The sequence below is a fragment of the Tachyglossus aculeatus genome, chromosome 6 (assembly GCF_015852505.1).
Source record: "Tachyglossus aculeatus isolate mTacAcu1 chromosome 6, mTacAcu1.pri, whole genome shotgun sequence".
NCBI lineage: Eukaryota > Metazoa > Chordata > Mammalia > Monotremata > Tachyglossidae > Tachyglossus > Tachyglossus aculeatus.
The window spans coordinates 35,984,745-36,126,525 of NC_052071.1; the positions used below are offsets into that span (position 1 = coordinate 35,984,745).

At 51.3% G+C, this 141,781-nt stretch overlaps 6 protein-coding genes across 13 annotated transcripts in view; 2 read left to right on the forward strand and 4 right to left on the reverse strand.

Moving 5' to 3' along the window:
• Nucleotides 1–6,845, reverse strand: part of TFE3 (transcription factor binding to IGHM enhancer 3) — a 21,161-nt gene extending 14,316 nt beyond the window's left edge. Inside the window, exons 1-2 of one of the 2 annotated variants that reach the window (XM_038748018.1) lie at nt 6,482–6,845; nt 187–300 (exon numbers count right to left, since the gene is read on the reverse strand). In XM_038748018.1, coding sequence (XP_038603946.1) covers nt 187–300; nt 6,482–6,582 — 215 coding nt within the window. In that variant the 5' untranslated portion in view covers nt 6,583–6,845. Of the gene's footprint in view, nt 1–120; nt 301–6,481 lie in introns of those variants that run through there. The other variant, XM_038748019.1, reaches the window with a different exon arrangement.
• A 17,569-nt stretch (nt 6,846–24,414) lies between these two features.
• CCDC120 (coiled-coil domain containing 120) lies at nt 24,415–66,585 on the forward strand. 7 transcript variants are annotated; one of them, XM_038748184.1, is made up of 11 exons: nt 47,610–47,687; nt 54,213–54,346; nt 59,396–59,498; nt 60,309–60,442; nt 60,531–60,635; nt 60,729–60,984; nt 61,081–61,137; nt 62,187–62,376; nt 63,517–63,615; nt 63,717–64,511; nt 65,040–66,585. In XM_038748184.1, the coding sequence occupies exons 3-11, from the start codon at nt 59,450–59,452 to the stop codon at nt 65,155–65,157; spliced, it is 1,803 nt and encodes a 600-aa protein (XP_038604112.1). In that variant the 5' UTR covers nt 47,610–47,687; nt 54,213–54,346; nt 59,396–59,449; the 3' UTR covers nt 65,158–66,585. The 7 variants fall into 7 exon arrangements, with proteins under 7 accessions (XP_038604107.1, XP_038604110.1, XP_038604111.1 ...); XM_038748179.1 differs by lacking the exon at nt 47,610–47,687 and adding an exon at nt 24,415–24,518 and having other exon boundaries at nt 60,531–60,984; XM_038748178.1 differs by having other exon boundaries at nt 60,531–60,984.
• Nucleotides 66,586–72,630: 6,045 nt separating this feature from the next.
• On the reverse strand, nt 72,631–82,641 carry WDR45 (WD repeat domain 45). The gene is made up of 10 exons (XM_038748041.1): nt 82,512–82,641; nt 82,293–82,367; nt 81,174–81,278; nt 80,985–81,090; nt 80,800–80,894; nt 80,608–80,687; nt 74,186–74,394; nt 73,479–73,580; nt 73,127–73,272; nt 72,631–73,028 (listed from the first exon to the last, which is right to left on the reverse strand). Exons 1-10 carry the CDS (start codon nt 82,558–82,560, stop codon nt 72,919–72,921), a joined length of 1,077 nt encoding a protein of 358 aa, XP_038603969.1. The 5' UTR covers nt 82,561–82,641; the 3' UTR covers nt 72,631–72,918.
• A 3,552-nt stretch (nt 82,642–86,193) lies between these two features.
• On the reverse strand, nt 86,194–99,963 carry GPKOW (G-patch domain and KOW motifs). The gene is made up of 11 exons (XM_038748338.1): nt 99,755–99,963; nt 95,315–95,472; nt 95,062–95,201; nt 91,390–91,496; nt 90,779–91,007; nt 90,365–90,497; nt 89,508–89,625; nt 89,202–89,361; nt 88,057–88,126; nt 86,782–86,867; nt 86,194–86,674 (listed from the first exon to the last, which is right to left on the reverse strand). Exons 1-11 carry the CDS (start codon nt 99,958–99,960, stop codon nt 86,540–86,542), a joined length of 1,542 nt encoding a protein of 513 aa, XP_038604266.1. The 5' UTR covers nt 99,961–99,963; the 3' UTR covers nt 86,194–86,539.
• A 27,114-nt stretch (nt 99,964–127,077) lies between these two features.
• Nucleotides 127,078–139,319, forward strand: PLP2 (proteolipid protein 2). The gene is made up of 5 exons (XM_038748186.1): nt 127,078–127,268; nt 137,437–137,592; nt 137,694–137,789; nt 138,437–138,527; nt 138,695–139,319. Exons 1-5 carry the CDS (start codon nt 127,173–127,175, stop codon nt 138,715–138,717), a joined length of 462 nt encoding a protein of 153 aa, XP_038604114.1. The 5' UTR covers nt 127,078–127,172; the 3' UTR covers nt 138,718–139,319.
• Nucleotides 139,320–140,845: 1,526 nt separating this feature from the next.
• PRICKLE3 (prickle planar cell polarity protein 3) overlaps nt 140,846–141,781 on the reverse strand; it is an 18,945-nt gene continuing 18,009 nt past the window's right edge. The window contains exons 8-9 of the mRNA XM_038747721.1: nt 141,220–141,672; nt 140,846–141,056 (exon numbers count right to left, since the gene is read on the reverse strand). Coding sequence (XP_038603649.1) covers nt 140,875–141,056; nt 141,220–141,672 — 635 coding nt within the window. The 3' untranslated portion in view covers nt 140,846–140,874. The remainder of the gene's footprint in view (nt 141,057–141,219; nt 141,673–141,781) is intronic.

Consider the following 141,781-nt stretch of genomic DNA (forward strand, 5'->3'; position numbering starts at 1 on the left):
GATTGATTGACCGTTGGCCTCGGAGCTGGAGGCAAGGCGCGTCTCCCCCTGCCACCCTCTCGTCACCCCCCCCCACCCGCCCACCCGCCCAGCAGGGCCGCTGAGGTTCAGACCACTCACCTGAAACCATCATTCATGGCCAGAAAGAGCCAGGAGGGGAGGCTGGAGGAGGGCCAGGGGGCCTACCTGGTGCCTAGGGGTTGGCTCTTCAGCTCGTAGAAGCTGTCCTGGGTCAGGGACAGGATGTTTTCTAGTTCAATGTCCGCGACGATGCCAGATTCTGGCAGGAGGGAATTCAGGCTGGGGGGGGGAAGCGGGGGTTGGGAGGAGAGAGAAGGACCCCCAAATCAACGGAGTTACAACTTCCAACCCCCGACCTCCTCTCCCCCTCTTCCCACACGATGCAGGATGGGGTATTATGCCCCCCCCCCAATCATGAGGAACTCGCATGCGGACTGTGAGCCCACTGTTGGGTAGGGACTGTCTCTATATGTTGCCAATTTGTACTTCCCAAGCGCTTAGTACAGTGCTCTGCACATAGTAAGCGCTCAATAAATACGATTGATGATGATGATGATGACCCACCGACGTCCAGCCCCTAATTCCCCATACTCCAGAGCACCGCTTCCTTGAGATGGGCCCGTCTACTCGCGCTTCGCACCGGGGTTCGGCCTGAGGACGCCCCCGGCTCCCCCGTGTCCCGCAGAACAACTCTCCCTGGTTCTTACAGAGTGACTGGGCCAGGGTGGATCCGTACAGGGGTGGTGGGCGGGTCCTGATAATAATAATAATAATGATGATGGCATTTGTTAAGCGCTTACTAGGTGCAAAGCACTGTTCTAAGTGCTGGGGAGGATACAAGGTGATCAGATTGTCCTGTGTGGGGCTCACAGTCTTAATCCCTATTTTACAGATGAGGTCACCGAGGCACAGAGAAGCTAAGTGACTTGCCCAAGGTCACACAGCTGACAGTTGGCAGAGCTGGGATTTGAACCCATGACCTCTGACTCCAAAGCCCGGGCTCTTTCCACTGAGCCGCGCTGGCCTCCCCCTGCAGCTCCCCCACACCTGGCCACCTCACCAGGAAATGTGGGGGGCACGGGGGGCTCCACCCCACCTCTCCAGTGGTTCCCTTAACTCTCCAGTCGGGTAGGAAGTACCCAAGGTCCCTCCCTGCCCAACTCCCACTCCAGGGGCTGGGCAGGCAAGAGCCGGGAGGGAAGGAGCCACGTGGGGCATCCCGGCAAGGGCCGGGACGGACGGGCAGGTAGACACACTTGCCTTGGCCACCCCCACCTTGGGCCAGGGAGAGACCGGCGGCCTAAGCCCCAGTTTACCACGAACAGCAATACCGAGAGGCGGAACAGAGATGCTGCACATCTTTAAAGAACCCATGCCCAGAAGTGGCAACGTTACCCAAGCAGGGCCAGGAGGCCAAGGGAAAGTGGGAACGGACAGAAGGATATTCTCTCCACTCTACGGGGCCTTAAGGCCCGACCATCTCGCCCCTGCCTATTATCCATCAATCGATCAGCAGCATTTATCAGCCCCCGCAAAACACATTATTCTAGTGCACCTTAAAACCAAACTGGACATGTGCCAGGTGTCACCCCAACTTCTGCACTCATTCACGGCTGTGAAACCCCAGTGTCTTCTAGAACAGGCTCTCCCGCTTTCCCGCCTGGGTCCCGGTCGGCAGCCCCACACATTATCGCTCAGCTTCTCCTCCTCTTGCAAAAAAAACAACCCACTTCCCGGGGTTAGGAGGGGTGGGAAGCCTTGCTCTCCTGCTCCCACACCGTCTACGATATGGTGTTTTCTCTAGGGTTTCAAAGCAAGCCCCAGACCGCCAGGAAGCTTCATCTCCGTCCATCTCCCTTACCAACCGTAGAGTTCATGTTTGGCCTCATCAGAGGGAACCAGAGTGGGAGGCTGAGGGAGGGAGGGGTGGCACCCGCAGCTCCACGGGACTTGGTTATTGGCAGGACTTCTACGGATTGGGCTGCCGGAGTCTCCGCTACGGTTGGGCCTACGACAATGTGGAGTCGGGGAAACCTGGCCGACCTTCCTCGGGGGCCTGGCCCCTTGAAGTCTGCTGGTGGGGAAGGAGCCAGGCCAGAGATGGTGCTGAGCTCAGCAGACGACTGGGGGCCCCACGGCAATGTGCTGACGGTGGCAGGAAAATGACTCAGGCCGAGGCCCCAAGCCATCCCATGTTTTCGAATCCTCTTTCAAGGGGCAGGGAGCTTGGGGAGGAAGGATTCTCCATTTCCCTCCTACGTGCTCCCAGGAAGTTTGGGGCAGAATCGGGATGAAAGGCCAGCGCACGGAGTCGGTACCTCCTATTCGGGCCTGGGCCGGCGGGGACGGGAGCAAAGAGCTCTGTCAGCCTCCTTCCATGGGAAGGGATTTGGGGAGCGTGGGATGCAGTGGGTGGCCCCACCCTGAGCGAGGGGAGGGGGGGGACAAGGGGCGATGGTGCAATCTCAGCTCTACAACAAAGCAACACAATCATTAACCCAGCCCAGTTCTCGGTCAGGGAGGGGAGGAGGGAGGCCTGGCTGGAGATCAGACAGACAGGGAGACAGAAACAGGCCTGGAAACCGAGGGACAAAGGCGGCCAGAACTTGAGAGGAGGATCTAAAGCTCCCGAGGAGGGAGGGATGATGGGCTTCAAGTGATCTGAAGCTCGGAGCTAAATGTTTACTCCTGACCTGAAATCTGGAGAGGCATATTAGGAGGCTGGAGGGGTGGGCACACACAGATGAGAAATGAGACTCCCTTGGGATGCCCTTAAAAAGCAGCACCTCCAACGCCTTGGCCGGGGCGCCCTTCTGGAAAGTTGCTTGGGCTTGGGGACTTTCAGCTTGCCAGTCCTCACTGCCCCCAAAGAAAACCTGTGTCTGTGTGTGGGGGTAAACCGAGGAAGATTCAGGGGCTGAACCCTGAAGGTGAGCCTTCCATCCCACCTACTGCTCTAGGTAGCAAACGGGCAACCGATGCCAAGTCAAAGCCAGCCCTCGTTGTGCCCCTTCCAATCAATCAATCAATCGTATTTATTGAGCGCTTACTGTGTGCAGAGCACTGTACTACGTGCTTGGGAAGTACAAGTTGGCAACATATAGAGACGGTCCCTACCCAACAGTGGGCTCACAATCTATTACTTTCTCCTCCAGTGGGAAGCCGGACTGCCCGGGGAAGGGAGTCCAGGGACTGTATTTTCCAAGCGCTTAGTATAGTGCTCTGCACACAGTAAGCGCTCAATAAATACGATCGAATGAATGAATGAATGGCTTAGAAGAGAGGAAATGGAATTGAGAAGTTTGAGGGATGGGGGAAGGGGTTGCCTTCCCCTCCCCACAGCACCTGTATATATGTTTGTCCATATTTATTATTTTTATTTATTTATTTTACTTGTACATATTTATCCTATTTATTTTATTTGGTTTATATGTTTTGTTTCGTTGTCTGTCTCCCCCTTCTAGACTGTGAGCCCGCGGTTGGGTAGGGACCGTCTCTAGATGTTGCCAACTTGTCCTTCCCAAGCAGTTAGTCCAGTGCTCTGCACACAGTAAGCGCTCAATAATTACGATTGAATGAATGAATGAATGAATGGGACCAGCAGAGTCCCGACCCCCGTGTCCACCAAAGAGCACCACGGTGGAGGGAAACAACAGATACCTGGCAACCCTTTTGGGGAAATGAAGCACAATCTGGGAGGTGACACCCGGCTCACCCCCGATTTTCCGGGCAGGGCTGGTGATCCCGTGCCTCAGTGGTTTCAGGGCCGCGGGCCCCAGGTCTTTCCCTGGGGTGTCTGGCCTCCTCTTCCTCCGTCCGGGCCAGAATCAATCAATCAGTAGTATTTATTGAGCGCTGACTGTGTGCAGAGCACTGGACTAAGCGCTTGGGAAGTCCAAGTTGGCAACATCTAGAGACGGTCCCTACCCAACAGTGGGCTCACAGTCTAAAAGGGGGAGACAGAGAACAAAACCAAACATACTAACAAAATAAAAGAAATAGAGTAGATATGTACAAGTAAAATAGAGTAATAAATATGTACAAACATATACACATCTATACAGGTGCTGTGGGGAAGGGAAGGAGGTAAGATGGGGGATGGAGAGGGGGGCGAGAAGGAGAGGAATCAATCAATCAATCAATCGTATTTATTGAGCAATGACTGTGTCCAGAGCACTGTACTAGGCGCTTGGGAAGTCCAAGTTGGCAACATATAGAGACAGTCCCTACCCAACAGTGGGCTCACAGTCTAAAAGGGGAGACAGAGAACAAAACCAAACATACTAACAAAATAAAATAAATAGAATAGATAGGTACAAGTAAAATAAATAGAGTAATAAATATGTACAAACATATATACAGGTGCTGTGGGGAAGGGAAGGAGGTCAGATGGGGGATGGAGAGGGGGACGAGGGGGAGAGGAATTAATCAATCGTATTTATTGTGCGCTGTGTGCAGAGCACTGTACTAAGCGCTTGGGAAGTCCAAGTTGGCAACATATAGAGACGGTCCCTACCCAACAGTGGGCTCACAGTCTAAAAGGGGGAGACGGAGAACAAAACCAAACATACTAACAAAATAAAATAGAGTAGGTATGTACAAGTAAAATAGAGTAATAAATCTGTACAAACATATATACAGGTGCTGCGGGGAAGGGAAGGAGGTAAGATGGGGGCCCACTGTTAGACTGTGAGCCCACTGTTGGGTAGGGACTGTCTCTCTATGTTGCCAACTTGGACTTCCCAAGCGCTTAGTCCAGTGCTCTGCACACAGTAAGCGCTCAATAAATACGATTGATTGATTGATTGACGAGGGGGAGAGGAAGGAAGGGGCTCAGTCTGGGAAGGCCTCCTGGATCTGGGGTGTCTGGCCTTCTCCTCCTCCGTCCGGGCCAGAATCAATTAATCAATCGTATTTATTCAGCGCTTACTGTGTGCAGAGCACTGGACTAAGCGCTCACGGTATTTTTTAGACTGTGAGCCCACTGTTGGGTAGGGACTGTCTATGTTGCCAACTTGGACTTCCCAAGCGCTTAGTCCAGTGCTCTGCACGCAGTAAGCGCTCACTAAATACGATTGATTGATTGAAGAGGGGGAGAGGAAGGAAGGGGCTCAGTCTGGGAAGGCCTCCTGGATCTGGGGTGTCTGGCCTTCTCCTCCTCCGTCCGGGCCAGAATCAATCAATCCATTGTATTTATTGAGCGCTTACTGTGTGCGGAGCACTGGACTAAGTGCTCACAGTCTTTTAGACTGTGAGCCCACTGTTGGGTAGGGCCTGTCTCTCTATGTTGCCAACTTGGACTTCCCAAGCGTTTAGTCCAGTGCTCTGCACACAGTAAGCGCTCCCTAAATACGATTGATTGACAAGGGGGAGAGGAAGGAAGGGGCTCAGTCTGGGAAGGCCTCCTGGATCTGGGGTGTCTGGCCTTCTTCTCCTCCTCCGTCCGGGCCAGAATCAATCAATCCATCGTATTTATTGAGCGCTTACTGTGTGCAGAGCACTGGACTAAGCGCACACAGTCTTTTAGACTCTCCCCCTTTTAGACTATGAGCCCACTGTTGGGTAGGGACTGTCTCTATGTGTTGCCAATTTGTACTTCCCAAGCGCTTAGTACAGTGCTCTGCACACAGTAAGCGCTCAATAAATACGATTGATTGATTGATTGATTTTAGACTGTGAGCCCACTGTTGGGTAGGGACTGTCTATGTTGCCAACTTGGACTTCCCAAGCGCTTAGTCCAGTGCTCTGCACGCAGTAAGCGCTCAATCAATACGATTGATTGACGAGGGGGGGGGAGAGGAAGGAAGGGGCTCAGTCTGGGAAGGCCTCCTGGATCTGGCGTGTCTGGCCTTCTCCTCCTCCGTCCGGGCCAGAATCAATCAATCCATCGTATTTATTGAGCGCTTACTGTGCGCAGAGCACTGGACTAAGCGCTCACAGCCTGTGAGCCCACTGTTGGGTAGGGACTGTCTATGTTGCCAACGTGGACTTCCCAAGCGCTTAGTCCAGTGCTCTGCACGCAGTAAGCGCTCAATCAATACGATTGATTGACTGATGATTGACGAGGGGGAGAGGAAGGAAGGGGCTCAGCCTGGGAAGGCCTCCTGGATCTGGGGTGTCTGGCCTTCTCCTCCTCCGTCCGGGCCAGAATCAATCAATCCATCGTATTTATTGAGCGCTTACTGTGCGCGGAGCACTGGACTAAGCGCTCACAGCCTGTGAGCCCACTGTTGGGTAGGGACTGTCTATGTTGCCAACGTGGACTTCCCAAGCGTTTAGTCCAGTGCTCTGGATACAGTAAGCGTTCAATCAATACGATTGATTGATTGATGATTGACGAGGGGGAGAGGAAGGAAGGGGCTCAGCCTGGGAAGGCCTCCTGGATGTGAGCAGGGCCTAACCAGGGCCCGAAGTATTTCGGAGGCCCCTCGGGTCGGCAGTGTCGGCCCCCGGCGGGTACCTGAGCAGCTGAACGGCGTCGTCCGAGCGCCCGTCCTCCAGCAGCACGAATACGGTGGACTCGGCTCCGTCCCGGCCTGGCTCGGCCGCCGCATGAGACATGTCCGCTCCTTCGGGCCCGCCGGGCAAGGACCGGGCAAGGCCCCGCTCCTCCCCCGTCCCGGGCCCCTCGAGGAAGCAGAGGCCGGTGAGGGGGGGGTGGGGGGTCCAACCGGAGCGGGCAGGACCGGACCAGACCGGACCGAACCGGACCAGGCCAGGCCGGGCAAGGGCAGGAGCAAGAGCAAGGCAGGCCAAGGGGCAGCGATGCCCCGGAGGCGTCTGGGAGCCGGGCAGGGCTGTGACTCATCCCCCCCGTCTGGGGAAACTCCACAGGAAGTGACGTCACGAGGGGGCGTGCCCCACATGGACACGCCCCCTTTCCCTTCGGTGGGCGGCGCGAGGCTCCCGCTCCCCCTTCATTCATTCGTTCGGATTTGATCATCACCGTCAGTCGTATTTATCGAGCGCTTACTGTGTGCAGAGCACTGGACTAAGCGCTTGGGAAGTCCAAGTTGGCAACATCTAGGGACAGTCCCTACCCAACAATCAATCGTATTTATTGAGCGGTTACTGTGTGCAGAGCACTGGACTAAGCGCTTGGGAAGTCCAAATTGGCAACATCTGGAGGCAGTCCCTACCCAACAATCAATCGTATTTATTGAGCGCTTACTGTGTGCAGAGCACTGGACTAAGCGCTTGGGACAGTCCAAATTGGCAACATCTGGAGGCAGTCCCTACCCAACAATCAATCGTATTTATTGAGCGCTTACTGCGTGCAGAGCACTGGACTAAGCGCTTGGGAAGTCCAAATTGGCAACATCTGGAGGCAGTCCCTACCCAACAATCAATCGTATTTATTGAGCGCTTACTGTGTGCAGAGCACTGGACTAAGCGCTTGGGAAGTCCAAATTGGCAACATCTGGAGACGGTCCCTACCCAACAATCAATCGTATTTATTGAGCGCTTACTGTGTGCAGAGCACTGGACTAAGCGCTTGGGAAGTCCAAATTGGCAACATCTGGAGGCAGTCCCTACCCAACAATCAATCGTATTTATTGAGCGCTTACTGCGTGCAGAGCACTGGACTAAGCGCTTGGGAAGTCCAAATTGGCAACATCTGGAGGCAGTCCCTACCCAACAATCAATCGTATTTATTGAGCGCTTACTGCGTGCAGAGCACTGGACTAAGCGCTTGGGAATTCCAAATTGGCAACATCTGGAGGCAGTCCCTACCCAACAATCAATCGTATTTATTGAGCGCTTACTGCGTGCAGAGCACTGGACTAAGCGCTTGGGAAGTCCAAGTTGGCAACATCTAGAGGCAGTCCCTACCCAACAATCAATCAATCAATCGTATTTATTGAGAGCTTACTATGTGCAGAGCACTGGACTAAGCGCTTGGGAAGACCAAATTGGCAACATATAGAGACAGTCCCTACCCAACAATCAATCAATCGTATTTATTGAGCGCTTACTGTGTGCAGAGCACTGGACTGAGCGGTTGGGAAGGACAAATTGGCAACATATAGAGACAGTCCCTACCCAACAGTGGGCTCACAGTCTAAAAGGGGGAGACAAAACCAAACATACTACAAAATAGAATAGATATGTACAAGTAAAATAAATAGAGTAATAAATATGTACAAACATATATACAGGTGCTGTGGGGAATGATGATGGCATTTATTAAGCACTTACTCTGTGCAAAGCACTGTTCTAAGCGCTGGGGAGGATACAAAGTGATTAGGTTGTCCCACGGGGGGCTCACAGACTTAATCCCCATTTTACAGAGGGAACTGAGGCCCAGAGAAGTCAAGTAACTTGCCCAAAGTCACACGGCATTTTCAGTCCTTCGACCCACCAATCGTAGTTAATCACTCATTCATTCACTCGTACATATTCATTCACTCGTATGTAATCATTCCTTCAATCGGATTTCGTAGTCATTTTCAGCCCTGCAACCGTATGTCTTCGTCCCATCCGTCGTAGTTAATCGGCCTGTTCACTCCTTCATTCGCTCGGAGGTAGTCATGCCTTCAATCGGAGTTCATCGTCGTGTTCATTCATTCATTCAGCCGTATTTTGTCATCATTTTCATTCATTCACTCGATCGTATTTAGTCATTCGTTCAGTCGTGTTTCATCATCATTTGCATTCATTCATTCGTATTTATTCATTCGTCCAATCGTATTTCATCATCATTTTCATTCTTTCATTCATTCGTATTTATTCATTCATCCAATCGTATTTCATCATCATTTGCATTCATTCAGTCAATCGTATTTCATCATCATTTTCATTCATTCATTCAATCATATCTATTCATCATCATCATCATCATCATCATCAATCGTATTTATTGAGTGCTTACTATGTGCAGAGCACTGTACTAAGCGCTTGGGAAGTACAAATTGGCAACATATAGAGACAGTCCCTACCCAACAGTGGGCTCACAGTCTAAAAGGGGGGAGACAGAGAACAAAACCAAACATACTAACAAAATAAAATAAATAGAATAGATAGGTACAAGTAAAATAAATAAATAAATAGAGTAATAAATATGTACAAACATATATACATATATACAGGTGCTGTGGGGAATGATGATGGCATTTATTAAGCACTTACTCTGTGCAAAGCACTGTTCTAAGCGCTGGGGAGGATACAAAGTGATTAGGTTGTCCCACGTGGGGCTCACAGACTTAATCCCCATTTTACAGATGAGGGAACTGAGGCCCAGAGAAGTCAAGTAACTTGCCCAACGTCACACGGCATTTTCAGTCCTTCGACCCATCAATCGTAGTTAATCACTCATTCATTCAGTCGTACGTATTCATTCACTCGTATGTAATCATTCCTTCAATCGGATTTCGTAGTCATTTTCAGTCCAACCGTCCCACCTCTATATGTTGCCAACTTGTCCTTCCCCAGTGCTCAGTCCAGTGCTCTGCACACAGTAAGCGCTCAATAAGTACGATTGAATGAATGAATGTCTTCATCCCATCCGTCTTGGTTAATCAGCCTGTTCACTCGTTCATTCGCTCGGAGGTAGTCATGCCTTCCGTCGGAGTTCATCTTCATGTTCATTCGTTCACTCAGCCGTATTTCGTCATCATTTTCGTTCATTCACTCGATCGTATTTAGTCATTCGTTCAATGGTATTTCATCATCATTGGCATTCATTCATTCAATCGTATTCATCCTTCAATCGGATTTCATCGTCATGTTCATTCATTCATTCAGCCGTATTTCATCATCATTTTCATTCATTCATTCAATCGTATTTCCTCATCATTTTCATTCATTCATTCAACCGGATTTCATCATCATTTTCATTCATTCATTCGATCGTATTTATTCATTCATTCAATCGTATTTCCTCATCATTTTCATTCATTCATTCATTCAATCGTATGTATTCATTCATTCAATCAGATTTAATAATCATGTTCATTCATTCATTCAACGTATTCAATAATCATGTTCATTCATTCCAATTTAATAATCATTTTCATTCATTCAATTGTATTTATTCATTCATTCAATTGTATTTAATCATCCTGTTAATTCATTCATTCAACATATTCATTCATTCCATCGTATTTAATAATCATGTTCATTCATTCAAATTTAATAATCATTTTCATTCATTCAATCATATTTATTCATTCAATCGTATTTAATCATCCTGTTCATTCATTCAACGTATTCATTCATTCAATCGTATTTAATCATCATGTTCATTCATTCATTCAACATATTTAATAATCATGTTCATTCATTCATTCAAATTTAATAATCATTTTCATTCATTCAATCATATTTATTCATTCATTCAATCAATCATATTTAATCATCCTCTTCATCCATTCATTCATTCAACGAATTTATTCATTCATTCAATAGTATTTAATAATCATTTTCATTCATTCAATCATATTTATTCATTCAATCGCATTTAATAATCATGTTCATTCATTCATTCAACGTATTTAATAATCATGTTCATTCATTCATTTAATCATGTTGATTCATTCACTCAATTGCATTTAATCATCATTTTCATTCATTCATTCAATCGTATTTATTCATTCATTCATTCAATCGTATTTAATCATCATGTTCACTCATTCATTCAACGCATTTATTCATTCATTCAATTGTATTTAATAATCATGTTCATTCATTCATTCAAATTTAATAATCATTTTCATTCATTCAATCATATTCATTCATTCATTCATTCAATCACATTTAATAATCATGTTCATTCATCCATTCAACGTATTTAATAATCATGTTCATTCATTCATTCAAATTTAATAATCATTTTCATTCAATCATATTCATTCATTCATTCAATCGTATTTAATAATCGTTTTCATTCATTCATTCACTCGCATTCATTCAATCGTATTTAATAATCACAGTGTGGCTCAGTGGAAAGAGCCCGGGCTTTGGAGTCAGAGGTCATGGGTTCAAATCCCAGCTCTGCCAAGTGTCAGCTGTGTGACTTTGGGCAAGTCACTTAACTTCTCTGTGCCTCAGTTACCTCATCTGTTAAATGGGGATTAAAACTGTGAACCCCAGGTGGGACAACCTAATTACCTTGTAACCTCCCCAGTGCTTAGAACAGTGCTTTGCACATAGTAAGTGCTTAATAAATACCATCATTATTTTTCTAGACTGTGAACCCGCTGTTGGGTAGGTACCGTCTCTATATGTTGCCAACTTGTACTTCCCAAGCGCTTAGTACAGTGCTCTGCACACAGTAAGCGCTCAATACATACCATTGAATAATCATTTTCATTCATTCAATCGTATTTAATCATCATTTTCATTCATTCATTCAATCGTATTTAATAATCATTTCATCCATTCATTCAATCACATTTATTCATTCATTCAATCGTATTTAATAATCATTTTCATTCATTCATTCAATCGTATTTAATAATCATTTTCATTTATTCATTCAATCGTATTTATTCATTCATTCAATTGTATTTAATAATCATTTCATTCATTCATATTTATTCATTCAATCGTATTTAATAATCATTTTCATTCATTCATTCAATCGTATTTATTCATTCATTCAATCGCATTTAATAATCATTTTCATTCATTCAATCGTATTTATTCATTCATTCAATCGTACTTAATCATCATGTTCATTTATTCATGCAATCGTATTCATTCATTCAATCGTATTTAATAACAATTTTCATTCATTCATCCATCCAATCAGACTTATTCATTCATTCACTCGTATTTAATAATTTTTCATTCATTCATTCATTCAATCGCATTTATTGAGCGCTTACTCTGTGCAGAGCACTGTACTAAGCGCTTAGGAAGTACAAGTTGGCAATCAATCAATCAATCACATTTATTGAGCGCTTACTGTGTGCAGAGCACTGTACTAAGCTCTTGGGAAGTACAAGTCGGCAACATATAAAGACAGTCCCTACCCAACAGTGGGCTCACAGTCTAGAAGGGGGAGACAGAGAACAAAACAAGACATATTAACAAAATAAAATAAATAGAATATGTACAAGTAAAATAAATAGAGGAATTCATCATCATCATCATCATCATCATCATCAATCGTATTTGAGTGCTTACTATGTGCAGAGCACTGTACTAAGCGCTTGGGAAGTACAAATTGGCAACATATAGAGACAGTCCCTACCCAACAGTGGGCTCACAGTCTAAAAGGGGGAGACAGAGAACAAAACCAAACATACTAACAAAATAAAATAAATAGGATAGATATGTACAAGTAAAATAAATAAATAAATAGAGTAATAAATATGTATTTATTGAGCGCATACTGTGTGCAGAGCACTGTACTAAGCGCTTGGGAAGTCCAAGTTGGCCTCCACTATCATCCTCACCCTCCCGACACCAGGGGAGGGGGATTGACGGGAAACACCGGCCTCTCTTCCCGTGAGAGGGAAACCAATAAGTTGGTTCCACCCTGTCTGGCCTGGTCTTCCTTTGGCACTTCCCCTTTTAAGAGCGGGACAGGCCCTGGACGAGTCTGGCCCGAAGGAAATACACGACACGACACAACACGACACAACACAATACACACACTGTCTCTCTCTCCCTCCAACCCTCTCTACCTCCTGACCAACCTGGGCCACCGATCATCATCATCATCAATCGTATTTATTGAGCGCTTACTATGTGCAGAGCACTGTACTAAGCGCTTGGGAAGTACAAATCGGCAACATCTAGAGACAGTCCCTACCCAACAGTGGGCTCACGGTCTAAAAGGGGGAGACAGAGAACAAAACCAAACATACTAACAAAATAAAATAAATAGGATAGATATGTACAAGTAAAATAGAGTAATAAATATGTATTTATTGAGCGCATACTGTGTGCAGAGCACCGTACTAAGCGCTCGGGAAGTCCAAGTTGGCCTCCACTATCATCCTCACCCTCCCGACAGCAGGGGTGGGGGATTGACGGGAAAGACCGGCCTCTCTTCCCGTGAGAGGGAAACCAATAAGTTGGTTCCACCCTGTCTGGCCTGGTCTTCCTTTGGCACTTCCCCTTTTAAGAGCGGGAGAGGCCCTGGATGAGTCTGGCCCGAGGGAAATACACGACACAACACGACACGACACGACACAACACAACACAACACACACACTCTCTCTCTCTCCCTCCAACCCTCTCTACCTCCTGACCAACTTGGGCCACCGATGGATCAGAGGAGCTGAGGAGGAGGATGAGGAAGACCCAGCTCTCCTCCTCAGTTTCTCCTTGAGGTCTCCGCTCCCCCGCTCCACGACAGGCACGAGAACTTCCTTTCCTCTTCCGCTCCCAAAAACCGAGAGCTTTTCCAGGAATGGGGCCCTGCCATTCTAATTCCCGGGCTGATAATAATAACTGTGGCATTTGCTAAGCATCTACTAAGTGCCAAGCATTGGGCAAGTCACTTCTCTGTGCCTCAGTTACCTCATCTGTAAAACGGGGATGTCCCCGTGGGACAACCTGATCACCTTGTAACCTGCCCAGCGCTTAGAACAGTGCTTTGCACATAGTAAGCGCTTAATAAATGCCATTATTATTACTATTATTACTGTACTAAACTCTGGGGAGGATACAAGATAGTCCAGCGAGACACAATTCATCATCATCATCAATCGTATTTATTGAGCGCTTACTATGTGCAGAGCACTGTACTGAGCGCTTGGGAAGTACAATTCCTGTCCCACGTGGGGCTCACAATCAATCAATCAATCAATTGTATTTATTGAGCGCTTACTGTGTGCAGAGCACTGTACTAAGCGCTTGTCTATGGGGCAGGGAGGACACATATTTAATCCCCATTTTACAGAGGAGAAAATTGAGGTACGGAGAAGTGAAGTGGCCTGCTCAGGGTCACAAGGCCAACGAGGGGCAGAGCTGGGATGAGAAGCCGGGTTCTCTTTCCACAAGGCCACACTATGGATCAATTGCCAATTTGTACTTCCCAAGCGCTTAGTACAGTGCTCTGCACATAGTAAGCGCTCAATAAATACGATTGATGATGATGATGATGATCAAGGCAGCAGAGACTGGAATATTCCAAAGCGGGGGGGGGGGGGGGAGAAGAAAGAAAGAGAGAGAAGGGCAGAAGGAAAGGAGGAAGGATGAAGGGAAAAACTTAATGGTCCTCACCATATCCCTCAGATCCCTTCTGAGGCAGGCTGGTCCTTTCTCTTTCCTTCTCCCTTCCCACTTCTCCCTTCCCTGGGCTGAGCGGGGAGGAGGTGGCTTTCACCGTGGGAAGCCATTTCCTGAGATTCAGCTCCATCCTGTTCCACCCCTAGCCACCAATAAAGCCCAAAGAGAGACAACAATGACCCTGGGTCCCCCAACCAACTCCATTTCCAGCACCCTTGGCAGAGAAAGGAAAATTAAGTTATGGCAACCCCTTCCCCCATCCCTCAAACCTCTCAAATCCGTTTCCTTTCTTCTAAGCCATTCATTCGATCATATTTATTGCGCACCAAGCGCTTGGAAAGTACAATTCAGCAACAAGTAGAGACAATCCCCGCCCACAGTGGGCTCACGGTCTAGAAGGGGGGAGACAGGCATCAAAACAAGTAAACAGGCATAATTACTCAGCCATTCATTGAGGCACTAATTAATAAGTTATTAATATTAATTATTAGTAATAATAAATTAATAGGCCATAATTACACAGTCTTAGAACTGTCCCTGGAAGGAGTAAGATTCATTCAATCGTATTTATTGAGCGCTTACTGTGTGCAGAGCACTGTCCTAACTGCTTGGGAAGTACAAGTTGGCAACATATAGAGACGGTCCCTACCCAACCGCAGGCTCACAGTCTAGAAGGGGGAGACAGACAAACAAAACATATAAGCCAAATAAAATAAATAGAATAAGTATGAAAAATAGAAAAATAGAATAGAGTAATAAATATGTACAAACATATACACAGGGGCTGTGGGGAGGGGAAGGCAACCCGTCCCCCAACCCTCAAACTTCTCAATTCCATTTCCTCTCTTCTAAGCCATTCATTCATTCATTCGATTGTATTTATTGAGCACTTACTAGGTGCAGAGCACTGTACTAAGCGCTTGGAAAGTACAATTCAGCAACAAGTAGAGACAATCCCTGCCCACAATGGGCTCACGGTCTAGAACAGGGGAGACAGGCATCAAAACAAGTAAACAGGCATAATTACTCAGCCATTCATTGAGGTATTAATTAATAAGTTATTAATATTAATTACTATTAATAATAAATGCAATGCAATAAATTAATAGGCCATAATTACACAGTCTTAGAACTGTCCCTGGAAGGAGCAAGATTCATTCATTCAACCGTATTTATTGAGCGCTTACTGTGTGCAGAGCACTGTACTTAGAACTAGAGACATATAGAGACGGTGTCTACCCAACCGCGGGCTCACAATCTAGAAGGAGGAGACAGACAATGAAACAAAACGTATAAACCAAATAAAATAAATAGGATAAATATGTACAAGTAAAATAAATAGAGTAATAAATATGTACAAACATATATACAGGGGCTGTGGGGAGGGGAAGGCAATGCCTTCCCCCATCCCTCAAACTTCTCAATTCCATTTCCTCTCTTCTAAGCCATTCATTCATTCATTCGATTGAATTTATTGAGCACTTACTAGGTGCAGAGCACTGTACTAAGCGCTTGGAAAGTACAATTCAGCAACAAGTAGAGACAATCCCCGCCCACAATGGGCTCACGGTCTAGAACAGGGGAGACAGGCATCAAAACAAGTAAACAGGCAAAATCACTCAGCCATTCATTGAGGTACGAATTAATAAGTTATTGATATGAGTTATTAATAATAAATATAATAAATGAATAAGCCATCATTAGTCTTAGAACTGTCCCTGGAAGAAGCAAGATCATCATCATCATCATCAATCGTATTTATTGAGCGCTTACTGTGTGCAGAGCACTGTACTAAGCGCTTGGGAAGTACAAGCTGGCAACATATAGAGACAGTTCCTACCCAACAGTGGGCTCACAGTCTAAAAGGGGGAGACAGAGAACAAAACCAAACATACTAACAAAATAAAATAAATAGAATAGATATGTACAAGTAAAATAAATAGAGTAATAAATATGTACAAACATATATACATATATACAGGTGCTGTGGGGAAGATCTAATGAGGTCAAGGGTTAAGGATCCCAAATTTAATTCTACACTTTATTTCATCTCTCCCCAACACTGAGGCAAGTTCACAAACACACACAGCAACCCAGCTGAACATTTACTTGCAAACAGGTACGTAAGTGCGGGCTCCAAAACAATTCAGAGAAGCAGATAGCTGCAAACCTGCCTCTCTCACCATCTGGGCCTTAGGTCCCCCTCTGGGGTGACCATCTGCCTTGGCACTAGCCAACAACCTGCCCTTGTCCCTCCTTCACCGGGCCAAAATGAAACCAAAGGGGCCGAGGCGGGACCGTTTGCTCTCCTCAGGTCCTCTCCATTTCTGGGATCTGCCGGGCTGAGCAAGACGGGGATCTGGAAGCCGAAATGCAAAAAAAGCGGGAAGGGGCAATCCTGAAATAATGAATGAAATAATTAATGAATTAATGAATGAATGAAGTAATGAAATAAATAACCAATCAATCAATCAATCGCATTTATTGAGCACTTACTGCGTGCAGAGCACTGTACTAAGCGCTTGGGAAGCACAAGTCGGCAACACATAGAGACAGTCCCTACCCAACAGCGGGCTCACAGTCTAGAAGGGGGAGACAGAGAACAAAACCAAACATACTAACAAAATAAAATCACTAGGCAAACTAGATATTCCCACAGCCCCTGGATATATGTTTGTACAGATTTATTACTCTATTTATTTGTACATATTTACTATTCTATTTATTTTGTTAATGATGTGCCTCTAGCTTTACTTTTAATTATTCTGGTGACTTGACACCTGTCCGCGTGTTTTGTTTTGTGGTTTGTCTCCCCCTTCTAGACTGTGAGCCCGCTGTTGGGTAGAGACCGTCTCTATGTGTTGCCAACTTGTGCTTCCCAAGCGCTTAGTCCAGTGCTCTGCACACAGTAAGCGCTCAATAAATATGATTAAGTGAATGAATGAATATCAGAGAGACGAATGGAGTAGGATGTAAGTGGGTAAGGGAGCATTAAGGTCACAGCCAGACAGGACACTGGAGAGAGCATTGATTGAGGAAAAAAAAAATCCCTGTATCAGGAGCCAGCAGGTAGGCTCTCTCTCTTTCTTGCTCCTTCTTTATCTTTCTCTCCTTCCTCTCTCTCTTTTCTCTCCTTTATCTTTCTCTCCCCCTCTCTCTTTTCTCTCCTCCTTTATCTTTCTGTCCTTCCTCTCTCTCTTTTCTCTCCTCCTTTATCTTTCTTTCTCTCCCTCTCTCTTTTCTCTCCTCCTTTATCTTTCTTTGTCTCTCTCCCTCCTCTCTTTTCTCTCCTCCTTTATCTTTCTCTCTCCCTCCTCTCTCTCTTCTCTCCTACTTTATCTTTCTTTCTCTCCCTCTCTTTTCTCTCCTCCTTTATCTTTCTTTGTCTCTCTCCCTCCTTTCTTTTCTCTCCTCCTTTATCTTTCTTTCTCTCTCCCTCCTCTCTCTTTTCTCTCCTCCTTTATCTTTCTTTGTCTCTCTCCCTCCTCTCTCTTTTCTCTCCTCCTTTATCTTTTTTTCTCTCCCTCTTTTCTCTCCTCCTTTATCTTTCTTTGTCTCTCTCCCTCCTCTCTCTTTTCTCTCCTCCTTTATCTTTCTTTCTCTCCCTCTCTCTTTTCTCTCCTCCTTTATCTTTCTTTGTCTCTCTCCCTCCTCTCTCTTTTCTCTCCTCCTTTATCTTTCTTTCTCTCCCTCTCTTTTCTCTCCTCCTTTATCTTTCTTTGTCTCTCTCCCTCCTCTCTTTTCTCTCCTCCTTTATCTTTCTCTCTCCCTCCTCTCTTTTCTCTCCTACTTTATCTTTCTTTCTCTCCCTCTCTTTTCTCTCCTCCTTTATCTTTCTTTGTCTCTCTCCCTCCTCTCTCTTATCTCTCCTCCTTTATCTTTCTTTCTCTCTCCCTCCTCTCTCTTTTCTCTCCTCCTTTATCTTTCTTTGTCTCTCTCCCTCCTCTCTCTTTTCTCTCCTCCTTTATCTTTCTTTCTCTCTCCCTCCTCTCTCTTTCTCTCCTCCTTTATCTTTCTCTCTCTCTCTCCCTCCTCTCTCCCTCTCTCCCTTTTCTCTCATTCATTCAATCATTCAATTGTTTTTATTGAGCGCTTACGGTGTGCAGAGCACTGTACTAAGCACTTGGGAAGTCCAAGTCAGCAACATCTAGAGACGGTCCCTACCCAACCGCGGGCTCACAGTCTAGAAGGGGGAGACAGACAACAAAACAAAACATACAAACCAAACAAAATAAATAGAATAAATATATTCAAGTAAAATAGAGTAATAAATATGTACCAACATATATACAGGGGCTGTGGGGAAGGGAAGGCAACCCCTTCCCCCATCCCTCAAACCTCTCAATTCCATTTCCTCTCTTCTAAGCCATTCATTCATTCATTCGATCGTATTTATTGAGCGCTTACTACGTGCAGAGCACTGTACTAAGCGCTTGGAAAGTACAATTCAGCAACAAGTAGAGACAATCCCCACCCACAATGGGCTCACAGTCCAGAAGAGGGGAGACAGGCATCAAAACAAGTAAACAGGCATAATTACTCAGCCATTCATTGAGGTGCTAATTAATACGTTATTAATATTAATTATTATTAATAATAAATGCAATGTAATAAATTAATAGGCCATAATTACACGGTCTTAGAACTGTCCCTGGAAGGGGCAAGATTCCTTCATTGTCTCCTTCTTCTTCCCCGCCTTTCTGGGGCATCAATCCAAGAAGAGGGCAGTTGTCCCAGGTTCTCAAATCTAATCGATATTTTTTGAGGGGGCAGTTGAAATAGAGGACACTAGGGGAGAGAAATCAAGGCCAGAGAAGCAGCGTGGCTCAGTGGAAAGAGCCCGGGCTTTGGAGTCAGAGGTCATGGGTTCAAATCCCAGCTCCGCCACTTGTCAGCCGTGTGACTTGGGGAAAATCACTTCACTGGGCCTCAGTTCCCTCATCTGTCAAATGGGGATGAAGACTGTGAGCCCCCCATGGGACAACCTGATCACCTTGTATCCCCCCAGCGCTTAGAACAGCGCTTTGCACATAGTAAGTGCTTAATAAATGCCATTATTATTATTATATTTTTCCCTTCAAAGCCCTACTGAGAGCTCACCTCCTCTAGGAGGCCTTCCCGGACTGAGCCCCTCCTTCCTCTCCCCATCCCCCTCGCCTTACCTCCTTCTCCTCCCCACAGCACCTGTATATATAGATATATATATATTTGTACATATATATATATGTTTGTACATATTTAGTACTCTATTTTACTTGTACATATTCCATTTATTTGTACATATATATATATATATATATATATATATATGTATGTTTGTACGTATTTAGGACTCTATTTATTTAGTTACTTGTACATATTCTATTTTCTTGTCCTTCTCCCCCTTCTAGACTGTGAGCCCGCTGTTGGGTAGGGACCATCTCTATGTGTTGCCAACTTGGTCCTTCCCAAGCGCTTAGTACAGTGCTCTGCACAGAGTAAGCACTCAATAAATACGATTGAATGAATTAATTTGTTTTTTAAAACTCTAGTAACTTCAGAGATCAGACGCTCACACAGTTCAAGCGTCTGCACGCGTGCAGGCACCTGTGAGCCCGCTGTTGGGTAGGGACCGTCTCTATATGTTGCCAACTTGTACCTCCCAAGCGCTTAGTCCAGTGCTCCGCACACGGTAAGCGCTCAATAAATACGATTGAATGAATGAATGAATGAATCTGTGGTGGATGTCATGGGTGTGCATGTGTTTGCTTGTGTGGTCGTAGAGTAGGTGTGCATTTATACGCGTAGTGCGTGTTTTAGGTTAAAGAGGCAGAGAGAGGGAGAGATTATAGGGGTGGAGAGGAAGGGTGAAAATCCATTTATCCATTTCATTCAATCGTATTTATTGAGCCCTTACCGTGTGCAGAGCACGGTGCTAAGCGCTTGGAAAGTACAATTCGGCAACAGAGACAACTCCTACCCATTGGGCTCACAGTCTACAAGGCGGGAGAAAGACAACAAAACAAAGCAAGTGGACAGGCACCAATAGCATCAATATCAATAAATAGAATTATAGATGTATACACAAAAACAAAACACAGCCAGTGGACAGGCACCAATAGCATCCGTATAAATAGAATTATAGATGTATACACATCATGACTAAAATAAATAGACTATTGAGAAGCAGCGTGGCTCAGTGGAAAGAGCACGGGCTTTGGAGTCAGAGGTCATGGGTTCCAATCCCAACTCTGCCAATTGTCAGCTGTGTGACTTTGGGCAAGTCACTTAACTTCTCTGGGCCTCAGTTCCCTCATCTGGAAAATGGGGATTAAGAGCCACCTTGTTACACACACACACACACACACACACAAAGAACCCCCTCCAGTTCCTCCCCGAAGCACCTCATTTCCCACCACCACACCACACAGAGAACCACCTCCTCGTTTCCCACAGGCACACACACACACACAACCCCCTTCAGTTTCCCACCAACACGCACAGAACCACCTCGTTTCCCACCAACGCACACACACACACACACACACAACCCCCTTCAGTTTCCCACCAACACGCACAGAACCACCTCGTTTCCCACCAACGCACACACACAACACACACAGAACCTCCTCCAGTCCCGTCCCCCCCCACCACGAAGCACCTCATTTCCCACCACCACACACACACAGAGGACCACCTCGTTTCCCACAGGCACACACACACACACACACACACACACACACAACCCCCTTCAGTTTCCCACCAGCACACACAGAACCACCTCCTGTCCCACCAACACACACACACAAAACCCCCTCCAGTTTCCCCCACCACAAACACACACACACAGAGACCCCCCCCACAGAAGCACCTCATTTCCCACCACCACACACACACAGAGAACCCCCTCGTTTCCCACAGGCACACACACACACACACACACACACAGAGAACCCCCTCCAGTTTCCCCCCACCACAAACACACACACACAGAAGCACCTCATTTCCCACCACCACACGCACACAGAGAACCACCTCGTTTCCCACAGGCACACACACACACACAACCCCCTTCAGTTTTCCCCCCAAACGCACACACAGAGAACCCCCTCCAGTTCCCCCCACCACAAACACACACACACACAGACCCCCCCACAGAAGCACCTCCTTTCCCACCACACACACACACACACACACACACACACAAAACCCCCTCCAGTTTCCCCCACCACAAACACACACACACAGAGACCCCCCCCACACACAGAAGCACCTCATTTCCCACCACCACACGCACACAGAGAACCACCTCGTTTCCCACAGGCACACACACACACAAACACACACACAAAACCCCCTTCAGTTTCCCACCAACGCGCACAGAACCACCTCGTTTCCTACCAACACACACACACACACACACACAGAGAGAACCCCCGTTCCCCACCAACACAAACACACACACACAGAGTACCTCCTCCAGTCCCCCCCCAGAAGCACCTCCTTTCCCACCACCACACGCACACAGAGAACCACCTCCTTTCCCACAGACACACACACACACACACAAAACCCCCTTCAGTTTCCCACCAACACACACAGGAGCCACCCCCTTTCCCACCATCACACACACACACACACACACAGAACCCCCTCCAGTTTCCCCCACCACAAACACACACACACACACAGACACCCCCCCCACAGAAGCACCTCCTTTCCCACCACCACACGCACACAGAGAACCACCTCGTTTCCCGCAGGCACACACACACACACACAAAACCCCCTTCAGTTTCCCACCAACACCCACAGGAGCCACCCCCTTTCCCACCATCACACACACACACACAACCCCCTCCAGTTTCCCCCACCACAAACACACACACAGAGACCCCCCCCCCACAGAAGCACCTCATTTCCCACCACCACACGCACACAGAGAGCCACCTCGTTTCCCACAGACAGTCACACACACACAACCCCCTTCAGTTTCCCACCAACACACCCAGACACACACACACACACAGAGAACCCCCTCCAGTTCCCCCCTCACAAACACACACACGAGACCCCCCTCCCCACAGAAGCACCTCATTTCCCACCACCACACGCACACAGAGAACCACCTCATTTCCCACAGGCGCACACACACACAACCCCCTTCAGTTTCCCACCAACACACACACACACACAGAACCCCCTCCAGTTCCCCCCCACAAACACACACACACACAGAGACCCCTCCCCACCAGAAGCACCTCATTTCCCACCACCACACGCACACAGAGAGCCACCTCGTTTCCCACAGGCACACACGCACATACAACCCCCTTCAGTTTCCCACCAACACACACACACACACACACAGAGAACCCCCTCCAGTTTCCCGCCCCCAAACACACACACACACACACACACACACACACACAGAGAAACCCCCCCCCCCCACAGAAGCACCTCATTTCCCACCACCACCCGCACACAGAGAACCACCTCGCTTCCCACAGGCACACACACACAACCCCCTTCAGTTTCCCAACACACACACACACAGAACCCCCTCCAGTTCCCCCCTCACAAACACACACACACACACACACACGAGACCCCCCTCCCCACAGAAGCACCTCATTTCCCACCACCACACGCACACAGAGAACCACCTCGTTTCCCACAGGCACACACACACACACACACCCCCTTCAGTTTCCCACCAACACACACAAGCACACAAAACCCCCTCCAGTTTCCCCCACCACAAACACACACACACAGACTCCCCCCCCCACAGAAGCACCTCATTTCCCACCACCACACGCACACAGACAGAACCACCTCGTTTCCCACAGGCGCACACACACACACACACACACACACACACACAACTCCCTTCAGCCCCCCCCCCACACAGAGACCCTCCCCCCCAACACCTCATTTCCCACCACGACACACACACAGAGAACCACCTCCTTTCCCACAGGCACACACACACACACCCCTTCAGTTTCCCACCAACACACACACACAACCCCCTTCAGTTTCCCACCAACACACACACACACACACACACACAGAACCCCCTCCAGTTTCCCCCCACCACAAACAGACACACACAGAGACCCCCTCACACACACAGAAGCACCTCATTTCCCACCACCACCCGCACACAGAGAACCACCTCGCTTCCCACAGGCACACACACACAACCCCCTTCAGTTTCCCAACACACACACACACAGAACCCCCTCCAGTTCCCCCCTCACAAACACACACACACACACACACGAGACCCCCCTCCCCACAGAAGCACCTCATTTCCCACCACCACACGCACACAGAGAACCACCTCGTTTCCCACAGGCACACACACACACACACCCCCTTCAGTTTCCCACCAACACACACAAGCACACAAAACCCCCTCCAGTTTCCCCCACCACAAACACACACACACAGACTCCCCCCCCCACAGAAGCACCTCATTTCCCACCACCACCCGCACACAGACAGAACCACCTCGTTTCCCACAGGCGCACACACACACACACATACACACACACACAACTCCCTTCAGCCCCCCCCCCACACAGAGACCCTCCCCCCCAACACCTCATTTCCCACCACCACACACACACAGAGAACCACCTCCTTTCCCACAGGCACACACACACACACACACACACACACCCCTTCAGTTTCCCACCAACACACACACACAACCCCCTTCAGTTTCCCACCAACACACACACACACACAGAGAACCCCCTCCAGTTTCCCCCCACCACAAACAGACACACACAGAGACCCCCTCACACACACAGAAGCACCTCATTTCCCACCACCACACGCACACAGAGAGCCACCTCGTTTCCCACAGACACGCACACACACACACACACACAACCCCCGTCAGTTTCCCACCGACACACACACACACACAGAGAACCCCCTCCACTTTCCCTCACAGAGACACACACACACACACACACACACTCCCGCCGAAAGCGGCGCGCGCCTTTCCGCGCGGGGGGGGGGGGGGGGGGGGGGGCGGGCCGGCAGAGGGCGCGCGCTCCCCCCTCCCTCCCCGCGCGCGCGCGCGTGCGCTGAGGAGCGGCTGCGGAGGGGGCGCGCACGCGCAGGAGCGAGGGCGGCTCGCGCCCGAGGCGGGGGGCGCGCGCGCGCGTGTGCGCGCGCGCCCCTCCGCTCCACCTCTCGGTCCGCCGTCGGCGCCCGCTCCCGCCTCAGGCGCGCGAGGGTCGAGGGGGGGAGGGGCGGCGCGCCCCCGAGCGGAAAGGGAGACCCCCCCCCTCAGGACCCCGCCCCCCCCGGCGGTGAGTACAGCGCACATGCGGGGGGGGGGAGGGGGAACCGAGCCCCACCCCCCCCAACCGCAGAGCCGGGAGCCTGAGGGGATTGGGGGGGGGGGGGAGGGGCGCGAGACACTACGTACTGGACCCCCCCCACACACAACCTCCCTTCAAAGCCTTCCCCCACTGAGCCCCCTCCCCAGTCATTCATTCATTCGTGTTCATTCATCAATCGTATTTACTGAGCGCTGACTGTGTGCAGAGCACTGGACTAAGCGCTTGGGAAGTCCAAATTGGCAACATCTAGAGACAGTCCCTACCCCACAATCAATCAATCAATCGTATTTATTGAGCGCTGACTGTGTGCAGAGCACTGGACTAAGCGCTTGGGAAGTCCAAATTGGCAACATCTAGAGACAGTCCCTACCCCACAATCAATCATCAATCGTATTTATTGAGCGCTTACTGTGTGCAGAGCACTGGACTAAGCGCTTGGGAAGTCCAAATTGGCAACATCTAGAGACAGTCCCTACCCAACAATCAATCAATCAATCAATCGTATTTATTGAGCGCTTACTATGTGCAGAGCACTGGACTAAGCGCTTGGGAAGTCCAAATTGGCAACATCTAGAGACAGTCCCTACCCCACAATCAATCAATCAATCAATCGTATTTATTGAGCGCTTACTGTGTGCAGAGCACTGGACTGAGCGCTTGGGAAGTCCAAAGTGGCAACATCTAGAGACAGGCCCTACCCAACAATCAATCAATCAATCAATCGTATTTATTGAGCGCTTACTGTGTGCAGAGCACTGGACTAAGCGATTTGGAAGTCCAAATTGGCAACATCTAGAGACAGGCCCTACCCAACAATCAATCAATCAATCGTATTTATTGAGCACTTACTGTGTGCAGAGCACTGGAGTAAGCGCTTGGGAAGTCCAAATTGGCAACATCTAGAGACAGGCCCTACCCAACAATCAATCAATTAATCGTATTTATTGAGCGCTTACTATGTGCAGAGCACTGGACTAAGCGCTTGGGAAGTCCAAGTTGGCAACATCTAGAGACAGGCCCTACACAACAGTGGGCTCACAGTCTAAAAGGGGGAGACGGAGAACAAAACCAAACATACTAATAAAATAAATAGAATAGATATGTACAAGTAAAATAAATAGAGTAGTAAATCTGTACAAACATATATACATATATACAGGTGCTTTGGGGAAGGGAAGGAGGTAAGATGGGGGGATGGAGAGGGGGACCAGGGGGAGAGGAAGGAAGGGGCTGAGTGTGGGAAGGCCTCCTGGAGGAGGTGAGCTCTCAGTAGGGCCTTGAAGGGAGGAAGAGAGCGAGCTTGGCAGAGGGGCAGAGGGAGGACGTGGGCCGGGGGTCGATGTTCTCTGTCTCCCCCTTTTAGACTGTGAGCCCACGGTTGGGTAGGGACTGTCTCTAGATGTTGCCAATTTGGACTTCCCAAGCGCTTAGTACTAGTGCTCTGCGCATAGTAAGCGCTCAATAAATACGATTGATGATGATGATGATGACAGGCGAGAGATGAGCGGCAGAGGAGCGGAGGGTGCGGGCTGGGCTGGAGAAGGAGAGAAGGTAGGTGAGGTAGGAGGGGGCGAGGGGATGGATGGACAGCCTTGAAGCCCAGGGTGAGGAGTTTCTGCCTGATGCTCATTGAGCGCTTACTGTTCATTTCCTCCCTTCAAGGCCCTGCTGAGCGCTCACCTCCTCCAGGAGGCCTTCCCAGACTGAGCCCCCTCCTTCCTCTCCCCCTCCATACCTCCTTCCCTTCCCCACAGCACCTGGATAGACGTGTCCTCCCTTCAAGGCCCTGTTAGAGAAGCAGCGTGGCTCAGTGGAAAGAGCCCAGGCTTTGGAGTCAGAGGTCGTGGGTTCAAATCCCGGCTCCGCCACTTGTCAGCTGGGTGACTTTGGGCAAGTCTGGGCCTCAGTGACCTCATTTGTAAAATGGGGGTGAAGACTGTGAGCCCCCCCGTGGGACAACCTGATCACCTTGTAACCTCCCTAGCGCTTAGAACAGTGCCTTGCACATAGTAAGCGCTTAATAAATCATCATCAATCGTATTTATTGAGCGCTTACTGTGTGCAGAGCACTGTACTAAGCGCTTGGGAAGTACAAATTGGCAACATATAGAGACAGTCCCTACCCAACAGTGGGCTCACAGTCTAAAATGCTATCATTATTATTATTATTATTATTATTACTGAGAGCTCACCTCCTCCAGGAGGCCTTCCCAGACTGAGCCCCTTCCTTCCTCTCCCCCTCGTCCCCCTCTCCATCCCCCCCGCCTTACCTCCTTCCCTTCCCCACAGCACCTGTATTTATGTATATATCAATCAATCAATTGTATTTATTGAGCACTTACTGTGTGCAGAGCACTGGACTAAGCACTTGGGAAGTCCAAGGTGGCAACATCTAGAGACGGTCCCTACCCAACAGCGGGCTCACAGTCTAAAAGGGGGAGACAGACAACAAAACAAAACATACTAACAAAATAAAATAAATAGAATAGATATGTACAAGTAAAATAAATGGAGTAATAAATATGTACAAACATATATACAGGTGCTGTGGGGAAGGGAAGGAGGTAAGATGGGGGGATGTTTGTACATATTTATTACTCTATTCCTTTATTTACTTTACTTGTACATATATAATAATATAATAATAATAAATAGCATTTGTTAAGCGCTTACTATGTGCAAAGCACTGTTCCAAGCGCTGGGGAGGTTACAAGGTGATCAGGCTGTCCCACGGGGGGCTCACAGTCTTCATCCCCATTTTACAGATGAGGTAACTGAGGCACAGAGAAGTTAAGCGACTTGCCCAAAGTCACACAGCTGGCAATTGGCAGAGTGCATATCTATTCTATTTATTTTATTTTGTTAATATGTTTTGTTTTGTTGTCTGTCTCCCCCTTCTAGACTGTGAGCCTGCTGTTGGGTAGGGACCATCTCTGTATGTTGCCAACTTGGACTTCCCAAGCGCTTAGGGCAGTGCTCTGCACACCGTAAGCGCTCAATATATATGAATGAATGAATGAGAGCAGACCCCCATCCCGCTCCCCCAACTCGCCTCTCCGCCGACCCTTCCCCGCCGTGGGGGCTGATCCCGCCCCCCACCCCCAATTCCAATGACTTGTTCAACTCAACCAACAACCCCCATCCCCCATCCCTCCTCACTGACCAATCAATCAAGCAATCGTATTTATTGAGCGCTTACTGTGTGCAGAGCACTGTACTAAGCGCTTGGGAAGTACAAGCTGGCAACATATAGAGACAGTCCCTACCCAACAGTGGGCTCAACCCCCCCCATCCCCAGACATCCCCCCCATCGATGCCCTCCCCCCCGATCCCACCCTGACGGGGGGCTTCGTGAGATGAACCCATTGTGCGCAGGGATTGTCTGTATTCGTTGCTGAATTGTACTTCCCAAGCGCCTAGCAATAATAATAATTTTGGTATTTGTTAAGCACTTACTGTGTGCCAAGCACTGTTCTCAGCGCCGGATACGTACAAGGTCATTAGTTGTCCCACATGGGGCTCCCAGTCTTCATCCCCATTTTCCAGATGAGGGAACTGAGGCACAGAGAAGTGAAGTGACTTGTCCAAAGTCACCCAGCTGATAAGTGGCGGAGCCGGGATTAGAACCCACGACCTCCGACTCCCAAGCCTGGGCTCTTTCCACTGAGCCACGCTGTTGCTCTGCACACAGTAAGCACTTAATAAATACGACTGAATGAATAATAATAATAATGGCATTTATTAAGCGCTTACTATGTGCAAAGCACTGTTCTAAGCGCTGGGGGGATACAAGGTGATGAGGTTGTCCCACGTGGGGCTCACAGTCTTCATCCCCCATTTTACAGATGAGGGAACTGAGGCACAGAGAAGTTAAGTGACTTGCCCAAAGTCACACAGCTGACAAGTGGCAGAACTGGGATTTGAACCCATGACCCCCACCCCCTCATCCTACCTCCTTCCCCTCCCCACAGCACCTGTATATATGTTTGTACAGATTTATTACTCTATTTATTTTACTTGTACATATTTACTATTCTATTTATTTTGTTAATGTTGTGCATCTAGCTTTCTATTTATTCTGATGACTTGACACCTGTCCACATGTTTGATTTTGTCGTCTGGCTCCCCCTTCTAGACTGGGAGCCCGCTGTTGGGTAGGGACCGTCTCTATGTTGCCAGCTTGTACTTCCTAAGCGCTTACTACAGTGCTCTGCACACAGTAAGCGCTCAATAAATACGATTGAATGAATGAATGAATGAACCCAGGGACTGTTGGGGTATTTGAAAGGGGGTGGGGAGAGGGAACTTGAATTCTATTATAGCTATAATTCTGTTTATTCTGGTGGTTTTGACACCTGTCTACATGGTTGGTTTTGTTGTCTGTCTCCCCCTTCTAGACTGGGAGCCCATTGTTGGGTAGGGACCGTCTCTAGATGTTGCCATCTTGTACTTCCCAAGCGCTTACTACAGTGCTCTGCACACAGTAAGCGCTCGATAAATACGATTGAATGAATGAATGAACCCAGGGACTGTTGGGGTATTTGAAAGGGAGTGGGGAGAGGAAACTTGAATTCTATTATAGCTATAATTCTGTTTATTCTGGTGGTTTTGACACCTGTCTACATGTTTGGTTTTGTTGTCTGTCCCCCCCTTCTAGACTGGGAGTCGGTTGTTGGGTAGGGACCGTCTCTATATGTTGCCAGCTTGTACTTCCTAAGCGCTTACTACAGTGCTCTGCACACAGTAAACGCTCAATAAATACGATTGAATGAGTGAATGAACCCAGGGACTGTTGGGGTATTTGAAAGGGGGTGGGGAGGGGGAACTTGAATTCTATTATAGCTATAATTCTATTGTAGCTATAATTCTGTTTATTCTGATGGTTTTGACACCTGTCTACATGTTTGGTTTTGTTGTCTGTCTCCCCCTTCTAGACTGGGAGCCCGATGTTGGGTAGGGACCGTCTCTAGATGTTGCCAACTTGTACTTCCCAAGCGCTTAGTACAGTGCTGTGCACACAGTAAGTGCTCAATAAATACGATTGAATGAATGAATGAACCCAGGGACTGTTGGGGTATTTGAAAGGGGGTGGGGAGAGGGAACTTGAATTCTATTATAACTATAATTCTGTTTATTCTGGTGGTTTTGACACCTGTCTACATGGTTGCTTTTGTTGTCTGGCTCCCCCTTCTAGACTGGGAGCCCATTGTTGGGAAGGGACCGTCTCTATATGTTGCCGACTTGTACTTCCCAAGGGCTTAGTACAGTGCTCTGCACACAGTAAGTGCTCAATAAATACGATTGAATGAATGAATGAATGAATGAATGAACCCCGGAACTGTTGGGGTATTTGAAAGGGGGTGGGGAGAGGGAACTTGAATTCTATTATAGCTATAATTCTGTTTATTCTGGTGGTTTTGACACCTGTCTATATGTTTGGTTTTGCTGTCTGTCCCCCCCCTTCTAGACTGGGAGTCCGTTGTTGGGTAGGGACCGTCTCTATATGTTGCTAGCTTGTACTTCCTAAGCGCTTACTACAGTGCTCTGCACACAGTAAGCGCTCGATAAATACGACTGAATGAATGAATTAACCCAGGGACTGTTGGGGTATTTGAAAGGGAGTGGGGAGAGGGAACTTGAATTCTACTATAGCTATAATTCTGTTTATTCTGGTGGTTTTGACACCTGTCTACATGTTTGGTTTTGTTGTCTGGCTCCCCCTTCTAGACTGGGAGCCCATTGTTGGGAAGGGACCGTCTCTATACGTTGCCGACATGTACTTCCCAAGGGCTTAGTACAGTGCTCTGCACGCAGTAAGCGCTCACTACATACGATTGAATGAATCTGCAGAGCCCCAGTGGGCTCCGCAAATCCAGCGCTTAGAACAGTGCTTGGCACATAGTAAGCGCTTAACGAATATCATCATCATCATCATTCCCACCTCAGGAAGCATCGCTTCTCCTGTATATATGTATATATGTTTGTACGTATTTATTACTCTATTTTACTTGTACATATTTATTCTATTTATTTTATTCTGTTAATATGTTTTGTTTTGTTCTCTGTCTCCCCCTTCTAGACTGTGAGCCCACTGTTGGGTAGGGACCGTCTCTCGATGTTGCCAACTTGGACTTCCCAAGCGCTTAGTCCAGTGCTCTGCACACAGTAAGTGCTCAATAAATATGATTGAATGAATGAGGCCTGGACGGAAGGCTCAGTCCAGTAGATACTACGCTGTTCTGTGGAGCAGACGGAATGAAGACTGTCTCGCTCTTCTACATTAGGCCGAGCGTCTCTAAGCGGCTTTGATCTCTTCCACTAAACTCCTGGTGAGGAAACCGAGTGTGAGTCCAGACTGTATGGTTAAGGGAGGAACACGGTGATGCAGGAATCTCTTCCTTCCCTGTTTTTTTCCCTCCTCGGGGTGGGGGAAAAGCCTAGGCTCTTTGCCTCAGTTCCCTTCCCCGGGCCTTCAACCACGGGAGATTTATTTCTTCCCAGGTTTAAACCCAGAATATTGTTGCTGCGGATTGCTCTGTAGCCTCTCCAGCCCAGGAACAGGCCCTCCTGATGAGGGAATCATGGATACTCGTTCTCCAGGGGAATCATCCCGGAACATGAGGAGGGAACCCCTTATCTCTGGGCCGGAGAGGGGCTGATGCCAGGGGGAGCTGGGAGAGATGCCCAGCTGTATTCCGCTTTTTGTTCCGGGGAGGGCATCCCTGGCACGGTGGAGCCCAGGCCAGTCTCCCAGCCGGGCTCCTTGCCCTCTGTTGGGTGGAGTTGGGGGAGACTCCTACGGAGTCGTGGAGAAACGGGGGCTGGGAGTGGAAGACCCCCGGGTTTGATTCCTGTTGGTGGCAGGGAATTCATTGATTCATTCGTATTTATTCATCATCATCATCAATCGTATTTATTGAGCGCTTACTGTGTGCAGAGCACTGTACTAAGCACTTGGGAAGTCCAAGTTGGCAACCCATAGAGACAGTCCCTACCCAACAGCGGGCTCACAGTCTAAAAGGGGGAGACGGAGAACAAAACCAAACATACTAACAAAATAAAATAAATAGAATAGATATGTATAAGTAAAATAAATAGAGTAATAAATATGTACAAACATACATACATATATACAGGTGCTGTGGGGAATGGAAGGAGGTAAGATGGGGGGATGGAGAGGGGGACGAGAGGGAGAGGAAGGAAGGGGCTGAGTGTGGGAAGGCCTCCTGGAGGAGGTGAGCTCTCAGTAGGGCCTTGAAGGGAGGAAGAGAGCTAGCTTGGCACTTACTGTGTGCAGAGCACTGTACTAAGGGAATTTGGCCAGAGGGAGGGAGCAGGAAGTTGGGAATCAGAATTCCTAGGATCAAGGGTGGCAACTTCTTATTCTGAGCTTGCTGGCAAATTTGGGGTGGGGCTTCCAAGGGTTGAACGGCCCCCAGTCTTGGCCTCATGTAGAGGTGATGATGATGATGTTGGCATTTATTAAGCGCTTACTATGTGCAAAGCACTGTTCTAAGCGCTGGGGAGTTACAAGGTGATCAGGTTGTCCCTCGGGGGGCTCACAGTCTTAATCCCCAATTTCCAGATGAGGTAACTGAGGCCCAGAGAAGTTGTGATTTGCCCAAAGTCACCCAGCTGACGATTGGCAGAGCTGGGATTTGAACCCGTGACCTCTGACTCCAAAGCCCGGGCTCTTTCCACTGAGCCACGCTGCTTCTGCAGGTCCGGCCCCGCGCCTCACTATATGTCGCCGATTTGTACTACCCAAGCGCTCAGTACAGTGCTCTGCATACAGGTGCCAATCTCATCCAGCTGGCTCCTGAACTCAGTGGCATTTGGAGGGGGGAGCGTGGCCTAATGGTTAAAGCACGGGCCCAGGACTCACAAAGACCTGGGTTCTAGTCCTGGCGCTGCCACTTGTCTCTGCTGAGTGACCTTGGGCAAGTCACTTCACTTCTCTGAGGTGAACCAACCTGATTTGCTTGTATCCACCCCAGCGCTTAGAACAGTGCCTGCCACAGAGTAAGCGTTTAACAAATAGCAGCGTGGCTCGGTGGCAAGAGCCCAGGCTGGGGTGTCTGAGGTCATGGGTTCTAATCCCAGCTCCGCCGCTTGTCAGCCGTGTGACGTTGGGCAAGTTACTTCTCTGAGCCTCAGTTACCTCATCTGCAAAATGGGGATGAAGACTGTGAGCCCCACGTGGGACAACCTGATCACCTTGTATCCCCCCAGTGCTTAGAACAGTGCTTGGCACATAGTAAGTGCTTAGCAAATACTATTATTATTAATACCAGAGTTATTATTATTATTGTTATTCTCTGTGCCTCAGTTCCCTTGTTCATAAAATGGGAATTAAGACTGTGAGCCCTATGTGGGATGGGGACTGTGTCGAACTTGATTTGCTTGTATTCACCCTAGCGCCTAGAACAGTGCTTGGCACTTAGTAAGCACTTAGCAAATACCATTATTATTATTATTATTATTGTTATTAATACCAGAATTCTTATTATTATCTGTGCCTCAGTTCCCTCATCCATAAAATGGGAATTAAGAATGTGAGCCCTATGTGGGACGGGGACCGTGTCGAACTTGATTTGCTTGTATCCACCCTAGCGCTTAGAACAGTGCTTGGTACTTAGTAAGCACTTAGCAAATACCATTATTATTATTATTATTATTATTATTAATACCAGAATTATTATTATTATTATCTGTGCCTCAGTTCCCTCATCCATAAAATGGGAATTAAGACTGTGAGCCCTATGTGGGACGGGGACCGTGTCGAACTTGATTTGCTTGTATCCACCCTAGTGCTTAGAACAGTGCTTGGCACTTAGTAAGCACTTAGCAAATACCATCATCATTATTATTATTGTTAATACCAGAATTCTTATTATTATCTGTGCCTCAGTTCCCTCATCCATAAAATGGGAATTAAGACTGTGAGCCCTATGTGGGACGGGGACCGTGTCGAACTGTATTTGCTGGTATCCACCCTAGCGCTTAGAACAGTGCTTGGCACTTAGTAAGCACTTGGCAAATACCATCATCATCATTATTATTATTATTAATACCAGAATTATTATTATTATTATTATCTGTGCCTCAGTTCCCTCATCCATAAAATGGGAATTAAGACTATGAGCCCTATGTGGGACGGGGACCGTGTCGAACTCGATTTGCGTGTATCCACCCCAGCGCTTAGAACAGTGTCTGGCATCTAGTAAGTGCTGAACAAATACCACTATTATTATTATTAACTCTTATTATCATTGTTCATCATAACTGTAATAATAAGAGGAGCTCCTGGAGCTTTGCGGGGCAAAAAGGGCCTTTTGATTGGCCCCAGATCTCCACTGAGTTCCAGTGCTCTGTCAGGGAGAGTAAAGTCCCGAAGTCCGGCAAGAAGAAGAGGAGTCCTTGGCTGGCTCCTAGAGCATCCTCCGGACTCCCCATCTGGGAACGAGGGGTCTCACCCAGCAGGCAGGGAATAGTGGAGAAACGGAGCCACTCTCTTGGCTCCACTTCTGACCTCCAATGGCTCCAAAAAGTGGGGTGACTACCGAGATTGTTGGCCCTGCCCAGAAAACTAGGGGATTTCTCTCCCCGCTTCCTAAAGTGCTGCTTTCTTTGTCTCCTCATCTCCCCACCTTGTCCTCCCCTGACTTTCCCATCACCGTAGTCGGCACCACCATCCTTCCTGTCTCCCAAGCCCGTAGCCTTGGCATTATCCTTGACTCCCCTCTCTCATTCAATCCCCATATTCAATCCGTCACCAAATCCTGTCGGTGTCCCACCTTCACAACATGGCTAAAATCCAGCCTTTCGTCTCCAACCAAACTGCCACCACATCAATTCAGTCACTCATCCCGTCCCGCCTGGATTACTGCATCAGCCTCCTTGCTGACCTCCCAGCCTCCTGTCTCTCCCCACTCCAGTCCATACTTCACTCTGCTGCCCGGATCATTTTTCTACAGATATGTTCAGAACATCACCACCCATCCACCTCCGTATCAAACAAAAACTCCTCACCGTTGGCTTTAAAACACTTTATCACCTTGCCCCCTCCTACCTCGCCTCGCTTCTCTCCTTCTACAACCCAGCTTGCACACCCCTCTTCTCTAGTGCTAACCTTTTCACTATGCCCCAATCTCGCCTGTCCCGCTGCCGACCCCTGGCCCATGTGGAACGCCCTCCCTTCTCAAATCCGACAATTACTCTCCCCGCCTTCAAAGGCTTATTGACGGGACATCTCCTCCAGGAGGCCTTCCCAGACTGAGCTCCACTTTTCCTCATCTCCCATTCCCTTCTGTGTCTTCCTGACTTGCCTCCTTTCTTCTACCCCGCTCCCAGCCCCGTAGCACTTATGTACCAGCTCTTAGCACATACTAAGTGCTAAATAAATGCCATTATTATTATTATATCTGTGATTTTATTTAAGCGCTTAATAAATGCCATTATTATTAGTATATCTGTGATTTTATTTAAGCGCTTAATAAAAGCCATTATTATTATTATAGCTGTAACTTTATTTGTATTGATGTCTGTCTTCCCATCTCTAGACTGTAAGCCCACTGTGGACAGGGAATGTCACTGTTTACTGTTTCATTGTCCTTTCCCAAGTGCCTAGAATAATAATAATAATGGCGTTTGTTAAGCGCTTAACTTCTCTGTGCCTCAGTTACCTCATCTGTAAAATGGGGATTAAGACTGTGAGCCCCTGTAACCTCCCCAGCTCTTAGAACAGTGCTTTGCACATAGTAAGCGCTTAATAAATGCCGTCATTATTATTACTATGTGCAAAGCACTGTTCTAAGGGCTTGGGGGATACAAGGTGATCAGGTTGTCCCACGGGGGGCTCACAGTCTTAATCCCCATTTCACAGATGCGGTAACTGAGGCCCAGAGAAGTGAAGTGACTTGCCCAAAGTCACCCAGCTGACAAGTGGCAGAGCCAGGATTAGAACCCATGACCTCTGACTCCCAAGCCCGGGCTCTTTCCCCTGAGCCACGCTGCTTCTCTCTCTCTCTCTAGTGCTCTGCACACAGTAAGCGCTCAATAAATACGATTCATTGAGTGAATGAATGTCTCTGGGAAGTTGAGATCCCTGCCTAGATTCCATTTCTGATGAAATTGTATCTATCCCAGCGCTTAGCACAGTGTTTGGCCTAAGCGCCTAACAATTTCCACTCTTATTAGCTGCCCTCCCTGACTTGTGTAAACGTCAGCCAGAGCCGGGTGATGGGACGGGAGGGTAAGTTTGTCTAGGTGAGTGATAGCCCCATTTGTGGGTGGGCTGGGTCTATATATGTATTATGTTGCTGATTTGTACTTCCCAAAGCGCTTAGTACAGTGCTCTGCACACAGTAAGCACTCAATAAATACGATTGAATGAATGAATACGTGGTGGGGAAAGGATGTAGTGCTCTGGGAGGGATCTTCCCAACCAGAAACCTTCCACCTCCTCCTCCTCCTCCTCTCCCTCCCTCCTCCTCACCTTCCTCCCTCCTCTTCCTCCTCTCCTTCTCTTCCTCCTCTCCTCCTCTTGCCTTCCCCCCTCCTCCTTTCTCCTCTTCCTCCCTCCCCTCCTTTCCTTCCCTTCCCTCGGCACTTTTCATTCATTCAATCGTATTTATTGAGCGCTTACTGTGTGCAGAGCACTGGACTAGGCGCTTGGGAAGTACAAGCCGGCAACCTATAGAGACGGTCCCCACCCAACAATCAATCAATCAATCAATCAATCGTATTTATTGAGCGCTTACTGTGTGCAGAGCACTGGACTAAGCGCTTGGGAAGTACAAGTTGGCAACATATAGAGACGGTCCCTACCCAACAGTGGGCTCACGGTCTAAAAGTGGGCTCACAGTCTAGAAGGGGGAGACAGGCAACAAAACCAAACATATTAACAAAATAAAATAAATAGAATAAATATGACAAGTAAAATAAATAGAGTAATAATAAATAAATAGAGTAATAATAAATAGAGTAATATAAATAAAGAGTAGTATTTATTACTAGCCCACGTGTGAAGTACTTTTAGGATTAACCCTCCTCTATGCCCAGGGAGTGATTTGGGGGCAGACAGTGGGTCGGATAGTCATCAGCAATTGCCCCCCTCTCCATCCCCCGCATCTTACCTCCTTCCCTTCCCCACAGCACCTGTATATATGTATATATGTTTGTACATATTTATTACTCTATTTATTTTACTTGTACATATCTATTCTATTTATTTTATTTTGTTCGTATGTTTGGTTTTGTTCCTCCCCCTTTTAGACTGTGAGCCCACTGTTGGGTAGGGACCGTCTCTATATGTTGCCAATTTGTACTTCCCAAGCGCTTAGTCCAGTGCTCTGCACATAGTAAGCGCTCAATAAATACGATTGATGATGATGATGATGATGGATGGGCCCTGTTTCGTGACCATTAGACTCTGGGTGAGTCTTGGGTGCGGGCTGTGTGTGTCTCCCTGTGCCCGTGCGTGGGGTTTCTTTTAGTCTGCAGATGTGTGAGTTGTGTTGGGGGGATCATCCCAGAGGCCTAGGGGATGGGAATGTGTCTGAGGGGGCGTTGCGTTCCGAGTTTCACCTTCCCAAACCGCCTGTGCCTTTGTGTGTGGCCTCAGCTGCTTCCCTCTGCCACAGCTCCCCTGACCCAGTGAACTTTCCAGAGAGGCCGAATTTGTTCCATTTCCTCCAAAAAGCCAACTAACTCCCCCCGCCCTCCTCCTCACGCACATCCCCAGGTCCACAGTCTGGACTAATGATCAGGAGCAAAACAGCACTGGGATGGGAGTGGGGGAGGGAAGGGGGAGCGTCCACGGGGTGGACAACAGATGGGATCGATCGGACCATGACAAGTGGCCTGCCCTCGGGGACATCTGCTTCACATCATCATCATCATCATCATCATCATCATCATCATCAATCGTATTTATTGAGCACTTACTATGTGCAGAGCACTGTACTAAGCGCTTGGGAAGTACAAATTGGCAACATATGGAGACAGTCCCATCATCATCAATTGTATTTATTGAGCGCTTACTATGTGCAGAGCACTGTACTAAGCGCTTGGGAAGTACAAATTGGCAACATATAGAGACAGTCCCTACCCAACATCAGAAAGCCTTCAATATTCATTCATTCGTTCAATCGTATTTATTGAGCGCTTACTGTGTGCAGAGCAATCAGTCAATCAATCGGTCGTATTTATTGAGCACTTACTGTGTGCAGAGCACTGGACTAAGCGCTTGGGAAGTCCAAGTTGGCAACATATGGAGACGGTCCCCACCCAACAGTGGGCTCACAGTCTGAAGGTTAGTCACCCTTTCTTGGCAAGGGGACATTCCAGCCGCTGTTCTGTGTGAAAGTCTCCCTTACTGGGCAATCAGGGGAGACATTCAGCGGTGCCTACTAGTCATTCATTCATTCGTGGCTCAGGGGAAAGAGCCCGGGCTTTGGAGTCAGAGGTCACGGGTTCGAATCCCAGCTCTGCCAGTTGTCGGCTGGGTGACTTTGGGCAAGTCACTTCACTTCTCTGGGCCTCAGTGACCTCATCTGGAAAACGGGGATGAAGACTGTGAGCCCCCCACCGTGGGACAACCTGATCACCTTGTAACCTCCCCAGCACTTAGAACAGTGCTTTATATGTTGCCAACTTGTACTTCTCAAGCGCTTAATACAGTGCTGTGCACACAGTAAGCGCTCAATAAATACGATTGATTGATTGATTGCTTTGCACATAGTAAGCGCTTAATAAATGCCATCGTTAGTATTATTCACAGTGCTACTTCCACAGGACGAGCCCCAGCATTGCCTTCCAAGACTGAGCCCCCTCCTTCCTCTCCCCCTCCTCCCCCCTCCACCCCCCACCCCGTCTTACCTCCTTCCCCTCCCCACAGCACCTGTATATATGTTTTTACGGATTTATTACTCTATTTATTTTATTTGTCCATATTTATTCTATTTATTTTATTTTGTTAATATGTTTTGTTCTCCGCCTCCCCCTTCTGGACTGTGAGCCCGCCGTTGGGTAGGGACCGTCGCTCTATGCCGCCAACTTGGACTTCCCAAGCGCTTAGCCCAGTGCCCGGCTCACAGTAAGCGCTCAGTAAATACGATTGAATGAATGCCAGTGCTGTGCACACAGTAAGCACTCAATAAATACGATTGAATGAATGAATGAAAGCCCGAAGAAGGAAAGATAGGTCTCTCCCTAGACTTTGGCGGGGTCCTCTGGCCGTACAGAGATTCTAGGCCCTGCTAAAGGAGAGGAGGCAAGGAGTCGACCCTGCCTTGCTTCAAAGAGAGAGGCCAGGAGACTCAGGAGTGGAGGAGAGCAGGAAAACAGTGGGACCCCAACTGTAACGGTTTGGCCATCCTTAGCCTCCGGGCCCTGCTGTGCCTCTTCTGCCTGTGTTGGATGGGCCCGGGATCCGAGTCAGGACAAGCAGTTCCAGCCCTCGGCCCCCACAGTCTCTCTCTTGGCAGGTGGGAGCGGAAAGCGGGCAGGAGGCGGCTCACCGGGAGGTGAAGGAAGGGACACGGGACACGGGGGGCCGTGGGGGAGGTAAGGACGGGAATAAAGGAAGCTTTGTGCCTCCCGGAAGCCGCGGACCAGGAAAGGAAGGTGAATTGCAGAAGAGATCCCTGCTCGGGGTTGTGGGAGAGCGAGGGGAGGGTCTGGGCTGGGGAAAAAAAAAAGCAGGCAGATTGTAAGCGTGGGAGGAATGGAGAATTGATCTCTCCCCCAGGAGGCCTTCCGTGACTAACCCCTCATTTCCCCACCCTCTTCGCCCCTCCCTTTGGCTTCGCCTCTGCATTTGCTCAGTTCCCTCATCTGTAAAATGGGGATTAAGACTGTGAGCCCCCCGCCATGGGATCACCTTGTAACCTCCCCAGCGCTTAGAACAGTGCTTTGCACATAGTAAGCGCTTAATAAATGCTATCATCATCATCATCCCCTGCACTTAGAACAGTGCTTTGCACATAGTAAGCGCTTAATAAATGCAATCATCATCATCATCCCCAGCGCTTAGAACAGTGCTTTGCACATAGTAAGTGCTTAATAAATGCTATCATCATCATCATCCCCTGCACTTAGAACAGTGCTTTGCACATAGTAAGTGCTTAATAAATGCTATTATTATTATTATTATTATCTGCTCCCCTTAGGCACTTCGGTACTTACCTCTCCGGGTGAATACCCCACTTTCATTCATTCATTCAATCGTATTTATTGAGCGCTTACTGTGTGCAGAGCACTGGACTAAGCGCTTGGGAAGCACAAGTTACCCTACTTGCCCTAGCACTGGTGTAGGTATCCTTATATTCGGCCATTTCCCCGAACAGTAATCTATTTGAAGGTCTGTCCGTCTCCCCTACTAACCTGTAGATTCTGTGTGGGCGGGAATCATAATAATAAAAATAATGATAGTATTCGTTAAGCGCTTACTATGTGCCAAGCACTATGTCTACCGACTCTATTTTACATTGTGTACTCTCCCAAGCAGTTAGTATGGTGTTCTGCACATGGTAAGTGCTCAATAAACACCACCAGTTTATCGATTGATGGGGAAGTAGCTTGGCCTAGTGGAAATAGCCCACGCCTGGGAGTCAGAGGACCTGGGTTCTAATCCTGGCCCTCTGCCGCTTGCCTGCTGTGTGATCTTGGTCAAGTCACTTAACTTCTCTGTGCCTCAATTCCCTCATCTGCAGAATGGGGATTCAATATGTGATCTCCCTCCGATTGAGGCGGCGAGCCCCTTGGGCGACCTGATTATCTTGCCTCTACCCCAGCGGTTAGTTCAGTGCTTGGCACACAAGAGGAGCTTAACAAAAACTATAATTATTATTATTGCCTGCTTCTTGACCCTAGGCAAGTCACTTCTCAGTGCCTCAGTTACCTCATCTGTAAAATGGGGCTTCAGTACCTATTCTCCCTGCCCCCACTTTAGACTCTGAGCCCCATGTGGGACAGGGACTGTGTCCCACTTGATTGTTTTGTATCTACTCCAGTGCTTACTGCAGTGCTTGGCCTCCCACCTCCACTTCCAGCCTAGGGGAAGGGTACTCCCAGCTTGCAAAAAGTCCTAAAGACCTTCCCGTTTCCATAATTCTCGCTTCCCGTGTTCCTGGTCCTTAACCCAATAATAATTATAGTAATGATAATAATAATAGTATCTGTTAAGCGCTTACTATGTGTCGAGAGCACTGTTCTAGGCGCTGGGTTAGTACAAGCTGATCAGGTTGTCCCACATAATAATAATAATAATGGTATTTGTTAAGCGCTTACTATGTGTCGAGAGCACTGTTCTAAGCGCTGGGTTAGTACAAGCTGATCAGGTTGTCCCACATAATAATAATAACAATATATATAATAATATATATAATAATAATAATTATTATTATTATTATTATTATGGTATTTGTTAAGCGCTTACGAAGTGCCAGGCACTGTAGTAAATCAGGTTGGACACAGTCCCTGTCCCACGTGGGGCTCAGAGTCTCAATCCCCATTTTTCAGATGAGGGAACTGGTGCACAGAGAAGGAGAAGCGGCGTGGCTCAGTGGAAAGAGCTCGGGCTTGGGAGTCAGAGGTCGTGGGTTCTAATCCCGACTCCGCCACCTGTCTGCTGTGTGAGTTTGGGCAAGTCACTTCACACTTCTGGGCCACAGTTACCCCATCTGTAAGATGGGGGATTGAGACTGTGAGCCCCATGCAAGTCACTTCACACTTCTGGGCCTCAGTTAGCACATCGGTAAAATGGGGGATTGAGACTGTGAGCCCCATGTGGGACAACCTGATTACTTTGTATCTCCCCCAGTGCTCAGAACAGTGCTTGGCACATAGTAAGCGCTTAACAAATACCATTATTATTATTATTATTATTATTATGAGCAACTCGCCCAAGGTCACACAGCAGACAAATGGCAGAGCCCAGTTAGAACCCCATCCTTTATATATGTATATATGTTTGTACATATTTATTACTCTGTTTATTTTACTTGTACATATCTATTCTATTTATTTTATTTTGTTAGGATGTTTGGTTTTGTTCTCCGTCTCCCCCTTTTAGACTGTGAGCCCACTGTTGGGTAGGGACTGTCTCTAGATGTTGCCAACTTGTACTTCCCAAGCGCTTAGTCCAGTGCTCTGCACACAGTAAGCACTCAATAAATATGATTGATTGATTGATTGTATCTCCCCCAGCGCTTAGAACAGTGCTTGGCACATAGTAAGCGCTTAACAAATACCATTATTATTATTATTATTATTATTGTTATTATGAGCAACTCACCCAAGGTCACACAGCAGACAAATGGCAGAGGCCAGTTAGAACCCCATCCTGTATATATGTATATATGTTTGTACATATTTATTACTCTATTTATTTATTTATTTTACTTGAACATATCTATTCTATTGATTTTATTTTGTTAGGATGTTTGGTTTTGTTCTCCGTCTCCCCCTTTTAGACTGTGAGCCCACCGTTGGGTAGGGACTGTCTCTATATGTTGCCAACTTGGACTTCCCGAGCGCTTAGTACAGTGCTCTGCGCACAGTAAGCGCTCAATAAATATGATTGATTGATTGTATCTCCCCCAGCACTTAGAACAGTGCTTGGCGCTTAACAAATACCATTATTATTATTATTATTAGCAACTCGCCCAAGGTCACACAGCAGACAAATGGCAGAGCCCGGTTAGAACCCCATCCTGTATATATGTATATATGTTTGTACATATTTATTACTCTATTTATTTATTCATTTATTTATTTTACTTGTACATATCTATTCTATTTATTTTATTTTGTTAGTATGTTTGGTTTTGTTGTCCGTCTTCCCCTTTTAAACCGTGAGCCCACTGTTGGGTAGGGACGGTCTCTAGATGTTGCCAACTTGGACTTCCCGAGCGCTTAGTACAGTGCTCTGCACACAGTAAGCGCTCAATAAATACGATTGATTGATTGATTGATCCTTGGGAGAGCAGCCGAGGGGGTGAAGGAACCAGGTGGGGGATAAATGAGACAGCTGAGGGGGAGGTCAAACTGGGGGCCTCCCCGGGGAACTTAGTGTTTTCTCCCAGCCAACCCAACCCTTGGCCATAAGTAGGCATCATCATCATCAATCAACATCAATCGTATTTATTGAGCGCTTACTGTGTGCAGAGCACTGTACTAAGCGCTTGGGAAGTCCAAGTTGGCAACATCTAGAGACGGTCCCTACCCAACAGTGGGCCCACAGCCTAAAAGGGGGAGACAGAGAACAAAACCAAACATACTAACAAAATAAAATAAATAGAATAGATATGTACAAAACATTGACAGTTCCTGCCAACTTCCCCGCTCCGTTTCCCGAGGGAGAAGCCGCAGACTACAGAGGGAAAAATACCGTCCCCGAAGGCTAAGACAACCGGCTGCGGATGGGGGGGATGGACCAAAGGAGGCACGGACCCGGGTTAGCGAGGGGAGCGGAAAGCAGAGCAGCTCTGGACCTTAACGGCCGCATGGATGTATCCTGCTCACAGCTGCCCCGCCAAGAGGGAAGGACGGGAAAACAAGAAGGAGAGAAGCAACAGGGAAACAGAGGTCACACGGCAGCTGGGCCCCGGGTTCTTCCTTCCCTTGTTTTATTTTTCCCCTCATTTCGGACCGTCCCGCGCCGAGGCTGGGATTCACGTGTGGGTTTGCCTGCGGTCCCCTTGGGCCGGACTGCGATCCCGAAGTTGGCCGGAGCTCTGGAGGAAGGGCGGGGGCCAGCCCCCCAAAAAGGACTCGCCCCATTCTCCCCAACCAGCACCCTTGGACTTAAATGGCTTCTAGAGCCGTGGAGGATAGTAGGAAGCAGCCTGGCCTAGGGGAAAGCGAGCCCGTTGTTGGGTAGGGACCGTCTCTATCTGTTGCCGAATTGTACTTTCCAAACGTTTAGTACAGTGCTGTGCACACAGCGCTCAATAAATGCGATTGATTGAATGAATGAATGAAAGACACAGGGCGGGGGCTTCTAATCCTCGCCTCTGCCACTTGTCTGCTGTGTGACCTTAGGCAAGCCGCCGAACGTCTCTGTGCCCCAGGTCCCTCCTTTGCAAAATCTGGGGATTCGATTTCCTGTTCACTCCCTCCTGCTTAGACCGTGAGCCCCGCGTGGGACTTGATTATCTTGTATCACGCCGCTGGGCTTGGGAGTCAGAGGTCGTGGGTTCTAATCCCGGCCCTGCCACTTGTCTGCTGTGTGACCTTGGGCAAATCACTTCACTTCTCTGGGCCTCAGTTCCTTCATCTGTAAAGTGGGGACGAAGACTGTGAGCCCCAAGTGGGACAACCTCATCACCTTGTGTCTACCCCAGCGCTCAGGACGGTGCTTGGCACATAGTAAGTGCTTAACAAATGCCATTATTATTATTATTATTATTATTATTATTATAGTTATGTTTCTGCTTAGAGTGAGGGGCTGGGGATTGGAGGGGGGTAATAATAATAATAATGATGGCATTTGTTAAGCACTTACTATGCACTGTTATTATTATTATAGTTATGTTTCTGCTTAGAGTGAGGGGCTGGCGGTCAGAGGGGGGTAATAATAATAATAATGCTAATAATAATGATGGCATTTAAGTGCTTACTATGTGCCAAGCACTGTTCTAAACACAGGGGAGGATACAAGGTGATCAGGTTGTCCCACGTGGGGCTCACAGTCTTAATCCCCATTTTACAGATAATAATGATGGCATTTGTTAAGCACTGACTATGTGCCAAGCACTGTTCTAAGCGCTGGGGGGGATACAAGGCGATGAGGTTGTCCCACAGGGGGCTCAGTCTTCACCCCCATTTTCCAGACGAGGGAACTGAGGCCCAGAGAAGTGAAGTGACTGGCCCAAAGTCACACAGCTGAGGAGTGGTGGAGCCGGGATTAGAACCCAGGACCTCTGACCCCCAAGCCCGGGCTCTTTCCACCGAGCCACGCTGCTTCTCTGATCCCTCTGTGGCGGAGGGAGCTGGGGGCGGAGGGGCCGGATTCCTGGGTCCCGGTGGAGGAATGTGCAGAATTCCTGGCCCCCCGAGCCCCCCGCAAACCCAGGCGTGCAGGAGGAGGAAGGGGGCCGGCGCAGACCGTGGCCTGCCCACGGAGTGGGATTGGGAGCCCGGGGTTGGGCAGGGATCGTCTCTATCTGTTGCCGATTTGTCCATCCCAGTGCTGGTGGTGGTGGTATTTGATAAGCGCTTACTATGGCCCAAGCACTGTTGTAAGCGCTGGGGGGATACAAGGTAATCAGGTTGTCCCACGCGGGGCTCCCAGTCTTCATCCCCATTTTACAGATGAGGTCACTGAGAATAATAATAATAATAATGATGGTATTTTGTTAAGCGCTTACTATGTGCCGAGCACTGTTCTAAGCACTGGGGGGGTACAAGGTGATCAGGTTGTCCCACGTGGGGCTCCCAGTCTTCTTCCCCATTTTACAGATGAGGTCACTGAGAATAATAATAATAATAATGATGGTATTTTGTTAAGCGCTTCCTATATGCCAAGCACTGTTTCAGCACTGGGGGGATACAAGGTGATCAGGTTGGCCCACTTGGGGCTCACAGTTTTCATCCTCATTTGACAGATGAGGGAACTGAGGCACAGAGAATAATAATAATAATAATAATAATGATGGTATTTTGTTAAGCGCTTACGATGTGCCAAGCACTGTTCTAAGCACCCCTCCTAGACTGGGAGCCCGTTGTTGGGTAGGGACCGTCTCTATCTGTTGCCGACTTGTCCTTCCCAAGCGCTTAGCCCAGTGCTCTGCACACAGTCAGCGCTCAATAAATACGATGGAATGAGTGAATGAATGAATACAAGGTGATCAGGTTGTCCCACGTGGAGCTCACAGTCTTCACCCCCATTTTCCAGATGAGGGAACTGAGGCCCAGAGAGGTGAAGTGACTTGCCCAGAGTCACCCAGCTGACAAGTGGCTGAGGCGCGATTAGAACCCACGACCTCCGACTCCAAAGCCCGGGCTCTTTCCACTGAGCCACGCTGCTTCTGTGCTCTCAACATAGTAAGTGCTCAATAAATACGATGGAATGAATGAATGAATATGTGTGAGTGTGTGAATCGGAACCCGGGGATCCCGGGACCCCGGGATCAGGCCGCTCCGCCGGAACGGGGAGATACTTGTTTTGTTTTGTTGTCCGTCTCCCCCTTCTAGACTGGGATCCCGTTGTTGGGTAGGGACCGTCTCTATCTGTTGCCGATTTGTCCTTCCCAAGCGCTTAGGACAGTGCTCTGCACACAGTAAGCGCTCAATAAATACGATTGTTTGGTTGTGTGTCTCCCCCTTCTAGACTGGGAGCCCATTGTTGGGCAGGGACCGTCTCTATCAGCTACCAAACTGTACTTTCCAAGCGCTGAGTAATAATAATAATAATAATAATAATAATAATAATAAATAATGATGGCATTTGTTAAGCGCTTACTATGTGCGAAGCACTGTTCTAAGCGCTGGGGGGATATAAGGTAGTCAGGTTGTCCCACGTGGGGCTCCCAGTCTTCATCCCCATTTTGCAGATGAGGTAAATGAGGCCCAGAGAAGTGAAGTGACTCGATCAGAGTCACCCAGCTGACAAGTGGCGGAGGCTGGATTTGAACCCATGACCTCTGACTCCCAAGCCCGCGCTCTTTCCATATCTATTCTACTTATTTTACTTTGTTAGTATGTTTGGTTTTGTTCTCTGTCTCCCCCTTTTAGACTGTGAGCCCACTGTTGGGTAGGGACCGTCTCTAGATGTTGCCAACTTGGACTTCCCAAGCGCTCACTACAGTGCTCTGCACACAGTAAGCGCTCAATAAATATGATTGATTGATTGATTTCCACTGAGCCACGCTACTTCTCTAGTCCAGTGCTCTGCACACAGTGAGCGCTCAATCAATTCGATGGAATGAGTGAAGGAATAATAATGATAATAATGATGATGGCATTTGTTAAGTGCTTACTATGTGCCAGGCACTGTTCTAATAATAATAATAATAATAATGATGACATTTATTAAGCGCTTACTATGTGCAAAGCACTGTTCTAAGCCCCGGGGGAGATGCAAGGTGATCAGGTGGTCCCACGGGAGGCTCACAGTCGTCATCCCCATTTTCCAGATGAGGGAACTGAGGCGCAGAGAAGTGAAGTGACTTGCCCAAAGTTGTCCAGCTGACAAGTGGCGGAGGCGGGATTAGAACCCACGACCTCTTGACTCCCAAGCCCGGGCTCTTTCCGCTGAGCCACGCTGCTTCTCTAGTCCAGTGCTCTGCACACAGTGAGCGCTCAATCAATACAACGGAATGAGTGAAGGAATAATAATAATAATAATAATAATGATGGCATCTGTTAAAGCGCTTACTATGTGCCAGGCACTGTTCTAAGCGCTGGGGGAGATACAAGGTGATCAGGTGGTCCCACGGGGGGCTCTCAGCCTTCATCCCCATTTTCCAGATGAGGGAACTGAGGCTCAGAGAAGTGAAGTGACTGGCCCAAAGTCGCCCAGCTGACAAGCCCACCGTTGGGTAGGGACCGTCTCTAGATGTTGCCAGCTTGTCCTTCCCAAGCGCTTAGTCCAGTGCTGTGCGCACAGTAAGCGCTCAATAAACACGATTGATTGATGGGTGGATTGATTGAAGTGGCGGAGGCGGCATTAGAACCCACGACCTCGGGGTCTGTTGCCACCGAGGCCCGCTGCTTGTCTAGTCCAGTGCTGTGCACACAGTGAGCGCTCAATCAGGACGACGGAATGAGGGAGGGAGGGAGGGAACGAATGAATGAAGGAATGAATGAATGAAAGGAGGTGCCCCCCGTGGCGGAGAGGACGGGGGTGGGCGGGGGGGAAAGCCCCGAGCGCCGCCCGGAGGAGGAGGCGGGGCGGGATTGGGCCACCTGAGTCCCGCGGCCCGGATCTTCGCTCCAACCGGGGCGGTGGGGCTCCCTTCGCCCCGCCTCCCTCCGGGGGCCTCGGCGGCCCGGGAACGGGGAAGAGGAGTGTCCTGGACGCCCCCCCAGCCCCCCGGGCCCGGGCGGACGGTCCGGGGCCTTTCCCGCCGTCGCTTCGGGGGGCCCGGGGGCCCCCCCACCTGTCGGAGCCTCCGCCCCGCCGGAGAGGTGAGGGCCACGCCGGGGGTCCCGGACAACTGGGGCCGTGGCCCACCCGGGGCTGGAGGGAGGCCCAACTACACCTGGGCCCGGGGGGGGGCTGCCCTGGAGGGGGCTGCTGTTGGGGCGAGGGGGCCGGTGTGGGCGGGGGGTGCTGGGGCCAGGGGGACTGCTGTGGAGGGGGGCTACTGGGCCGGGGGGCTGCTGGGGGCAGGGGGGACTGGTGGGGGGGGGGCTGTTGGGCCCGGGGACTGGTGGGGGGGGGGGGCCTTGGGCCTGGGGGACTGGTGTGGAGGGGGCTGTTGGGTGGGGGGACTGCTGGGGAGGGGGGCTGCTGGGGGCAGGGGGCTGCTGGGCCAGGGGACTGGTGTGGAGGGGAGATGTTGGGCCGGGGGGACTGGTGTGGAGGGGGGCTGTTGGGCCCGGGGACTGGTTTGGAGGGGGGCTGCTGGGGGCAGGGGGACTGGGGGGGGGCTGTTGGGCCCGGGGACTGGTGGGGGGGGGGCTTGGGCCCGGGGGACTGGTGTGGAGGGGGCTGTTGGGTGGGGGGACTGCTGGGGAGGGGGGCTGCTGGGGCTAGGGGGACTAGTGCGGAGGGGGGCTGTTGGGCCGGGGGACTGGTGTGGAGGGGGGCTTTTGGGCCCGGGGACTGCTGTGGAGGGGGGTTGCTGGGGCCAGGGGGCTGCTGGGCCGGGAGACTGGTGTAGAGGGGGGCTGTTGGGCGGGGGGCTGTTGGGCGGGGGGCTGCGGGGGGCAGGGGGACTGGTGTGGAGGGGGCTGTTGGGCGGGGGGACTAGTGTGGAGGGGGGCTGCTGGGGGCAGGGGGACTGGTGCAGAGGGGGGCTGTTGGGCCGGGGGGCTGCTGGGGTCAGGGGGACTGGTGTGGAGGGGGCTGTTGGGCCGGGGGACTTGTGTAGAGGGGGGCTTTTGGGCCGGGGGACTGGTGTGGAGGGGGCTTTTGGGTGGGGGGGACTGCTGGGGAGGGGGGCTGCTGGGGCTAGGGGGACTGGTGTGGAGGGGGCTGTTGGGCCGGGGGACTAGTGTGGAGTGGGGCTGTTGGGCGGGGGGACTAGTGTGGAGGGGGAGTGCTGGGGGCAGGGGGACTGGTGCAGAGGGGGGCTGTTGGGCCGAGGGGCTGCTGGGGGCAGGGGGACTGGTGTGGAGGGGGCTGTTGGGCCGGGGGACTAGTGTGGAGGGGGGCTGCTGGGGGCAGGGGGACTGGTGCAGAGGGGGGCTGTTGGGCCGGGGGGCTGCTGGGGTCAGGGGGACTGGTGTGGAGGGGGCTGTTGGGCCGGGGACTTGTGTAGAGGGGGGCTTTTGGGCCGGGGGACTGGTGTGGAGGGGGCTGTTGGGTGGGGGGGACTGGTGTGAAGGGGGGCTGCTGGGGCCAGGGGGCTGCTGGGCAGGGGGACTGGTGTGGAGGGTGCTTTTGGGCTGGGGGACTGGTGTAGAGGGGGGCTTTTGGGCCGGGGGGCTGGTGTAGAGGGGGGCGTAGAGGGGGGCTTTTGGGCCGGGGGGCTGCTGGGGGCCAGGGGATTGATGTGGAGGGGGCTGTTGGGCTGGGGGACTGGTGTAGAGGGGGGCTGGTGTGGAGGGGGCTGCTCGGGTGGGGGTCTGCTTTCGGGGGGGGGGGAGACTGGTGTGGAGGGGATTGCTCGGGCCGGGGGGCTGTCGGTGGGCCCCGTCCAGGTTTGCTGGGCATGTTGGAAGGGCCGCCCCTGCTTCCCCACCCTTGCGCCCCTCTCTTTATCCGGCCCCTTCCCGGGAAAGGGAATGAAGAAGGGACGGGACGAGGAGGAGCAGGGGGCCCGGGGGCAACCTCAGCAGATTTCCCGGTCGCTTTATTAACACTCCGAGGCCGGGCTGGCCCCCGAATTGCGGAGTGGGGTGGGGGGAACCGTCTCCCCCGACCCCCCGACTCCTTCCCACCCGCCCTTTCGGAGCCAGAAACTGGGGCGACCCACAAAGCGCGACGGCTGGGACCCCCAACCCCCCTTAGCCGGGGAGCTCCGTGTGGGCTAGGAGCAGTGCTTGGCACCCAGTAAACAGTGTGGCTCAGTGGAAAGAGCAGGGGCTTTGGAGTCAGAGGTCATGAGTTCAAATCCCGGCTCTGCCAAGTGTCAACCGTGTGACTTTGGGCAAGTCACTTCACTTCTCTGTGCCTCAGTTCCCTCATCTGTAAAAAGGGGATTAAGACTGTGAGCCCCCCCATGGGACAACCTGATCACCTTGTAACCTCCCCAGTGCTTAGAACGGTGCTTTGCACATAGTAAGCGCTTAATAAATGCCATCGTTCGTTAGTAAATGCGCGTAACTGTAATAATAATAATAATAATCCATCATCATCCGTTTGGGGGCCGGACACTCCCGCTCTAAAACCCCAGCCCTGCTCCTCGGGGATCCCTGGCTCCTCACCTGGAGATTTAGGGGGAGAGACGGCTGTGGAACGGGTGGGCCACCACCTGGGGCCTTGGGAGGGAACTTGGGGGGTCGGAGACCGGCGGGATCCCAACGCAGCCGGACAGTGGGAGAGAAAAAGCCCCCCTTCCTTCCCAGGAGGAAACGGCCAGCGGAAAAGAGAAGCAGCGTGGCTCGGTGGAAAGAGCCTGGGCTTTGGAGTCAGAGGTCATGGGTTCAAATCACTTGTCAGCTGTGTGACTTTGGGCAAGTCACTTCACTTCTCTGGGCCTCAGTTCCCTCCTCTGTAAAATGGGGATTAAGACTGTGAGCCCCCCGTGGGGCCTTGTATCTCCCCCAGCGCTTAGAACAGTGCTTTGCACATAGTAAGCGCTTAATAAATGCCATTAAATGGGTTTGGGGAGGTGTCTCCCCGAGGGGGCTAAGCCATCCCACTTCCTGCGGGCCCCCAGGGCCTCCCCATCCTCTCAGTCCCCTTCCATCCTTCCCAAGCCCCTTTCCCTCCCATGTCCCTTAATAATAATAATAATGGCATTTATTAAGTGCTTACTATGTTCCTTGCCTGCCTCTAATAATAATAATAATAATGATGATGGCATTTATTAAGCGCTCACTATGTGCAAAGCACTGTTCTAAGTGCTGGGGAGGTTACAAGGTCATCAGGTTGTCCCACTGGGGGCTCGCAGTCTTAATCCCCATTTTACAGATGAGGTAACTGAGGCCCAGAGAAGTGAAGTGACTTGCCCAAAGTCACCCAGCTGACAATTGGCGGAGCTGGGATTTGAACCCACGACCTCTGACTCCAAAGCCCGGGCTCTTTCCACTGAGCCACGCTGCTTCTCTGCCACTGGTCATTCATTCATTCAGTCGTATTTATTGAGCACTTACTGTGTGCAGAGCACTGTACCTGGTGGGAGTCCCTTTGCCCCAAGCCTGCCAATCCCTAACTAAGCCTCATGGCCTAGTGGCGAGAGCAGGGGCTTGGGAGTCAGAGGTCGTGGGTTCTAATCCCGCCACTGCCGCCTGTCTGCTCCGTGACCTTGGGCAAGCCACTTCTCTGTGCCTCAGCTACCTCATCTGTAAAATGGAGATTAAGACCGTAAGCCCTTCATGGGACAACCTGATCACCCGGTACCTATCCCAGCGCTTAGAACAGTGCTTGGCATGTAGTAAGCGCTTAACAGCCCCCTTCTTCCCTTCCTCCCCCTCCCCACCCCCCCCGCCTTACCTCCTTCCCCTCCCCATAGCACCTGTATATATGTTTGTACGTATTTATTACTCTATTTTATTTGTACATATTTATTCTATTTATTTTATTTTGTTAATATGTTTTGGTCTCTGTCTCCCCCTTCTAGAATGTGAGCCCACTGTTGGGTAGGGACCGTCCCTATATGTTGCCAACGCTTAGTACAGTGCTGTGCACACAGTAAGAGCTCAATAAATACGATTGAATGAACAAATACCCTAACTATTATTATGGCCCAACCCCTAAATCCGAGGGTTTCGTGGCCTTCCTATTTGTCCCCCAGAGGTTACTGTGATCCCGACGGCCTGCACCCCTCCCTGTAGAGCTCGCCTGCCTTTCCCCTCCTGGGGACTGGTTTTAATGATGGTATTTGTTAAGCGCTTACTATGTGCACTGTTCTAAGCGCTGGGGGGATACAAGGTGATCAGGTTGCCCCACGGAGGGGCTCCCAGTCTTCATCCCCATTTGACAGATGAGGGAACTGAGGCCCAGAGAAGTGAAGTGACTTGCCCAAAGTCAACAAGCTGACAAGTGACAGAGAAGCAGCGCGGATGAGTGGAAAGAGCATGGGCTTTGGAGTCAGAGGTCATGGGTTCAAATCCTGGCTCTGTCTCTTGTCAGCTGTGTGACTTTGGGCAAGTCACTTCACTTCTCTGGGCCTCAGTTACCTCATCTGGAAAATGGGGACTGTGAGCCCCCCGTGGGACAACCTGATCACCTTGTAACCTCCCCAGCGCTTAGAACAGTGCTTTGCACATAGTAAGCACTTAATAAATGCCATCATTGTTATTATTATTATATATACAATATATATATTATTATTATAAGTGGCGGAGTCGTGCTATGAACCCATGACCTCTGACTCTGCCCATCCACCAAGCTTGCTCTCTTCCTCCCTTCAAGGCCCTACTGAGAGCTCACCTCCTCCAGGAGGCCTTCCCAGACTGAGCCCCTTCCTTCCTCTCCCCCTCGTCCCCCTCTCCATCCCCCCCATCTTACTTCCTTCCCTTCCCCACAGCACCTGTATATATGTATATATGTTTGTACAGATTTATTACTCTATTTTACTTGTACATATCTATTCTATTTATTTTGTTAGTATGTTTCGTTTTGTTCTCTGTCTCCCCCTTTGAGACTGTGAGCCCACTGTTGGGTAGGGACTGTCTCTAGATGTTGCCAATTTGTACTTCCCAAGCACTTAGTACAGTGCTCTGCACACAGTAAGCGCTCAATAACTGCGATTGATTGATTGATTGATTGATTGATTGACTCCAAAGCCCGAGCTCTTTCCACTGAGCCACGTAGGGGGGCGGGAGGCGGGGAGGGGGTTGCGGACTCTCGGACCCCTTGTAATCGGCACATTTAGTCCCCGCAGACGTCCCCAGTTAGTAGCGCGGCGGGACGCGGCTGAGACGGTGACCCCGGAGCGGGCGGCGTGGCGTGTCTGCGAAGCCCAAGGGGCCTGGAGTGGAGCCAGGAGGTCGTGGGGCGAACCGAAAGTCCTCTTTCGGGGAGCGGGTCCCGGGATCGGAGGAGCGGATGCCCTCACACCTGGGGAGGTCAGGTAGTGTCGAAGGTGGCCCAGGCCCAGGGCCCCGGCCTCCTGAGCGTGTAAACAGTCATTACCCGGAATCGTCCTCTCCCCGAGTGTTTGGGAGACCTGAAAAACCTGCCGGGGCTCGTTTCTCCCCGCCCCCACCATACCTGGTGCTGACGGCGGCCGCTTCCCTCTCCTCCCAAATTCTGCCCCAGTCTCTGATCAGGAACCTTTTCGGGACTCCGGCTGCTCCGTGGCTCCGCCGCCCCCAGAACCGGCTCCAGGAGGGGCCTTGATTTGAACCCAGAAAGGGGGTGGGGGAAGGGGCACGGGGCCGGGTGGCAGAGCTCCTGCTCCAGTCCCTATTATTATTATTATCATCATCATCATCATCATCAATCGTATTTATTGAGCGCTTACGATGTGCAGAGCACTGTACTAAGCGCTTGGGAAGTACAAATTGGCAACATATAGAGACAGTCCCTACCCAACAGTGGGCTCACAGTCTAAAAGGGGGAGACAGAGAACAAAACCAAACATACTAACAAAATAAAATAAATAGAATAGATATGTACAAATAAAATAAATAAATAAATAGAGTAAAAAATATGTACAAACACATATACATATATACAAATGCCATTATTATAATGGCATTTATTAAGCGCTTACTATGTGCAAAGCACTACCGCTGAGGGCCTGACTGGAAGCCCTGCGAAGGAGGCGAGAAAGTGTTGTCAGTGCCTTCCACTGTTGGGTAGGGACTGTCTCTATATGTTGCCAACTTGGACTTCCCAAGCGCTTAGTACAGTGCTCTGCACACAGTAAGCGCTCAATAAATTTGATTGATTGATTCCCCAGATCTGGGAGAGTTGAGCCTGAGGGGTCCAGCTGAGAAATCTGGCTTAAGATGCCCGGCTGATGTTCTGATGGGGCGCACGCTCTCAGCTTGCCCTGTGCCAGCTGGAAAGGCCTCTGTGCTCCCCGCAGGAGGAGGAGGGGTCCTGAGGGGCTTACGCATCCTAGAATGGACAATCAATCAATCAGTCATATTTATTGAGCGCTTACTGTGTGCCGAGTGCTGTACTAAGTGCTTGGGAAGTACAAGTTGGCAACATCTAGAGACGGTCCCGACCCAACAGTGGGACAAGGGAGTGTAGCCCACTGGAACCCGAGGAAGGAGTGGTTGGGCTCATTGGCGCAATTCCGCGTCCCTCCCCATTGCCTTTATGACTCAACTGCGGCCCAGGTTGGTAGCCTGGGCTTTCTTTCCCAACCTGACTCATCCCGTAGTTATGCCTGGGCCTGATGAATGGTATCCCCGTATTCTCAGGGTGCAGGTCTGGTAGAAGAAGCTGCTTTCCCCAATCCTGGCTCTCTATTTACCCCCCCGCCGCCTCCTGCCTCCCATAATCAGAAGAGTAAAGGCGGGGTCCAACTGGCGTCGGGATCAGCCTTCCTGGAGAGGTGAGGGGTCGGTGATCCGGGGGTTGGGGAGGGGGCGTCCCGGGAGCTGGGGGGGGGGGGGGCGGTGACAAAGTAACTCTGTGTTCTTGGGAGACCAAGAGTTGTAAATCAGGGATATGGAAACGGGATAGGGTAGGGAGGGGAAGCAGGGGCACTGGAGACCAGCCACCTCCCGGTCCCTTCCCTAAGGGGAAGAACCCCTCTTCAAAATCTTACTAAAATCATCTCCTTGACTGTGCCCTGATTTCCCCTACCTATTCGCCCTCCTTTCTACATTGCCTATGCAGTTGGGGCTGTATCTCTTAAGCACTTTGATTCTGATTCGCAATCTTACTAAAATCATCTCCTTGACTGTGCCCTGATTTCCCCTACCTATTCGCCCTCCTTTCTACATTGCCTATGCAGTTGGGGCTGTATCTCTTAAGCACTTTGATTCTGATTCGCAATCTTACTAAAATCATCTCCTTGACTGTGCCCTGATTTCCCCTACCTATTCGCCCTCCTTTCTACATTGCCTATGCACTTGGGGCTGTATCTCTTAAGCACTTTGATTCTGATTCGCAATCTTACTAAAATCATCTCCTTGACTATGCCCTGATTTCCCCCACCTATTCGCCCTCCTTTCTACATTGCCTACCCACTTGGGGCTGTATCTCTTAAGCACTTTTGACTCCTCAGCCCCACGGCACTCGTGTACATATCCTTATGCTCTGCCATTTCCCCTAGCTGTAATTTCTTTGATTGTCTGCCTTCCCTAACTAAACTGTAAGCTCCTTGAGGGCAGGAGTTGGGTCTTCTGAATGTGCTGTTTTGTACTCTCCCAGCCTGCTTAGTACAGTGCTCAGTGAGTATCATTGATTGAGTGGGTGGGGAGGAAATGTGAAGCTATGAGACTCTTGCCCCACTTCAGCCGACAGATGGTCCTCTGATGGGCGGGTTCCCGGCCTCGGGGCACGGGGGAGGGACCGCCTGCTTATCTGTCCCGTCCTTTGGGTGTGGGGAAGGTGAGGTCATTAAGGCCACCTAGATGAGAGCAGGCCAGGAAACTGGGGGCAAACTCCAGACTTCACGTCACCAGGGAGAGTGGGCGACGGGGCTGGCCTGGATCCAGGGCCTCCCGGACAGCACAGGTCAGAAACCATCCTTGGGTGTCAGTGCCTCAGTTTATTTCTCGAGAAGGGAAGAGGGTATGGGGGAGGGGGCCCGTGCGTAGCAAAGTGCCAAGAGGCTTTCTGGAAAGGGGTGGAAGCTGAGCCAGAGGTGGGTGACTAGAGTGAAGACAAGAAGCCAGGCCTTTTAGGAGGAGGGAGGCTCTGGTGTCTTCTCAGTGAGAAGCGGCCTCGGGGTGGAGTCGGGGGTGGAGGTGAGGTCCAGGATGAACAGCCCGGGCTCCACCCCAGGGTTGCCTCCCCGAGGGGATTTTCCAGAGAGAAGTGGGGACACACTCTCGCGGATAGAATTTGCATCTGTGGACTTGGCCCATACTGCCTCTACTTTTCCCCTACCCGGCATTTCCCCTGGGATTGTTGTCTTGACTGTGAGAGGTGGACTGAGACCAGATTAGGGGGACAGTGGGCGAAATGTTGGGCTGCTCAGAACTGCCTGCGCCTGCTGACTTGTCAGCCACCCGTGGCTCCACCCTGGGCTTTTGCCTCATTCATTCATTCAGTTGTATTTATTGAGCGCTTGGGAAGTACACCTACTTCACCTACTCCAGGAGGCCGTTCCGGACTGAGCCCCTTCCTTCCTCTCCCCCTCATCCCCCTCTCCATCCCCCCATCTTACCTCCTTCCCTTCCCCACAGTACCTGTATCTATGTATATATGTTTGTACATATGTATTACTCTATTTGTTTTACTTGTACATATCTATTCTATTTCTTTTATTTTGTTAGTATGTTTGGTTTTGTTCTCTGTCTCCCCCTTCTAGACTGTGAGCCCACTGTTGGGTAGGGACTGTCTCTATATGTTGCCAACTTGTACTTCCCAAGCGCTTAGTACAGTGTTCTGCACACAATAAGCGCTCAGTAAATACGATTGATGATGATGATGATGAAGTACAAGTCGGCAACATATAGAGACGTGCATATAGAGGCAACATATAGAGCCTCAAGCACTGCACATTTTGCAGCCTGGCCTAAATAGAGAGCTGGCAGGGAAGGGGTGGGCATTTCGGGATGGGGATGGAGCACCCCGGGAGGAGGGGAATTTTTGGAGGGAACGTGGGAATTAGCCCTTGGCCTGTGGGCTGTCCAAGGGAGGGATGGAAGGAGGGAAGGGCAAGTCTGGGATTTTGTGACCCTGGGGGAGCACAGAGGGGGCCCGAATGTATCGGGCGGGCAATCTTTTGGGAATCCCTTGGAGGTTCCCATCCTTTTTGGAGGCCGGCCCCGGTACCATATGGGATTGCAGGGACTGCCACTGCTGGCACCGGAGAAGGGAGGGAGGATCCAGGAAAGAACAGACTGGGTGGGTGGGGAAAAGGGGAGGGACCTAGGCCCCAGAGGCTTGCTCTGGGGGAAGACTAAGGTGGAGCCCAGTAATGTCAGGATACCCAGCTGGACAGAGCGTGGGGCCTAATGCCCAGGTTGAGGGGCAAGAGCTGCCCCTACAGTGGGGTCATTGCAGCCGTCGACCCAAGCCTCACACCTGGAGGGCCTCCTCCCGTCCTGGCACGTGGGGCTTCAGAGAGCTGCCACTCTGAGAGGAGGTCAGCCTGCCCGGAGTCCGTCTCCCCTAAGGCCCAGGAAGGCAGGATAGCTTTTCTCGTGAGCCCTGCCTCTGTTGTTATACCATGGAGATCAGCGGGACCTGGGGAGGAGGACTTAGACCCCCTTCCCATCCCACCCCCAGCCTTCCTCCCCCGGGACTCTGAGCCCACTGTTGAGTAGGGACTGTCTCTCTATGTTGCCAACTTGTACTTCCCAAGCGCTTAGTACAGTGCTCTGCACACAGTAAGCGCTCAATAAATACGATTGATTGATTGATTGACAATCGTGTGAAGAGCCATGGGAGGGAGGGAGGGAGGTGGAAGGGCACCGGGTGTGTCTGGCGGGGAGGTGGTGCCCTCTACTCTCCCTTCTACGTGCAGGGTGGAGCTGCGTGCCTTCCTGAGGCAGGGATGCCGCTTTAGCCGCACAGCAGCGAAGTCTGCCGAGGGGAGAGGCCCGGCCAGGCTGCCGGGGATAGGGAGGCAGAAACTCCTCACCCTGGGCTTCCAGGCTGTCCATCCCCTCGCCGCCTCCTACCTCCCCTCCCTTCCGTCCTTCTCCAGCCCAGCCCGCACCCTCCGCTCCTCCGCCGCTAATCTCCTCACCGTACCTCGTTCTCACCTGTCCCGCCATCGACCCCCAGCCCACGTCATCCCCCGGGCCCGGAATGCCCCCAATCCCTCTGCCCCTCCGCCAAGCTAGCTCTCTTCCTCCCTTCAAGGCCCTGCTGAGAGCTCACCTCCTCCAGGAGGCCTTCCCACACTGAGCCCCTTCCTTCCTCTCCCCCTCGTCCCCCTCTCCAATCCCCCATCTTACCTCCTTCCCTTCCCCACAGCACCTGTATATATGTATATATGTTTGTACATATTTATTACTCTATTTTACTTGTCCATATCTATCCTATTTATTTTATTTTGTTAGTATGTTTGGTTTTGTTCTCTGTCTCCCCCTTTGAGACTGTGAGCCCACTGTTGGGTAGGGACTGTCTCTAGATGTTGCCAATTTGTACTTCCCAAGTGCTTAGTACAGTGCTCTGCACATAGTAAGTGCTCAATAAATACGATTGATTGATTGAGGCAGGGGTGACTTTCATCTGCACCTCTGCCACTCCTTGAGGCACAACCCCATTCACCTTGGGAACTTAGAACATCCCTTCCTTTCCTCTCTCCCTCCCACCTCCACGAACCTTAGCGGTCTAAAATGAAGCAGCTAAGATTAGGGCTTCGATTGAAACTTGGGAATCCCTGAAGTTGGCCCTCCTCGCTCCCTCCCCTTCCCGGGGCCCTGTGCTGGCAGCGCCTGGAAAAGTGACTCTTCCTCCTGCACCTTGTCCATCCAGCTCTGTGGGCTCTGCCGTGAAGAGTGCTCTGTAATCTTTTAGATTAGTGCTCACAGTCTTTTAGACTGTGAGCCCACTGTTGGGTAGGGACTGTCTCTGTATGTTGCCAATTTGTACTTCCCAAGCGCTTAGTACAGTGCTCTGCACACAGTGAGCGCTCAATAAATACAATTGATGATGATGATGATGTAAGCGCTCAATAAATACCGTCGATGATGGTGAACTGAGGGGGCCCGAGTCTAGTTGACTCTAATGAAGCTTTTCGAGCCCCCGCCAAGTTCTCTCTCAGGCCCCTAGTATAAAACGGAAAAGAATCAGTAATCCACCCTCCCAGGTAATAATGATAATAATGATGGTATTTGGTAAGCGCTTACTATGTCCAAAGCACTGTTCTAAGCGTTGGGGGGGATACAAGGAGATCAGGTTGTCCCACGCGGGGCTCACAATCTTAATCCCCATTTTCCAGATGAGGTCACTGAGGCACAGAGAAGTGAAGTGACTTGCGCAAAGTCACACAGCTACTCATCCTTACCGCCTCACAGGGGCCTGCGTCAATCCCTCCATCTCTCTGGTCAATCAATCAATCAATCAATCGTATTTATTGAGCGCTTACTCTGTGCAGAGCACTGTACTAAGCGCTTGGGAAGTACAAATTGGCAACATCTAGAGACAGTCCCTACCCAACAGTGGGCTCACAGTCTCAAAGGGGGAGACTGAGAACAAAACCAAACATACTAACAAAATAAAATAAATAGGATAGATATGTACAAGTAAAATAAATAAATAAATAAATAGAGTAATAAATATGTACAAATATATATACATATGGTCAGTCAGTTGTATTTATTGGGCGCAGAGCACTGTACTGAGCACTTGGGAGAGGACAATACGACGATAATCAGACACGTTCCCCGCAGGACGGGCAGGGGTGAGGGAAGAGACGTGGAGAGATTTTAAATTGTGACCTGATGTTGTGTTGTTCTTCACCTCCCCGCTCCAGGCCCGGCCTAGGGAAAGGCATCCGAGGAAGCCCCGTCGCCCAGCCTGCCCCAGGATGGAAGTCAAGGGTCAGCTCATCAGCTCGCCCACTTACAGCTCCCCAGGTACAAACTCTTCTTGCCCAACCAGTACCCGTGGCCCAGTGGAAAAAGCACGGGCCTTGGGAGCCTGAGTTCTAATCCCGGCTCCGCCACATAATAATAATAATAATAATGATGATGATGGCATTTATTAAGCGCTTACTATATGCAAAGCACTCTTCTATGCGCTGGGGAGGTTACAAGGCGATCAAGTTGTCCCACGGGGGGCTCCCAGTCTTCATCCCCATTTTACAGATGAGGTCACTGAGGCCCAGAGAAGTGACTTGCCCGAGGTCACACAGCTGACGATTGACGGAGCTGAGATTTGAACCCATGACCTCTGACTCCAAAGCGCGGGCTCTTTCTGCTGCTGCCACGTGCCCACTGGGTGTCCTCGGGCGAGTCACGTCACTTCTCTGGCCCTTGTACTTCCCAAGCGCTTAGTCCAGTGCTCTGCACACAGTAAGCGCTGAATAAATACGATTGATTGATTGATTGATTGGCCCTCGGTTTCCTCATCTGTGAAATGGGGATGAAATCCCTATTCTCCCTCCTACTCTGACTGTGATTCCCCACGTGGGACAGTGACCGGGTCTGACTCACCCGTCTGGAGCCTACCTCGGCGCAGTGCTTAGTGCCTAGTAAGCACTCAACAGATACCACAGTTGTTCTCGCTGGTGTTATGCCTCCAAAGCAGGGGAGGGAAAGCCCGGATGGGGGGGGGCAACAGCAGAGAGGGGCTGCCACCGCCCCTCCCCGCACCGCCGGGGACCCCCCACCCGACTTGTGATTCCTGCACTTCCCCCACCCCCCCCCCGCCTTCGTCCCCTCCAGCCCCCCTGCAAGGGAACGTGAGTCCGAAGGTAAAGATGGAGCGGCTGCGGGAGCTGCTGGAGAGGCAGCGGGGACTTCAGGAGGCGCTCAGCTTGAAACTCAAGGAACTCCGGAAAGTGTGTCTGCAGGAAGCGGTGAGAGTCACGGGGGGGGCCACGGGGAGTGGCCAGCCGTGAGCTCCTATCAACCCCCCCACCCCAACCGTCTCCTCCTGTCCCCCAGGAGCTGACGGGCCAGCTGCCTGCAGAATACCCCGCGGAGCCCGGAGAGCGGCCCCATCTCATCCGGCAGCGGCGGCCCGCGTGCCCCCGGCTGGCCAGGGCAGAGGTGAGGGGGCTCGGGGAGGGCCCAGGTGAGGTCGGGGGGGGACCGACGGGGTCGCCGAGCCCGGCCCCCGGGAGCAATGGCACCCCTCCGCAGGAGCAGCAGCTGGAGGCGTTGGAACGGGAGGTGTCGGTGCAGCAGCAGATCGCGGCGGCCGCCCGCCGCCTGGTCCTGGCCCCGGAGCTGAGCGCCGAGCAGCGCCGCCGCCGCCGCCAGGTCCAGGCCGACGCGCTACGGAGACTGCAGGAGCTGGAGGAGCAGCTCAGCCAGGGCCGGGCGCGCCTCGGGCCCGGGACCCTCGCCCCGGCTCCCACCCTGGGCCCCGGCCCGCGCCTCATCCAGCTGGGCCAAGGTGGGTCCCCCCCCTTCCTCAGGGGCTGGGGGGGGCCGGGAAGGAATTCCTGGGAGAGGGGGCGGCGCTTCACACGCTTCCCCCTTCCCTCCGTAGAAGATGCCGTGCATTCAGAGAGCAGCTCTCTTTCGGAGTCAGCCAGCCATGACAATGGTGAGTGTGGCCTGGTGGCAGGGGCTCAGGCCTGAGGATCCGTGTTCTAATTTTCTAGAGAAGCAGCGTGGTTTGGTGGAAAGAGCCCGGCCTTTGGGGCCAGAGGTCATGGGTTCAAATCTCGGCTCCGTGGGTGACTTGGGGCGGGTCACCTCACTTCTCTGGGCCTCAGTTCCCTCATCTGTAAAACGAGGATTAAGACTGTGAGCTCCCCGTGGAGCTCACACACGGGATCACCTTGTAACCTCCCCAACGCTTCGAACGGTGCTTTGCACATAGTAAGCGCTTAATAAATAATAAATAATAATGGGATAACCTGATCACCTTGTAACCTCCCCAGCGCTTCGAACGGTGCTTTGCACATAGTAAGCGCTTAATAAATAAATAATTTATAATAATGTTATTATAAAATAATAATCAATAATATTATTCCCCACGCTGGGGAAGCAGCGTGGCTCAGTGGAAAGAGCACGGGCTTTGGAGCCAGAGGTCACGGGTTCGAATCCCTTGTCTGCTGTGTGACCTTGGGCAAGTCACTTCTCTGAGCCTCAGTTACCTCGTCTGTAAAATGGGGATTAAGACTGCGAGCCCCACGTGGGGCAACTTGATCACCTTGTATCTCCCCCCCAGCGCTTAGAACAGTGCTCTGCACATAGTAAGCGCTTAGCAAATGCCATTATTATTATTATTATTATGATAAATGCCATCATCATCATTATTATTATTATTATTAATTTTGCCACAGCCCCACTCATGCTGCGTGACCACGGGCAAGTCACTAAACGTCCGTGGGCCACCTCAGTTTCCTCAGCTGTGAGGTGGGGATAAACTACTTCTTCATCCTTCCTCCCCCTTAGACTGTGATCCCACATGGGATAGGGACTGCATCCAATTGACTAAAATTGCATCGACCCCACTGCTTTGTTATGTAGTGAGTGCATAACGAACACCTCAGTTTTTATTACTAATAGTGGGTGAGGGGTGGGAGAGGTCGGGGTTCGGATGCTTCTGTAGGCCTGGAAATCCCCTTCCCCTGCCTGTCCTTGCAGATGAGCCCCACGGCTTCCCCTCGGGGAAAGGGGGTCCCCCGATGGAATGGCCGTCGCCCCCCAAGGCCCGGGATCAGCTGCGGGCCGTGTCCGGGGGCAGCCCCGAGCGGCGCCCGGGCTGGAGGATCCCGCCGAACGAGCTCTGTGGGGACCTGAGGAACCGCCGAAACTCCGTGGCCAGCCCCACCAGGTGGGCGAGCCCCGGAGGGGAAGGGGAAGGGGACGGCGTCCCCCCATCGCCCAAGCGGGCGCGGGCAGGAGGCCAGGGGAGAGCTAAATTCTGGTGGCCGCGGGACTTCCTTCCCCCTTCTTGGCTCCCCCCCGGCCCCCAAGGCCTACAGGGCCGGGGAGAGGGGCAACGCGCAGGCCCGGGGCAAAGTGGCATTCGGGGAACGCGAGTCCTGCTTTCGGGAGATCGGGGCCTCATCTGTAAAATGAGGATTAAGACTGTGAGCCCCCCGTGGGACCACCTGATCACCTTGTAACCTCCCCAGCGCTTAGAACGGTGCTTCGCACATGGTAAGCCCTTGATAAATGCCATTATTATTATTATAATCATTAGCTAAATGGCCCATGCGTTAGGTTTTTATAACGTTAAACCCGGATAGCATCGTAATGTTCTAGAAGCGGTAACTCAAGCCTGCAACCCAAGGACAGGATCACCGTCTTAATCCCCGTTTTCCAGATGAGGGAACTGAGGCGCAGAGAAGCGAGGTGACTTGCCCCAAGTCACCCAGCTGACAATTGGTGGAGCCGGGATTTGAACCCGCGACCTCTGGCTCCAAAGCCCGGGCTGTTTCCACTGAGCCATGCTGCTTCTCTGGTTGACTGACTAGTTCTTCCTAGGAGCCCGGGCTTGGGAGTCAGAGGTCGTGGGTTCGAATCCCGGCCCCGCCACGTGTCTGCTGTGTGAGCTTGGGCAAGTCGCTTCACTTCTCTGCGCCTCAGTTCCCTCACCTGTAAAATGGGGATTAAGACGGTGAGCCCCCCCCGTGGGTTATTCTATTTATTTTATTTTGTTAATACGTTTGGCTTTGTTCTCTGTCTCCCCTTTCTAGACTGTGAGCCCGCTGTTGGGTAGGGACCGTCCCCATATGTTGCCAACTTGGACTTCCCAAGTGCTTAGTACAGTGCTGTGCACACAGCGCTCAATAAATACAATTGAGTGAATGAATGAATGACAACCTGATCACCTTGTAACCTCCCCGGCGCTTAGGACAGTGCTTTGCACATAGTAAGCGCTTAATAAATACCGTTATTAGAAGGGTGACAGCCAGGTGCGAGGAGGTCGGATTTGCCCACTGACCCGGACTTTTTCGCCTTCCCTCAGCCCCACCCGCACCCTGCCCAGGAGCGTCTCCAGCTTCGAGGGGCGCAGCGTGCCCGCCACCCCCGTCCTTACCCGCGGGGCCGGGCCCCAGCTCTTCAGGTAGGTCCCGGGGAGCCCGTGGCACCGAAGATTTGGGGGGGGGGTCGACGGAGGCCAGAGAGCCGGCCCTCTGACCTCCGCGCTCTTCCCCCCCGCCTCAGGCCCGAGGGCCTCCAGGGCCTCCACGCCCGCCAGTGGTCAGGGAGCCAGGACTCCCAGATGGGCTTCCCCCGCGAGGGCCCGTGGGACCGGACCGCCCTCTTCGCGGCCCGCACGCGCCGCAGCAACAGCTCCGAGGCCCTGATCGACCGGGGGGCCGGGCCGCCCCCCGCCCCGGCTCCCCCGCCGCCTCCTTTCAAGAGCACCGAGGCCCTGCACGACCGGGCCTTCTCCTCCCGCACGGCGGGCCCGCCCGAGCCCCCCCGGGCCGCCCGGCCCAGCTCGGCTGCCCCCCGCGGCCCCCGGGCCCCTCCGGCCTACGGCGACCCGTTCTCGGACTACCCCCAGGAGCGGGGGCCGGGGCGAAGCTGGGGGGAGCCGGAAGGGCCCGGCCACCTCTCCCGCCGGGATGCCCCCCCTCTGTTCTACGTGGACAGTCCCGTGCTGCGCAGCAAAGAGAACCATTCCCGGGTGGGGCGCGCCAAGTCCTGCGGACCCCCCGAAGGGCCCCTTCCGTTCTGGGCGGCCCCGGGCCCCGCACCTCCCGCCCGCTTCCGCGGCCAGCCGGACCACGGGGAGCGGAGCGCCCACAAAGCCCTGGCCCTGGAGGGGCTGCGGGACTGGTACATCCGTAACGCCAGCGCGTACCCGCGGGGCGTGCTGGAGCGGCGGCCGCCCCCCGGCCTCTACCCCGGCCCTCGTTTCTACGAGCCGGGGCCCCCGGAGCTCTACGGCTACGGCGCCATCCCTCCCTTTCCCCATTCGCTGAGCTTCACCGCTCCCCCGCTCTCCGGCAGGTACGGGATGATGTTCTGACGACCGCGGCGGGGACAGAAAGCAGTTTTGGGTGGGAGCGGTGGGGACCTCCTGGGTCCCCAGGGAGAGTTTGGCTTCTCCTCCCTAGGGGCAGGGGGGCCCCAAAGGTCGCCGGTACCCCCGGAGTCGCCCGACAAGGAGGCTTCCATCAGAGCCATCGCCTCCGCGGGGACGCGAAATCATCATCATCATCGATCGTATTTATTGAGCGCTTACTATGTGCAGAGCACTGTACTAAGCGCTTGGGAAGTACAAATTGGCAACATACAGAGACGGTCCCTACCCAACAGTGGGCTCACAGTCTAAAAAATGGGGGAGGAGGGAGCCAGGCCCTACGTGGGGGGAAGCGGGAGCCGTGACTCGCCGTCTTGCTCTCACGCTGATTATCCCCTAACGCGTTTCTTCTCTCTCTCTCCCTGTTTGTCTGTCTCCGTCTCATTTTCTTCTTTTTTTCCTTTTCTTTTTCCCTTGCTTGGGCCTGTCCCCTCCACCCCCCACTACCGCCAAAGACACTACGCGGACTTCCTGTGCGCGCCGGAGCCGAGCTCCCGCTTAAGTGACCTGAAGTTAGTTGACGGGGAGCGGTCCCCGGAAACGGACCCTAATCCCCCTGGGACACTGGTGTAGCCCCCCCGGGGCCCCGCCGCCCTGACCGGAGTGCCTGGGAAACCCGCGGGCCGGGGAGCCGGGGGCTTCTGGCGAAGGCGGAGGGGCTGGCGGAGGATTTCCGAGGAGGATGCGACCGGCCGCGTCGCGGAGCGGGAGCGCGGGTCGGCCTGCCGCTCTCTCCGCCCCATCCCCCCGCGGCAGCGGCCGAGGGCCGGGCCTCCCCTTCTCCGGGCCCAAACCGCTGGCTGGCTTTAGTGGGGAAGCCCGGTTAAAGAGTCCAGATCCCTCACCCCTGTCTGCACTCCTTCCCCGCTCTCCCTACCTTCTTTTCGTTCTGATTTACATTCCTGGGCCGAAGCCGGGCCTCCGGCCTGAAGGGCCCGCTCCGGGTTTCCCACCTGTCCGTCTCCTGCTTCCCTCCGAACTAGTCGAGCGAAACTGTGATGATGAAGTCTCGGGCTCCCGCCCCGGAGAACAGCACCGGGGTGAGGGGGGGAGTCCCGAAGGTCGGATTTGAGAGCCCCCTTCCCCTCGGTCCCGGCTGCCCGGGCCCTCCGGCTCTCCTCCGGTTTCCATCCTCTCTCACCCTCCATCTCCTACCCCATCTCCGTTCTTTGCAGATGGGAGGTGAGCACTTTAGGGGAACGGGCTCCCCAGTGGAGCCCGCCTCCTCCTCCGGCCTCCCTGGGCAGGGATGGTGGGCGCTCAGACGAGGGCTTCCCTCCTCTTCCCCGTGGCCCGGGGCGGCGGATAGCAGGGAGAGGGTAACACCTCCAGACTAGCAGGGACTCCACTTGGCCCCTGCAGAGCATCTGTCGTGAGCACTGGAAGGCTGGCCCTTTCTTGGGGGCCTGTCCTCTTATCCTCCATCCCCGACTCTTCCAGGGGCACCAGCCCAGAGCAGCGGGTTTACCTTGAGTCCCCGGTTGTGACTTTAGCTGTGCCCCCGCCACCTCCTTTCAGTCCGTGAACGAGCCAACGGGGGCTTTGAGCTCACACAAGGTGGGATGGAGAGACAGAGAACGCGTGCGCGCGTGTGTGTGTTGTATAGTTGTAGATCGTCACGGCTGCAGGTGAGTACGCGTGTGTGGATGGAGTGGCGGGGTGGGTGGGGGCCCTAAGCGTGTGGCAGTCGGCCTGTCTTTCGGCGCGTGTACCGCTGCGGTGCGTGTGAACGGCTGGAGGTCCGTCGTCATGTCTTCCCCAGCAGGGTATCCGTGCTCCTTGTCACTTTTTAAACAACTCAGCCCAAGATGTATTTTCTACTGTGTCGGTCAGGCCCTCACCCAAACTGGAGGGCTGTGGAGGACGGGGGGTGGAGGCGAGGCCAGGCCCCCGTTGCTCGGTTATTTTGTCCTTTCTTTTTTGTACCAAGGGTTTAGGGGCTGGCTAGAACCTGCACACTGGAATGAATTTCTATAATAAAGATGTCAATTACACCACCCACCCGGTTTGGGCTTCGTATTCTTCTGGGCTGCGGTCCCTGCCCTCCTCTCCTGGCCCTAGCCCGATTTTCCCGGCACCAGACTGCCATTCCCGACTTTCCGCCGCCACGCCCCTCAATCCATTAGCTTTTTCAGAAGCAGCATGGCAGAGTGGCTACAGCACGGGGCTGGGAGGCAGAAGGTCATCATCATCATCATCATCAATCGTATTTATTGAGCGCTTACTATGTGCAGAGCACTGTACTAAGCGCTTGGGAAGTACAAATTGGCAACATATAGAGACAGTCCCTACCCAACAGTGGGCTCACAGTCTAAAATGGGCTCACAGTCTAAAAGGTCGTGGGTTCTAATCCCGCCTCCGCCACTTGGCCGCTGTGAGCTTGGGCAAGTCACTTCTCTCTGTCTCACGGGCTTTGGAGTCAGAAGTCAGGGGTTCAAATCCCCGCTCTGCCACTTTTTTTTTCTTTTAAAAGCATTTATTAAGCGCTTACTATGTGCAAAGCACTGTTCTAAGCGCCGGAGAGGTTACAAGGTGATCAGGTTGTCCCACGGGGGGCTCACGGTTTTAATCCCCATTTTTTACAGATGAGGGAACTGAGGCCCAGAGAAGTTAAGTGACTTGCCCAGTGTCACACGGCTGACAACTGGCGGAGCTGGGATTTGAACCCATGACCTCTGACTCCAAAGCCCGGGCTCTTTCCGGTGAGCCACGCTGCTTCTCCACACTTGTCAGCTGTGTGACTTTGGGCAAGTCCCAACTTCTCTGGGCCTCAGTTCCCTCATCTGGAAAATGGGAATTAAGACTGTGAGCCCCACATGGGACAACCTGATCACCTGGTGTGTGCCCAGCGCTTAGTACAGCGCTTTGCACATAGTAAGCGCTTAATAAATGCCATCGTTATTATTATTATTACAAGCAGCTTGGCTCAGTGGAAAAGAGCCCGGGCTTTGGAGTCAGAGGTCATGGGTTCAAATCCCGGCCCCGCCCAGTCAGCTGTGTGACTTTGGGCAAGTCACTTCACTTCTCTGGGCCTCAGTTACCTCATCTGTAAAATGGGGATGAAGACTGTGAGCCCCACGGGGGACAACCTGATCACCTTGTATCCTCCCCAGCGCTTAGAACAGGGCTTTGCACATAGTAAGTGCTTAACAAATACCAAAATTATTATTATTATTTAAAATGGGGATTGAGACCGTGAGTCCCTCATGGGACAGGGAATGTGCCCGACTCGACCTGCTTGTATTCACTTCGGTACAAATTCAGCGCTTAACAAATACTATCGTCGTCATTTCGGAATTCTCTCCCGGTTCGACCCATCCGATTCAGCACGCCAACCTAGACCGGTGAGCACGCAATTTATTATCGAGCGCGTGGGAGCCACCAATAAATAGGGGGAAGCGGTGGAGACAAAGACGAGGGGTAGCAACCCCTATTCGGCTTTCTCCCCCAGCCCGCTCCCGTGCCACCGGGCGGGCAAGCGGCAACAGCGGAGGAGAAAAGCCAGGAGCTGAGCGACATGGAGACTGTGAGGAGGAGCCAGGCCAGGAAGAGGACGGGCAGGCTCCTCGGCTCCGGCCGGAGCTCTCTCCTTGGCATGCAGTGGCCCGGGAGCCGAGGACTAGGAGGTCAGTCTTGGGAACGGCCTGGAATTCCGGCAAGCCTGCTTTTAATGTGACTCGAGTCCTACCGCGTGTGCGTCCCTGCCGCTTTCGGTGGTGAGTCCTTCGTGCGCTCCATCAATATCCGCGTGTTTCCCCTCAGCAGCGAGTGACACCTGTCAGTGCCGGGACTGTGAGGGAGCACTGGGTGGCCAGAGTAATAATTGTACTCCTCCCCCTTTCCTTCCTTCTTCCTCCTCTCCCTTTCCTTCTCCTGCTCCCCCTTTCCTCCTCCTTTCCTTCCCCTCCTCCACCCCCTTTCTCAAATGGTGTACCTAAAGCCATGCATCTATTCAACTGTAGAGTCGGGGAAGGAGGGAGAGAAAGCAGAGCAGCCTAGTGGATAGAACACAGGCTTGGGAGTGAGAGGACCGGGGTTCTATTCCCAGGCTCTCCCACTTGCTTGCTGCATGAACCTGGGCAAGTCATTTCACTTCTCCGGGTCAGTTACCTCGTCTGTAAAACGAACATTAAGACTTGAGCCCATCCCGTTGTTGGGTTGAGACAGTCTCTCTATATTGCCGATTTGTACTTTCCAAGCGTTTAGTACAGTGCTCTGCACACAGTAAGCGCTCAATAAATACGATTGATTGAATTGATTGATTACTGCGGGAGATGGGACCCCGGGAAGCCTGGATTCTGAAGCAGCCTGCCAGCCCTCCTGTTCCGAGACTAGATCCGGGCCCGACACGGTTTGGTGGCGGGTGGGTTGGGGGGGTGTTGGGAGGGAGGTGGGGGAGAGACTGCGGCTAGTGGCCCCAGGAGGGTGGCGGCTAGCCCGCTGCACGCCGAAGGACACGGGATGGTCTAGGACCCCGCCTCCTGCTCCTGGCCCAAGGCTTCCAGCAGCAGCCCAGTGGGTGTCCTCTTCAGCCCGATGCTCTCCATCTTATTCTCGATTTTGTTCTTCAGGTTGCGCAGGCGCAGGGAAGCGTGGACCAGGATCACTGTGGTAAGGGAATGAAGGAGGGAAGGTCAGCGGGAGGAAGGAGGGAGGGAGGGAAGGAGGGAAAGAGGGAGGGTCAGTGGAAGGAAGGAGGGGGGAAATGAGGGAGGGTCAGCGGGAGGAAAGAGGGAAGGAAGAAAGGAGGGAGGGATGGATGAAAGGAGGGATGGTCAGCGGGAGGAAGGAGGGATGAAAGGAGGGAAGGAAGGATGGAGGGGAAGAAGGAGGGAGGGATGAGAAAGAGGGATGGTCAGCCGAGGGAAGGAGGGTGGAAAAAAGGGCGGGTCGGCAGGAGGGAGGAAGGAAGGAAGGAGGGAGGGGTGAGAAGAGATGGTCAGTGGGAGGAAGGGTGGAAAGAAGGGAGGGTCAGTGCGAGGGAGGATGGAAGGAGGGAGGATGAGAAGAGAGATGATCAGTGGAAGGAAGACGGAAAAGAGGTGGGGAAAGGGAGGGTCAGCGGGAGGAAGGAAGTAAGGAGGGCAGGAAGGAAAGGAAGGAGGGAGGGATGAAAAGAGGGAGGGTCAACGGGAGGAAGGAAGGGTCAGCAGAAGGAAGGAGGGAGGGATAAAAGAGGGTAAGCGGAAGGAGGTAAGGAGGGTGGAAGGAAGGAGGGAAGGTCAGTGGAAGGAAGGAGGGAAGGATGAGAAGAGGGGTGGGCAGCGGGAGGAAGGGGGAGGAAGGGTGGAAGGGAGGGTCAATGGGAGGAAGGAAGGAGGGGGGTCAGTGGGAAGAAGGGAAGGAAGGAGGGATGAAAAGGGAGGGTTGCAAGAAGGGTGGGTCAGTGGGAGGGAAGGAGGGAGGGCGGGAAGGAAGGAGGGAGGGAAGGAAAGAGGGAGGGAAGGAAAGAGGGAGGGAAGGAGGGAGAGGGATGAAAAGAGGGAGGGTCAGTGGAAGGAGGGTGGAAACGAATGGTCAGTGGGAGGGAGGGAGGAGGTAGGGAGGAAAGGAAGGATGGAGGGAGGGATGAAAAGAGGGAGGGTCAGTGGAAGGAGGGTGGAAATGGATTGTCAGTGGGAGGGAGGGAGGAGGTAAGGAGGAAAGGAAGGAGGAGGGAAGGAAAAAGGGAGGAAGGGCGGGAAGGAGGGAGGGAAGGAGGGAGGGAAAGAGGGAGGGATGAAAAGAGGGAGGGTCAGTGGAAGGAAGGAGGGAGGGAAGAATTAAAAGAGGGAGGGTCAGCGCTAGGAGGGAAGGAGGGTGGAAACGAGGGATGGTCAGTGGGAGGGAGGGAGGGAAGGAAGAAGGGAGGGAAGCAAGGAAGGAGAGAGGGAAGGAAGGAAGGAGGGAGGGAAGGAAGGAAGGAGGGAGGGTCAGCCAAAGGAGGGAGGGATGAATAGAGGGCGGGTGAGTGGGTGTGGCCGCTTGTGAGCCCACTGTTGGGTAGAGACCGTCTCTCTATGTTGCCAACTTGTCCTTCCCAAGCGCTTAGTACGGTGCTCTGCACACAGTAAGCGCTCGATAAATACGATTGAATGAATGATTGTGTGTCGGGCGGGCGGGCGGGCGGTTGTGGGGTCCCTCCCCGGCCCCGGGCGGTGAGGCAGCACGGGTCCCGCGACGCTGAGCAGGAAGACACCGAGGGCCCAGAGGCCGAGCAGGCCGGCACAGGCCGGCACCGCACCGGGAGACTACAACTCCCGACAGGCCCCGCGCCCCGGACGGACTGCAGCTCCCGCCAGGCCTTGCGCCCCTCGTTGCCGCGCGCGGACTACAGCTCCCGACAGGCCTTGCGCCCCCCGCTCATTCGTTCAATCGTATTTGCTGAGCGCCGACTGTGTGCAGAGCACTGGACTAAGCGCTTGGGAAGTCCAAGTCGGCAACACAGAGAGACGGGCCCTTTCATTCATTCAACTGTATTGATTGAGCGCTTGCTGCGTGCAGAGCACTGGACTAAGCGCTTGGGAAGTCCAAGTCGGCGACATAGAGGGACGGTGCCTACCTAACATAGGGCTCACAGTCTAGAGGGGGGAGACAGACTTCAAAACAAAACATATAAGCCAAATAGAATAAATCTGTACAAGTAAAATAAATAGGTAAAATAAATGCCACGCGCGGACTACAGCTCCCGACAGGCCTTGCGCCCCCCGCTCATTCGTTCAATCGTATTTGCTGAGCGCCGACTGCGTGCAGAGCACTGGACTAAGCGCTTGGGAAGTCCAAGTCGGCAACACAGAGAGACGGGCCCTTTCATTCATTCAACTGTATTGATTGAGCGCTTGCTGCGTGCAGAGCACTGGACTAAGCGCTTGGGAAGTCCAAGTCGGCAACATAGACGGTCCCTACCTAACATAGGGCTCACAGTCTAGAGGGGGGGAGACAGACAACAAAACAAAACATATAAAACAAAACATATAAGCCAAATAGAATAAGTATGTACAAGTAAAATAAATAAATAGGTAAAATAAATGCCACGCGCGGACTACAGCTCCCGGCAGGCCTTGCGCCCCCCCGTTTGCCGCGCGGGACTACAACTCCCGGCAGGCCTTGCGCCCTGCGGGCGGTGCGCGAGCACAAGGTGCCCCCTCACTCCCCCGAGGACGGAAGTGACGTAGAAGGCGGGGCGGGGCCTGAAATGCAAATGACCCAGGGGGCAACGGGCCCAAAGACAGGAATTAAAATCTGAGGAGGAGGGCGATAATTATCATAATAAGTTTTGGTATCTGTTAATGATAATAATAACGATGATGGCATTTATTAAGCGCTTACTATGTGCAAAGCACTGTTCTAAGCGCTGGGGAGGTTACCAGGTGATCAGGTTGTCCCACGGGGGGCTCACAGTCTTCATCCCCATTTGACAGATGAGGTCACTGAGGCCCGGAAATGTGAAGTGACTTGCCCAAAGTCACACAGCAGACATGTGGTGGAGCTGGGATTTGAACCCATGACCTCTGGCTCCAAAGTCCAGGCTCTTTCCACTGAGCCACGCTGCTTCTCTGGAACCCAGAGAACCCTTCTCTAGAACCCAGAAGGACCTGGGTTCTAATCCTGCCTCTGCCACCTGGCTGCTGTATGACCCTGGGCAAGTCACTTCATTGGGCCTCAGTTCCCTCTTCTGTAAAGTGGGATTAAGCCCATGAGCCCTACGTGGGACGTGGACTGTGTCAAACCTCATTAACTTCTACCTATCCTAGCACTTAGTACAGTCCTGGTACATCATCATCATCAATCGTATTTACTGAGCGCTTACTGTGTGCAGAGCACTGTACTAAGCGCTTGGGAAGTACAAAATTGGCAACATATAGAGACAGTCCCTACCCAACAGTGGGCTCACAGTCTAAAAGGGGGAGACAGAGAACAAAACCAAAGTGCTCAATGCAAACCATTCCCCATAACAGCAGCAGCAGGCAGGAGGGGAGGGCGACACCGCGAACACGGACTAAACCCCAGGGATGGCGTCAGACCCCCGGGAAGCATCCAAACCTAAAGAGAGACGGGCCACGCTCACTCGTTGACCTCTCTTTATTCTCCCTTTATATCACCTAAGGTTTCCATGGCAACAGGGCATCCCTAGACCAAAACTGCTGCTCAGGGGGAGAGAAGGGGCTGAGGAGGGGACCCCACAACCCCCTCCCGCCTTCGTCCTGTGAAACGGGGAGGAGGGAGCAGGGCCGGGCCCCCCCGCTGCCATCTTTACAGCTGTAGCGGATGGGAGGGAAGGAGAGAGGGATGAAGAAGCCCGACGTTTCTGCAGGTGGAGGCTCCCGGCTCCGCGGGCGGCCGAGGAGCCGGGACTCAGAAGTCATCGTCGTCGCAGATGTCCAGGTACACATCAAAGGCTTCGCGGTTACAGTTCCCATCCGGAGTGAAGACGTACTTGTGGAAGGTCCCGTCCACGCAGATGGCTGCGGAGCGGGCGGGCGGGATGAGGCCGAGAGGGAGCCCCGGGCGCCCGCCCAACCGCCACCCGCCCTCGGGGGCCCTCCGCCCGTCCCCCCCTCACCGATGACGGAGTTGACGTTCTTGGAGGTGTTCTTGCCGAAAGCACAGATGCAGGCCGACTCGGCAGGCACGGTGAAGCTGGCCAGGCTCCACTGGGAGTCCACGTACTGGCCGATCATAGGGCCCACCTTGCCCACGCGGGCCAACCTGGAGGGACGGACGGGGACACCGTGCCTGGGGCCGGGGGGGGAACTGGACCACCCGTCTGGAGGGACGGGGAGTTGGGGCGTCTGCCCGGAGGCCTCCTCCGCCCACCCTCCTTAGCCTGGGGGTGAAGAAGCAGGAGCAGAACCGGGGTCCTTGGGAGGTTGGAAAGAGAGGGATCGGGGATGGTGGGGATGGGGGAGACCTACGCGGAGCGACGATTGAGCTTCGTATCTTTGAGGGCGAAGATATGGACCGTGCCCTTGTCGCTGGAGGCGCACAGAAACGAGGAGTCGTGGCTGAAGTTAATGCTGTGGAGAAAGAAGGAAGGAAAGGCCGTCCTCCCGCGTGGAAGTGGGAAGAGACGCTTCCAGAGTAGAGGGGTGGAGAGAGCAGGGTCGATCTTGGAGCCCCACCTGGTCTGACGCCCCGAGAAGGCCCAGCTCCCTTTCTGAGCCGGGGAGGGAGGGGAAGCGTGAATGTTCTGCAGGGGGGCACGCGCTGGCGGCGATGGACCCCCCGCCCCGTCCCCAGCAGACATGTGCCCTCCGGCTCGTGGCCCGGCCCACGGTTTTGGCCATCTCATCGTGGGCCAGAGAGTGGGCTGCCCCCAACGAGGGAAGGGTAAAGGAGAGGAGGAGAGGGGAAGAAAGCCCGTTCCCGGCACCATGGGAGGATCAGGGATCTTTTAGACTGTGAGCCCACTGTTGGGTAGGGACTGTCTCTATATGTTACCAACTTGGACTTCCCAAGCGCTTAGTCCAGTGCTCTGCACACAGTAAACGCTCAATAAATACGATTGATCGATCAGGGCACACCACTATGTTGGTGCCCAGAGGCTCTCGGGGCTGGGGGCGGTCACCAGATGCCAGGCTCCCGCCGCCCACGCGGAGCAGGCCCGGCCCGGCGAACTCACCAGTACAGCGTGGCCGGGTCGGTGCCCCTCCGCAGTTCTACCAGCTTCTCCTTGGTCTGGGTGTCGAAGAGGCGGATGAGCGTCCCTTTCTGGGAGGCCGAGGCCACGACGGTGCCCTGCTGATTGAGCGAGATGCAGGCGATGTCGCTCTGATGGGCGTTGATGGTGAAGGGGGCGGACGAGGTCCCGGGCTTCGTGCTCGACAGGTCCTGCCCCGGGGAAAAGCCCGAGAGAACCGTCGGCCTCTCCAAGATTCCCAGCTCTCCTGCTGTCCCCAAACCCGGGCCTTAGGCCGGAATCCATCCACGGGCCCTCGGCTTCCCTCCCCAAGCCACAACCGTGTCGCGGAGGGACCTGTTGTCCCTCCCCGACTCGTAGGAGCGACGCCAGAGGCGAGGGTCTGACCAGCGCTATGACGCTCAATGATTCGCGCCAAATCCCGACTAAACTGCTTGTCTTGGGCGAGTCACTTTACTTCTCTGCCTCAGTTTCCTCCTCTGTAAAATGGGAATTGAACACCTGTTCTCCTTCCTACTTAGACCGTGAACCCCACGTGGGGCATGGACCCCTTCTAGACTGTGAGCCCACTGATGGGTAGGTACCGTCTCTATATGTTGCCAACTTGTACTTCCCAAGCACTTAGTCCAGTGCTCTGCACACAGTAAGCGCTCAATAAATATGATTGAAGGAATGAATGAATGACTCCCAAGCCCGTGCGCTTTCCATTGAGCCACGCTGCTTCTCTGTGGGGCATAGACTCGGTCCAATCCGAATATCTTGTAACTACCCTGGAGTTTAGGACAGTGCTTCACATGTAAGCGTTTAACAAGTACCGTAATTATTATTAATAATTAAATTGAGCTCTGAGATGGAGAGGCTACAGAGGCACTCCTCACTGCCACCATTTGGAGTAAAGGAAGGTGAGAGTGTGGTGTGTGCGGGTGAGCGTGCACATCCTGTACATAGTAATAATAATAATAATAATAATAATAATAATAATAATAATAGCATTTGTTAAGCGCTTACTATGTGCAAAACACTGTTCTAAGCGCTGGGGGGATACAAGGTGATCAGGTTGCCCCACGTGGGGCTCACAGTTATCATCCCCAGTTTACAGATGAGGTAACTGAGGCTCCGAGAAGTTAGTGACTTGCCCAAGGTCACACAGCAGACATGTGGGGGAGCCGGGATTCGAACCCATGACCTCTGACTCCAAAGCCCGTGCTCTTTCCACTGAGCCACGCTATAATAACCATGGCATTTGTTAAACACTTACTATGTGCCAAGCACAGTTCTAAGCACTGGGATAGATACAAGGTAATCAGGTTGTCCCGCGGGGGGCTCACAGTTTTAATCCCCATTTTCCAGATGAGGGAACTGAGGCTCAGAGAAGTGAAGTGACTTGCCCAAAGTCACACAGCCGAGAAGTGGCGGAACCGGGATTAGAACCCATGACCTCTGTCTCCCCCTTCTAGACTGTGAGCCCACTGTTGGGTCGGTACCGTCTCTATATGTTGCCAACTTGTACTTCCCAAGCGCTTAGTCCAGTGCTCTGCACACAGTAAGCGCTCAATAAATACGACTGAATGAATGACTGCCAAGCCCGTGCGCTTTCCATTGAGCCACGCTGCTTCTCTGTGGGGCACAGACTCGGTCCAATCCAAATATCTTGTAACTACCCTGGAGTTTAGGACAGTGCTTCGCAAGTAGTAAGTGTTTAACAAGTACCATAATTATTATTAATTAGTAAACTGAGGTCTGAGATGGGGAGGCCCCAGAGGCACGCCCCACTGCCACCATTTTGAGTAAAGGAAGGTGAGAGAGAGAGTCCTCTACATGGGGCGAAGCAGCTAATCCTAAAAAAGCTCCCGGGATAGACCGTGAGCCCGTTGTCGCGTAGGGACCATTTCTATATGATGCCGACTTATCATCATCATCATCAATTGTATTTATTGAGCGTTTACTGTGTGCAGAGCACTGTACTAAGCGCTTGGGAAGTCCAAGTTGGCCACATCTAGAGACGGTCCCTACCCAACAGCGGGCTCACAGTCTAGGAGGGGGAGATGGAGAACAAAACCAAACATACTAACAAAATAAAATAAATAGAACAGATATGTACAAGTAAAATAGAGTAACAAATATGTACAAACATATATACAGGTACCGTCTCTAGACGTTGCCAACTTGTCCTTCCCAAGCGCTTAGTACAGTGCTCTGCAAACGGTCAGCGCTCAATAAATACGACTGAATGAATGAATGAATGATGAAAACAGTCCTGACTCTCATGGAGCGGGAGGCAGAAAACCCTGGATTAGGGAGTTAGACTGTTTCACCTGGATCTGAGATCCCCCCCATCTTACCTCCTTCCCTTCCCCACAGCACCTGTATATATGTATATATGTTTGTACATATTTATTACTCTATTTATTTATTTATTTATTTTATTTGTACATATCTATTCTATTTATTTTATTTTGTTAGTATGTTTGGTTTTGTTCTCTGTCTCCCCCTTTTAGACTGTGAGCCCGCTGTTGGGTAGGGACTGTCTCTAGATGTTGCCAATTTGTACTTCCCAAGCGCTTAGTACAGTGCTCTGCACATAGTAAGCGCTCAATAAATATGATTGATGATGATGATGATGATCTGAGGCAGGCCCAGGACTGGCTGGCAAGACTGGAAGCCGAGGGCAGGCGCCAAACGCGGGGCCTCGGGAAGCCCGGGAGCCCCGAGAGTCCTGGGGTCTCAGCCCCAAGAGACAATGAGCTCTCAAAGCAGGCAGAAAAATGGGGTAATAATAATGGCATTTATTAAGCGCTTACTATGTGCAAAGCACCATTCTAAGCGCTGGGGAGGTGACAAGGTGATCAGGTTGTCCCACGGGGGGATCACAGTCTTCATCCTCCTTCTTCCTCCCTTCAAGGCCCTACTGAGAGCTCACCTCCTCCAGGAGGCCTTCCCAGACTGAGCCCCTTCCTTCCTCTCCCCGTCGTCCCCCTCTCCATCCCCCCCATCTTACCTCCTTCCCTTCCCCACAGCACCTGTATATATGTATATATGTTTGTACATATTTATTACTCTATTTTACTTGTACATATCTATTCTACTTATTTTATTTTGTTAGTATGTTTGGTTTTGTTCTCTGTCTCCCCCTTTTAGACTGTGAGCCCACTGTTGGGTAGGGACCGTCTCTAGATGTTGCCAACTTGGACTTCCCAAGCGCTTAGTACAGTGCTCTGCACACAGTAAGCGCTCAATAAATACGATTGATTGATTAATTTTGCAGATGAGGGAACTGAGGCCCAGAGAAGTGACGTGACTTGCCCCAAGTCACACAGCTGACAGTTGGCGGAGTCGGGATTGGAACCCATGACCTCGGACTCCAAAGCCCGGGCTCTTTCCACTGAGCCACGCTGCTTCTCAATAAGAGATGGAGAGGGCAAGCGGGAGGGTGCCGGGCCAGAGGACAGAGTCAGGGACAACTTCTAGCAGGCTCACCAGCAGCCCTCTAGCATACCGCTGCTCTGCCCTTTATCCCCCCGACTCTGCCCAGAATCAATCAATCAATCAATCGTATTTATTGAGCGCTTACTGTGAGCAGAGCACTGTACTAAGCGCTTGGGAAGTACAAGTTGGCAACATATGGAGACAGTCCCTACCCAACAGCGGGCTCACAGTCCAGAACAAAAGAGGCCATTCTGCCCTGCCTAAGCTCTAACAATAACCACCGTACTCATTAGGTGCCTACTATGGGCTAAACGCTGCACTGAGCGCTGCGATAGATATAAGAAGGCCTCCAGGAGGCCTTCCCAGACTGAGCCCCTTCCTTCTTCTCCCCCTCGTCCCCCTCTCCATCCCCCCCATCTTACCTCCTTCCCTTCCCCACAGCACCTGTATAGATGTATATATTTTTGTACATATTTATTACTCTATTTATTTATTTATTTTACTTGTCCATATCTATTCTATTTATTTTATTTTGTTAGTATGTTTGGTTTTGTGCTCTGTCTCCCCCTTTTAGACTGTGAGCCCACTGCTGGGTAGGGACTGTCTCTATATGTTACCAACTTGTACTTCCCAAGCGCTTAGTACAGTGCTCTGCACACAGTAAGCGCTCAATAAATACGATTGATTGATGATGATGATGATAAGACAATTAGGTCAGACACAATACCTGTCCCCCCCCACGAGTCTCACCGGGATCCATCCCACAGATCTTCCTTCTCAACATAAACCAAATCAATCCGTGGTATTTCTTGAGCGCTTCCTGGGTGCAGTGCACTGTACTAAGCGCTTGGGAAAGTACGCTATAACAGAGTTAGTCGATGAGCTCCCTGCCCACAAGGAGCTTACAGACTACAGGGGGAGATTGTCTAAAAAGTCTATTATTAGAGCCCCAGACTCACACCCTTTCCAATCAATCAATCGTATTTATTGAGCGCTTACTGTGTGCAGAGTACTGTACTAAGCGCTTAACAGCCCCAGACTCACACCCTTTCCCCAGGGCTGCAAACTGAAGGGAAAATACCCTAGAAACAACTTTACAAACCCCTGGAGCAGAAAACACTCATCTTTGCCAGCTGGTGGCTGTTTCCTGGGCAACAGACGGTCTGGGATGCGGGTGAAACTTTAGTCATGGAATTTTTTTATAATAATAATAATAATAATAATAATAACAATTTGTTAAGTGCTTGCTGTGTATCGAACACTGTTCTAAACACTGGGGTAGTTACAAGATAATCAGGTCCCTCATGGGACTCACGGTTTAAGTAGGGGGGAGAACAGGAATTGGGGCCCTATTCTGCAGGTAGGGAACTGAGGCTCAGAGAAGTGACTTGCCCAAGGTCACACAGCAGACAAGAGGCGCAGCCGGGATTAGAACCCAGGTCCTCTGACTCCCATGCCCGGGCTCTTTCCACTAAGCCCAGCTGTTTCCCAATTTGCCAGTCAATCATAAGGCGCTTACTCCCAGTCGATCAACGGTATTTATTGAGCACTTATACAATCATCAGTCGTATTTATTGAGCACTTACTGTGTGCAGAGCACTGTACTAAGCGCTTGGGAGAGTACGACAGAGTTGGGAAGACGTGTTCCCTGCCCACATGGAGCAGTTCTCTGGGCCTCAGTTACCTCATCTGTAAAAGGGGATTAAGACAGTGAGCCCTATGTGGGACAGGGACTGTGTCCAACCCAATCACCTCATAGCTACCCCAGCACTTAGTACGGTGCGTGGCATGTAGTAAGCACTCAACAAGTAATGCAATTATTCAATCAATCAATCAATCATATTTATTGAGTGCTTACTGTGTGCAGAGCACTGTACTAAGCACTTGGGAAGTACAAGTTGGCAACATATAGAGACAGTCCCTACCCAGCAGTGGGCTCACAGTCTAAAAGAGTGGGCTCACAGTCTAAAAGACTAATAATAATAATAATTATTATTATTTCAACCCCCACACTGCCAAAGGGGGTTTAACCAGAGTTATGCGCTTCCTCCTGAGAGCTCACCTCCTCCAGGAGGCCTTCCCAGATGGAGCCCCCTTTTTCCTCTCCTCCTCCCCATCAATCAATCAATCAATTGTATTTATTGAGCGCTTACTGTGTGCAGAGCACTGTACTAAGTGCTTGGGAAGTACAAGTTGGCAACATATAGAGACGGTCCCTACCCAACAGTGGGCTCACAGTCTAGAAGGGGGAGACAGACAACAAAACCATACATACCAACAAAATAAAATAAATAGAATAGATATGTACAAGATAAATAGAGTAATAAATATGTACAAACATATATACATATATACAGGTGCTGTGGGGAAGGGAAGGAGGTAAGGTCGGGGGGATGGAAAGGGGGACGAGGGGGAGAGGATCTAACTCCTTCCCCTCCCCACAGCAGTTTGTACAGCTTTATTACTCTATTTATTTTACTTGTACATATTTACTATTCTATTTATGTTGTTAATGATGTGCACACAGTAAGCGCTCAATAAATACGATCGATTGATTGATATAGCTTTAATTCAGTTTGTTCTGACGATTTTGACACCTGCCCACATGTTTTGTTTTGTGTCTGTCTCCCCCTTCTAGACCATGAGCCCATCTTTGGGTAGGGACCGTCTTTCTGTGTGGTCGACTTGTCCTTCCCAAGTGCTTAGGGCAGTGCTCTGCACACAGCAAGCACTCAATAAATACGATCGATTGATTGATATAGCTTTAATTTTCAATTTGTTCTGACGACTTTGACACCTGCCCACATGTTTTGTTTTGCGTCTGTCTCCCCCTTCTAGACCGTGAGCCCATCTTTGGGTAGGGACCGTCTCTCTGCGTGGTCGACTTGTGCTTCCCAGGCGCTCAGGACAGCGCTCTGCACATAGTAAGCGCTCAATAAATACGATTGATGAATGATAGAAGAGGAGTCGCCACTCACCACCAGCTGCAAGCTGCCGCACTTGTGACCCGGAAAGACGAGCAGCTGCTTCTCCAGGCTGGGGCAGAGATCGCAGAGCCCTGGGACGACAGAGAGGTGAGACTTCGACGCCACTCCCTCACGGGACGAGGAGGGGACGCCGGGGGCTGTAGTGGACGGGTGGGCGGGCGGGCGAGATGGGGGCACTCACACCTTTGGGGTTATCTCTTGTGTCAAACTCAAAGAGCTTGCTGGGGTTGTCGGGGAAGGAGTAGACGTAGATGCGATTCCTCAGCACGATGACAATCCTGAGGAGGAGATTGGGGAGGTGAAGGAGGCCGTCGGCGGCCCACCGCCCGGCCCTCCCCGCCCGCCCGCCCGCCCGCCCCGGGCCTTACTTGTCGTGCCGCATGCGGACGGCCAGGGCGGGCTTCGTGAAGGTGAACTCCAGCACCAGTTTGTCCTTGCCGTCCTTCCCCTCCCGGGCGTCGTCCCAGATCAGCACTGGCCACAGAGGGCGGCGGGTCATCGGGGGGCGAGCCCGGGGGGCGGCAAGACCCGAGGGACCCCCGGGGCCCGGGCCCTACCTGAGATCTCCGAGAACTTGGGGTTGCTGCCGCCGCCCACGAGAGCCAACAGGTTGGAACGGTGTAACATCTCCACCAGCCCCACGCTGCCGGCCTGCTCGTGGTCTGCGGGGGAAGGGGCTCGCGTCAGCCGGGGGACGGACACCCCCTCGTCCGGACTCTCCCTGACCGGCACGCTCCGCTGGTTGGGGGCGAGAGGGGGAGGGGATCTGCCTCCCTTGCCCAAGTGGTCCTGCTCCTCCTCACCCAGGTGGCCCTGCACCCCCCTCACCCAGGTGACCCTGCCTCCCCCTCACCCAGGTGACCCTGTCTCCTCCTCACCCAGGTGGCCTTGCCTCCCCCTCACCCAGGTGGCCCTGCCTCCCCCTCACCCAGGTGGTCTTATCCCCCACCCACCCAGGTGGTCCTGCCCCCTTCACTCAGGTGGCCCTGCCTCCCCCTCATCCAGGTGGCCCCGTCTCCCCTTCACTCAGGTGGCCCCATCCCCTCCTCACCCAGGTGGCCCTACCTCCCCCTCACCCAGGTGGCCCTGCACCCCCCTCATCCAGGTGGCCCTGTCTCCCCCTTACCCAGGTGGCCCTGCCTCCCCCTTACCCAGGTGGCCCTGCACCCCCCTCACCCAGGTGGCCCTATCTCCCCTTCCCTCAGGTGGCCCTGCCTCCCCCTCACCAGGTGTCCCTGTCCTCTCCACCCAGGTGGTCCTGCCCCCCCCTTCACCCAGGTGGCCCTGCGCCCCCCTCACCCACGTGGTCCTGCCCCTCCCCAACCAGGTGGCCCTATCCTCCTCCTCACCCAGGTGGCCCTGCCCCTCCCCAACCAGGTGGCCCTATCCCCCCCCCCCACCCAGGTGGCCCTGTCCCCTCACCCAGGTGGCCCTGTCATCTCCCCTTCCCTCAGGTGGCCCTGCCTCCCCCTCACCAGGTGGCCCTGTCCCCTCCACCCAGGTGGCCCTGCCTCCCCCCCCTCACCCAGGTGGCCCTGTCCCCCCCCTCCCCCCCAGGTAGCCCTATCTCCCCTTCACTCAGGTGGCCCCACCTCTCTCACCCAGGTGGCCCTGTCTCCCCCTCACCCAGGTGGCCCTGCCCCTCTCACCCAGGTGGCCCTGTCCCCCCCCCTCACCCAGGTGGCCCTTCTCCATGAGCGGTTCCACGTTGTATATGCGGACTCCGGTCTCCATGGCGCAGCAGAAGCAGCCTGGGGGGGAGGAGGAGGGGGAGGAGGGGGAGGAGGAGGAGGGCAGTGAGCAGGGGGAGCAGAGGGGACAGGGGGCAGGGGACAGGGGACAGGGGACAGGGGGCAGGGGCCTCCCACCCCCCCCACCCCCCGTCCCCGTCTCACTCTGGTCCTGGTTGAAGCGCAGGCTGGTGACGCCGCGCTGCTGGGCCATGGTGGCCCGGCCTGGCCGGAGGATGGTAGCCCAGCCCAGCCCTAAGGATGCCCAGGGACTCACTGCTCCCCTCCCATGTTTACGTCCCGCTCCGCCGCCAGGGGGCGGTGCCGAGGACCGGACATGACGTCAGCACGCCCCGCCCCCTCCCCTCCCCGCCGCGCGCGCCAACGGGCGCCCCCTACCGCACAGCTCGGGGAGCGGCCCGCCGGGGCCCTGCGAGCCCTCCGAGCCCTCATTCATTCAATCGTATTTAATAATAATGATGGCATTTATTAAGCGCTTACTATGTGCAAAGCACTGTTCTAAGCGGTGGGTATTTATTCATTCACTCATTTTCACTCAATCGCATTTATCGAGCGCTGGCTGGCTGCAGAGCGCTGGACTAAGCCCCTGGGAAGTCCAAGTGGGCAACATCGAGAGACGGTCCCTACCCAACAGCGGGTTCACAGTCTAGAAGGGGGAGACAGACAATAAAACCAAACATATTCACAAAATAAAATAAATAGAATAGAATAGAAAATAATAAAATGATAGAATAGATATGTACAAGTAAAATAAATAAATAGAGTAATAAATATGTACAAACATATATACATATATATCATTCATTCATTCAATCGTATTCATTTTCATTCAATCGTATTTATTGAGCGCTTACTGTGTGCAGAGCACTGGACTAAGTGCTTGGGAAAGACAACTTGACAACATAGGGAGACGGTCCCTACCCAACAGCAGGCTCACAGTCTAGAAGGGGGAGACAGACAACAAAACAAAACATATTCACAAAATAAAATAAATAGAATATACACAAATAAGATAGAGTAATAAATTCATTCATTCATTCAATCGTATTTATTGAGCGCTTGCTGTGTGCAGAGCACTGGACTAAGCACTTGGGAAGGACAAGTTGGCAACATAGAGAGATGGTCCCTACCCAACAGCAGGCTCACAGTCTAGAAGGGGGAGACGGGCAACAAAACAAAACATATTCACAAAATAAAATAAATAGAATAAATATGCACAAATAAAATAGAGTAATAAATTCATTCATTCAATCGTATTTATCGAGCGCTTACTGTGTGCAGAGCACTGGACTAAGCGCTTGGGAAGTCCAAGTTGGCAACATATAGAGACGGTCCCTACCCAACAGCGGGCTCACACAAACATATACATATATCCAGGTGCTGTGGGGAAGGGAAGGAGGTAAGGGGGGGGGATGGAGAGGGAGAGGAGGGGGAGAGGAAGGAGGGGGTTCAGTGTGGGAAGGCCTCCTGGAGGAGGTGAGCTCTCAGTAGGGCCTTGAAGGGAGGAAGAGAGCTCCCTCGGAGGAGGGAGCAGGAAGAGGGTGGAACCTGTCTCTGCTGGGTGACTTTGGGCCAGTCACTTCACTTCTCTGGGCCTCAGTTCCGTGGCTCAGTGGAAAGAGCCCAGACTTGGGGGAGTCCGAGGTCATGGGTTCAAATCCCGACTCCGCCAATTGTCAGCTGGGTGACTTTGGGCGAGTCACTTCACTTCTCTGGGCCACAGTTCCCTCATCTGGAAAATGGGGCTGAAGACTGTGAGCCCCACAAGGGACAGCCTGATTACCTTGTAATATAATAATAATGACATTTATTAAGCTCTTACTATGTGCAAAGCACTGTTCGAAGCGCTGGGGAGGTTACCAGGTGATCAGGTTGCCCTACGGAGGGCTCACAGTCTTAATCCCCATTTTACAGATGAGGTAACAGGCACGACAACATCATCTTGTTGGGGTTGTAACCTTCCCAGCACTTAGAACAGTGCTTTGCACATGGTAAGTGCTTAATAAATGCCGTTATTATTGTTATTATTCAGTCATTCACTCCATCACATTTATTGAGCACTTACTGTGTGCAGAGCACTGTACTAAGCGCTTGGGAAGTACAAGTCAGCAACATCTAGAGACGGTCCCTACCCAACAACGGGCTCACAGTGTAGAAGCGGGGAGGCAGACAACAAATTGTGTAGTAGTAGTAATAGTAGTACATTGAAGCAGCATGGCTCAGTGGAAAGAGCCCGGGCTTTGGAGTCCGAGGTCACGGGTTCAAATCCCAGCTCCGCCACTTGTCAGCTGGGTGACTTTGGGCAAGTCACTTCACTTCTCTGAGCCTCAGTTACCTCATCTGTAAAATGGGGATGAAGACTGTGAGCCCCCGGTGGGACAACCTGATCACCTCCCCAGCACTTAGAACAGTGCTTTGCACATAGTAAGCACTTAATAAATGCCATTATTATTATTATTACTAGGAAGCAGCGTGGCTCAGTGGAAAGAACCCGGTCTTGGGAGTCAGAGGTCATGGGTTCTAACTCAGACTCCTCCATATGGCTGCTGGGTGACCTTGGGCAAGTCACTTCACTTCTCTGAGCCTCACTGACCTCCTCTGTAAAATGGGGGTAAAGACTGTGAGCCCCACGTGGGACAAACTGATCACCTGGTATCCCCCCCAGCGCTTAGAGCAGCGCTTTGCACATAGTAAGCGCTTAGCAAATGCCATCATTATTATAGTAGTAATCCATTCAATCGTATTTATTGTGTGTGTTTAGTGTGTGCAGAGCACTGTACTAAGTGCTTGGGAGAATACAACAAGCTAACGAGCAGCATGGCTTAGTGGAAAGTGCCCGGGCTTGGAAGTCAGAGGTCGTGGGTTCAAGTCTGACTCCACCACTTGTCAGCTGTGTGACTTTGGGTGAGTCACTTCACTTCTCTGGGCCTCAGCTACCTCATCCTATCACGTACCAGCAATGATGGAGGCCCTGCCGAAAATGGCAGACATGGGGGCGGGGGGGGTGAATATCAAGGGCTTAAGGGGTATATTAGAACAGTGCTTTGCACATAGTAAGCCCTTAATACCATCATTTATCTTTATTTTTATATCCAGAGCGTATGGCAAAGCACTAGGGAGTGGCAGAAGTGAGGGCTTTGGCAGGGAAGGCTTCTTGGAACTGTGATTTTTGGAGGGCTTTGATGGTGGGGACAGTGGGGGTCTGCCATATATGAAGGGGGATTTCAGCTCAGGATGTTAACAGCGCTGTTAATATTCCCCCTTCACCCCACAACTCTTCAAAACATTGGCTGTATCGCTCCAGGTTGCATGTAATCAATCAAGCAATGGTGTTTTTTTGAGCACTTACGATAAGCGGAGCACTGTACTAAGCGCTTGGGAGAGTGCAGAACAGAGTTAAGCTCCCATCTTAGGTAGCAGCAACAGATGTCAGAGCTCCCAAACCCCAGCACCTGGACAAACCCAGACTTCACTTCCTGGCCTCCCACTGGGCCGGGAGCCACGGGGGTCCACCGGCAGTGTGGCCTACTGGGTGGAGCACGGGCCTGGGAATAAGAAGGACCCGGGTTCTAATTCCACCTCTGCCACTCGTCCGACGTGTGGCCTCTGGCAAGTCGCTTTACTTCTTTTTGGCTCAGTTTCCTCGTCTGTGAAATGGGGAGTGAGACCGTGAGGCCTCTGTGGGACAGGGAATGTGTCCAACCCCATTACCTTCGATCTACCCCGGCGTTTAGAACAGTGCCTGGCACAGAGGAAGTGCTTAACACCTGCCACAGTTAGTATTGTTTCCTAACTCCACATCCTATCACGTACCAGAGTCACCAAATATGGGAAACTTCTCTTTATTTACATTTTTTACAGGTAAAAGTGGCAGTCCAGGACCCCCCAGGCGGGCGGGGCGGGGCTGCACCTCGCCCCTCCGAACGAGCCCAGACTCCTCCTGGGAGTTGGGATCCGCTGACGTCAAAATCTGGCCGGGATCCGTCACGTCCAGCCCGGGGCCTCCCGCGAGGTCGGGGCATCGAGAGGCCCGGGCTGGCCGTGGCAGTGGTGTGGGAGGGGTACCCGGCAGGACCCCCCGGTGACCCCCGGGGCTTCGCTTGGGCTCGAAGAACGGGCCCAGCTGGGGCCCCGGCTGGGTCCGGTCGGGTTCGGAGAGGGACGTGGAGCCTTCAGTCCTCATCCACGTGGCCCACGTAGTGGCAAATGGCATCATAGTCCAGCTTCAGAACGGGTCCCTCCTCGTCCCGCTGCAGCTGCACCAGGGCTCGGCTTCGCTCCCTGTCCCGCCGCAGGATCCGCCCCAGCTGAGGGAGGAGAACGTCAGGGCCGCCCACCTCCCCGTCGGGTCTTGGTCAAACGGGGTTTGAGCCGTGCGTGAGCTGAACCCCGGGGTGGGGGGGCCTGTACTCACCCGTCCCGAGAACTGGCCCGACACTACCATGATCCAGTTGTCTTCGCCCTTTGGGATGAGGGTCTCCAGCATGGCCTCCTTCACACCTGTGGACACATTCATTCATTCATTCAATCAATCGTATTTACTGAGCGCTTACTGTGAGCAGAGCACTGTAAAGGTACAATTCGGCAACAGACAGAGACAATCCCTATCCAACAACGGGCTCATTCAATCCTTTTTATTGAGTGCTTTCTGGGTGCAGAGCCCTGCACTAAGCGCTTGGGAAAGTATAGCACGACAACTAATAGTAACATTCCCTACCCACGATGAACTCGCAGGGGAGACAGACGTCAACACAAATACAAATAAATACAATTGCAGATATGTAAGCAGCGTGGCTCAGTGGAAAAGAGCCCGGGCTTTGGAGTCGGAGGTCGTGGGTTCAAACCCCGGCTCCGCCAATTGTCAGCTGTGTGACTTCGGGCAAGTCACTTAACTTCCCTGTGCCTCAGTTACCTCATCTGGAAAATGGGGACCAAGACTGTGAGCCCCACGTGGGACAACCTCATCACCTTGTAACCTCCCCAGCGCTTAGAACAGTGCTTTGCACATAGTGAGCGCTTAATAAATGCCATTATTATTATTATTACATCCAGCTGGGTGGGGGGTGGCGAAGAGGAAAGCGATAAATAAAATGACAGATATGGACGAAAGTGCTGTGGAGCTGGGACGGGGGGAAGAGCAAAGGAACCAAGTCGGAGTAACGCGGAAGGGAGTGGGAGATGAGGAAAAGTGGGGCTTAGTCTGGGAAGGCTTCCTAGAGGAAGAAGTGCCTGTAGCGGAGAGTGGTTGCCTATCAAGTGGCTGTGGACGGGCAGCTGTCAACGGAGGAAAGGCCGAGGATGGAAACCTCAGCGGACCATGGGTGCCCCAGACTGACCCTGGCAGGGGTGGGGTGGACGCAGGAGGGCCAGGACTAAGAGTGGCGGCCGAGCTAGTTTTTTTTTTGTAAAGGCATTTATTAAGCGCTTACTACGTGCAAAGCACTGTTCTAAGTGCTGGAGTGGTTACAAGGTGATCAGGTTGTCCCACGGGGGGGGGCTCACGGTCTTCATCCCCATTGTACAGATGAGGTAACTGAGGCACAGAGAAGAGAAGCAAAGTCACACAGCTGACAATTGGCGGAGCTGGGATTTGAACCTATGACCTCTCGCTCCAAAGCCCGGGCTCTTTCCACTGAGCCACGCTGCTTCTCTAGTTGGAGACCACCACGTCCCACCTTGGCTTGCTCACCTTCCAGGACTCGGCCGTCTTCTGTCCGGCAGACACAGGTGTCTGGACTCACAACATCTTCAATAATCATCTGCAAGGGGGGGGAAAAAAAAACCCTCGATGTTATTTAATGAGCACTTATTGCGTGCAGAGCACTGCACAACAGTCAGTAGACGGGATCGCTGCCCACAAAAAGCTTACAATCCAGTGGAAATGGGAATGAGCTGTGGGCCGATGACAGGAGGATTCTGGAATGCTATGACACTAAGAGCCCCCGATAGGATGAAAACTTTAAGGAGTGGGAATGGGAGTGGGATGAGAGGAGGAGAAAGACCCCGGCTATCATCAATCTATCGATGCCAACCAAAGAACAGTATTTACTAAGTGCCAGTGTGCAGAATACTACCCCAGACACTTAGGGGACTATGAAAGAGAAGACACAATCCCCGTTCTCACGGAGCTTACAGTCTAGCAGAGACAACAGACACTAAATTACTGCTGAATAATTTGTGGCAGAAAGGTCGGGAAAAATCCCCTGAAGAAATGGTAAGGGTACCGCAGGAGGGGAGGGAATTTCTGGCCGCGACTTCGAGGTGACCGGCTCTTTCAAAAACACGGTATTTATCAAGTGCTTACAAGTCATGCGGCAAGCCCTGAGCAACAGGGTAGATGCAAGATAATCAGATTGGACATAGTCGTTGTCCCACAGAGGTATCACAATCTTAAGAGGTAGGAAGGGAGGGATCTTCTCCCCGTTTTACAGATAAATTGGGGGCAAAAGAAGGGCTAAATGATTTGCCAAAGGTCGCATGGGTCGGTGGCAGGACTGGGATGAAAAGCCGAGGCTCCTGACCCCCCAGGAAGCAGTGTCAAATAAGGGAAAGTACGCGGGCCGGGGAATTTGGGGGCTGCCCCCTTACACTGGGGCCCCCACGTGGGACGGAGACCGCGTCCGATCTGATTCCCTTGTGCCTATCTACCCCAGCACTGGGCACAGTGTAAGGGTTTAACGAAAACCACAATCATTCTTCCTTTTCTTATCTTCCTAGCCCCGCGGTCTTTCCACTGAGCTACGTCGCCGGCCCTCCGGCTCCACTCCGAAGGGAGGTGACTCCGCTCCTCACTTCTCTGAGGGAGGAGATCGGAGTCAAGGAGGGACCCAGTACCTTGCAGTTGTAGTACCTCCCCGCCTTGTATAGCTTGTCCACGAAGCGCACGCGCAGGTCTCGCTGAAGCCAGTGTGGGGTCCGTGAAGACCCGGCCGGCCCGCCCTCCTTGCCCGTGACTCCGGCGGGCCCGCTCTCCTTGCTCTTGGCTCCGGCCGCCCTGGCAAGAGGCAGAGGCCTGTGGGACTTTGAAGCCCCCGGTGACCATGACCTTCCCAAATCCAATCCCGGGATCCCAACCCAACCTCAGCAGGGGCAGACTGTTTGGCCCAACGGGCGGCTTTAGCCGCCTCGAGCCCCCGGTACCTGTCCGGGGACGGCCTCCTCTTTAGGTCCTTGTCCTCTCGCCAGACGGAGGGAGACCCACCTCTCGGCCTCCGGTCGATGCCGTTCCGCTGCTCCGGGCTGGGTCTGGACAGGCGGGCTGCGGGGCCGGAGGGAGGACGGGAAGCAGGTTCAGGGCTACCGACCGTGACAAGTGGGCGATGAGGGGGCAGTGGGAAACACTAGTCGGGACAGGTGAAGGAGTTGCTCGGGGTGGCTGGACAGTGCACGTAGTAAGCGCTTAATAAATGCCATTATTATTATTATTACCAGGACAGTCACACGGCTGGTGGGTGGGGAGAGAAGGGGTAAGGGGGAGAGGGAAAGGTGCTCCCTCTAACTCCATCTCATCGCTGACCCCTCACTCATATCCTCCCTCTGGTCTGGATCTCCACCCCCCTTCATCACTGACAGACCACAGCTCTCCCCAGCTTGAAGGTCATACTAAAGTCACAGCTCCCCCAAGAAGCCTTCCCTGGCTATCCTCTCATTTCCCCATCCCGTCTGCCCTCCCTACGGCTCCTCGTCCCACCCCCGCCGCACTCATATACGCCTCCGTATACTCGGCCACTTCCCCTCTGTAATTTTTTTTGATCGAAAGCTCCTTAAGGGCAGGGACCGCGTCTACCGACTCTGGTGCACTGCATTCTTCCAGGCGGTTAAAACGGTGCTCCGCACATGGTAAGTGCTCAATAAATGGCATTGACCGATGGACCGGCTGACTGGAGAGCAGCCAAGACAGCAGAAGACGGGGCAAGGTGAGAGATGAGTGAAGAAGCAGAATTAGGTAGAGAACTGAGGGGAATGGAAAGAGGGCTATAAGGAGACCCATCACTCACTCAGGTCTGTCGCGTTACTGTCAAATTCCTTCTGACTGACTGGCTTCAGCACATATTCGCTGATGGTCACCGTGTGGCCTCCAACCGCCAGCCTCACCATCACGCGGGCATTGTCGGGGTCCAGCCCCTCCACCTGAGAAGCGGGTAGGCAGGAGAGGCCTGGGGCCGGGCGGCTTGGACGATCTCCTCAGACGATCCCTACCGCCCGCTTTCCGTTTCCTGACACCAAACTCCACTTCCCACCCCAGGGTAGCAGCTCAGGCGGATCCCCAGGACAAACTGCTCCCCTTCGCCCAGTCCCTGGGGGACTAAAAGGGCGAGCTGACGCCAGTAAGGCTGAATCCCTCCACCACCGCCCCCAAGTTCAGAGGCCCGCTGACCCCAAGGAAGGAACCCAGGAGATGAGGGCCTCACCTTCCCGTACAGCTCCTTATGTGGTCCGGAGAGGATGAGCACAGCAACCCCCGGCGCCAACCTCTGAGATTCCCCCTCCTCCTCTTCCTCCTCTTGGCCGGCCGGCCTCTTGTCTCCGGGCCGGGGGCGCCGCCCGGGGACCCGGGGGGCCAGTTTTTCCACAGCGGCTCTGTCGGCTCCCAGGCCCAATCCCTTGGGGCGCAGCTGATTCTCCTGTGGTTTCACGTCCCTGAGGAAGCGAAGGATCCCTGGACTGTAAACCCGCGGTGGGCAGGTAATGGCTGTTACCAACTCTGCTGTACGGTACTCGCCCAAACGCTTAGTACAATAACCACAATAAGTGCTCAATAAATGCCACTGATTGATTGATAGAGGAGCACGTCTTCTATCAAACTCTCCCCTAGAACTTCCCGTCTCTCGCCCCGGTCCAGCGTCCTTCCCCCGTCTCCTGCCACGGCATGTGGGGGTTGGACGGTTTTGCTGGGCGCTCTCCGAGGCCGTTTCCCGGGCTCTGAATTCACTTAGCCCAATGGGCTTGCACGATCCGTCAAGGGCTACTCACTCGTGGTCCCCAGCGGACCCCCACCCAGGCCTCTCCAAGTGCCACTCACTGTTTGAAGGTGCGCCCAATGCCCTCGCCTGCTTTCCAGCCCATCCCCCGCAACATGGCTATCCCATAGGCTTCCACTGGCACCACCTCATAATCCGCCTCCGTCGCCTGAAGGATAGGAGAGAAAACAGAGCCTTAGCAATCAATGGTATTTACTGAGCACTTAAGAGAGTACAACACAACAGAGCTGGTCTGTTGGTCTCGAGACTGTCCGCTGGCTACGGACGGGGAACGGGTCTGCTAATTCTGCTGTATTGTAGTCTACTGAGCGCTTAGGGCAATGTTCTGCACATAGTAAGCGCTCAGTAAACACCACTGATTGACCCGCAGACAGGCTCCCTGCCCACAAGGAGCTTACAGTCTAGAGAGGGAGGCAGACGTCAAAATATATTATGGATATGGACATAAGAGCTGTGGGGCAGAGGTCGGGATGAATTATCAAGGGCTTAAAAGGGTACAGATCCAAATACAAGGGTGACACAGAAGGGAGAGCAAGGGAAATGAGAGCTCAGGCAGGGAAGGCCTCTAAGAGACTATATTTGAATAAGGCTTTGAAGGTGGGGAGAGGGGTGGCCTGTCGGATGTGAAGGGAGAGGTAATTTTGGGCTAGAGGAAGGATATGGGTACAGGGGTCAGTGATGAGGTAGATGAGACAGATACAGTGAGTAGATTGGTGTTAGATGGGCAAAGTGAGCATGCTGGCTTGTAGTAGGAAATAGTGAGAAAAGATAGTAAGGGGCAAAGTGACTGACGGCTGTAAAGCCGACGGAAAGGAGTTTCTCTTTGACGTGGAGGTGGGTGGGTAATCACTGGAGGTTTTTGAGGAGTGGAGAAAGAGGGACTGCGTGATTTTTTAGAAAAAGGATCTGGGCAGCAGAGTGAAGTATGGACTGGAGTGGGCAGAGACAGGGAGATCAGCAAGGAGGCTGATGCAGAAATCAAAGTGGGCTAGGATAAGTGCTGGCATCAGCATGGTAGCAGTTTAGATGGAGAGGAAAGGGTGGATTTCAGTGATGTTGTGAAGGTAGAACAGAAAGGATATGGTGACATATTGAATATGTGGGTTGAATGAGAAAGATGAGTAGAAGACAATGCCAAGATTACAGATACCATCGATATTACTGCAGGCTTAAGAGAGAGGGAGAATGAATGGTGGTGCTTTCTACAGTTGAGAGGAAAGTCAGGGGGAGGATAGGATTTGGGTGGGAAGATAAGGAGTTCTGTTTTGAACATGTTAAGTATGAGGTGTCGGCAGGACAACCAAGTAGCGCTGTCCTAAAGGCAGGGGGAAATATGAGACTGCAGAGAAGGAGACAGATCAGGGCTGGAGATGTACATTCGGGAATCATCCGCATAATGATGGTAGTTGAAGCCATGGGCGCAAATGAGTTCTCCAAGTGAATGGTGTAAAAATGTAGACTAGAAAGGGAACCAGAACTCAGCCTTGATGATTTTCCAAAGAGAGTGGATGAGAGGCAGAGGAGGAGCCCGTGAGAGAGACCGAGAATAAGCAGCCAGAGAGAAAGGAAGAGAACCAGGACAGGACAACTGAGACTAAATAATGTGTTTAGGAGAAGAGGGAGGTCTACAGTGTTCAAGGCAGCTGAGAGGTTGAAGAGAATTAGGATGAAGTAGAGGCCATTGGATCTGTCAAGGAGATCTCTGAGTGGGTGGTTTCCACGGACTGATGGGGATGAAGCCAGATTGGAAGGGGCCAAGGAGAGAACTGGAGGAGAGGAAGCGGAGGCAGCAGGTGCAGACAACTCACACAAGGAGTTTGGACAGGAACTGTAGGAGAGAGATGGGGGGATAAGTGGAGGGAACCGAGGGGTCGAGGGAGAGTTTTTTTAGGATAGGGGACGCGTGACCATGTTGGAAAGCAGTGGGGAAGAAGCCATTGGAGAGTGAACAATTGAAGATGTCGGTCAGACGGGGAAGAGGGGGGCAAATGTTTTGATAAGGCGTGAAGGGATGGGATCAGAGACGACAGCTGAGGTGGTCAATTTTGAGAGGAGGCAGGGGATCTCTTGAGATACTGCTGGGGAGGACAGGAGGGCTGAAAAAGGGGCAGGAGGAAGAAGGGACTAGAGAGGAGCAGGGGAGATTAAAGGGAGGTCACCTATGCCACAGAGGCCAGCTCCTGCCCCTTCCCAAGAAAAATGGGAGCAGGCAGACATTCCTACAAGAATAGGCTCCGATGGGGGAAGCTGCGAGTCAGCTTGTTCCTGGAAACCACAAGGAAAGGGGACACCTCTGGCTCTCGATACTCTCTATCAAAATGGAGTCTGGTCGGGCCATTCTTTTCTCCAGGTGGCGGGGCCACAAGGAATACGAATTAAGTCTGGAGGAGAAATCCCCCCAAAGCCAGGTGTGTTTGCAATGAAAAGGTGCAACCCCACTGCTGGGGGAGTTGAATACGTGAGCGGTTGTTCTTGTAGCCTGCTGGAACTTGCGGTCCCAGCAACGCCACAGAGAGATTCCTTCGATGCAAAGCGGACAAACCACCGTGACTGGGGGTCGCAGGCTCCTTCAGAAACCTGAGGAGGCCCAAAAGATCCCGGGCAGGGCACTAATCTGTTGCTGGCTCTTCAGTCCTCTGGATTAGCTGGGTCAAACGTGGGTCAGTGAGACAGGAGGGTTAGATATCGGAGCGTGAAAACTTTGCTTAGTGAGAAACAGGTCAATCTAGTCCTCGCTTGGGGGCATTTGGCCAACCAATGCAAGAGGAAAAGAAAAACAATCAATCAATCAATCAATCGTATTTATTGAGCGCTTACTGTGTGCAGAGCACTGTACCAAGCGCTTGGGAAGTACAAGTTGGCAACATATAGAGACAGTCCCTACCCAACAGTGGGCTCACAGTCTAAAAGTCTAAAAACAGGCCCAAGAAGAGACAGGGGCGAGGCCAGGCTGATCGGGACAGATATGTGGCAGGGCATCATCATCATCATCAATTGTATTTATTGAGCGCTTACTGTGTGCAGAGCACTGTACTAAGCGCTTGGGAAGTACAAGTTGGCAACACATAGAGACAGTCCCTACCCAACAGCGGGCTCACAGTCTAAAACGGGGAGACAGAGAACAAAACCAAACATATTAACAAAATAAAATAAATAGAATAGATATGTACAAGTAAAATAAATAGAGTAATAAATATGTACAAGCATATATCCATATATACAGGTGCTGTGGGGAAAGGAAGGAGGTAAGATGGGGGGATGGAGAGGGGAACGAGGGGGAGAGGAAGGAAGGGGCTCAGTCTGGGAAGGCCTCCTGGAGGAGGTGAGCTCTCAGTAGGGCCTTGAAGGGAGGAAGAGAGCTAGGTACAGTGAGGAGGTGAGCGGCGGCAGAGGAGCGGAGGGTGAGGGCTGGGCTGGAGAAGGAGAGAAGGGAGGGGAGGTAGGAGGGGGAGAGGTGAGGGACAGCCGCAAACTCTAGGAGGAGAAACCTCCTGGAAAGTAGGATAGAAAGGTGGACGGCAGCAGCTTGTCAAATGAATCACGGGACACGGTCCAAGGAATACAAAAGTTTCTGACGGGGAGACTAAACAGAGGCCCGAAGCTGAGTGTGGAGCAAGGATGGTTACAGGGTGCGGGGGTACAAGAAGTAAGCTAGGCCCAGAGGCAAAGGGGGAGATGGGGCGCCCGGGTGGGTGGGGGGTCGGGGGGCTTACCGACTCTGGCCGGAGGCTGACATCCACCTTGTCCCCATCCTCAAAGCCATCAGGGACGCGGTTCTGCATGAGCAGCGGGATGGCCAGGTTGGGGTCTACCTGCGGGCCGTTCTCTCGTTCCTCTAGGGACTTTTTCGACTCTGAAGGAAGGGGACAGGGGTCCCACACGGAGCGTGGTGAGGGTCGGCAACAGGCTTCGGTCCCCTGCCTCCGTTGCCCCTGGGATCTCGCCTCCCACTTGGGGACCGCTCACCTTCGATGATCTCTTTCACCGCCTGGGTCAGAACTCCGTCCTCGGGGGGAGGCGGCTTGGACCCCTTCTGCACTGCGGGAGCCGGTGCTGGCTTCCTCCACTGGTTGCTTTTTATCAGGGGGATGATCAGCTCCTTGGGAGTCTCCACCGGTTTTACGCTGCCCGTAACGGGGAAGGAAAAAAAGGGGAAGACGGTGAGCGGCCCGGCGTCGCTCTCTCCTTCCCCGGCCAAACTCTTCCCTGTAGCTGCCACCTCCCGTCACCATCATCCTCCTCACCAATGCGGAGCGTCTGCTGGGTGCAAAACTATACTAAGCGCTTGAGAGACCCGATCCTCCCCTCACCGCACTTATCCACTCTCTTCTCCCAGTCCTCACGCTCCGTTCTTCCGACGCTCAGTGGAAAGAGTACGGGCTTGGGAGTCAGAAGTCACGAGTTCAAATCCCGCTGTCGGCTGTGTGACCTTGGGCAAGTCACTTAGCTTCTCTGTGCCTCAGTTACCTCGTCTGTAAAATGGGGATTAAGACTGTGAGCCCCACGTGGGACAACCTGATCACCTTGTACTCTCCCCAGCACTTAGAACAGTGCTTTGCACATAGTAGGCGCTTAACAAATGCCATCATTATTACTATTATTGGGCAAGCCACTCAACTTCTCTGTGCTTCAGTGACCTCATCTGTAAAATGGGGATGAAGACTGAGCCCCACGTGGGACAACTTGATCACCCTGTATCCCCCGAGCGCTTAGAACAGTGCTTCGCACATAGTAAGTGCTTAACAAATATCACCATTTATTTTTATTTTGAAAAATGGGGACGAAGACTGTGAGCCCCACGGGGGACAACCTGATTGCCTTGTATAACAATAATAATAATTTTGGCCCTACTGAGAGCTCACCTCCTCCAGGAGGCCTTCCCAGACTGAGCCAGCCCCTTCCTTCCTCTCCCCCTCATCCCTCTCTCCAACCCCCCCACCTTACCTCCTTCCCTTCCCCACAGCACCTGTATATATGTATGTATGTTTGTACATATTTATTACTCTATTTATTTTACTTGTACATATCTATTCTATTTATTTTATTTTGTTAGTATGTTTGGTTTTGTTCTCTGTCTCCCCCTTTTACACTGTGAGCCCACTGTTGGGTAGGGACCGTCTCTATATGTCGCCAACTTGGACTTCCCAAGCGCTTAGTACAGTGCTCTGCACACAGTGAGCGCTCAATAAATACAACTGATTGATTGATTGATTGATTGGGAAGCACAAGTTGGCAACACAAAGAGACGGTCCCTACCCAACAGTGGGCTCACAGTCTAGAAGGGGGAGACAGAGAACAAAACCAAACATATTGACAAAATAAAATAAATAGAATAGATACGTACAAGTAAAATAGAGTAATAAATATGTACAAACATATATACATGTCAAGTCATCAGCACCATTAGATAAATCCCAAGCCCCTCCACAGTCTGCCTTTCGATGGAGACATCTCTGTCTTTGTTCCCGGTTGTTTTGTCTAGTTTAATCTTACATCTTGGCTTACTTTCATTCATTCATTCAACCGTATTTGCTAGCAAGACTGAGCTGGGTGCCCTGACCTATGTTTAAGGACATTTCCCGTGACTTCAAACCCAGAGATTATTCTCCGTTCTTAGAGGTTAAAGTGTACATATTTACTCTTGTACACATTTACTATTCTATTTATTTTATTTTGTTAATATGTTTTGTTGCCTGTCTCCCCCTTCTAGACTGTGAGCCCGCTGTTGGGTAGGGACTGTCTCTATATGTTGCCAATTTGGCCTTCCCAAGCGCTCTGCACACAGTAAGCGCTCAATAAATAAGACTGGATGAACGAATGAATAGCAAGCGCTTAACAAATACTATTAGTATTATTATTAGTATTATTATTAGGGATTGTACTATGACCCCATCCACATGTTTGGTTTTATTGTCTGTCTCCCCCTTCTAGACGGTCGTATATATATTTGTACAGATTTATTACTCTATTTATTTTACTTGTACATATTTACTGCTGTATTTTATTAATGATATTCCTAGAGCAGTAACTCTATTTATTCTGACAGTTTTGACACCTGTCTACATGTTTGGTTTTGTTGGCCATCTCCCCCTTCTAGATAGGAGGCCTTCCCAGGCTGAGCCCCCTTTTCCCTCTCCTCCTCCCCACCACCCCCTCTGCCCTACCTCTTTCCCCTCCCCACAGCACCTGTATATATGTGTACAGATTTGTTACTCTATTTTACTTGTACATATTTAATAATAATAATAATAATAATAATATGCATATGGCTATAATTCTATTTATTCTAACGGTTTTGACACCTGTCCACATGTTTTGTTTTGTTGTCTGTCTCCCCCTTCTAGACTGTGAGCCCACTGTTGGGTAGAAACCGTCTCTAGATGTTGCCAACTTGTCCTTCAATCAATCAATCGTATTTATTGAGCGCTTACTGTGTGCAGATCACTGTACTAAGCGCTTGGGAAGTACAAGTTGGCAACATCTAGAGACGGTCCCTACCCAACAGTGGGCTCACAGTCTAAAAGGGGGAGACAGAGAACAAAATCAGACATACTAACAAAATAAAATAAATAGAAGTGTACAAGTAAAATAAATAAATAAATATATAAATAGAGTAATAAATATGTACAAACATATTGGAACAGTGCTCTGCACACAGTAAGCACTCAATAAATACGATTGAATGAATGAATGATGACATTTATTAAGCACTTACTATGTGCAAAGCACTGTTCTAAGCACTGGGGAGGATACAAGGTGATCAGGTTGTCCCACGGGGGGGCTCACATCTTAATCCCCATTTTACAGATGAGGTAACTGAAGCCCAGATAAGTTATGTGACTTGCCCGAAGTCACACAGCTGACAATTGGCAGGGATTTGAACCCATGACCTCCGACTCCAAAGCCCGTGATCCTTCCACTGAGCCAGGCTGCTTCTCTAATATTTACTATTCTATTTATTTTATTTTGTTAATATGTTTTGTTTTGTTGCCTGTCTCCCCGCTCTAGACTGTGAGCCCGCGGTTGGGTAGGGACCGGCTCTAGATGTTGCCAATTTGGACTTCCCAAGCGCTTAGTAGAGTGCTCTGCACACAGTAAGTGCTCAATACATACGATTGAATGAATGAAAGAATGTTCTGTTTCGTCGCCCGTCTCCCCCTTCCAGACTGTGAGCCCGCTGTGACTTTGGGCAAGTCACACAAGTCAACTTCTCTGTGCCTCAGTTCCCTCATCTGTAAAATGGGGATGAAGACTGTGAGCCCCCTATGGGACAACCTGATCACCTTGTAACCTCGCCAGCATTTAGAACAGTGCTTTGAACATAGTAAGCGCTTAATAAATGCCATTATATATATATATATATATATATATATGTATATAATATATAAAACCTATATATATATATAAGACTATGAGCCCCCCATGGGACAACATGATCACCCTGTAACCTCGCCAGCGCTTAGAACAGTGCTTTGCACATAGTAAGCACTTAATAAATGCCAATATATATATAAAAGACTATGAGCCCCCCAAGGGACAACATGATCACCCTGTAACCTCGCCAGCGCTTAGAACAGTGCTTTGCACATAGTAAGCGCTTAATAAATGCCATTATATACATATTATATATATAATATAAAACATATATATAAAAGACAATGAGTCCCCATAGTAAGTGCTTAATAAATGCCATTTTATATATATATATATATATATATATATATATTTATATATATATATATATAACTATGAGCCCCCCATGGGACAACATGATCACCCTGTAACCTCAACAGTGCTTAGAACAGTGCTTTGCACATAGTAAGCGCTTAATAAATGCCATTATATATATATAATATATATAATATAAAACCTATATATATATATATATATATCTATATATAAGACAATGAGCCCCCATAGTAAGCGCTTAATAAATGCCATTATATATATATATATATATATATAAATATAACTATGAGCCCCCCATGGGACAACATGATCACCCTGTAACCTCGCCAGCTCTTAGAACAGTGCTTTGCACACAGTAAGCGCTTAATAAATGCCATTCCACATTTAATATTTAACATTAATAATTAACAGTAATTTTAATAGCAACACTTAATATTTTAAAAAATTTAAATTTCAGCATTAATTTTAATATTGATAATTTTGATATTAATGAATTTAACATTATATAGTATTTATATTATATATATGACTATGAGCCCCCCATGCGACATCCTGATCACCCTGTAACCTCGCCAGCGCTTAGAACAGTGCTTTGCACATAGTAAGCGCTTAATAATGAGAATAATACTCATTCATTCATTCATTGATTCTTCTTCCTGGGGATTCTTCTATTCTTAGGGATTGATTGACAGGCGGCTTCCCAGGCCCCCTCCTCACCTCTGCAGTTGGTTCCTTTCTACAGCCTTAAGGAAGTCTTTCTCCTCCTCCTCCTCCTCCTCCTCCTCCCTGTCCTCCCCGCCTTTCGGCTCCAAAACCCTCTTCCGAGGGGCCGTTCGGGTGAAGCTGAAGGACACCGGGGCCGCCGGGCCCAACACAGCCGTCGTCCCCCCATCGTGGTTGTTGTTGTCGACGTCGTCGGCCATCTTGGCCTCCTTCCCTCCGGCCGTGAGGGGGGCCCGCGCACTGCCTGCCGGGATTTGTAGTTCCGCGCCTGCGGAAGCCGGCGGCGGAGGAGCGCGAGGAAACTACCGTTCCCACAATGCAAAGCCCCGCCCAGGCCTCGAGGGCGCGTTGTGGACCAACCAGGGGGCTGCGCCTCCCTAGGCATGCCGGGAGTTGTAGTTCCGAAACCCCCTTTGCCCCTCAATAATGGTGGTGTTTGATACTAGTACTACTACTACTACTACTACTACTACTACTACTACTACTACTACTACCATTTGTTAAGCGCTTACTATGTGCCAAGCACTGTTCTAAGCACTGGGGGGGATACAATGTGATCAAGTTGTCCCACGTGGGGCTCACAGTCTTAATCCCCATTTTTACAGATGAGGTAACTGAGGCTCAGAGAAGTTGAGTGACTTGCCCAAGGTCACACAGCAGACTTGTGGTGGAGCTGGGATTCGAACCCATGACCTCTGACTCCAAAGCCCGGGCTCTTTCCACTGAGCCACGCTGCTTCTCTAAGCGCTTACTATGTTCTAAGCGTTCGGGGGGGGGGGGGGATACAATCAATCAATCAATCAATCGTATTTACTGAGCGCTTACAGTGTGCAGAGCACTGTACTAAGCGCTTGGGAAGTACAAGTTGGAAACATATAGAGCCGGTCCCTACCCAACAGTAGGCTCACAGTCTAGGTGATTAATCAATTAATCAATCAATCAATCGCATTTATTGAGCGCTTACTGTGTGCAGAGCACTGCACTAAGCGCTTGGGAAGTACAAGTTGGCAACATATAAGGCCGGTCCCTACCCAACAGTGGGCTCACAGTCTAGAAGGGGGAGACAGAGAACAAAACCAAACATATTAACAAAATAAAATAAATAGAATAGATATGTACAAGTAAAATAAATAAATAAATAAATGGAGTAATAAATATGTACAAACATATATACATATATAGGTGATCAGGTTGTCCCACGTGGGGCTCACAGTCATCATCCCCATTTGACAGCACTTGTATTTATATGTGTACATATTTGTCACTCTATTTTACTTGTTTATATTTACTACTCTATTAATTTTGTTAATGATATTCATTCATTCAATCGTATTTATTGAGCGCTGACTGTGTGCAGAGCACTGTACTAAGCACTTGGGAAGTACAAGTTGGCAACATATAGAGCCGGTCCCTACCCAACAGTGGGCTCACAGTCTAGAAGATAATAATGATGACCTCCCCAGCGCTTAGAACAGTGCTTTGCACATAGTAAGCGTTTAATGAATGCCATTATTATTATTATTATCAGTTCAAATCCCAGCTTTGCCAGTTGTCAGCTGTGTGACTTCAGGCAAGTCACCTCACTTCTCTGGGCCTCAGTTCCCTCATCTGTCAAATTCATTCATTTCATTCATTCATCCAATCGTATTTATTGAGCGCTTACTGTGTGCAGAGCACTGTACTAAGCGCTTGAGAAGTACAAGTTGGCAACATCTAGAGACGGTCCCTACCCAACAACGGGCTCACAGTCTAGAAGGGGGAGACGGACAACAAAACAAAACATGTGGACAGGTGTCAAAACCGTTAGAATAAATAGAATTATAACCATATGCATAACATATGCATATGCATTTGAAACAGCGTGGCTCAGTGGGAAGAGCCCGGGCTTTGGAGTCAGAGGTCAGGGGTTCAAATCCCGGCTCCACCAACTGTCAGCTGGGTGACTTTGGGCAAGTCACTTCACTTCTCTGGGCCTCAGTGACCTCATCTGGAAAATGGGGATGAAGACTGTGAGCCCCCCGTGGGACAACCCGATCACCTTGTAACCACCCCAGCGCTTAGAACAGTGCTTTGCACATAGTAAAGCTTTGAGAAGCAGCGTAGCTCAGTGGAAAGAGCCCGGGCTTTGGAGTCAGAGGTCATGGGTTCGAATCCCGGCTCTGCCAATTGTCAGCTGGGTGACTTTGGGCAAGTCACTTCACTTCTCTGGGCCTCAGTTACCTCATCTGTAAAATGGGGAATATGATTGTGAGACCCCCGTGGGACAACCTTGTAACCTCCCCAGCGCTTAGAACAGTGCCTTGCACATAGTAAGCGCTTAATAAATGCCATTATTATTATTATTATTATTAGTAAGCGCTTAATAAATGCCATCGTTACGTTAGCAGTCACTTTAATCACCGGACACATTAGGAGGAGTGTTTCCAGTTTTTTCTGAAGGCAAAACTCCGCCTTCCTGTGTCCCCATTCCTCCACCCCCATCCAGCCACTGATAATACTAATAATAAGTTTGGTATTTGTTAAGCGCCCCTCCAGCCACTGATAACACTAATAATAAGTTTGGTATTTGTTAAGTGGCCATCCAGCCACTGATAATACTAATAATAAGTTTGGTATTTAAGTGCCAGGCAGTTGGGTAGACGCAATACACTCAGATCAGACACAGTCTCCGTCCTACCCGTGGCTCCCAGGCTGAAGACCCGGTGTTTATTCATTTCGAGATATTTATTTAGAGGTATTTATTTAGAGAAGCAGCGTGTCTCGGTGGAAAGAGCGCAGGCTTGGGAGTCACAGGTCATCATCATCAATCGTATTTATTGAGCGCTTACCATGTGCAGAGCACTGTACTAAGCGCTTAAAATGGCATTTATTAAGCGCTTACTCTGTGCAAAGCACTGTTCTAAGCACTGGGGGGAATACAAGGTGATCAGGTTGTCCCACGTGGGGCTTACAGTCTTCATCCCCATTTTACAGATTAGGCAATTGAGGCACAGAGTAGTTAAGTGACTTACCCAAAGTCACACAGGAGACAATTGGCGGAACCGGGATTTGAACCCGTGACCTCTGACTCCAAAGCCCGGGCTCTTTCCACTGAGCCAGGTAATCAGGTTGTCCCACGTGGGGCTCAATAATTGGAAATGCCGGGGATCGAACCCGGGGCCTCCTAGAATCCCGCCTCCCCCACATGTCTGCTACGTGACCTTGGGCAAGTCACTTCACTTCTCTGTGCCTCAGTTCCCTCATCTGTCAAATGGGGATTAAGACTGTGAGCCCCACATGGGACAACCTTATCTCCTTGCATTCCCCCCCAGCGCTTCGAACAGTGCTTTGCACATAGTAAGCGCTTAACAAATACCAACATTATTATTATTATTCCCCATTTTGCAGAGGAGGAAACTGAGACCCAAAAGAAGCCAGATGACTTGGCCATGGTCACACAATCCTGATTCCAAGTCCCTTGCTTCTAAGGTGACAAAAAATCCTTTCCAAGACAAGGCACAGTCAGGGAATGTCTCTGGGAGACACCTTTCGCCCAACAGCAGCATGGTGTAGTGACTACTGCCCAGGCCTGGGAATCAGAGAAGCAGCGTGGACTTTGGAGTCAGAGGTCGTGGGTTCAAATCCTGGCTCTGCCTCTTGTCAGCTGTGTGACTTTGGGCAAGTCGCTTCACTTCTCTGGGCCTCAGGTACCTCATCTGTAAAATGGGGATGAAGACTGTGGGCCCACTGTGGGACAACCTGATCACCTTGTATACCCCCAGCGCTTAGAACAGTGCCTTGCACATAGTAAGCGCTTAATAAATGCCATTATTATTATTATTATTATTATTATGAGTTCTAATTCTGGCTACGCCCCTGGTCTGCTCTGTGACCTGGGGCAAGCCACTTCACTTCTTCGGACCTCAGTTCCCTCAGGTGTAAAATGGGGATTGAGACTGTGAGCCCCACGCGAGACAGGGACTGTGTCCAACCCGATTTGCTTGTATCCACCCCAACGCATAGAGCAGTGCCTGGCACATAGTAAGCGCTTAATAAATACCATCATTATTATTCTTACCCTGCAGGACTACCAACTCTGTAGAAAAGCAGCATGACCTCGTGGAAGGAGCACAGGCCTGCGAGTCAGAGGATCCGGATTCTAATCCCACCCTGCCAACTGCTCGCTGGGTGACCTTGGGTAAGTCACTTAACATCTCTATGCCTCAGTTTCCTCAACTGTAAAATAGGCATCAAATGCCCCTTCTCTCTCCTAATTAGTTTGTGAGCCCAAACAGGACAGGGACTGTGCCCAAACCAATGAATTTGTACCTACCCCAGCGCTTAGAATGGTGTTTGACCCAAAATAAGCACTTAACAAATACCAACCCCCCCCCCCCCCCGCAAGAAAACTCTGTTATAGTGCACTCTCCTAAGCTCTCAGTACAGTGCTGTGCAGATGGTCAGTGCTCAATCAGAGACGTAGTGCGGTTTACTAGAAGGAGCACAGGCTTGGGAGTTAAAGGACATGGGTTCTAATCCCAGCTCTGCCACTTGTCTGCTATGTGACCTTGGGCAAGCCACTTGACTTCTCTGTGTCTCAGTTACCTCATCTGTAAAACGGGGATGAAGACTGTGAGCCCCACTTGGGACACCCTGATTATCTTGTATCTACCCTAGTGCTCAATAATAATAATAATAATAATAATAACGGCATTTATTAAGCACTTACTATGTGCAAAGCACAGTCCTAAGTGCTGGGCACTGTTCTAAGCACTTAAAATAGTAATAATAATAATTATCATTTGTTAAGTGCTATGTGCCAAGCACTGGTCTAAGCGCCAGGGTGGATTCATTCATTCATTCATTCAATCGTACTTATTGAGCGCTTACTGTGTGCAGAGCACTGTACTAAGCGCTTGGGAAGTCCAAGTTGGCAACATATAGAGACGGTCCCTACCCAACAGCGGGCTCACAGTCTAGAAGGGGGAGACAGACAACAAAACAAAACATGTGGACAGGTGTCAAAACCGTTAGAATAAATAGAATTATAGCCATATGCATATCAATCAATCAATCAATCGTATTTATTGAGCATTTACTGTGTGCAGAGCACTGGACTAAGCACTTGGGAAGTACAAGTTGGCAACGTATAGAGACGGTCCCTACCCAACAGTGGGCTCACAGTCTAGAAGGGGGAGACAGAGAACAAAAAAAAAACATATTAACAAAATAAAATAAATAGAATAGATTTGTACAATTAAAATAAATAAGTAAATAGAGTAATAAATCCGTACAAACATATATACATATATGCAGGTGCTGTGGGGAGAGGAAGGAGGTAAGGCGGGGTGGGGGATGGAGAGGGGGAGGAGGGGGAGAGGAAGGAGGGGGCTGAGTGTGGGAAGGCCTCCTGGAGGAGGTGAGCTCTCAGTAGGGCCTTGAAGGGAGGAAGAGAGCCAGCTTGGCGGTTGGGCAGAGGGATTGGGGGAATTCCAGGCCCGGGGGGTGACGTGGGCCGGGGGTCGATGGCAGGACAGGCAAGAATGAGGTACGGTGAGGAGATGAGCAGCGGAGGAGCAGAGGGTGCAGGCTGGGCTGGAGAAGGAGAGAAGGGAGGGGAGGTAGGAGGGGACAAGGGGATGGACAGCCTGGAAGCCCAGGGTGAGGAGTTTCTGCCTGATACGTAGGTTGATTGGTAGCCACTGGAGATTTTTGAGGAGGGGAGTAACATGCCCAGAGCATTTCTGGACAAAGACAATCCGGGCAGCGGTGTGAAGCATGGCCCCAGAGACCGGGACATCCCCATCACTTTCCTCACTCTCGGAAGGGTCCCGGGGGCAGATTCCCAATCACAGCCTCTATCCGGGAACTCAGCGGCTGGCCAGAAATCAGTGGACTAAAGCTGAAAAGCAACTGCCCCCTCCATTTACGTTCACAGCAAAGAAGGGACCGAGGGACTGTTTCCAAGCTTCCCCTTTCCCGGGGAGAGGTTTAGTTCAGAGCCAGGAGCGAGGGATGATCAGGGAGGAGTTTTCAGACCTTCTTATCATCTACTCCCCTCCTCCACAGCATCCAGGAGGCAGGTCCAACTCACCGAGAACTGTCCTGTTCATGTTCCCCAGAGTCCCCTACCTGCAGTCCCCTCTGCTCTCTCTGTGTCCTAAGATACCGCCACTCGTCCCAGCCTTCCTCGGCCACGGGAAAGCCGGGATGAGGCCAATTGAGCCACTCCCTGGAGCTCCCGCTCACCAACTCGCCTTGTTTCGTCTGCCCGGTGCCCGGGCTCCGGCCCCAGAAGCTGTGGAGGTGACAAGCTTCGTGGACCTGGAGCCCAGGGATGTGCTGCGGTGTCCCTGGAGGGAGCGAGGCCTGGGGGATCTGCCGGCCAAAGATCCCTGGAAGCCCAGGATGGGCTAGGGTGGGAGGCCAGGGGCCTCGGAGCCCTCGCCAAGGTGGTGCTGAGGCGACGGGAGGATGAGGACTTTGGCATTGTCCTCATCACTGAAGAGATGGCAGGTGTGAGGGAGGGCGCTAGGCCTGGGCGGGCTGTTGGAGGAAGGGTTTGAAGAGGGAGATGGGACGCGAGTTCAGCCAGAAGGAAGGGCCGAGAGGAGCAGGCCGGGCGAGACAGGAGAGAAGGCCGGGCCTGCAACCTGCCCTCCATCCTTGACCCCGAGGCCGGCGGCCCAGTGGCATCTCTCCCGGCCAATTCCCCTCTGACCTGTGGAGAGGAAGGAGCCTTTGTTTCCTCCCCAGGGGAACACAATGACCTATTGTGGCTCCGGCTCGGGCCAAGGAAAGGAAGGACAAGGCTGAGTTTCGAGTGAGCGCTCCGACCTTGGCGCTGGCTCCCGCGGGGGCGGGTCCTTGGCCCTGGCGTCCTAGAGGTCGGGGACCGCTCCGTCCCTCCCCTGCCCTGCCCTGCCCACCCCTGCCCTCCACGGCCACTTGGCAGCGTCTCGTCTGGAAGATGGAGCCGAGACGGCGGGGCCCGGGGCCCGCGGAGTCCCCAGCAGCCGACCTGCGCCACCGGTTCCAGGCCCTGCTGAGGAGAGCCCGGGACAGCAAACGTAACTGCAGGCCAGGACACGACACACAGGACCAAGGCTCACAGACAGGGAGTCCTTGCCTCCCGCCCCTTCCTTTGGCCCCTTCTCGCCGCCCAACTTTTAATCCGTGCTGGTGGCCGACGGGATCTGGTTGGGGGGAGAACTGGAGAGTTCCTGGGCTCAGCCTTGCCTCGGGAGGGGTGGTCTGACAGTAGTGGGAGGGTTGTTGGGCCCCGTGGGGATTGGGAACAGACACCTTGCTAAGGGGAGCTCAGTGACAGAAAGAGGGACTGGGGGAAAAGTCAGTGGGAAACAGGTGGAAAGGGGAGGGAGACAAGAGGAAAAGAGGGAGGCGGGAACCCAGGGGTTCTGGTTGGCTGGGCCAGACTCAGCCTACTGGTATGAGGGTGTCAGTCTGAGTGTGTCTGGTGGGGTGTGGGGTATCCCCCCCACTGCAAGTCACTAAAGGCGAGAGGGTGTTTTTCCAGGAGCATTCATGTCCCCTGCCCCGGCTCAGCCTCCTCTCTCTGGGTTAATATCCCACTAGGCCCGGTAGCTGCCAAAGCTCTTCCTCCTCCCCTAGCCCTGGGCCTCTGTGGTAAACACTGTAGCTCTTGGAACAGCCATGGGGAAAACAGGTATTGGGAGGCAGTCTGGTGTGGATACACTCGACTCCCTGTCTTTCTCAGAGAAGCAGCATGGCTCAGTGGAAAAAGCCTGGGCTTTGGAGACGGAGGTCATGCGTTCAAATCCCCCTCCTCAAATCTCCCCCATCCCCCCCGCCTTACCTCCTTCCCTTCCCCACAGCACCTGTATATATGTTTGTACGGATTTATTACTCTATTTGTTTATTTTATTTGTACATATTTATTCTATTTATTTTATTTTGTTAATATGTTTGGTTTTGTTGTCTGTCTCCCCCTTCTATACTGTGAGCCCTCTGTTGGGTAGGGACCGTCTCTAGATGTTGCCGACTTGGACTTCCCAAGCGCTTAGTCCAGTGCTCTGCACACAGTCAGCGCTCAATAAATACTATTGAATGAATGAATGAATGAATGAAATCCCGGATCCGCCACTTAATAATAATGATGGCATTTATTAAATGCTTACTGTGTGCAAAGCACTGTTCTAAGCGCTGGGGAGGTTATAAGGTGATCAGGTTGTCCCACATGGGGCTCACAGTCTTCATCCCCATTTTACAGATGAGGGAACTGAGGCCCAATCAATCAATCAATCAATCAATCGTATTTATTGAGCGCTTACTGTGTGCAGAGCACTGTGCCCAGAGAAGTTAAGTGACTTCGCCTCACACGCGAAAGGTCCCCGGTTATTTCTAGACTGTGAGCCCACTGTTAGCTAGGGACTGTCTCTATATGTTGCCAACTTGTACTTCCCAAGCGCTTAGTCCAGTGCTCTGCACACAGTAAGCGCTCAATAAATACGATTGATTGATCGATTGCCCGAAGTCACACAGCTGACAAGTGGCAGAGTTGGGATTTGAAGCCATCACCTCTGACTCCAAAGCCCGGGCTCTTTCCACGAGCCACGCCGCTTCTCTAATGTCAGCTGGGTAACTTTGGGCAAGTCAATTAACTTCTCTGCGCCTCAGTTCCCTCAGCTGTAAAATGGGGATTAAGGCTGTGAGCCCCCCGTGGGACAACCTGATCATCTTGTAACCTCCCCTGCGCTTAGAACAGTGCTTTGCACATAGCACTTAATAAATGCCATTATTATTATTATTATTTCCCCCAGCTGGTACCCTAGTGTCTCATCGCATCGCCAAGATCCGCCAGGGCAGCCGAGCCCAGCGGAGCGAGCGGTTCCAGGGGGGCGACAGGCCAGAAGGGGTGGGTGGCCACTCCATCGTCGGCACGATGCCCAGGGACATCGGTGACCTCTTCCGCCGGGCCGGTACCACCCTGCGCTTGCGGATCTTGCCTCGCGGGGAAACAGGTGAGGAGCGGACCAAAGGACAAAACCACCACCTAATAATAATGATGGCATTTATTAAGCGCTTACTATGTGCCAAGCACTGTTCTAAGTACTGGGGATGTTACAAGATGATCAGGATGTCCCACGTGGGGCCTACAGTCTTCATCCCCATTTTCCAGATGAGGTCACTGAGGCTCAGAGAAGTGAAACGACTTGCCCAAAGTCACACAGCTGACAATTGGCGGAGCCGGGATTTGAACCCATGACCTCTGACTCCCAAGCCCGAGCTCTTTCCACTTTTAGACTGTGAGCCCACTGTTGGGTAGGGACTGTCTCTATATGTTGCCAACTTGCACTTCCCAAGCACTTAGTACAGTGCTCTGCACACAGTGAGCGCTCAATAAATACGATTGATTGATTGATTGATTTCCACTGAGCCAAGCTGCTTCTCACAGTTCCCCGGGTTTTGAAGTCAGAGGTCATGGGTTCAAATCCCGGCTCCGCCACTTAGCTGTGTGACTTTGGGCAAGTCACTTAACTTCCCTGGGCCTCAGTTCCCTCATCTGGAAAATGGGGATGAAGACTGTGAGCCCCCCGTGGGACAACCTGATCACCTCGTAACCTCCCCAGCGCTTAGAACAGTGCTTGGCACATAGTAAGCGCTTAATAAATGCCATCATCATTATTATTATTGACTTGCCCAAAGTCACACGGCTGACTAGTGGCGGGGCCGGGATTTGAACCCAGGATCTCTGACTCCAAAGCCCGGGCTCTTTCCACTGAGCCACGCCGCTTCCCTGGAGGGAGTAGGGTGGCGGAGGACAGGACGGGGTGACGTAGAGGGACTGGGTCCATCATCATCATCATCATCAATCGTATTTATTGATTCCAGGAGTGTGGGGGTGGAGTGTAACTATACACAGCGCTTAGAACAGTGCTTTGCACATAGTAAGCGCTTAATAAATGCTATCATTATTATTATTATTATTATACGGCCAGAGGATACAGTCCTGCTCCGTAAAGGGTCTCGGTGTTGGACGTAAAAGCAGATCTTTTGAAGGCAGGATGAGGCCTGGATTGTGGAAGGGAGAGGGGAGAAGAAGGGGAGCAGGTTTGCATAAGCAACCTAGCGAGAAAAATGGGATTTAATGGCATCAGGTATCTAAGTTCGAGGCTGCCGGACTCTGTGGCCCTGCCCCGGTATCGCTACTCAATCAATCAATCAATCAATCAATCAATCGTATTTATTGAGCGCTTACTATGTGCAGAGCACTGTACTAAGCGCTTGGGAAGTACAAATTGGCAACACATAGAGACAGTCCCTACCCAACAGTGGGCTCACAGTCTAAAAGGGGGAGACAGAGAACAGAACCAAACATACCAACAAAATTAAATAAATAGGATAGAAATGTACAAGTAAAATAAATAAATAAATAAATAAATAGAGTAATAAATATGTACAACCATATATACATATATACACATATATACTCACCCAGCTCCTCTCCCCTAGGAGCTTCCTGTGACTCTGATGCTGCAGACATCGAAGTGAATGACAGTCGCATGCCCCATTGTGTCCCCGCGGTGTCATCTCGGGGGCCCATTTTACAGGTACCGCCTTTCCCCATTCATTCATTCATTCAGTCGCATTTATTGAGCGCTTACTGTGTGCAGAGCACTGGACTAAGTGCTTGGGAAGTACAAGTCGGCAACATCGAGAGACGGTCCCTACCCAACAGCGGGCTCACAGGCTAGAAGGGGGAGACAGACAACAAAACACAACATGTTAACAAAATAAAATGAATAGAATACGTACAAGTAAAATAATTAAATAAATAGAGTAACAAAAACATAAAACATATACACAGGTGCTGTGGGGAAGGGAAGGAGGTAAGGCGAGGGGGAGGAGGGGGAGAGGAAGGATGGGGCTCAGTCTGACTGTTGCCAACTTGTATTTCCCAAGCGCTTAGTACAGTGCTCTGCACACAGTAAGCGCTCAATAAATATGATTGAATGAATGAATATGTTATATGTTCTTTCATTCATTCACTTGTATTTATTGAGCGCTTACTGTGTGCAGAGCACTGGACTAAGCGCTTGGGAAGTCCAAGGTGGCAACATCTAGAGACGGTCCCTACCCAACAGCGGGCTCACAGTCTAGAAGAGGGAGACGGACAACAAAACAAGACAAATTAACAAAATAAAATGAATAGAATATGTACAAGTAGAATAAATAAATAAATAGAGTAATAAATACGTAAAAACATATATACATATATACAGGTGCTGGGGGGAAGGGAAGGAGGTAAGGCGGGGAGGGGATGGAGTGCTCCCTACCTGAAGAGCACTCTTAAAGAGATCCGATCTTAATGGGAATATGAAAGGAAAATGCTGTAATCAGTCAATCGTCCCGACTGTTTTCTGGGGGCAGAGCTCTGTAATAATAATAATAATAGTAATAGCATTTATTAAGCGCTTACTATGTGCAGAGCACTGTTCTAAGTGCTAGGGAGGTTACAAGGAGATCAGTACTAAGCACTTGTCCCTTTGAGCACAGCAGGGAGCCCCTGACCCCGCCTGGGTGAGGCAGTCCAGAAGACCAGGTCAAACCCGATCATTCATTCATTCAATCGTATTTATTGAGCGCTTACTGTGTGCACATCACTGTACTAAGTGCTTGGATAGTACAAGTTGGCAACATCTAGAGACGGTCCCTACCCAACAACGGTCTCAGTCTAGAAGGGGGAGACAGACAACGAAACAAAACATGTGGACAGGTGTCAAGTCGTCAGAACAAATAGAATTAAAGCTAAATTCATTCATTCATTCATTCAATCGTATTTATTGAGCGCTTACTGTGTGCAGAGCACTGGACTAAGCGCTTGGGAAGTACAAGCTGGCAACATATAGAGATGGTCCCTACCCAACAACGGGCTCATAGTCTAGAAGGGGGAGACAGACAACGAAACAAAACATGTGGACGGGTGTCAAGTCGTCAGAACAAATAGAATTAAAGCTAAATTCATTCATTCATTCATTCAATCGTATTTATTGAGCGCTTACTGTGTGCAGAGCACTGGACTAAGTGCTTGGTAAGTACAAGTTGACAACATATAGAGACGGTCCTTACCCGACAACGGGCTCACAGTCTAGAAGGGGGAGACAGACCACGAAACAGAACATGTGGACAGGTGTCAAGTCGTCAGAAAAAATAGAATTAAAGCTAAATAATAATAATGGTGGCATTTATTAAGCGCTTACTATGTGCAAAGCACTGTTCTAAGCGCTGGGGAGGATACAAGGTAATCAGGTTGTCCCACGGGGGACTCACAGTCTTAATCCCCATTTTCCAGATGAGGGAACTGAGGCCCAGAGAAGTGAAGTGACTCTCCCAAAGTCACCCAGCTGACAATTGGCGGAGCCGGGATTTGAACCCATGACCTCTGACTCCAAAGCCCGGGCTCTTTCCACTGAGCCACGCTGCTTCTCCATGCCCATCATTAACAAAATCAGGAAGGGTTGGGCCGACGTGGCGTCCACCGGCCCACCTAGGCGTTCTGTTTGCGGTGTTGGGGATGCCGCTGGTCCGGAAGTAATCCCGGGCCAAAGCAGAATCAATCAATCAATCAATCAATCGTATTTATTGAGCGCTTACTGTGTGCAGAGCACTGTACTAAGCGCTGGCAACATCTAGAGACAGTTCCTACCCAACAGTGGGCTCACAGTCTAGAAGGGGGAGACAGAGAACAAAACCAAACATACTAACAAAATAAAATAAATGGAATAGATAGGTACAAGTAAAATAAATAAATAAATAAATAGAGTAATGAATATGTACAAACGTATATACATATATACAGGTGCTGTGGGGAAGGGAAGGAGGTAAGAAGGGTTCATTGACCACATTTGGGCAGAATGCCAGCCCTCCTGTGTGGTAGCTCCGCAACTGGATCAATCAATCAATCAATCAATCGTATTTATTGAGCGCTTACTATGTGCAGAGCACTGTACTAAGCGCTTGGGAAGTACAAATTGGCAACACATAGAGACAGTCCCTACCCAACAGTGGGCTCACAGTCTAAAAGGGGTCGTGCCCAGCTCCTGAAGCTCCAACTCGGATCCCGAATGGCTCTGGATGTGGATCTGGGGCGCTGGGGGGAGGAGCAGGATGGACTGCTTTGGGTCGGGCTCTGGATTTCTGGTCCTCTCAAGGCCAGTCGCTGATGACTGGGCTCCGGTTGCAGAACACTTCCCGGCTGCAGGAGTCGGGTCGGTACGTGGTGGAGCTGCCCCGGGGCCCCACGGGCTTTGGCTTCAGCCTGCGGGGTGGTAGTGAGTACAACATGGACATCTTTGTGCTGGCGCTGATGGAAGGTGGCCCGGCCCAGCGCAGTGGCAAAATCCAGGTGAGGGCTCAGCGTGGAAATGGGGGAAGACGCCTTGGGAGAACGGGGATGACCTCCCTTCAGGGATGGAGCTCGGCAGCGCTTCCCAAGCCCGAGAACAGAATCCAGGGGATTGGGTCCCCTTTTCTCCGCTCCGGTCCCCTCGGGTTCCCGTGAGACGTTACGGGGTTCAGTTGACACGACTGCGCTGGGTGCCCTCCCCGGCAGGTGAATGACCAGCTGATGGAGATCAACGGGCAGCCCACGGGGGGCATGACCCACGCCCAGGCCGTGGAGCAAATCCGCAACGGCGGCAGCCGCGTCACCCTGGTACTTCGGAGGGGACGGCGTGCGGTCCCCGAATATGGTACATGGCGACGTTCCCGGTGGGGCGGTGGTTGGGGAAGATCTTGGGCTTCTCAGAGGGCAGGTTGGCCCAGCTCACGTGATCACGACTGTACTGCTAAGGGATGGGAAGGGGCCTGGCGATCGTACCGCTTCTGCCTAACCGCATTTTTGGCGTTCAATAAGCAACAGGACTTGTTCCACCCCGAGCCAGAGGAAACCTGTACCCCTTACGCCCCTCGTTCATCACCGCTGGGCCTCGTGAAGCCCTGTAGGGTCCAGGCCGGTACAAGGCCCCTGGCTATTCCAAGGCCTTAGGCCGGACTGACACCCCAGGCCGGACCGAGGCTCCCGATGGGCCTTGTGGCCCCTCCATCCCACCTCTTCATCATCCCCCGACCCCGGGGAGATTCTGAGTGTGGGAACCGGGGACGGGGAGCGGAGCGAGGGGAGGGGCGGGCCTCATCTCAAAGCTTCATTGTTTCTCTGAACGTTTTTTTTCCTTTTCCCCCGTCTCCCATCCTGTCGCCGACTTTGCCCATCCCGGCTCCTCCGGCCCCCCCAATCCCGCCGTTTGCCCTTCTCTTCCCTTTGGTATTTGTTAAGCGCTTACTATGTGCCAAGCACTGTTCTGAGCACTGGGGGGGGGGGATACAAGGTAAACCAGGTTGTCATTCATTCATTCGTTCAATCGTATTTACTGAGTGCTTACTGTGTGCAGAGCACTGTACTAAGCGCTTGGGAAGTACAAGTTGGTAACATATTCATTTGTTCAATCGTATTTACTGAGTGCTTACTGTGTGCAGAGCACTGTACTAAGTGCTTGGGAAGTACAAGTTGGTAACATAGAGAGACGGCCCCTACTCAACAAAAAGGCTCACGGTCTAGAAGAAAAAATAATAATAATGGCATTTGTTAAGCGCTTACTATGTGCCAAGCACTGTTCTGAGCGCTGGCAGGGGGAATACAAGGTAAACCAGGTTGTCATTCATTCATTCGTTCAATCGTATTTACTGAGTGCTTACTGTGTGCAGAGCACTGTACTAAGCGCTTGGGAAGTACAAGCTGGTAACATAGAGAGACGGCCCCTACTCAGCAACAGGCTCACAGTCTAGAAGAAAAAAAAATAATAATGGCATTTGTTAAGCGCTTACTATGTGCCAAGCACTGTTCTAAGCGCTGGGGGGGGGATACAAGGTAAACCAGGTTGTCATTCATTCATTCGTTCAATCGTATTTACTGAGCGCTCACTGTGTGCAGAGCACTGTACTAAGCACTTGGGAAGTACAAGCTGGTAACATAGAGAGACGGCCCCTACTCAGCAACAGGCTCATAGTCTAGAAGAAAAAAAAAATAATAATGGCATTTGTTAAGCGCTTACTATGTGCCAAGCACTGTTCTAAGCACTGGGGGGGGGGGGATACAAGGCAAACCAGGTTGTCATTCATTCATTCGTTCAATCGTATTTACTGAGCGCTTACTGTGTGCAGAGCACTGTACTAAGCGCTTGGGAAGTACAAGTTGGTAACATGGAGAGACGGCCCCTACTCAACAACAGGCTCACAGTCTAGAAGAAAAAAAATAATAATGGCATTTGTTAAGCGCTTACTATGTGCCAAGCACTGTTCTAAGCACTGGGGGGGGGGGATACAAGGCAAACCAGGTTGTCATTCATTCATTCATTCAATTGTATTTACTGAGTGCTTACTGTGTGCAGAGCACTGTACTAAGCGCTTGGGAAGTACAAGTCGGCAACATATAGAGATGGTCCCTACCCAACAACGGGTTCACAGTCTAGAAGAAAAAAAAAATAATGGCATTTGTTAAATGCTTACTATGTTCCAAGCACTGTTCTAAGCACTGAGGGGGAATAACAAGGTGATCAGGTTGTCTCACATGGGGCTCACAGTCTTCATCCCCACTTTACAGATGAGGGAACTGAGGCCTAGAGAAGTGAAGTGACTCACCCAGAGTCACACAGCTGACAACCGGCAGAGCCAGGATTTGAACCCATGACCTCTGACTCCAAAGCCCGGGCTCTTTCCATTGAGCCGCACTGCCCACCTCCCTTCCTGGCCCTCCCCGATGTTACCCAGGAATGGAGCCAGCTGGCCTGGCGCCGGGCATCACCAGCTCCCACCCAGGCAAGCCCTGCTTAAGCAGCGTGGCTCAGTGAAAAGAGCCCGGGCTTGGGAGCCAGAGGTCATGGGTTCTAATCCCGACTCTGCCACTTTTTTTATTTATAATGGTACTTATTAAGCGCTTACTTTGTGCAAAGCACTGTTCTAAGCGCTGGGGAGGTTACAAGGTGATCGGGTTGTCCCACGGGGGGCTCGCAGTCTTCATCCCCATTTTACAGGTAAGGTCACTGAGGCACAGAGAAGTTAAGTGACTTGCCCAAAGTCACACAGCTGACAAGTGACGGAGCCGGGGCTTGAACCCATGACCTCTAACTCCAAAGCGCGGGCTCTTTCCACTGAGCCACGCTGCCTTCTCTGTCAGCTGTGACTTTGGGCAAGTCACTTCACTTCTCTGGGCCTCGGTTCCCTCATCTGTAAAATGGGGATGAAGACTGTGAGCGCCCCCGTGGGACAACCTGATTACCTTGTATCCCCCCAGCGCTTAGAACAGTGCTTCGCACATAGTAAGCTCTTAACAATTGTCATTATTATTATTATTATTATTATTATTATTACTAGGCCTGGTCGGGCGCCCTTGTTCGGCTCAGGCCGGGAGGGGGCGCTCGCCCCCCACCCAAGGCCGAGGGGCGGTGCTGAGCCCCGCCGCCAGGGGGCGGTGCCGAGCCTCGCCGCTAGGGGGCGGTGCCGAGCGTCGCCGCTAGGGGGCGGTGCCTCGCGGGGGCCCGGCCAGCGCCATCCCCTCCCTCCTCTGGCCCTGATCAATCAATCAATCAATCAATCAATCAATCAATCGTATTTATTGAGCGCTTACTGTGTGCAGAGCACTGTACTAAGCGCTTGGGAAGTACAAGTTGGCAACATATAGAGACAGTCCCTACCCAACAGTGGGCCCACAGTCTAGAAGGGGGAGACAGAGAACAAAACCAAACATATTAACAAAATAAAATAAATAGAATAAATATAATATAATTAATAGCAGTAATAATAATAATGATGGTATTTGCTTTTATGCGCCAAGCGCTGCTCTAATCGCGGTGCGGGGGGGGAATGCAAGGTAATCGGGTTGTCCCACATGGGGCTCACAGTCCTCACCCCCATTTTCCAGATGAGGTCACTGAGGCCCACAGAAGTGAAGTGACTTACCCAAAGTCACCCAGCTGACAAGTGGCGGAGCCAGGATTAGAACCCACGACTTCTGGCTCCCAAGCCTGGGCTCTTAATAATAATAATGATGATGATGATGGTGGCATTTATTAAGCATTTACTATGTGCAAAGCACTGTTCTAAGCGCTGGGGAGGTTACAAGGTGATCAGGTTGTCCCACGGGGGGCTTACAGTCTTCATCCCCATTTTATTCATTCATTCATTCAAGTGTATTTATTGAGTGCTTACTGTGTGCCGAGCCCTGTACCAAGCGCTTGGGAAGTCCAAGTTGGCGACATATAGGGATGGTCCCTACCCAACAACGGGCTCACAGTCTAGAAGACGGGCTCACAATCTAGACGGGCTCATTTTCCAGATGAGGTCCCTGAGGCCCAGAGGAGCGAAGTGACTTGCCCAGAGTCACCCAGCTGACAAGTGGCGGAGCCGGGATTAGAGCCCATGATCTCCGACTCCCAAGCCCGGGCTTTTTCCACTGAGCCACAGTTCCCTGTCTGCTGTCCTGTCGCGCGGGGGCCTCCGGCCGACTTTTCAAAACAGCGCTTTGGACATAGTAAGCGCTTACTAAAAGCCATTATTATTATTATTCTCTGATGCTTTTCTGACTTGTCCCCCCCACTCAGCATACACACAGACTCAGCCCTCCACCCACCCAGGGCCGAGTTTAATGCCAAAGAGGGTGAGGGAGGGCAAGGCGAGGGGTGGACGACCCCCTTTGTCTGCCCCTAATCCGTCCCCCCTTGTTTCTCTCGCTTCCCTTCCACCACCACCCCTCCTGCAGACCGCGGCCACCGGGCACCCCTGGAGACCTCCCCAGGCCCCTGGCTGGTGCCCAGCAAAGAGCGGGTTTCTCAAGCACTGCGGAGCCCTGGGTGCCCCTCACAGGGCACAGGACCACTCAGGCAGGACCCGGGCAAAGGCAGGGAGGCCCGGAGGAAGAGTTAAGGGCCGGCCTGCCGTTGTGACAGTCTTCGAAAGAGGCAATGGCTTCTTCCACACCCCCTTTTTTTTTGCCACCCATCTCTTCCTCTCCGGCGAGGCGGATGGTCTCCCTTATCTCGCCCGCGGACAGCCTAGGCCGAGAGAAACGCCGGTCTAATGCAGATCTTGCCACATTATGCAACCGAACTGCCCTGTTCTCCTCTGGCATGCAGTGGGGTAATGTCGGCGGTTCCCACCCCCGTGTCGGACCTAAGCAGTGGTGCGGTCTCTCTCTCGGGCCTTTCCAGAGCCCTTCTCCCCTCCCTTCCCTCCCCTTCTTCCAGGTAATAAAATAGTTGAGTCGAGTTTAGGCGTGTTTGAGGACCGCGCCCACTCACTACCAGCTAGTTTTAGAGGCCGAAGAGAAGCTGCCGCGGAATTCCTCGAGAAGAAAATCCAGCTAGGCTTCTCCCTCTGCTCCGTCACTCTTCAGTCAAATCCAATGAATCCATGGTATTTATTGAGCGCTTAACTCTGTGTTGGGTTTCAGGCCTTCCCCCTGAGGTGAGGTTCCGGGACTTCTGCCCCCTTTCCTTCCCAAGCTCTCTTTCTGCCTGGGGCTAGTGTCAAGGACTGGACCAGCCTCAGCTAGGGCCCGGGGAAAAGGACACTGCTTTGGTATTTCTCTCCTCAATCAATCAATCAATCAATCGTATTTATTGAGCGCTTACTATGTGCAGAACACTGTACTAAGCGCTTGGGAAGTACAAATTGGCTCACAGTCTAAAAGGGGGAGACAGAGAACAAAACCAAACATACTAACAAAATAAAATAAATAGAATAGATATGTACAAATAAAATAAATAAATAAATAAATAAATAGAGTAAAAAATATGTACAAACATATATACATATATACAGGTGCTGTGGGGAAGGGAAGGAGGTAAGATGGGGGGGATGGAGAGGGGGACGTCTCACTAACTCCTCCCATCTCACTAACTCCTGCTTCAGCGGGAGAGCGAGTCCTCGCCCCTACGCACCTCCTTCCATCTCCCACTGAGTCCTGTGTCCCTCCCTCTCTCCTGCGATTTGATGAGAGTAGTCAAAACCGGGACGTGGCATTTTAGGCAGGAGGATCAGACTCCAGGCCCATCTTCTTTTCGCCTGCTGGTCCCCCTAACCCTGTCCAACAGGGCTTCCCAGCCCTACCTCGGAAGACCAGAAGCTAGTGGTCCGGAAAAGGGTAGCCAAATTACTTTCAGAAATTGGCCTCAGAAATTACTCTCTTCACACCGCAACTCTCCCAACTCTCCCTTTATCTCGAGAGACACATATCTCAAACATAATGCCGCTACTTTGCCAGGATAGCGTGGAAGTCTGATAGCGTTGAAGTCTGATAGCATTCAGCCCACGGAGGGCTGAAAACTGTGAGTTTGACAGATATTCAAATGACAGGTTTAGGATTGAAAGCAGCGGAACAGAAAATCGTTTAGTTCGAGCCCCGCGTCACTTGTCCCCATTCACTAGACTTCTCCCGGCGTGTTGTTGGAACAGGGGCATAAATTTGTTATCGGCGGGGAACGTGTCTGCTAATTCTGTTGTACTCTCCTAAGCGTTTAGTACACTGCTCGGAACACTATTAAGCGCTCAATCAATACCATTGATTGAATAGGGGTGGGCACTAAAAGCACAGTCCTGGGTGTTACCCTCCTTGCCTTGATTTCATCTTTTCCCCCTCAGCTCCACATTGGAACTGAAGTTGACCTGAACGACGGCCGGAGACCCCAGGCAGGTCTCCATCCCCTTGGACTGGGTGTCCCCATCTTTTGAAATTGGAGGGTTTTTTCTGGCCTAGGAACCGTAATGTGGTTGGCAGGGGTTCGGTCCCTAAGCCCTTACCACTTCCTGTTTGTGGCTATCAGTTTTGGAACCTGCCCCGGAGTGCTTTGAGCTCAGACCGCAGAGCCCACCTCCACTTCTTTCCAAACTACCAACCAGAATGAGCTTCTCAGGTACCGCGGCCCTACCCACGTGGCCCAGGGCAAGGGAAACAGGCTGGGTCTTTGTGGTAGTTATGGACATGGCACTCAAGTGTTTTCATACTGTTGCTAAATTCAGAAGTTGCCTTGGTTTCTCTCTTATAAATAGGACAGAACTGAAAAGCCCGAGTCATGTCGCTCCCTTTCCTTCCTGCTAACTGGCACAGGATGCCCAGTGACTGTTTTTTAAAAGATGCTGATGAATAAAAGGGGCTTACCACACAGCCTGGCTCATTACTGGGCCGGGAGCCCGAGGGTCTCTCTTGATGCTCGGTAGGTCTTTGGTGGGCTCTTCATTAATCTGCCCTTCCCTGGCCAGCGTGGAGCCCCTGCTACGTACCAAGCACTGTAGTAAGCCCTGGGGTAGACACAAGATAAATCAGGTCCCACATGGGGCTCGCAGTAAGTCCCGGTAGGAGGGAGAACACGTATTGAAGCCCCATTTTGCAGTTGAGGGAACTGAAGTGATTTTAGCCAGGGACAAGTTCAGGAGCCGGGGAGCCCCTGGGATGTGGGGGGTCCAAAGGAAAGGAGATTTAGGGTGAGGGAACAAGCCGGTGGGGAGTGAGGGCTTGGCAGAGGCGGGCGGACTTTGAAGCGCTAACACAATTTATTTAGGGGTTGGGAAACTTGGGCCTTGTTGGCCCCCGGGAGTCCAGCCCAGGAAGCGGTGGGAATGACAACACTGGTTTCTTGCCCACAACTGGAAGGAAATCTGTGCGGGTAACGGGGCTTCTGGTTTCCACGGACAGGGTGCTGATGCCTGTAATTAGGCTTACGGTGGGCAATGTAATCTCTTCTTATTTCGTTATGTGCTTTCCATCTTAATGTTTTTGAGGGGATTTCTCTTTAGTGTCTGTGGTCGAAAAACATCATGTGGCCGTGTCAGGCTTTGAATCGATCTAGCAAGGATTAAACACTTAGAGGTGTTTAAAGTATGTAGCACATACATGTGTAGCACATATGTACACTTTACGTAGCACATAAAGAAATTTCCTATTTTTTTCCAGAAGTTCTGGAAGAGATCCTAGTTTATAACAGGGAAATCTTGGGGAAGGCATCGGTCACGATACAGCCATCCACAATGCAGCCTTATTTTCGGGTTAGCACGTCCACTCTGCTGGTGCCGTGAGAGGGCTAGCAATCGTGTTAGTTTTTTAAACTCCTGCTCTGATTTAGGACTGCGTTAACCATTGAGTAGGTTAAAGCAACCCCCAAGGCCCCCTCCAGCCTCTCTCCACTATCGGTACCCAGGAATCTTTGGAAAGGGAGCGCAGGCAGAATCATTCTTGTTCCGGAAAGGGTGAGAGGAATCAAACTGTGTTCCGAGAGGGAATCTAAAAAAGACCCTAATCTGGCCTGCCCTACACCCAACGGTTCTCCTTCTCTTATTCCCCTGAAGGGTGGAGCAGGTGGTATTTCTTAAAGTCCTTGAGAAAGAGGAAAAGTCTGATTCGATTTCTCCTTTTCCCCCCTTTGGCAGCAGCGGGCCTGATTCCATTCTGTTTCGAGTGTCTGGCAACTCTGTTCCCATTTGGCAGTTAGATGGAAGAGAAGAAAGTTCCCCTGACCGGAGTGGGAAAGGAGTGTCCTGGAGTCCTGACTCAGAACAAACCAGCCTCCTGGGTATGGAGGGTGGGGTAGGAGAAGTGGACCACACCTCGGTCTCTATTGAGTTAAATCTCCTCCATGGCTTTGGAATACTCCTTCCGCGCCTCTGGAAACAGAAGTTTGGGCTGGATTGGCCCTTTGCGCTAAATCATTCAGGAATTTTTCACTCCCCTAGCAATAGAAACCAGGTTGTCTTTTTGTTGGCTTCTTGGATCATTTCTCTCCCGTTTCTCAGCACTGAGTCCCCCATTGTCATTCATTCATTCATTCGTATTTGTTGAGCACTTACTGTGTGCAAAGCACTGTACTAAGTGCTTGGCCTTTCCCAAGTGCCTAGAATAATAATAATAATGGCATTTGTTAAGCGCTTACTATGTGCAAAGCACTGTTCTAAGCGCTGGGGAGGATACAAGGGGATCAGGTTGTCCCACGGGGGGCTCACAGTCTTAATCCCCATTTCACAGATGAGGTAACTGAGGCCCAGAGAAGTGAAGTGACTTGCCCAGAGTCACCCAGCTGACAAGTGGCAGAGCCAGGATTAGAACCCATGACCTCTGACTCCCAAGCCCGGGCCCTTTCCACTGAGCCACGCTGCTTCTCTCTCTCTATAGTGCTCTGCACACAGTAAGCGCTCAAGAAATACGATTCATTGAGTGAATGAATGTGGGAATCAATCAATCAATCGTATTTATTGAGCGCTTACTGTGTGCAGAGCACTGTACTAAGCGCTTGGGAAGTACAAGTTGGCAACATATAGAGACAGTCCCTACCCAACAGTGGGCTCACAGTCTAAAAGGGGGAGACAGAGACCAAAACCAAACATACTAACAAAATAAAATAGAATAGATATGTACAAGTAAAATAAATAGAGTAATAAATAAATAGAGTAATATTTGGGAAGTTGAGATCCCTGCCTAGATTCCATTTCTCATGAAATTGTATCTATCCCAGCGCTTAGCGCAGTGTTTGGCCTAAGCGCCTAACAAATTCCACTCTTATTCGCTGCACTCTCTGACTTGTGTAAATGTCAGCCAGAGCCGGGTGATGGGACGGGAGGGTAAGCTTGTCTAGGTGAATGATAACCCCATTTGCGGGTGGGCAGGGTCTATATATGTATTATGTGTTATGTTGCTGATTTGTACTTCCCAAGGCGCTTAGTACAGTGCACACAGTAAGCGCTCAATAAATATGACTGACTGAATGAATGAATGAACTGAACTTAAATTGGGGATTACTATGAGTAGTAGTATTACTTAACTTCTCTGGGCCTCAGTTCCCTCATCCATTAAGTGGAGATTCAATATCTGAATTAATAATACTGCTACTAATAACAGGTAACTGGTTACTACGTTGCCAAGCACTGTACTAAGCCCTGGGGTAGATACAAGGTTAGTCAGCCTGGACACCGTGTCATTCCCACAGTCTAAGTGGGAAGGAGGACGGATTTGGAATCCTGATTTTACAGATGAGGCATCTGAGGCACAGAGAAGTTAAGTGTCACGCCCAAGGCCGGGGAATAATAATAATAATAATAATGGCATTTATTAAGCGCTAACTATATGCAAAGCACTTCTAAGCGCTGGGGAGGTTACAAGGTGATCAGGTTGTCCCACATGGGGGGCTCAGTCTTAATCCCCACTTTCCAGATGAGGTAACTGAGGCCCAGAGAAGTGAAGTGACTTGCCCAAAGTCACCCAGCTGACAGTTGGCGGAGCTGGGATTTGAACCCATGACCTCCGACTCCAAAGCCCGGGCTCTTTCCACTGAGGCACGAATGGGAAAGGATGTAGCCCCCCCCACAAGATGGATGGAGAACTAGAGGCTTGAAATCAGTACCCCAGCCATGGAAAGAAGATCTAGAGGGGGGCCCCAAACACCATCAGGGAACGGAGCTCTTCTCCCCCTTCTAGACTGTAAGCCCACTGTTGGGTAGGGACCGTCTCTATATGTTGCCAACTTGTACCTCCCAAGCGCTTAGTCCAGTGCTCTGCACACAGTAAGCACTCAATAAATATTTTATTTGTCCATATTTATTCTATTTATTTTATTTTGTTAATATGTTTTGTTTTGTTGTCTGTCTCCCCCTTCTAGACTGTGAGCCCACTGTTGGGTAGGGACTGTCTCTAGATGTTGCCAACTTGGACTTCCCAAGCACTTAGTCCAGTGCTCTGCACACAGTAAGCGCTCAATAAATGCGATGGAATGAATGAATGAATGAAATACGATGGAATGAATGAATGAATGCTGGCCCAAGAGGGCTCTGAGTAAACTCCACACCGCTTGTGTCCTGACCACAGATGAGCGTAGACTCATTTAAAAATATCCACCACGCCCCTGTTATAGCTCATGAGCTGGCGACAGGCCCCTACTGGGAAGAGCAAGGGCGGGTTCTGGGTTCCGCTCCTCCCGAGAGAATCGATTGGTCCATGGCATTTTTTGAGGGCTCACACGTGCCGAGCACTGTACTAAGCGCTTGGGAGAATACGACAGAGTGGGTTGATTTGAACGCGCAACCTTCTGAACTGGAGTCAGACGTGGTGTTGGGTAGGGACTGTCTCTATGTGTTGCCAACTTGTACTTCCCAAGCGCTTAGTACAGTGCTCTGCACACAGTAAGCGCTCAATAAATACGATTGATGATGATGATGATGATGATGAGGCCCGGTTAGGCTCTCCTTAGTGAGAGCCTAACATTTAGTGCAACATTTTGCACATAGTGGGTGTCCAGTAGATCCCACTGATCGATGGGGCCTTGCAGGACAAGGCGGGTGGGGACCTCCTTCCCCTCCCCACAGCACCTGTATATATGTATATATGTTTGTACGTATTTATTACTCTATTTATTTGCAAACTTGTACTTCCCAAGCGCTTAGTACAGTGCTCTGCACACAGTAAGTGCTCAATAAATACGATTGAATGAATGAATTTATTTTATTTGTCTATATTCTATTTATTTTATTTTGTTAATATGTTTTGTTTTGTTCTCTGTCTCCCCCTTCTAGACTGTGAGCCCACTGTTGGGTAGGGACCATCTCTATATGTTGCCAACTTGGACTTTCCAAGCGCTTAGTACAGTGCTGTGCACACAGAAAGCGCTCAATAAATACGATTGAATGAATGAATGAATAGTCGTGGTCCCTGCCCACCGGTAGCTTGCAGTCCAGAGGACTGTCTAATCAGTTTAAGGGCGTACTGGAGAGAGCACAGGCCTCGGAATCTAATCATTCATTAATTCAATTGTATTTATTGAGTGCTTACTGTGTGCAGAGCACTGTACTAAGCGCTTGGGAAGTACAAGTTGGCAACATACAGAGATGGTCCCTACCCAACAGCGGGCTCACATTCTAGAAGGGGGAGGCAGACAACAAAACAAAACATATTAACAAAATAAAATAAGTAGAATAAATATGTACAAGTAAAATAAATAGAGTAATAAATCCGTACAAACATATATACATACAGAGAACAAAACAAAACATGTTAACAAAATAAAATAAGTAGAATAAATATGTACAAGTAAAACAGAGTAATAAATCCGTACAAACATATATACATATATACAGAGAACAAAACAAAACATATTAACAAAATAAAATAAGTAGAATAAATATGTACAAGTAAAATAAATAAATGGAGTAATAAATCCGTACAAACATATATACATACATACAGGTGCTGTGGGGAAGGGAAGGAGGTAAGGTGAGGGGGAGGAAGGGGAGAGTAAGGACGGGGCTCAGTCTGACTGTTGCCAACTTGTACTTCCCAAGCGCTTAGTCCAGTGCTCTGCACACAGTAAGTGCTCAATAAATACGATTGAATGAATGAATATGTTATATGTACAGGTAAAATAAATAGAGTAATAAATCTGTACAAACATATATACAGGAGCTGTGGGGAAGGGAAGGAGGTAAGGCAAGGGGGAGGAGGGGGAGAGGAAGGAGGGGGCTCAGTCTGTTGCCAACTTGTACTTCCCAAGCGCTTAGTCCAGTGCTCTGCACACAGTAAGCGCTCAATAAATACGATTGAATGAATGAATGTTATACGTACAGGTAAAATAAATAGAGTAATAAATCTGTACAAACATATATACAGGTGCTGTGGGGAAGGGAAGGAGGTAAGGCGAGGGGGAGGAGGGGGAGAGGAAGGAGGGGGCTCAGTCTGTTGCCAACTTGTACTTCCCAAGCGCTTAGTCCAGTGCTCTGCACACAGTAAGCGCTCAATAAATACGATTGAATGAATGCGGGAAATCCCAACAGCCACGAGAGGCTGCCCTGCCATACAGCAGGAATGGGCAGAGGAGGGGCAGCTCAGGCTGGAACATTTTTGCCCACTGTTGGGTGGGGACCGTCTCTCTCTGTTGCCAACTTGGACTTCCCAACCGCTTAGTCCAGTGCTCTGCACACAGTAAGCGCTCAATAAATATGATTGAAAGAATGAATATTTACTATTTTATTTATTTTATATATGTTTTATTGTCTGTCTCCCCCTTCTAGACTGTGAGCCCCCTGTGGGGTGGGGCCCATCTCTAGGTGTCGCCAACTTGGACTTCCCAGGGGCTTAGTCCAGGGCTCTGCACACAGTAAGCGCTCAGTAAATACGATTGAATGAATGAATGGATAAATACGATTGAATGAATGAATTTTTGGAGGAGGCAGGGTGTGCGCCTATTAACTTTTAAGAAGGGGAACGGTCGGGCCCGAACTGCAGGCCCGGGGGGCGGCCTCCTAAGCCAACAGGGCCCCTCCCCATGGCTTTCTGCCACCTGCCACCGCCTCTCCCCGGCCTGCCCTGCCCTGCCCAGTCAATCAATCAATCCATCGTATTTATTGAGCGCTTACTGTGTGCAGAGCACTGTACTAAGAGCTTGGGAAGTCCAAGTTGGCAACATATAGAGACTGTCCCTACCCAACAGCAGGCTCACAGTCTAAAAGAGTGGGCTCACAGTCGGGCCCGGCCCCCCAATTCATTCATTCAAGTATTTATTGAGTGCTGGCTGGGTGCAGAGCACTGTACTAAGCGCTTGGGAAGTCCAAGGTGGCAACATATAGAGACAGTCCCTACCCAACAGTCTAAAAGAGTGGGCTCACAGTCATCATCATCATCATCAATCGTATTTATTGAGCGCTTACTATGTGCAGAGCACTGTACTAAGCGCTTGGGAAGTCCAAGTTGGCAACATATAGAGACAGTCCCTACCCAACAGTGGGCTCACAGTCGGGCCCGGCCCCCCAATTCATTCATTCAGTCGTATTTACTGAGCGCTGACTGTGTGCAGAGCACTGTACTAAGCGCTTGGGAAGTCCAAGTGGGCAACATATAGAGACAGTCCCTACCCAACAGTCTAAAAGAGTGGGCTCACAGTCGGGCCCGGCCCCCCAATTCATCCCTTCAGCGTATTTCTTGAGCGCTGCCTGTGTGCTGACACTGTACTAAGCGCTTGGGAAGTCCAAGTGGGCAACATCTAGAGACGGCCCTCCTAGAAGGGGGGAGACAGACGACAAAACATCTTAACAAAAGAAAACACCCTCCCCAACAGCGGGCTCACAGTCTAGAAGGGGGTGACGGAGAACAAAACAAAACATACTAACAAAATCAAAGAAAGAAATAAAAAAAAATAAACACAACCTATTAACCGAATCAAAGAAAGAAATAAAAACTAAACGCTCCTTTAAAGGGTGTTGGTGGGAGCTCTCCCCCGCCCCCGATGATTCACTCCTCCCGCCCTCCGTCCTCCCACCCCCTTCCTGGTGCCACCGGGGCTGGGCAGAAGGGAGTGTACTAGGCGTGGTTGAGAGGTGCCCGTTTTGGACGCCCCCCGAAGAGGCTTCCACAGGGGCTGGCGACTCCGGGATGGCCGACATGGAAAGGGGAGCGGCCCCCAACTGCTGGGCGGCCTGCACCGGCTACACGAGGACCCGCAAGGGGATGATCCTCATTGTGGAGATGGTAAGAGGGGGGGTCCCTTCTGGCTCAGGGCGACCCCCCGAGTGGGCCCACTTGCCCTCCCCCCGCCGAGCCCCTTTCTAGAGGCGGGGGTCATTCATTCAACCGTATTTATTGAGCGCTGACTGTGTGCGGAGCACTGTACTGAGCGCTTGGGAAGTCCAAGTTGGCAGCAGAGACGGTCCCTCCCCAACAGCGGGCTCACGCAGGGAGGGGCTGCTGGAAATCAATCAGTCAGTCAGTCAATCAATCAATCGTATTTATTGAGCGCTGACTGTGTGCGGAGCACTGTACTGAGCGCTTGGGAAGTCCAAGTTGGCAACAGAGACGGTCCCTCCCCAACAGCGGGCTCACGCAGGGAGGGGCTGCTGGAAATCAGTCAATCAATCAATCAATCGTATTTATTGAGCGCTGACTGTGTGCGGAGCACTGTACTGAGTGCTTGGGAAGTCCAAGTTGGCAACAGAGACGGTCCCTCCCCAACAGCGGGCTCACGCAGGGAGGGGCTGCTGGAAATCAATCAGTCAATCAGTCAATCAATCAATCGTATTTATTGAGCGCTGACTGTGTGCGGAGCACTGTACTGAGCGCTTGGGAAGTCCAAGTTGGCAACAGAGACGGTCCCTCCCCAACAGCGGGCACACGCAGGGAGGGGCTGCTGGAAATCAATCAGTCAATCAGTCAATCAATCAATCGTATTTATTGAGTGCTGACTGTGTGCGGAGCACTGTACTGAGCGCTTGGGAAGTCCAAGTTGGCAACAGAGACGGTCCCTCCCCAACAGCGGGCTCACGCAGGGAGGGGCTGCTGGAAATCAATCAGTCAATCAATCAGTCCATCAATCGTATTGAGCGCTGACTGTGTGCGGAGCACTGTACTGAGCGCTTGGGAAGGCCAAGTTGGCAGCAGAGACGGTCCCTCCCCAACAGCGGGCTCACGCAGGGAGGGGCTGCTGGAAATCAGTCAATCAATCAATCCATCAATCGTATTTATTGAGCGCTGACTGTGTGCGGAGCACTGTACTGAGCGCTTGGGAAGTCCAAGTTGGCAACAGAGACGGTCCCTCCCCAACAGCGGGCTCACGCAGGGAGGGGCTGCTGGAAATCAATCAATCAATTAATCAATCAATCGTATTTATTGAGCGCTGACTGTGTGCAGAGCACTGTACTGAGCGCTTGGGAAGGCCAAGTTGGCAACATAGACAGTCCCGACCCAACGGTGGGCTCACAGTCTAAAAGGAACGCAGTCTTCTAACAACAATAACGATGTTGGCATTTGTTCAGCGCTTAGGGAAGTCAGAGGGGGCTTGATGTCTTAATAATAATAATAATGGCATTTATTAAGCGCTTACTATGTGCCAAGCACTGTTCTAAGCGCGGGGAGATTACAAGGTGATCAGGTTGGCCCTCTGGGGGCTCACAGTCATCAAAGAGCACGGGCTTTGGAGTTAGTGGTTATGGGTTCAAATCCCGGCTCCGCCAAGTGCCAGCTGCGTGACCTTGGGCAAGTCACTTAACTTCTCTGGGCCTCAGTTACCTCATCTGTAAAATGGGGATAATAATAATAATAATGTTGGCATTTATTAAGCACTTACTATGTGCAAAGCACTGTTCTAAGCGCTGGGGAGGTTACAAGGTGATCAGGTGTCCCACGTGGGGCTCCCAGTCTTCATCCCCATTTGACAGATGAGGCCACTGAGGCACAGAGAAGTCAAGTGACTTGCCCAAAGTCACACAGCTGACAATTGGTGGAGCCTGGGTTTGAACCCATGACCTCTGACTCCAAAGCCTGGGCTCTTTCCACTGAGCCACGCTGACTGTGAGCCCCCCGTGGGGCAACCTGATCACCTTGTATCCCCCCAGCGCTTAGAACAGTGCTTTGCACATAGTAAGTGCTTAATAAATGCCGTTATTATTACTATTATTATTATTATGAGCCCACTGCTGGGTAGGGACCGTCTCTATATGTTGCCAACTTGGACTTCCCAAGCGCTTAGTCCAGTGCTCTGCACACAGTAAGTGCTAAATAAATACGATTGATTGATTGACTGATCCCCATTTGACAGATGAGGGAACTGAGGCCCAGAGAAGTGAAGTGGCTCGCTCAAAGTCACACAGCTGACAGTTGGCGGAGCCGGGATTTGAAGCATGCTTGGGAAGTCCAAGTTGGCAACAGAGAGAGACGGTCCCTACCCAACAGTGGGCTCACGCAGGGAGGGGCTGCTGGAAAGTAGTCTTTTTTTAATTTTTATTTTTTAATGGCATTTATTCAGCACTTACTATGTGTGAAGCACTGTTCTAAGCACTGGGGAGATTACAAGGTAATCAGGTTGTCCCCCGGGGGCTCACAGCCTTAGTCCCCATTTTACAGATGAGGTAACTGAGGCACAGAGGAGTTAAGTGATTTGCCCAAAGTCACACAGCTGACAATTGGCGGAGTCGGGATTTGAACCCACAACCTCTGACTCCAAAGCCCATGCTCTTTCCACTGAGCCACGCTGCTTCTCTAACAGCTTCTCTAGTCTTCTAACAACAATCACAATGTTGGCATTTGTTAAGCGCTTACTATGTGCGAAGCACTGTTCTAAGCGCTGGGGGGGGGGGGGATACAAGGTGATCAGGTTGTCCCACGTGGGGCTCACAGCCTTAATCCCCATTTTCCAGATGAGGTCACTGAGGCTCAGAGAAGTTAAGTGACTTGCCTAAGGTCACACAGCATACATGTGGCGGAGTCGGGATTCGAACCCATGACCTCTGACTCCCAAGCCCGGGCTCTTTCCACTGAGCCACGCTGCTGCTTCTAGACTTTGAGCCCGCTGTTGGGTAGGGACCGTCTCTAGATGTTGCCAACTTGGACTTCCCAAGCGCTTAGTACAGTGCTCTGCACACAGTAAGCGCTCAATAAATACGATTGAATGAATGAATCCCCCCCGCCCTACCTCCTTCCCCTCCCCACAGCACCTATATATATGTATATATGTTTGTACATACTTATTACTCTATTTATTTACTTATTTTATTTGTACATATTCTATTTATTTTAGTTTGTTAATATTTTTTGTTTTGTTGTCTGTCTCCATCGTCTAGACTGTGAGCCCACTGTTGGGTACTCTATTACTTATTACTCTATTTATTTACTGATTTTATTTGTACATATGTATTCTATTTATTTTAGTTTGTTACTATGTTTTGTTTTGTTGTCTGTCTCCCCCTTCTAGACTGTGAGCCCACTGTTGGGTAGGGACCGTCTCTAGATGTTGCCAACTTGGACTTCTCAAGCGCTTCGTACAGTGCTCTGCACATAGTAAGCGCTCAGTAAATACGATTGAATGAATTGAATGAAATACGATTGAATGAATAAATACGATTGAATGAATTGAACGAAATACGATTGAATGAATAAATACGATTGAATGAATAAATGACAGTGGGGGGCGGTTCCTGGAAAGTAGGCCAGCCTCCAAGCGCTTAGTACGGTGCCGGGCACAAAGTAAGCGCCTACCAGCTCCCATGGTGATGCTGACCGCAGCCCTCCAGCCCGCCCAAAGAGTTTTAACTCTTTAGAGAAGCAGCATGGCCTAGTGGAAAGAGCCCGGGCTTTGGAGTCAGAGGTCATGGGTTCAAATCCCACCTCCACCAATTGTCAGCTGTGGGACTTTGGGCAAGTCACTTCGCTTCTCTGGGCCTCAGTTATCTCATCTGGAAAATGGGGATGGAGACTGTGAGCCCCCACCATGGGACAACCTGATCACCTTGTAACCTCCCCAGCGCTTAGTACAGTGCTTTGCACATAGTAAGCGCTTAATAAATGCCATTAGTATTATTATTAAGACACCAAGCCCCCTCTGACTTCCCCTTCAAGGGCGGGGGCTCGGCGCCCTAATAGATGGGGAGCCCGTTGTCCGGTCGGGACCATCTCTTTCTGTTGCCGATTTGAACTTCCCAAGCGCTTAGTACAGTGTTCTGCACACAGTCAGCGCTCAGTAAATACGATTATTTTCCTGTCTCTCCTCCTTCTAGACTGGAAGCCCGTTGTCCGGTCGGGACCGTCTCTATCTGTTGCCGATTTGAACTTCCCAAGCGCTTAGGACAGTGCTCTGCACACGGTCAGCGCTCAATAAGTATGATTGTTTTATAGTCTGTCCCCCTTCGAGCCCGTTGTGGGGTAGGGACCGTCTCTGCTGCCAATCTGTCCTTTCCAAGCGCTTAGTACAGTGCTCTGCACACAGTAAGCGCTCAAAAAATATGGTTGCTCTGTGGTCTGTCTCCCCTTTCTAGACTGGGAGCCCGTTGTCTGGTAGGGACCGTCTCTGTTGACGATTTGTACTTCCCAAGCGTCTAGTACAGTGCTGTGCACACAGTCAGCGCTCAATAAATACGATTGTTTTGCTGTCTGTCTCCCTCTTCTAGACTGGGACCCTGTTGTGGGGTAGGGGCTGTAAATGTTGCCAAATTGTCCTTTCCAAGCGCTTAGCGCAGTGCCCTGCACACAGTCGGCGCTTATTTTGGAGACCGACCCCAAAACAAAGCATGTATCAAGAGAAGCAGCGTGGCTCAGTGGAAAGAGCCCGGGCTTTGGAGTCAAAGGTCATGGGTTCAAATCCGCTGTGTGACTTTGGGCGAGTCACTTCACTTCTCTGGGCCTCAGTCCCCTCATCTGGAAAATGGGGATGAAGACTGGGAGCGCCCCCCCCCCCGTGGGACAACCTCATCACCTAGAGAAGCAGTGTGGCTCAGTGGAAAGAGCATGGGCTCTGGAGTCACAGGTCATGGGTTCAAATCCCAGCTCCGCCAATTGCCAGCTGTGTGACTTTGGGCAAGTCACTTAACTTCTCTGGGCCTCAGTGACCTCATCTGTAAAATGGGGATCAATCAATCAATCAATCGTATTTATTGAGCACTTACTGTGTGCAGAGCACTAAGCACTTGGGAAGTAGAAGTTGGCAACCCCACATGGGACAACCTGATCACCTTGTAACCTCCCCGGTGCTTAGAACAGTGCTTTGCACATAGTAAGCGCTTAATAAATGCCATTATTATTATTACCTTGTATCCCCCCCCCCCCCCCAGCACTTAGAACAGTGCTTGGCACATAGTAAGCGCTTAACAAATACCAACATTACTATTATTACCTTGAATTCATTCATTCATTCATGCATTCAATCGTATTTATTGAGCGCTTACTGTGCATTCATTCATTCAATCGTATTTATTGAGCGCTTACTGTGTGCAGAGCACCGTACTAAGCGCTTGGGAAGGACAAGTCGGCAACATCTAGAGACGGTCCCTACCCAACAGCGGGCCCATTCATTCATCATCATCATCAATCGTATTTATTGAGTGCTTACTATGTGCAGAGCACTGTACTAAGCGCTTGGGAAGTACAAATTGGCAACATATAGAGACAGTCCCTACCCAACAGTGGGCTCACAGTCTAAAAGGGGGAGACAGAGAACAAAACCAAACATACTAACAAAATAAATTCATTCATTCAATCGTATTTACTGAGCGCTTACTGTGTGCAGAGCACCGTGGCAAGCGCTTGGAAAGGACAAGTGGGCAACATCTAGAGACGGTCCCTACCCAACAGCGGGCCCATTCATTCATTAATTCATTCAATCGTATTTATTGAGCGCTTACTGTGTGCAGAGCACCGTACTGAGCGCTTGGGAAGGACAAGTGGGCAACATCTAGAGACAGTCCCTACCCAACAGCGGGCCCACAGTCCAGAAGGGGGGAGACAAGACAACAAAACAGAACATATTAACGAACTAAAATAAATAGAATAAGTATGTACGAGTAAAATAAATAAATTCATTCAATCTCATTCACCCGAAAGCAGAGCACTGGACTCTCCCCCGGCGCTTAGAACAGTGCTTTCATTCATTCATTCATTCGTATTTATTGAGCAATGACTGTGAGCCCACTGTTGGGTAGGGACTGTCTCTAAGTGTTGCCAACTTGTCCTTCCCAAGCGCTTAGTACAGTGCTCTGCACACAGTAACTGTTCAATAAATACGATTGATTGATTGACTGTGTGCAGAGCACCGTACTAAGCGCTTGGGAAGGACAAGTTGGCAACATAGAGAGTTGGTCCCTGCCCACAGTGGGCCCACAGTCTAGAAGAGTGGGCTCATAGTCTAGAAGAGTGTGCTCATAGTGCTTTGCACATAGTAAGGGCTTAATAAATGCTATTATTATTATTATTATTAATACGATGGAAAGAGTGAATGTCAGGGTTCGGGCGTGGCAGGGAGGAGTGAGCAGGCCGGCTGGGCCCTGAGGGGACGGGAGGCCCCAGGGCGGGGCCCTTCTGCTGCTGCGCATGCGCGGGCGCGCCCTCCTGCTGCTGCGCATGCGCGGGGGCGGGCCCCCTGATGAAGCGCATGCGCAGGACGGGGCCCCTTCTGCCGCTGTGCATGCGCGGGGGGGGGGGTCGTCCTGCTGCTGTGTATGCGCGGGGGCACCCTCCTGCTGCTGCTGCGCATGCGCGGGGCGCGCGAGGGGGGGGTCCTGCTGCGCATGCGCGGGAGAGACGGGCGTTGGGGACCCAGGCCGCCCCGGTTGCTGATGATGATGTTATTTGTTAGGCGCTCAGTATGTGCAAAGCACTGCTCTAAGCCCTGGGGAGGTTACAAGGTGATCAGGTTGTCCCACGGGGGGCTCACAGTCTTCATCCCCAGTTGACAGATGAGGTCACTGAGGCCCAGAGAACAATAATAGTAATAATAATAATGACGGTATTTGTTAAGTGCTCAGATACCTCATCAGTAAAATGGGGATTAAGACTGTGAGCCCCACGTGGGACAACTTGATCACCTTGTATCCCCCCCAGCGCTTAGAACAGTGCTCTGCACATAGTAAGCGCTTAACAAATGCCATCATTATTATTATTCATCCCCATTTGATGGATGAAGTCACAGAGGCACAGAGAATAATAATGATGATGGTATTTGTTAAGCACTTACTATGTGCAAAGCACTGTTCTAAGCACTGGGGAGGATACAAGGTGATCGGGTTGTCTCACGTGGGGCCCACAGTCTTCATCCCCATTTGACGGATGAGGTCACTGAGGCACAGAGAATAATAATAATGATGGTATTTGTTAAGTGCTTACTATGTGCAAAGCACTGTTCTAAGCGCTGGGGGGGATACAAGGTGATCAGGTTGTCCCACGTGGGGCTCACAGTCTTAATCCCCATTTTACTGATGAGATATCTGAGGCACAGAGAAGTTAAGTGGCTTGCCCAAGGTCACACAGCTGACAAGTGGTAGAGCTGGGATTCGAACCCATGACCTCTGACTCCCAAGGCTGGGCTCTTTCCACCGAGCCACGCTGCTTCTCCTCCCCGCATCTGCCCCGGCCCTGGGGGCTTATCTGCACGCTCCATCTCCGCCCCCCTTCCTACCTCCCTCTTTCCCTCCGACACCCGACCTCGACAGAATAATAATAGTAATGATGGTATTTGTTAAGCACTTACTATGTGCCAAGCACTGTTCTAAGCGCTGGGGGAAATACAAGGCCATCAGGTTGTCCCACATAGGGCTCACAGTCTAGTCCCCATTTCACAGGTGAGGTAAGTGAGGCACAGAGAAGTTAAGGGACTTGCCTAAAGTCACACAGCTGGCAGCTGGAATTAGAACCCATAATAATAATAATGGTATTTGTTAAGCACTTACTATGTGCCAAGCGCTGTTCTAAGCGCTGGGGGAGATACCAGGCAATCAGGTTGTCCCACGTAGGGCTCACAGTTTAGTCCCCATTTCACAGGTGAGGTAAGTGAGGCACAGAGAAGTTAAGGGACTTGCCTAAAGTCACACAGCTGGCAGCTGGGATTAGAACCCATAATAATAATAATGGTATTTGTTAAGCACTTACTATGTGCCAAGCACTATTCTAAGCGCTGGGGGAGATACAAGGCAATCAGGTTGTCCCACGGGGGGGCTCACAGTCTAGTCCCCATTTTACAGGTGAGGTAAGTGAGGCACAGAGAAGTTAAGGGACTTGCCTAAAGTCACACAGCTGGTAGCTGGGATTAGAACCCATAATAATAATAATGGTATTTGTTAAGCACTTACTATGTGCCAAGCACTATTCTAAGCGCTGGGTGAGATACAAGGCAATCAGGTTGTCCCACGGGGGGGCTCACAGTCTAGTCCCCATTTCACAGGTGAGGTAAGTGAGGCACAGAGAAGTTAAGGGACTTGCCTAAAGTCACACAGCTGGGAGGCGGGAATAGAACCCATGACCTCTGACTCCCAAGCTCGTGCTCTTTCCACTAAATTGGGTTCATTCATTCAGTCGTATTTATTGAGCGCTTACTGTGTGCAGAGCACCGTACTAAGCGCTTGGGAAGTCCAAGTTGGCAACATAGAGAGACAGCGGGCTCGCAGTCCGTATTGTTTCTCCGTCATCATTTCCACACCAAACCATCAGGATCCCTGGTTTCCAGCCACTCCCCCATTCCCGATTACCCTCAGGCGTGGGCTTCCCGCCATGTGGGCCTTCCGCCCCCCGTATCCCGCTGCCCCTCTCCCCGGTTCTGGGGATCCTCCCTAGAAAATATCGCTCTCATCCCTCCCCGTTTCGCCCCGACAGGATGTCAGTGGGTCATTCTTTCCAGGAACTTGTCAGCTGCGTGGCCTTGGGCAAGTCACCTAAGTTCTCTGTGCCTCAGTTACCTCATCTGAAAAATGGGGATTAACCTCGAGAGGATGTCAGTGGGTCATTCTTTACAGGGACTTGTCAGCTGCGTGGCCTTGGGCAAGTCATCTAAATTCTCTGTGCCTCAGTTACCTCATCTGAAAAATGGGGATTAACCTCGAGAGGATGTCAGTGGGTCATTCTTTCCAGGGACTTGTCAGCTGCGTGGCCTTGGGCAAGTGTCACCTAAGTTCTCTGTGCCTCAGTTACCTCATCTGAAAAATGGGCATTAACCTCGAGAGGATGTCAGTGGGTCATTCTTTCCAGGGACTTGTCAGCTGCATGGCCTTGGGCAAGTCACCTAAATTCTCAGTGCCTCAGTTACCTCATCTGAAAAATGGGGATTAACCTCGAGAGGATGTCAGTGGGTCATTCTTTCCAGGGACTTGTCAGCTGCGTGGCCTTGGGCAAGTCACCTAAATTCTCTGTGCCTCAGTTACCTCATCTGAAAAATGGGGATTAACCTCGAGAGGATGTCAGTGGGTCATTCTTTCCAGGGACTTGTCAGCTGCGTGGCCTTGGGCAAGTCACCTAAATTCTCAGTGCCTCAGTTACCTCATCTGAAAAATGGGGATTAAGACTGTGAGCCCCATGCGGGACAGGGGCGGTGTCCAACCAGATTCATTCATTCATCCAATCGTATTTATTGAGCGCTTACTGTGTGCACAGCGCTGTAAGCGTCTATCTGTCCCGGATCTTAGTACAGTGCCTGGTAAGCGCTTAGCAAATACCACTAAAAGAAAAAGAACAAATTTGTTCAGGCAGGTTATCCCAGAACTCCAACACGATTGGCAGATGGAGGGGGAAACTGAGGCCCAGAAGGTAGTCCTAGAAATAGGATCTTCCAGTCTGGCACTGCCCTTCCTCGTCCGGTCTCCCATTCAGTCATTCATTGAGCACTTACTGTGTGCGGAGCACTGTAAGAAGCCCTTGGGAGAGTACACTACAGCCATTCACACCCCCTACACCAATTAATCGGTAATATTTACCGTGCTCTGCACAAAGTAAGCGCTCAGTAAGTACTTACTCTGTGCAGAACACTGTACTAAACGGTTGGAAGAGCACAATGGAGGTGGTTGATACTATCCCTGGCTTCGAGGAGTTTAAGGTCTGGGGGGTCGGGGGCCGGAGTGTGCGGAGCACTGTAAGAAGCGCTTGGGAGAGTACACTACAGCCACTCACACCCCCTACACCAATTAATCGGTAATATTTACCGTGCTCTGCACACAGTAAGTGCTCAATAAATACTTAATCTGTGCAGAACACTGTACTAAACGGTTGGAAGAGCACAATGGAGGTGGTAGATACTATCCCTGGCTTCGAGGAGTTTAAGGTCTGGGGGGTCGGGGGCCGGAGACAGACTCCAAAATCAATTACACCGATCTTTTTTGGATCTCTTCGATCTTCGGGAGAGGGCCGGGCACGGGATTCTGACCCGACGGCGATTTCCAACTTGTGTCTTGCGCAGATTTTGTGCGTGGTGATCCTAATCTGCTACGGTGCCTCAAGTACAGCCGGCTATTCCGCACTGGCCGTATGCGAACTCGTCATGGCCATCGTCTTCTTCGTCATCTTCATGTGCAATTTCCACCACCAGCTCAATTTCATCAACTGGGCCTGGACCGTAAGCGCGGACGGGCCGGGGCGGCCGGGGAAAAGGAGGAGGGACCCCGGGAGGGGCGACTCACGCGACTGACGCTGTTTCTCTTCCTTCCCACCGCCTAGGATTTCTTTCGCGCTGCCATCGCCGCCCTGCTCTTCTTAATCACCTCCCTCATTGTGATGATAAGGAACGGGCACGGCATGAGCATCGCCGCCGGGGTAAGAACTTTTCAGAGGGGAAGTTGAGGAGGGCAGACCAAGGGGACGGTGGAGAGTTTTCGGTCCGGGCCCTAACCTAATTGGGGTCATCAGTCCCCACCGATCGCAAACTAGCATTTGCCCTTCCAGGATGTTCTCTTCTCTACTGAAAGGGGTGGGGGAAAGAGTCTAAGAGTCCAACATCCAGGCTCTTCCTCATCTAAGTCATTTTTGCATCCCTGCCTGGTTCTTCCGACTGCACCCAAATAAGCGTATGACCTATTTATTTTGTTAATGATGTGCATCCAGCTTTACTTCTATTTATTCTGATGACTTGCCACCTGTCCACGTGTTTTGTTTTGTTGCCTGTCTCTCCCTTCTAGACTGTGAGCCCGTCGTTGGGTAGGGACCGTCTCTCTATGTTGCCAACTTGGGCTTCCCGAGCGCTTAGTCCAGTGCTCTGCACACGGTAAGCGCTCAATCAATACGATTGAATGGTTTAGACTGTGAGCCCACTATTGGGTAGGGACTGTCTCTATTTGTTGCCAACTTGGACTTCCCAAGCGCTTAGTACAGTGCTCTGCACACAGTAAGCGCTCAATCAATACGATTGATGATGATGATGAGTATGACCCGTCGCCTCTCGTTACTTTTCTCTCCCTCCTCAGGTGTTTGGGTTCCTGGCTGCAGTGCTCTTTGCGTATGACGCCTACACTGTCTTCCCTTCTCTATACAAGAGGCACGCGGCTGCTCCCACAGGTACGTTCCCTCCGTCACCTGGGAAGGGGGCAGGAGAGCCCTCCTTGGCTGTAGGGGACTTTGTCCTTGTTTGGAGAAAGGGAGAGGGATTGGGAGGGAAGGGAAGGACACTGGAGGCCGGGGGACGCCCCCCCAACCCTTCACCCCGCGTTCCCTCTTCCCCCCAGAGTCTCCAGATGGAGGAGTATAGTCCGCCCCAAACTGAGGATGGAACAGCTCAGCCCAAGCGAGACGGCCAAGTCGCCCACCGAAATCCCATCATCCGAAAACCTGCATTCGCCCATCCCAGACTGTTCTGGCTCACTCCTCCCCACCTTCGCCTTTCCCCTCTTCCAGCTCAGGACCGCGTGCCTTAAAAACGGGACCATGAGTTCCCTTGTTTCCCTGCCCCGGACTATTTAGTTGGGGGCGCTGGGATGTCCCCCCTGGATCCAAATCCAAATGCTTCGGTTTTCCCCCTTGAGTCCCAGTCCTGGAGATAGGCGGTAGGCGACAGAGGCTGGACCGTACAGTGAGGTCTAAGGGGGCCCGTCCTCTCCCGCAACAAACAGGGTAAGGGGGAGGGGGACTGGGAGGAGGAATATCCCCACCAGGAACAGCGGGGAGAGGAATGGGTCACCCGCAGTCACCTAGTGGGAATCACTCTTCCTTAACTCACGTCCACCAGGCCGTGGTCGGAATGAAGCGAGAAAGGCAGCGCGCCTCACCCCCGTACAGCGCCCCGGGGCCCCGGTTTTTGCAGCTTGTCTTCCTATTTCTTATCGCGGTGAATAAATAAACGGATCTGGGGGCCGAGCGGCTGACCGCGGTCAAGCTTCTTTCCTCTGCTGAGCGAGGAGCCGCCCGAAGGAGTCTGCCCAGTTCCGCCCCGTCCGAGGCCTACCCCTAAACTCAGGACCGACCCTCCCTTTCCCCCCTGTTGTTGGGCAGGGACCGTCTCTATCTGTTGCCGATTTGTACTTCCCAAGCGCTTAGTACAGTGCTCTGCACATAGTCAGCGCTCAATAAATACGAATGAATGGAGGCCTGTCCCTAATCCCAGGACTCTCCCCCCAGACCTGAGCTCACCCCCGGTCTAATAATAATAATAATAACAACAACAATTAGGGCTGCCCCTAAACTCAGGACCCTCTCCCCAGACCTGAGCTCACCCCCGGGGTAATAATAATAATAATCAATAACAACTAGGGCTGCCCTAAACCCAGGACCCTTCCCCCCAAGACCTGAGCTTACCCCTGGGGTAATAATAATAATGATAATGATAATAATCAATAACAATTAGGCCTGCCCCTAAACCCAGGTCCCTCCCCCCAGACCTGAACTCACCCCTGGGTGATAATAATAATCAATAACAATTAGGGCTGCACTAAACCCATGACCCTCCCCCTGCAGACCTGAGCTCACCCCCGGGCTAATAATAATAATAATAATAATCAATAACAATTAGGGCTGCCCCTAAACCCAGGACCCTCCCCCCACCCCAGGCCTGAGCTCACTCCCAGGGTAATAATAATGATGGTATTTGCTAAGCACTTACTATGTGCAAAGCACTGTTCTAAGCGCTGGGGAGGTTACAGGGTGATCAGGTTGTCCCCGGGGGGCTCACGGTTTTAATCCCCATTTTACAGATGGGGTAACTGAAGTGCAGAGACGTTAAGTGACTTGCCCGAAGTCACACAGCTGACAGTTGGCAGAGCCAGGAATTGAACCCATGACCTCTGACTCCAAAGTCCGTGCTCTTTCCACTGAGCCACGCTGCTTCTCCAATAATAATAATTAGGGCTGCCCTAAACCCAAGATCCTCCTCCCAGGCCTGAGCCCACCCCCGGGGTGATCACCAGAGAAGCAGCATGGTTCAGTGGAAAGAGTGCGAGTTTGGGAGTCAGAGGTCATGGGTTCTAATCCCGGCTCTGCCACTTATCAGCTGTGTGACTTTGGGCAAGTCACCTCACTTCCCTGGGCCTCAGTTCCCTCATCTGGAAAATGGGGATTAAAGACTGTGAGCCCCACGTGGGACAACCTGACGACCTTGTATCTCCCCCGGCGCTTAGAACAGTGCTCGGCACATAGTAAGCGCTTAACAAATACCATTATCGTCATTCTCTGGGCCTCAGTTACCTCATCATCAGGGATGAAGACTGTGAGCCGCCCGTGGGACAACCTGATGACCCTTAGAACAGTCCTTGGCACATAGTAAGCGCTTAACAAATACCAAAATTATTATCATCATCATCGTCAATAGCAATTAGGGTCGTGGGGTGGGGGCGGCGTGGGCACAGAGGAGCCACCCGTTTTTTAGAAATGTTAAATTAGCCGTTTAATGAAAAGCGTGGGGGCCTCGCGGGGCTCAGGCCATGGTGCAGCTCTTCTGGCGGGCCCGGGCCCGGCCTTGCCCCTGCCCCTGCCCCTGCCCCTTCTCCTGGGCGGGCGCCGGGCGCAGGGACGGGGGCAGCGGGATCGGCTCGCCCAAAAAGTAGCCCTCCTCGCCCGAGTCCGAGGAGGACGACGACGAAGACGAAGAAGAGGAATGCCAATCACGGTGCGGGCAGGACCGGCGGCGGTGGCGGTGGCGGTGGCGGCGACGGTGACGGGGGGGCGGGGGGCTGCGGGGCGGCCTCGGGGGGGACCCCGGGGGGCTGCGGACCCCGGCCCCAGCCCCACTGGGGGACACGAGCGGGTCCCGGAAGCTGACCCGGGGGGGCGGCCTGGCGGGCGAAGGGCCCAGGGCCGGGGGCGTCGGGGGTCGGGCCCGGCCCCTCTCCGCTCCTCAGCTCCAGCTCCGGCAGGGAGCGGCGGTGGGGTCCGCCGCGCTGGAACGGGGGGCCGGGGGCCCCTCGACGCTGGGCCCAGCAGGGCCGGCCAGCAGGGCCACCCTCCGCCCCGCCCAGGGACCCTGAGCGGGCCCGGGGCCGGGGGTCCGGTTGGGCGTCCGGCTGGGGGTCCCGGGGGCCTTGCAGGGCCGAGTCGGCCGAGTCGGAGGCTCCGGGCTCGTGGCCTAGGCCGCAGGCGCGGGAGCAGAAGATCTGCCCCTGCTTGGGCAGGAAGGGCAGGCCCAGGAGCGGGCGGCCGCAGCGGCTGCAGCTGAAGCAGCGGGCAGAGGCGTGCCAGTGCTGGCCTTCGTACGTCATCTGGCCCTGGTCGATGCCTGAGGGGGCACGGATCGCTGCGGACAACCGGGTCGCCCCCCGATCCCCCCATCTACAACCACAAAGCCCCTTAACAGACCCTCTCTCTCTGACTGGTCCTTCCCAAGC

Bases quoted from the DNA above. Each gene is read 5' to 3' on its own strand.
- CCDC120 (XM_038748179.1), top strand. From the start codon at position 59,450: ATGGAAGTCAAGGGTCAGCTCATCAGCTCGCCCACTTACAGCTCCCCA. The intron at 59,499-60,308 runs GTACAAACTCTT...CGTCCCCTCCAG, and splicing joins GCCCACTTACAGCTCCCCAG to CCCCCCTGCAAGGGAACGTG. The intron at 60,443-60,530 runs GTGAGAGTCACG...CCTGTCCCCCAG, and splicing joins AAGTGTGTCTGCAGGAAGCG to GAGCTGACGGGCCAGCTGCC.
- WDR45 (XM_038748041.1), bottom strand. From the start codon at position 82,560: ATGGCCCAGCAGCGCGGCGTCACCAGCCTGCGCTTCAACCAGGACCAG. The intron at 74,395-80,607 runs GTGAGTGGCGAC...TCCCCGGGGCAG, and splicing joins GCGGCAGCTTGCAGCTGGTG to GACCTGTCGAGCACGAAGCC. The intron at 73,273-73,478 runs GTAGGTCTCCCC...CCGTCCCTCCAG, and splicing joins AAGCTCAATCGTCGCTCCGC to GTTGGCCCGCGTGGGCAAGG.
- GPKOW (XM_038748338.1), bottom strand. From the start codon at position 99,960: ATGGCCGACGACGTCGACAACAACAACCACGATGGGGGGACGACGGCT. The intron at 95,202-95,314 runs GTGAGCGGTCCC...CCCTTCCTTCAG, and splicing joins GGTGAAAGAGATCATCGAAG to AGTCGAAAAAGTCCCTAGAG. The intron at 89,626-90,364 runs GTGAGTGATGGG...CCGGCCCCGCAG, and splicing joins CAGTAACGCGACAGACCTGA to CCCGCCTGTCCAGACCCAGC.
- PLP2 (XM_038748186.1), top strand. From the start codon at position 127,173: ATGGCCGACATGGAAAGGGGAGCGGCCCCCAACTGCTGGGCGGCCTGC. The intron at 137,593-137,693 runs GTAAGCGCGGAC...CCCACCGCCTAG, and splicing joins TCATCAACTGGGCCTGGACC to GATTTCTTTCGCGCTGCCAT. The intron at 138,528-138,694 runs GTACGTTCCCTC...TCTTCCCCCCAG, and splicing joins GCACGCGGCTGCTCCCACAG to AGTCTCCAGATGGAGGAGTA.